This window comes from Tenrec ecaudatus, chromosome 4, assembly GCF_050624435.1.
Source record: "Tenrec ecaudatus isolate mTenEca1 chromosome 4, mTenEca1.hap1, whole genome shotgun sequence".
In the NCBI taxonomy this organism is placed as follows: domain Eukaryota; kingdom Metazoa; phylum Chordata; class Mammalia; order Afrosoricida; family Tenrecidae; genus Tenrec; species Tenrec ecaudatus.
The window spans coordinates 34,229,256-34,373,434 of NC_134533.1; the positions used below are offsets into that span (position 1 = coordinate 34,229,256).

The 144,179-nt window shown below is 50.5% G+C and overlaps 1 protein-coding gene across 1 annotated transcript; it reads right to left on the reverse strand.

Moving 5' to 3' along the window:
- Positions 1-9,250: 9,250 nt before the first annotated feature.
- PRR5L (proline rich 5 like) lies at positions 9,251-76,810 on the reverse strand. The gene is made up of 8 exons (XM_075548365.1): positions 76,524-76,810; positions 75,224-75,304; positions 54,408-54,456; positions 42,457-42,514; positions 36,191-36,282; positions 24,542-24,682; positions 22,390-22,516; positions 9,251-10,317 (listed from the first exon to the last, which is right to left on the reverse strand). The coding sequence occupies exons 1-8, from the start codon at positions 76,685-76,687 to the stop codon at positions 9,923-9,925; spliced, it is 1,107 nt and encodes a 368-aa protein (XP_075404480.1). The 5' UTR covers positions 76,688-76,810; the 3' UTR covers positions 9,251-9,922.
- Positions 76,811-144,179: the final 67,369 nt, after the last annotated feature.

Here is a 144,179-nt window from a genome sequence, read left to right on the forward strand (position 1 = left end):
GCTTTCAGAAGAAGATAGATTAGGAAGAACGACTTGAAGATCAGGTAAACCCTACGGGGATCACAACAGAAGATTGTGCTGGACAAGGCTGGCAGATGCACTCCCACAAGAGACACGGTAGTGGATCTGGGTGTAACAACAATCAAGATGCTGCACCCCTGGGCAACAGCTCAGTCTGTTGGCCATGAGCTCACCAGGATTCAACCCACGTGACTGACAGTAACAACGGAGCAAGGCACAGAGCGGGCTGGGAAGCTGCCTGGTAAACAGGATCTCAGGTGACACCTTGACACGAGAGCCGTAGCCATCGTCGACCATGGGAGAAAGGATAAGTTCACATCGGTAAGCTGTCTAATGGCTTTTCAAATGTTAAAGCATGGCTCTCCAGCCGATGCAGAATAGACTCTTGTCAAAGGCTTCCTTCTGCTCATGAATCTACAAGGGCAACAGTTAGATGGGAAAGCCGGCTCCCAGAGCAGTTGAGGAAGACTGGTTTATATCACCTACCAAGAAAGGCTTGCGCGCATGGAATGGCCAGGCTGCGTGCAAAACTGGTTAATAGCGGCTGCAGGCTAATCACACCATAACATAGCACCTTTCCTAGCAGACAGACGTCCACAAAAGAACAGGTATCTTCACCGTATCCGGGCTCTCATCAAATAACAAACAGCAATGGCAAACACTGCCCATGGCCCTGCACTGCCATTGAGTGGATTCGGACTTGATAACCCTGTATAGACTTTCCAAGGCTCCAAATCTTTACAGGAGCAGAAGAGCTCCTGGTTTTTCATTGCCAGCCCTTACCGGAGCAGCGCAGGTTGGGCTCATTTAAGTCCAACAGATACACTTTTTTAAAGAAAATTAAATAATTTTTGGGTGAACTGTTAAGCAATTCCCCACTAAGATATTGATTGGCCATGTGACCAATTTTCTGCCTGTGATACCAGTTGCTGCCAAGTTCATTCTGACTCCAGGCAACCCCATGGCAGGTAGAATTGTGCTTTCTGGGATTTTTCAAGGGATGATTTTTTTTGGGGGGTGGGGGGTGGTGGAGGCGGATTGCAGGTCTTTCTTCGAAGGGATTTTTGTGCAAAATCAAACTTCCAACCTTTCACTCAACAGCCAGGCATACCGTTTGCCTCACCCAGAGAGCAATCTCAACCTTATAATTCCAAGTTTGGAATAATTCCTAGCAGAGGGAACACAGTGTGTAGACAGCACAGCTCTTCCATCTCTAGGTGAGGAAGCAGGAGTGTGTGTGTGGGGGGGGGGCGGTTCTCAGGCTGGAGAGGATCCCTTCAGAACCAAGAATCCACGAAGTCAAAAGGAGGAGAAAATGGTCATGTGTATCCTCCCTCCCTTAGATGTATTTGAGACTCTAGGTACTGCCACCTTTTCCTTGTGTGAGGCTGGCTCTCTAGAAAACCAAATCAGTGACACACACACACACACAATTATACAAATGAACAGTAGCTTCACAGTAATGGGTTCCAATCAAATAATAAGCAGCAATGTCAAATATCACCCACTTGCCTGCACTATCATTGAGCTGGTTCTGACTAAATCTATATATAGAGAAGGGGGATTTATAGCAAGGATTCGACACAAACAATTACAGACAAAGACATGTCTGGTCCAAGTTCCATAGGCCAGAAGTTAAGCTGCAGACTACTAACTCCCCTCAATATCTGGTGTCCTCAACGGGATTAGGAGTCAACTTCCCTGGCAGACCCCAAGGAGCTGAGAATTAGAAATCTGGGGTCCTGTAAGCTCCCCCTCTTTCTCAGACCCCTCAGCATGTTTCCAAGAGTAAACTGTTCCCATTCTGCCCCCTGAAGCATTTTGGCAAGATTCACTGGGGATTTACTGAAGCTCTTCTGCACATGCATTGCCGCAGGTCAATCTGCTGCAGGAGACCCCTGTAGAGGGTTGGAAAGGAGGAGGTTACTTTGAGCACTACGGTATGACTGACTCAAGCTATTTCAGTCACCTCACATGCATGTGAAGTTGAACACTGAATAAGTAAGAGTGAAGAAGAATCGATGCATTTGACCCACGGTGTCAGCAAAGACTATGAAATGTACCATGGACTTGCAAAAGAACACACAGAGCAACCTTTGAAGTACAGCCAGAAGTCTCCTTAGAGGTACAACGAGTTCATCTCAAGTGCTTTGGACGTGTTGTCAGGAGAGGCCAGTCCCTGCAGCAGGACATCATGCTTGGTAAGGTAGTGGAGGGGCAGAGCAAAACAAGGCAGGCCCTCCAGGAGATGGGCGGGCTGGTGGCTGCAACAATAGGCTCAAGCATAAGAACAATTGTGAGGCTGACACAGGACCGGGCCGTGTCTGGTTCTGCTCCACAAAGGGTCGCTGTGAGTCGGAACTGGCTCGGGTCATGTAACAGCAACTACAACATTCTTCTCCACTCGTATGCCCCATTTGCAACGGGAGCATTTTGATGGATGTTCGGGCTTTCAACTGAGGCTTGGGCCTTAGCAGGTTGCCAACTACTGGACGCATCCCAAGATCATGCTTCTTCTGTGGTCTGTTTGCCTGTTTTCTAGTCTGTGGTCTGAACGACTGCTTTCATTTGTTTTCTGCTTGCAGTCTGGTAAGTAATGTGGGGATGACAACTCCATGTCTCAGAGCCAAGTGTAAACCCACCCCGCTCATGTCAACCTTCTTTGGTTTATCTAGAGGCATGTCAGGATTAGTGTCCCCACTTTGCATGGACAGCTTGTGCAGGTCTTCAGATTTCCCACTTGCACGGTCCACTCATTGTGTTTTCATTCTGTCGGCTCCTTTGCAGATGATTTGGCCTGGGACACGTTTAACTCTTCAATTCACAGAAAATACCTGCCCTGGTCTGGGTGCAAGGAGTGTTTGTCCCAAGTCTGGGGCAGGACTTCTTGGAGCGGATCCTACAGAGACCTCTAGTGATTTTAGGACTGAAACACTTTGGAATGACATCACTACTGGCCCTGTTTGGTGTTGAACAGCATCAAATGGAAACAGGGAAAAGCACGGGTCACAACCAGGGTTCTATTACATTACGTGTTAAGTCCACAGAGGGTGCCTGGGGTTGAACAATGGCCCAATGTGAGGCCTAGATTGTACGAGGTACCTCCTGAGAATTTTGTCAGAGAAATGTTAGACTACTAGATAGTCAACATGGGAGAAAGGAAAGACTTTCTGCTCCTGTAAAGAGTTACCATCTCAGAAACCCACAGGGACGGATCTACCTTGTCCTGTAGGGTCGCTGTGAGTTATACTGTGGCGACAATGAGTTTGGTTTTCTTTATGAGACGGTCGGTAAGTGAGGAGTACTGAAATGCTGTAAGAGAATTTGATGTTATTGTTAGGTTCTGTCACTAGTACCACCTCCTAGTAACCCTTTCTATTAAGCCCATAGAATAAAATAAAATATAGTGGACTTACTGGAGCTGCCCAGCACCCAAATGGTCCCCAGCAGTTAGAGAAAGATGAGCTTAGGGTGAAGCCACCATCTGGGAGGAACACAGGAACCTATGCATAATCCAGTATGCCCCTGCACTCAAAGGATTGCTTCAAGATGTCTGATCAAGAGGAGAGGATGATGGGGGATATAAAATTTTAAAAATCTACTTCTGACCCCAATTTTTTTAAATGGCCAAACTACTTGTAAAAGCTCATAGTTGCCCTTTAACATAGATTCAAACTCATCGCTTAGGAGCCGGCTTTGTTACTAAGGTTTCATGGTTACGCTGAAAGGGGCTTGGTGGCTTAAGGGGCTACCCACCGGACTGCTAACTACAGTGGTAGTTCAACACAAACAGAGGCTTTCTGGTCTCATAGATTGCAGCCTCAGAAATCCCAGTACCCTGCCCTAGAGGATCCCCAGGAGTCAAAATCAGCTTGATGGCAGCAGGTTTGGGGTTTAGGGTTAGGCCAAGATTGTAAATCTATAAACAAACTGCATCAAACTCTTCGAAGGCACGGTTATGGGCAAGGTTGTGTTTAACTCTATGTTCCTGCTAGTAGCTATCATGACACTACTTTGTGTCTTTCAGCCAATGTTCCCAGGCGGATTAATGTAATCAATAAACTTAAAGGTTCTGCTTTGCTTTGGCCTCCATTTGAGTGACTCCTAACTCACCAGAATATCGTGATGAGTTCTTTCTATGGCACCACAAAGGAGCCCTGGTGGTGCTGGCGGGTAAGTGGAGGGCTGCTAACCACCAGGTCAGCAGTTCAAACCTACCAGCTGCCCCATGGGAGAAAGAAAGGGTTGTCTGCTCCCTTATGAACATTTACAGATTCAGAGACAGTATATAGGGTTGGAATCGATTTAATGACATTGGCTTAGTTTGGTTTTGGGGTGGCACTACAATCACGTGTGATTTACGTCCCTCCCTGTATTCATGAGCGCTGCCGTTGATGGTTCCACAGTCCGTCTCCCCACCCCCACCCCATTCAAATGACATATTACCTTCAATTCAGCTCTTCGATTTTACTTGAACACAGGTAAGAGGATTTTTCTGTAAAACAACCCTTAGGTGGGAATGAGAAGACTCTCCTAGGTGCTTAGCAGCTCTGAGTCTCAAACCCACAGGAAATCTCTGGAAGTAAATAAACACAGTTAATGGGCTGGTTATTGTCTTCTTCCGTGTGTGTACTTTCTGATATTCATCTGGCCATGGGCCAGAATTCCCATCAACTATTTTAATAGAGAGAATTTAATAAAAAGAAGCATTCCTCAGGCATTCCTCAGGTATCCCTCAAGTATCCCTCAGGTATCCCTCAGCCATTCCTCAGATATCCCTCAGGTATCCCTCAGGCATTCCTCAGGTATCCCTCAGGTATCCCTCAGGCATTCCTCAGGTATCCCTCAGGCATTCCTCAGGTATCCCTCAGGTATCCCTCAGGTATCCCTCAGGCATTCCTCAGGTATCCCTCAGGCATTCCTCAGGTATCCCTCAAGTATCCCTCAGGTATCCCTCAGCCATTCCTCAGATATCCCTCAGGTATCCCTCAGGCATCCCTCAGGTATCCCTCAGGTATCCCTCAGCCATTCCTCAGATATCCCTCAGGTATCCCTCAGGCATTCCTCAGGTATCCCTCAGGTATTCCTCAGGCATCCCTCAGGCATCCCTCAGGTATTCCTCAGATATCCCTCAGGTATCCCTCAGGTATTCCTCAGGCATCCCCCAGGTATCCCTCAGGCATTCCTCAGGCATCCCTCAGGTATCCCTCAGGCATCCCTCAGGTATTCCTCAGATATCCCTCAGGTATCCCTCAGGTATTCCTCAGGCATCCCCCAGGTATCCCTCAGGCATTCCTCAGGTATCCCTCAGGTATTCCTCAGGTATCCGTCAGGTATCACTCAGGTAAAACAAAACAGGGCAGAGAAGCTTTCACTATGGTGACTTGCTATGACTGGGGAGACAACAAGGAAAATTGGGAATGACGGACATTGAGCAGCTCCGTGGTAGGTCTGTTATCTGGGGAGAGATGCACACTGGCTGGTGCTGGTCTCAAGCATGTGGCACAACTGCAGCTGGGAACTCACTGCTCGCCGCAGGAACAAGCTGTCCATAGCAGGTGACAGGCATCAAAGACAGGCCACTTGAGCCGTGGGGCCTCAGCTCACTCTTCCTGCCTCCCGGGCTCCTTCTAGCCCTCCCTCGTGGCAGAGCTTAGCAGGAGCCAGGCTGCCAGAGCAGAGAGGTGGTTTGCAGTGTCCTGGACCCAGCTTCCCAATAGAAAGACTGGAAGCCGAGAGGCAATAGCCGTAACAACCTGCACAGAGAGACTGGAGAGAGGCGAACAGGACCCAAACCCAAACCACTAGTGTTTTTATGTTGGGGGATATCTGCATAGCTGGTGTTTTAAACCCATGAGATATTTAAGAGAATGGGGTCTATTAGGACTAAGCTTTATAACGCTGCTTTAAAATGTATAATTGAGTAATTAATTTAGACGTGATTTCTACAGTGACATCTAAATTTAACTAGAGTATAAAAGTATTTAAGAGGATTTAAACTCTCCTTTATTTGTATGTTTAATTTATCAGCTTCTACAAGACCACAAAGCTTTAGGAATATTTGGTTGGCTGTCAGAAACACTGACGTCCTAAAAAAGAAATATGTGTATTAAGTTTATAAATGCATGTAAAGAGCATTTGAAGTGCTGAGCTAAGCTTGAAAACAAGACCAAGCTTTATTCAAAGGCTACTCTGAAGTGATTGGAAATATAGGTGAGAATATATAAGTAATAAGAATAATCAAATTCATAAGTTGAGCTTTTAAAAGCCAGAAAAAAAGAGGGGATTTTGAATTTGCATGTTAACTTTAATAGGGATTCCTAAAATAAAATATTCTTAATCTACTGCTGGTGAAATAATTACTAATATTATTAAACATTTCCTTTAGAAGCCAAATTTATAACAATATGTATTTAAAAGTCTTTTTTTTCCTCCTGTGTAAGAAATCCATCAAACAGGAACCTCCGCCCCTTCACCTGCACATCTCTCCAGAAACGCAAAACAGCAGACTCACCGGCCTGGAGACGATTCCAACTCTCGGCCACCTAGTGGGACGACCTTGAACTGCCCCTGTGCGCTTGAGACCCCAGACCTTCATGGGGCACAGGGCCTCATCTTTCTTCTGCTCTTTGGACTGCTGATTGTTGTTAGCAGCTCAGCCCACACTGCCACCAAAATACACCAGCCAAGCCCACTGCCCTGGGAGTGGTTCCAACTCCCCACCTGTTCTGGTGTGTGCAGGTCACTAATGCTCTTGGTTCCTGTACACACCGATCTAGTGTTTGGCTGAAAACCAAACTCACCAAGGCGAGTTCACTGCTGGGCCTAAAGGGGAATTTGTAATCAGACCAATTGTTCCTATGGGTCATTTTATTTCCTTCACTCTTCTTTCTGACAGGAGAGACCAATGGCTGCACCTCAGGTGGTCACTCGTGAGCTTTAAAGACCCCCATTGCCACTGACCAAAGTTGGATGTCAACACCTGTCTTTGGGGACAGTGCTAGGCAGTTGATCGTGACCTGGCTGTCTTCCAAAACCGTGGCCCTGAGCCCCCGACACATCCCTTCAAGGCGTTGAAGTCGAAGACAGCTTTGTCCACTGCGTGCTTCACTGCGTGCTTCATCGCCTCGGGGGATCGACCCCAGCCAAGGCAAATACTGATGTAAAAATACGCTCTTTTGTAGGGTATTTGTAATATGCAATTGTGCGTATTCATGAGTGTACACGTACACTTCCCCTCCCAACACCCATTCATGCCAATCGTGTAGCGACTCGTGAGTGTTAGCCGCCCGTGAGATGGTTCTCACTGCCTTCTACTCGTAGTTCCGCACGGTTGCAGGATTGTGTGGGCAACAGTACGGGCCTTTGTTCCCTTTAACTCCGCCCTCCTCCCCCTTCCCCTGCCTTCATCAGTTGTTGCTGCCTTTCCTCCAATTGTGTATTTCCCTCCCCTACCCACAAGCCCACTTGTTTGATGTTAGACACTCTCATCTTTGATCAGGGACTCCCTGACTCCGCTGTGACCAGCCAGCTTAGAACCTCAAGACCCCTATTTCATACACCCAGGCTCAAGGGGAGGATATACTTCGAACCGTAAGATTCACCTGGGAGAACTGAAGAGTGAACGCATAATACGAGTAACAAAACAAATGTCATCTTCCAAACAAAGTATCAGGATGTGTATGAGGAGAAACCCCATCCGTCAATTGGAGTACGTTCCCTCTGGGCCACATTCTTCAAACGCATTCTTCACGCTTCAAGCACGGGCTGCTTCCCCAGGAAATGGCATCTGCCAATCCAGTCCAGGATGGCAACCCAAACTCAGGGGAGACTGCTTCCGAACGCCAGAGTGCAGGCACCAGGAAAAGGGAGCTGGGGACAGGGCAGGCAGGCCCCCAGGAGGAAGGACAGGGTGCAGGAAGATTTCACCCAGTGCCGCACTGGCAAATCCAATCAAGGCACGCCTGGGGCACCTACCCTGGAGAGCATGAGGTGACATGTTGTACAAAATGCTGTTTATTGAGCCAACAACCGGAGACAGTTTCTGCCGTGTGAGCACATTTAGAGCTCAGAGCCAAGATCGCTCCCTGTCACTACACTTCAGTCACTGGGTGGGAAGCTCTCTCGTCCACAATGGACACGCACCCCTGTCTTCAAAAGGGGACCAAAAATGGCGGACAACACTACAGCCACCTTGCATATAGTCCCGCTGGTGGTTAACAGGCCCCAAACAGAATTTTGTATAGGGACAGGCTGAAATATTTCCTGCCCAAGAAGCTCGGGCATGAATGCATGGTCAAGCTACATACTGCCCCGTGTCCAGCAGCTCAGGACGCTGGGCCGACACCCAGAGCCCCGTTCTCGGCCCAAGAGCTTATAAAGAGGATTTTAAACCAGCTGTAGTCAATGGAATTAAAAGATGATCGACTTTCACCACAAACGTTTGAAGCTCCCCCTTCTACCTAGCCGATGACTGCAGTCCTCCTCTTGTGATCTCAGGATAGGGAAAAGGCATTTACAAAAAACTCATTAACCTTGCAAACCGCGGAGCAGACCCAAGGGAGTGGAGCCCACTGCCTGGATGACTAAATGCTCGTCTCAAGTGCTGAGGGGCTGGTAAGGGCAGAAGCCACCGGCTGAAGAACACCGGGCTCCTATCTGCTGGCGTGCTGTTCGCTAAAGCGCATCCCTCCACGCTCGCACTCTCTCCAGCGCGTGCATGGAGGCTCTGCCTCTGTTCATCATTCTCAGAAGATGTGCGCTGGACATTTCTCTTCCATTGCTCTCTCAGCTGGATGGAAAGGCAACCGTTTTTTAAATAAAATGTCGGAATTCCCAGCCCTCTTAGGTCTGTCCCTCTACGGCCCTATTTCAGATGCTTTCTCAGAAAGGAACTGGTGCCCAGGCTGAGCCCAGCTTAGACGGCCCCTCCGGGTCCCCTCCCTCTGCCACATGGGCTCCTGTCCACACGGGGAAGCCTTCTCTGTGTGAAGCCTCTCTTTCTCCATGGTGTCACCAGGCCAGTGCAAAAAGGAAGACAGGGATTCTGCGTGGGTGGCAGGTCCTCCGTGGAAAGGACTTGGGATCGAAGCCAGCTGTCCCCAGGAGCATTTTGAGGCCCCACATTTTAGAACTTCCAGGTCCCGCTTTAATCGCAGGGAATGACTCTCTCTAGGTCTCCCTCACAGCTCCTGCACCACACCCTCCCTGCCTCACAGAGCACAAACACTCCACCACCGCGTGCCCCAAGCCGCGTGGACCTCCCCAAGGCAGCTTTCCCGACAAACCACACCACTGAGGCCACGCCAGACTCCAGACCAGCTACTTCCAGAGCTCCGAGGCCTCTGAGCCCCGCCCTCCACAGCCCTCTTACCCCAGGAACCTCCAGTCCCTGATGGCAAGGATGGCTGGTCTGGGAGTCCGAGAACACACCTCCTCCCCAGAGGAGAAGAACAGTGCAAGATTCTATGTGCAAATGCAAATATTTGCAAACAATCATTTTTTTTTCAACTCTACACATCTCCAAAGTTCAAGTCACATCCAGGAACGGACTCAGGGGCTGGTATCCACCAGCCCCTCACACCCCAGGGAAACAAGAGTCTGTTTCTGGAATGAGAAGGATTGCGGCCGCATCGGCTACCCAACCCGCCCCAGGCTCACCCCTTGAGTCTGAGAGGAAACCCAGGACGGAGGTGCTGAGGCTTAGTGACTTTACAGAGGTGGCCGCAGTCCCAATGGCGAGGAGGTTTACACCAGGTCCCCTCGGATGGAGCCAGACCGGGTCAAGCCCTTTAGCAGAATAGGGCAGCGTTCCCCCAGCGCTCCACAGGGGGCAGGGTCCGCCTCATCCTGGCTGATCAGCAGGGGTTGGAACGATCCAGGTGGTGGGGCAGGGGGTGACTCAGCTGAGGGAAGCACAGTTCAGCTCCGTGTCCTCCTGGCTGGCCCCGGCCACCTCCTCCAGCTCCTCAGAGCTGTCGGTGATGTTGGGCTCACTGGAGCACTGCCGAGAGGCTGGCGGGAAGCTGGGCGGCAGGAGCAGACACTTGTCCTCACTGCCGGCCTCCTCACCCAAGCCGGAGTGCATCCTGGTGGCCATGGCCAGCAGCTGGATGTCCGAAAGGGCATTGGCCACTGTGTGCCGCCGGACGCTGCCGCACTTCTCCAGGTAGGCCTCGCCCTCTTGCTCCGTCAGTGGGCTCAGCATCATCTCGTTCAGTGGCCGGCCGGCTGCGCTCATGGTGGATGCATAGTTCAGAAGCGTCATCTTGGGTCGGACCCTGGAGTGTCGCCTGGCTGCAGTAGGAAACACCAGAAAAGACGGTCACTGGGAGGTGGTGGGGCGGTATGTGTGTGCGTGTGTGTGTGTGTGTGTGTGTGTGTGAAGAATCTACTGCTGTCGAGCCACTCCCCGTTCGTGGTGGCCCCCAGTGCTACAGGAGAACAGCTCCACCGCGCTTCTTGGGCTGCAGGAGTCCTGGCGGCACAGTGGTCATGCACTGGTTTGCAAACCATCAGGGCAGCAGTGTGAAACCTCCAGCCACTCTGAGGGAGGGAGGGAGCGTGCTTTCTGCTCCCATGGAGTCACAGCCTCCGAAACCCACAGAGGCAGTCCTACCTGTCGTATAGGGTCACCGTGGGTCGGAATCACCTCGGTGGTTCAGGGAACCTTTACAGAAGCAGGTGGCCAGGTCATCCTTCCCCGTGCTACTGGATGGGGTGGAACCACCAGCCTTTACCGTAGGAGCCTGAGATAGTTTATTGTGCCAGCCTGGCCAATAAACACAAGTGGAATTAATTGATGGGCGGAGAGATAAATGGCTCGGTGAGCCTCGCCTTTCTTGTCTCTTTTTCTTTGATCATCGGACCAGTGTGCAGCTGCCTTGCTTGTTCTGTGCCTCAATTTACAGGCTACACTACCTGTGGGGCGCCTAACCTGTGGACTGTGTCGCTGTAAGTTGAGGTCCCTTTAAGACCACATGATTGGAATTCACATCTCTTGAGCTGGGGACTGTTGGTGACCTGGCTGACATTTGGTGACCTGCCTTGCTGTTTGCTGCCTGTGCTGGGATAGCCTAGCTCTCTCTACAGAGGACTACCTGGTAGCTCTCAAGACTTGAATGACTGCTAGTGTCTCACAACTCTCTCACAGAGTGAGTTGCACTAAGCCATTTGTACTGTTTTATAATTTAACTATTCATTTCTTGTATTATATATCTATCTGTAAATAATTTAACTGTTTATTTCTTGTGTTATCTATCTATCTATCTATCTATCTATCTATCTATCTATCTATCTATAAGTACTAGCAATCTGGTTTGTCTCTAGAGAACCCTAATACAGAGCTGAACAGAAATCTGTCTGGAAGACAGAGGAGGAATGGTTTCAGTTGCAGCCCTGCTAAAACGCAAGCAACGAGAAGAAATCAAATGATCTTTACTCGTGGATGACGGATCCTATACAGAGAAAATTCCAAGGAGTCTGCAAGAACATTCAGAGCTAATCGAGGAATCTAGCAAAGTTGCAGAGGGCAGAGTTGGTAACAGCAGCAGCAAATTCTGTTGGATTTCTATACACCAGCAAGGAGAAATCTGAAAGGGCATGGAGGGAAACACGTCCATCGTCAATACTAGAGTCGCCGTGTTGTGAAAGTGGGTGAAGGGTGGGCAGCAGACGACCAATGGCAAAGGGGGGCATCGTCAGGTGCACAGAGGAGAGAATACAATGGTTCCCACGGTTCTGCAATGATAGTGGAAACACAGAGTACCGACGAGTGGGGACAGACAGAAGCAGGCACGAAAGGGGAACAGGCGTGGAAGGTGAATGGGAGCGTACCCATGCGTACACACGGCTCTGACAGATGACACTTCTACCTACAGACCCACATGCGCTGCAAATACGCCCACCCAGCTATAACCAAGCACCTCAAGGGAATGAGTCAGTGTGTCGGGGACTTAGGACTAGTCTCAGGGAGAGCATCTTAGGTCAACGGACGGACACCACCTAGTTCACAAAGACAATGTTCTACATCCTACTTGGAAGACTACTGCCCGGGGTCCTAAAGGCTTGAGAGTGGTCCTCTAACCTTAGAGAGACCAACTAGTCATCCAGAGCTAAGGAGAGTGAAGCAAAGACTCCTAGGAGCAATTAGTCCAAAGGACAAATGAGCCACGTGAACTACGGTCTCCACTATCCTGAGACCAGAAATGAGAGGCTTCCCAGCCCCCACTATGGACAACTCTGACACAGATCACAACAGAAGGTCTTGGACAGGAAGGGAGCATGGGGAGAAAGTAGAACAAAATTCAAAATTATAAAAAAGTCCAAACTTCTAGGTCTGACAGAGGCTAGTGCCACCTTTGCCCTGTGGCGCTTCAACTAGAACCAAACCCTGGAAGGGCTCTGATTTCAGCCAAACAGGTGTATGGGAGGTCTTATAACCCCAGGGAGGAATGTAGTCCTCAGTGCCATCGATCACATGAAGCCCACAGGCAGCATGTGTCCCACACAGAGCTCAGAGGCAGGCAGGGACAGGAAGGGTATGATAGATAGGTTTTATTGTGCCAACCTGGCTAATAGGAACATGTGAGATAAATATGGTCGCAGATTGATTGGAGGGCAAAGAGATAAGTGGCTCTGCAAGGCCCGCCCCTCTCACGCTTTTTGGGGAACAGAGCAGTGTGCAGCTGCTTTAGCTAGTTCTCTGCCTCAACTTGTGAGCTACACTACCTGTGGGACAGGCAACCCGTGAATCTTGTCGCCAGAGTTTGAGGTTCCTTCGAGAACTGCTACACCATGCTGCTGGTGTGCACATCGCTTGAGTCTCCTGCTGTCCAATCCTCTCATCTTGCATTGCTTAACTTTGATATCCTACCTGGGCCTGCTTCGATAAGCTCATGAGCTGCTGTTGGTGAACCGAACTGCTTTTTACTGCCTGTGGCCAGACTGCCTGCATTGCTTTATGGAAGACTCAGCTGTCTGCTTCCTTGACCTTGGGCCCAGCAGCCCTCGTGAGTTGAAGGACTTCCAGTATATTAACTGTTCCACAGAAGTGAGTTGAACTGAGCCCTCTATACTGCTATGTGGACTAATTAGCTAGTATAATCCTTCATGCTGTATCTATCTATCTATCTATCTATCTATCTATCTATCTATCTATCTATCTATATATCTATCATCTATCTGTCTATCTGATCGTAAGTGTCCTGGTTTTGTTTCTCTAGAGAACCCTAACACAAATGGCAAGGTGGGACCCAGTGAGGGCGTGGGGCGAGTGCTGAGACACGGGAGGGATTGCAGCCAATGTCAGGAAACCAAGCGTGTATGAGCTGTTGAACAGAAAACCAATTTGCTCTGCCAACTCTCACCCAAACGACACCTTTAGAAATTTAAAATTAATATTTAAAAAATCAAATGCCTGAGACGAAGCTGATCATGTCTGAATGCTTCTCTCCTCGTTTGTACCTGCTTCGGCTGGGTACAGCCTCTGCCTCCAAGGTCATCAGAGGGCTGGCCTTGATTGATTAGGTTCAAGGAAATTTCTGCACTTTCTCAGCGGATGTGGATCTGCACTGCATTTTCTCTAAGTGCCTTGTCAACCAGTTACCTCTGAAGACCTGGGCGTCGGCTGGACCAGCCTCCAGAAGAAACCTCCTAGATCCACTCAGGCGGTTGTGGTCCCGCTGGGTCAACAAATGGAACCAGGAGGCCTCTGAAGCTCCCATCCAGAGGGAGAGGGACTTAGAGAGTTCCTGGTATCAAAGCCGGGACAGGAGGGCATGCCCACCTCACCCACCCCTTCTTTTCCAGCCAGGCCAGTGGTCAAAAGCCCACGTCCTGTCCAGGTCATCTCTCTGGGTTCAAATTGCCTTTTGCTCCAGTCAAGATGGGGCTGGACAGGGCTCTGTCCATGATGGTTCCATAGAGGGAGAAGCAAAGGGGAGGCTGAACCTGGATTAGTAGGAAACTGTCCATCCTGTCCTCCTCACCACATTCCAGGAACCGAGCTTGCCTTGGGCATACAAGAGTACCTACGTTGGGCTATGTTGTTATTTCCCTCCTGCTGGAGGAGAAAACCAAGGATCAGCAAGGTAATCCCTTACCTTAAGGTCACACAGCTCAGGTGGTAGAACTGGGAGGCCCAAAGAGGCGGGGGGGGGGGGACATGTCACTTGATCTTCCTGGCGTTACAACAGGCCCGGCACCTTTAGGGAAGGGCTAGCCAAGTATATGGGGTTCAAAGACAAGAGGAAACACCCCGCCCCCGGGCGGGACAATCAGGAGGCTTGCCAGGGGGCATGGCATTGTTGCTAGGGCAGCAGACCTCCCAGACAGGTCAGGAGAACAGTGTTCTGGACACGGACAGTGTTTCAGTTAGTGGCCATCACACCAGTTATCACAACGCATGGCAGCCCCACATGTGTCCGAGTAGAGCTCAGTTCCGGTTGTCACGGGCTGATCAGTCAGAAGGAGATCATCAGGCCTGTCTTCCTAATCTCTCGGTCTGGAAGATGGGCTGCCACGTGTTCAGCCTCATCGACAGTCTGGTGGTGAAATGTTCTGGCCAGAAATAGAGCCTGGGCCCAAATTCCACCGGGGAACCCCAAAGCCCCATGAATGTATATGAACTTGCGAAACCAACAAGGGATATAACCCTAACCCTCAGGACAGAGTCCACAGCTACTGGCTCTGGGAGGGGGTTGACAGTAACACTAGCTTTTCAAAATCAAGTGGACTCTTGAGTTTACTGAATCCCTCCACTGCCTCACTGGTTAGCCTGTCTCTTCCTGAAACAAGAAGGGCTGCCCTCATTAGCCCTACTGTACAGAGGAGGAAAACTGAGGCTCAGCCCGGTTCTCCCAAGAACTAAATGTCAGGGGTCAACGTTCTCACTACACCTGCTGCCTCGGTTGAGACCGGATAACAGCACCCACCGCCTCAGTGCAGACAGGAGGCTGCTGCTGGGCAGAAGTGACCTGCCCCCCTCTTAGACCAAAGGTTACGATGGGGCAAACCCCCCAGGGAGACTCTACAGAGACAAACACAGACTCGGAGCCAAGCCACCCACACTTGGAGAATGTTCCACATTTTCACAATGACCACGGATGACTTTGATGAGCTGAAAAATCGATAGCTAGAAAACAGAAGCATCAGAAGAGTTCAAAGCACCAAGTACCACACGAAAGAAGCCTCCTTATAAAACCCCTTGAAAAAATTCATTTCTTGCACTCTGCTGTTAAAAGCAAGTGGCTAGGATCAGCCCGGCAGGAGATGGGGGGTGGAACACCCACCCCTTCCTTGAAACGGAAGAATGCCACCACCGAACCGCCACTGTCCCCTACGAGCGAGGTGGTATACCCCCAAAGAAGGGGCTCCGCAGACATGACTGCATTGACGCTAATCAAAGGAACGAAGAGCAACCAGTGTGAAGTGGGCACGATCGCCCTGCCCATTCGGTGGAAGGGGAAACCGAGGCTGGGATGTTCAATAACCAGACAGTGGCTACTGCTCAGTGAGGGAGGGGGACACAAGCCCAGGGCTGACAGGGAGGCCCTGCCCGTGCCTGTCGGTGGATGGCACACAGACTGCTAGAACAGGGTACGGACAAGAGGAGAGTGCGTTAGGCGCAGAGGACAGTGCCCGAGAGTGCGCCAGACGAGACTACCTGAACCGGCCATGCGTGATGCGTTCATTCTGTCTGGATGTGTTCATTCTGTCTGACACACACACACACACACACACACACACACACACACACACACACACACACACACACACACTGCAGCACAAGGTGGCCAGTGCCGGCACTGGGTTGGGGGGATGGCGGAGAGGAGAGCTGTACACAACATCTGCAGTGAGCCCACGTGGGAGGCAAAGCCCTCTCTGGCCGGGCCCTTAGGACAGCAGGCAGCCCTGCTGCAGCCTGGCAGCTTCCCCCAGTGAGACAGAGCCTCTGTGGCTCAGAGATGTTCAGTCACTCGCCGCTGGCCACACAGCGGAGCCCAGGCTCTCGTGGCGGGCAGGCCCTGCTCTCCCTCCTCCTGGCTGTCCAGCTGAGGATCTGGCAGGATGGGCCAACAAGCTCCTCCCCGCACTTTCTGTTCCCAGGCCTGGGCGTTGGCAAGGCTGAGACCACAGGGGCAGGCAGGGCTGGCCAGCCAAGCTGCCCAGACTCAGAGCCAGCCCTAGGCAAGTGTGTTGGCTTTCTCCCCCGCCTTGGCCACCCCCCCACCCCGCCATCCGCCTACCTTGCCTCCCCCTCCACCCCCAACCCGAGGCCCCTTGGGAGGTCCCTCAGGGGCTTCAAACCAAACCAAGCAGTGCTGGCCCCAGAGGACAGCCAGCTCCCCAGGGGGCTGCTGCTGTTGGCATCCTTTCCTTCTTCAAGGCGACCTGGCCTCAGAACAGCCCGGCCCTGCCCTGCCCGGCCTTGCCCCGTGAGCAGGCGAGCAGGCATCTCCAGGACAGGACGTACTTCCTGGCAGCACCTCCTGTGGGTGAGCAGGGAGAGGGCCAGCCTGCCACCTCTCCTCTACCTGCCCCCAGGCCACCTCATCTGTGCGCTGCAGGCCTTTCTCATGGGCTGGGCTGAGGGGGGCCAGGCACCCTGCTGAGCACTGGAGCCCAGGCCCCTGTGCCTGAGCCAAACACGGCAGCTCCTTTCAGGAGCAGAGCTGGACCCGCAGGCTCCGGACCTTTGTTGGGAACCGGGTTCCCAGGCCTTTGATCTCCCAGGCTTGAAGCCTGGCCCCAGCCAGCGTGGCAGCAACCATAATGCGGCCATTGTGACCCTCAAGCACCAAGCCCATTGTGGGCGCCCCTCTCCAGGCTGGGGCACCTGAATGCCGATGAATGCCTCCTTGTCACGCACAGGGGTACAGGAATTTTGCACGCACTCTCGCACACACACACACACCCCTCCTCCTGTGACACATGCAGATGGCAGTCACGGCCCAGCTGCCTGGAAACTTCTGGAACTGGAAGACAGGGAGATCCATGGGTTGGCCCTCTGGAGAGTCTGCCTTTTCCTGTTGCAATTAGAACAGTTTTACTGTTCTCTCCCCTACTCCACTACCCTAGAAAGCAACCGTTTTCACCAAGAGGCCACTCTGGAGGTGAGGTGTGTGTGTGTGTGTGTGTGTGTGTGTGTGTGCTGTGGTATGGTGTGCTGTGGTATGGTGTGCCGTGTGTAGGGTAGTGGTAGGGTGTGTGTGTGGTATGATATGATGTGTGTGGTGGATGGTGTATGTGTGTTGTATGTCTGTGTATGGTGTTGTGTGTGGTGTGATGTGGTGGGTGATGTGTGTGGCATGGTGTGACGCAGTGGATGGTATGTGCTGAGTGGTGTGGTGCGTGGTGTATGGGTATGGTGTGTTATGTTGTGTGTGGTGTGTGTGTAGCATGTTGTGTGTGGTGTGATGTGATGTGAGGGGGAGCATATCATGTAGTGTGTGGTGTGACATGGTGACTGATGTGTGCTGAGTGGTGTGGGGTGGATGTGTGTGTGGTGTGTGTGGTGTGACACAGCTTACGGTGGGTGCTGAGTGGTGTGGTGCATGGTGTGTTGTGTGTGGTGTGTGTAGCATGTTGTATGTGTGTGTGGTGTGACACAGCTGATGGTGTGTGCTGAGTGGTGTGGTGCATGGTGTGTGCACATACGTGCATACCGTGACCCAAACACACACTCCACTGTAGGCAGCAGACTCATCTTTTCCCAACTCGGGGTGAAGGCTCACTTCCCAAAACACGAAGGCTGTGAGCAGGAGGAGCGCTTTCTCAGGAAACCCTGGGGGCAGCATGGCCTGGGAAAGCCTCCACTCCGGACCCTCCAGGAAGCGCATGTGGTTCACACAAGGGCCTCAGACTGCAAGAGGTTCTGGTCCACCCTCTGCCGCCTGGAAGGCAAGGGTCGCCAGTCTACTGTGGGCCTTCTCTGACACCGGGCATGTCCTAGGGCACAATCAACTCAAGGAACCTGGTGTCTGTCCTCCTTTCCTGGCTGTACTCGCCGACCCCATGTCTCAGGGGACATGTCTTAAACACTCTGAGACTGAGGTCGATGTAGTACCCACCACTGGGGCTGGGACAGAATGGAACCAAGACCCACTCAGAACCTGGAATTCAACAGACACCAGACACAGGGTGGCTTCTACAGTGGAGTCCCAGCTGCTTGGGACCCCTCCCCGCCACCAGGACCCCAAAAGAACCATGGGAAAGCCCTGTCAAGTGTACAAAGATTCCTCATATCCAACACACGGCCAGGCCTCTCAACAGCCCCTCCCGTGTGCTGGATAAAGCCAATTGGCCCCGTTTTGCTGAAGGGAAGACAGACGGGCTCAGGGAATCCACTATGTGGAAGGAGGTGTTCTCAGGAAGGATGGGGACCACGCTGGCTTTAGACGATGCAGATTTGGGGTGACATGTCTGGCCGAGGACCCCCATGGCTGGCTGTGGGATGCAAGGGCAACCACCATCTCCCCAGCTAGTCTTCCTCCTGACAGTTGTGGGGTGGACTTAGGATGGGGTGTGGGGCCAGTTGGAAAGACGTAGACAGCATGTGGCTTTGGAATCATAGGGCCAGCACCCAAGTGATCAAGTCCTTGTTTGTCTCATCTGAAAAATGGGAATACCAGGGCCTATTCTGTGGCACGGTACCCAGGCCACCCAGGACAGGGCCCGGGGCATGGCCCAGGCTCCTACTGCTATCGGTGACCTGGTGTGTGTTGTTCTTGCAACGCCTCCGTTCTTTCAGGTCCTCCATGCTCCACCTCTGATTCACCCCGCCCCCCACAGGTCCTTTGGTAGCCCTCCTTCCCTAGTTACTCAGCTCATCTACATTCATCCTGCAGGTGCCTAACAGCACCTCCCCACAAGGAGCCTTCCCCGATTCCCTGGTCCCACATGCCCCAGTCAGAGAACAGGGATGGGCCTGTCTGCCTGGCTGGGGATCTCAAACATCTCCAGAAACATTACAAATATTTCTGTAAATAATCAAAGGGTCATTTCCCTCCCATTCTCCCCCTCCTGAGTCAGGGTTTGCTCTTGGTGCAAGAATAAAACCTAAAACTTTCTCTTTGTAACTTGACAAAGGTGGGCCTCTCCTATCGGGGCTGGAAAGCCAGGGGAAGGGACTGCCTTGTGAGAAAGGCTGAATCTTGCCACCCAAATGTGTGTTAGAATCCTAACTCCTGGACACATAAATGCCATCTAATGTAATGTGGTCTAAATCACTAATGTTTTCCTTAAGACCTTCCATAAGACCAAGTGAAGTCAAAAGCTATTGCTAGTAGGCTGCAGGCCAGGCATGCACTGGTGTATACCTCACAGTCTGTTTAAACCTGTCTCTATGATCGGGGTTGGGGGTGGGGGTGGTGGTGAATGCAGACAAGTCCTCTTGGAAATACACTGAAGAGCTTTGATGAAAGGCTCCAGCCCCAACAGTAGCTTCCAGGGGGATATGCTGGTCAGTGAAATTCAAGGCAGAGAGGTCAGCTGAGAAGGTAATGGTGAATGGTTATTTTCTTTTGAGACTTCAAAGAGGGGATCTCGGTAGCCTTTCTCAAAGGACCCAGGATGGTCACTAGGGTGTATCATGAAATTTTAAGAGAATGGAACACTGCACCGGTGAGAAGAAGGCCAAAAAATCTGCAGAGGACTAGTTTTCCCATCGCAGTGCACCTGCTGTTTTCCCAGGAGAGCAACGAATAGTTTTGTAGTTCGCCCTAGAGTCCTGATCTTGTCCCTTCAGACGGCTTTTTGTTCCCCAAACTCAAGTAACATTGAACAGGAACATGATTGGAGTCCCTTCAGGATGCTAAAACTGACACTCGGATGCGATCTTCATTGAAGAGCGCAGAATTCCTCAGGGCAGGGTTAGAAAGCCCTCAGCAGTGTGGGGACTTGAAGAAGTGCGTGGGCTTCACTGGCAGATCTGCCGAGAAGCAAGAGCTTCATGTTTTCAGTATCTTGTTTCGTGCGGGTTTCTAGTTCTTTAAAACGCTGCTCTCCGGCATCTAAGTTCACCAGCTGGGGTCCTCTAACCGCGCAAGGGCAGCATGATCATTTGTTTTCTAAACAAGGACTTGTGTGAATGGTCACGCGAGGCAGGAGAGGATTTAACTGTCTCTTGCTTTTTATCGGTCTTGACTCAATGGCAGTGAGGGTTTTGCTTTCTATCAGTGAAATTGGCCCTATATTGCAGTTTAATGGGATACATCCATCTGTGGAGGCCTTATCAGTCTAAGATGGATCCTAAACCCACGTGATTCTGAGTGATCCCGAGAGCCATATGAGGAAGACCGATGCCGTATGAGGAACGCCATGGAAGTCAAGGAATGCTGGGGGAAGGGGAGGCTGTCGACTAGGGAGGTCCACACACAGTCGCGACCCCATTTGGAATCTCCTCCTGCAGAACGGTGAGGAAATGCTTATTCTTTAAAGAAGGGTGTCCCAGCAAATCCCACAAAACAAAGGCATTCTTGCAGAGCGAATTTTCACTCTTGTTCCTTACACTAGGCCCAGATGTGCTGGAGTGACCCTGTCACCACCCAACCTAGCCTACTGGTGTCCTGAGAGCTGCCTGCCCGCCTGGCCTCCCCAGCCTAGGGGAGCGGGGCCAGTTGGGTACATTGAGTCAGGAAGGTAGGCTCCAGGAAGCCTCCCCACCCACCCCGGAAGCCTGGGGAGGGCAGGAAGCTGGTTTTCAAGACCAGGAAGGAGAAGAACCCGGCAGGCTAGGCCCTGCACCTCTGATCCGTGGTGGCTGCGGTGAAGACGGTGACTCCAGGGAGACAGGAGGAGGGCTATGAACACTGCTGCCTTGCTCTGCAGCAGCGAGGCGCACCGAGAAGGGGCAGGAATCCCGGTGGAGGCTGGCCCCACCCCTTCCTCCTAGAGGAGGGGATGACAGGTTCCAAAGTTCTGCACCCCTCTGTGGTATAGCCTCCCGTCTTCAGGGCTCAGTTGCCTTCATACTGGCAAACGTTTGAGCTCTGGGGATGCTGGAGGGCAAGCATCAGACTGCCAACCGCAAGGCCCTCTGTTCAAACCCACCGACTGCTCCACGGGAGAAAGAAGAGCCTGTCTGCTCCCATAAAGATAATCCCCTATAGCCTCAGCAGCCCTAACGAGGCTCACAAAGAGTCAGAACGCCCCAATGGCAGTAGGTTTGTTGTTTTTTTCACTCCACGTCAAGCGCCGCCGCAGCTGTTGGAGTGAGAACGATGCATATCATGTCCCTGCACTTGAGCAGATTCTATCTGAGAGGATACCCGAGGGAGGAAGACCTTCTTCGATGGCTTTTCTCCCAGGGGATGGAGTGAAGTGTGGCCCGCTCCCTGAGATATACTGCAGTCCTACCGCCTAGTGCCTGTGAGGGGCCCGTGTCTGACAGGGTCTTCGCAGACAGCCTCAAGTAAACCAGCAGGAGGTCACACCGGAGTGGGCTGAGTGGATGGTTCTGATCGGATCGGAGGGGTGCCCTGTACATATGCAGCGGGGCACAAGGTCGGGAGTCACAGAAGGAAGGTGGCCGTGCCAGGTCCAAGGAAGAGAAGTGGGTGATACAGCAACAAGCCAAAGACAGCCCGGGGTCCCAGGCCACCACCAGAAGCTGGGAGAGGGGCATGGAACCTCAGAGTCACCCACGGAAGGAATCAACATGGAAGGCAATTTCTGACTCCCCGCTTCCAGAACTGTGGGGCCATATATGGCTGGGGCACCAAGTACTTTTGTACAAAGTACCAAGTACGCCATAGAAAGCCGGTATGCCCATCTTCACCCATCTCCACCTCACTGCCAAAAAGAACAGTTCTCCAGGGAGCCACGTACGTGCCTGGCACTAATGCCAGCTTCACGGCCACAGAGGAAGCCCTGACAAGGCCTGTCCTCCAAACCAGGAGCACTTTTCCTGGCTCCAAGGTCCCGACAGAACCTACAGACACGGGGCAGGGCAGTGGCTCAGCACCATCCAGTCACAGGCACCGGGAGCCCGCCCTGGCCACCCATATCACACTTTCTGGGTTGTGAGTGAAGTCCACGGTAGGCAGGCTTTCCACCCACAAGACAGGGGGCACAGTCAAGGCAGCGCAGGCGTGGATGCAGGACAGTGAGCCCCCAGGCACACAGACAAGATCAAAGCCACTGCTCGAAGATGCAGATCAGACCTGCCCCATCACAGCGGCACCGTGTTGGTCCTCGGGGAGACGTCCCTGAGAGGCGCGTTCCTGGGAAGCAGGGACGGATGGCAGCACACAGGTTTGGGATGACCTACATCAGAAGCACAGGCTGGCACGGAACTGCGGCTCAGCGGAACACCGTGGTCGGGAGAGTGCCCGGCAGCGGCAACGCGAACGTGCGCAAACGCCTTACCCATTGTGTAGGTGAGGCCCGGGAAGCCGCGGTCCTCGCTGAGCCCCAGGAAAGGACAAACCACTTGCTTGACCAGCTCCTCCAGCTGCAGGTAACCCTCACTTGGTCCCGTGGGCTCGTGCACACTCTGCAAAGGAAGGACCCAGACAATGGTCAGTCGGCTCTCCACCGCACGCTCGGCCATTCCTGGGACCCTGGTTTGGGGAACCCCCTCATTGGGCACAAGTGGAGACTTTGGGTGGCGTCCACAGCTAACATGCTTGTCAACGACAGGTGGGAGGTTCGAGTTTTCACAGAGGTGCGCGGGAAGAGGAGGCTGGTGAGCTACAAGCACAAATCAGTTATCAGAGACCCTGTAGAGCGTGAGCGTACTCTGACACAGGGGGCCCCATGGGTCAGACGTGGCTTGATGGCTACAGGCTTTAAATGAGGTGCAGTGTGGTGTGCTGGGCACACAGGTCAGCAGATGGTAAACACTTTTCTTACAGAGACATGCCTTCCTGCAGGACCAACAGCAAGTGTTTGAGTACACCCGAAGGGACTGCATCACTTATCTTCACACACACACACACACACACACACACACACACACACACACACACACACACGCTATAAATGAAAACGAACTCACTGCCATGAAGCTAGCGCTTTATAACAGCGACCCTATAGGACAGGGTAGAACCGCACCCGAGGCTTTCCGAGACTGTGACTCTTGAGGGGGTAGAAAGTCCTGTCTGTCTCCCACAGAGCAGCTGCTGGTTTCGAACTGCTGGCCTTGCGATGAGCAACCCAGTGCATCACCACATCACCACCACACCACCAGGGCTCCAGTGCTATCGTCAGGCGAAGAGGAAGCCCGGCCCCACTTTCCTAGCCTCCTTCCTATCAGAGCCCCGGAGAGCTCCTCTTCCAGACTCTTGTTCAAGGTACAGGCTCAGATCAGACCGCTCAGATGCAAGCGGCGCAGCTTTTTCTCTCTCTCCTCCTTCTCTTGCTCGTCTGTGAACATACTTGGCCTGGCATTCCAGTCACGGACGCCCACCCTCATGTAGTAGATAACACTGCCCCCCACCCCTAGGCTGGGACTACTGGAAAGGGGGAGAGGGTCCAGAACAACAATCTAGCTCAGAGAACTGGACGAGCAGCAGCCACTGAACCCCACATCTGACACTCCCTCCCTCCCTCCCTGCCGGGTGCTCACCCCTAGCCAGAGCATGAATGAAGCCTTCCTCCCCAAGGAAGGGCTCAGCGCTGCTGCCGCAACCTCTTGTAAGAGGCGGAAGGAGAGCCGCTGGAGAATATGCACTGGATACGGCTTCATCTCCTCTAGCTGCTTGGGCCCAGGAGAGCCATCTGCTCCAAGCTGGACAATCTACACCAAGCAGGGAGGAAGTGAATGTTCTCGACCTCTCGCTGGGCTGTGAGACCTTAGGCAAGTACCCAGATACCCCAGGTCTCCGTTACATCATCTAAAATAAAACCAGCAATGGCCACCTCCTGAGGTGGTTGACTGGATTACCTGACTGATAACAATGGACCTGAAGCCCTAGGATTGCCGTACAGCGAGGAGCCAATAAATGTGAGCGCAAACTCTTAGCGTTGGTCTGGAAATAGGGCTAAGAGAGTCTAGGCAAGCATCCAGGTAGTCTCTTAGTGGAAAAGAAATAACACAGGAGCTACATGAGCTGTGGGATGCTCCATTCAACCAGGTGCAAAGTAAAGCAGTCAACATAATTCTGCAGAGGAAAAAAGAGAGATCAAGCCTTAGAAAGACCAGGCATATTCAGGAGAGTCAGCACAGGCTGATAAAAATAGAGATCAGGAAATCGAGAAAGACTGGTGGGTTTTGCTGCCTGCCATAGTCTCAAGCCTTGCTTTGAGATAGACTGAAATATGTTTGTTGTTCTTTGCAACTTGTCACTTCCTGACTACATGGCTCAGGACAAGAGTGTCCACTCTTGTTTGAATGGCAGGACCCTGTTTATTTCCTATCCCACTGTGAGCTCAACACCGTGCACTGCACCACACATGGATACACGAGCCAAGGAAGACAAACTTATAAACAAAAGAGCACTAAGCGGGGCAAAACTGGGGCCACTTGGTGGCCTTCCTCCCTTGGCTCCAAGAACATGCATCCATGTCAGCGTCTCACCTGCAGAATGAGCAGCATCTGGACAATGGACGAAGGGAGCTTGGACTGGGCCAACGGAAGCAGGTCTCCCAGCTTCACCTTCAGCAGGACCAGGTCTCGGAAACCCAGCAGGGAGATCTGGCGGATGGTCAGCTCCTGGCCCTGGAGAGGGGAGAGACAGGAGGACCAGGAGGTAAGAGCTTGCTGGAGCAGCCTCCAAGCCCACGAGGATCAGGATAATGAATGTTAACAACACATCCCAGAGTTGACCCGGCAGCGCAGGTTGTGTTTGGGTTTTCAACAGCAGGCGACAAAAACCAAGGGTGCCCTTGGCGACGCTCAAGATACGACTAGACTACCCTCCCTAACAAGGCTTCGCGTCTCACCCTGTTGAAAGGCTAAGGAAGCTTTGCATTTCCCCTAACTCTGCAGGGCTCCATAAAGACACAGGCAAGCCAAGAGTCAAGGTCTCATCTATTGAGACCAGAAGGAGGAGATGATGTCCCGTTGTCACTACGGATCAATCCGATCAGGACTATAGCAGAGGGATCCTGATGGAATGGGTGACAAAGGGAACTGAACCTCCAATCCTTAAACAATTCAGACTTCCTGAGCTGGCCGAGACTACATTCCCAGAGACATTCTTTGAACTGAAACACACCTGAGGTCATGTGTTAGTTAATACCAGGCTGGCTCGCACCGTAACGAATCTCACCCATGTGCATGTACAGTGCTCCTTGGAAAATCATCAGGAGGAGGCCAAGTGGTCACCCGTTATTTTGAAACAGAGGCGACGTTAAGGGGACAGGGAAACCAGGTGAACGGAAACATCACCCAGCAGAATGGAAATGAGGAGACCGGCCATGCATGGCAGGAATGGAACCAACATGACCAAACAGTGTGTGTAGAAATGTTGACTGGGACCCGGGGCTGCTGCATAACCCTTCCCTCTGAACCTTAGCACATAGGGAAGTAATGACGCTGGCATTGAAACCCCGAAGAAGAAATGGAAACCAGCCATGAATGATTGCTGCTATCTCTGCCTCCTTACTAACCCCCCTGCCAACAGACACACAACCGCAGCCCGCACTGGTAAGTTCCTTATCACCGTATAACCACCCACCTGTGTTGCTTTCCTTCGTGTCCTTTTTGTCTCTCCAGGGTCCTACAATTTCTGTGTCTGCACCACACCCAGCATCGGCACAGGATGGGTGCTGGCACTCCTGCTTTGCTTCCGGGTCCCCTTTCAGCTCAGTCTTGCTGATGCATCAGGCTGGTAATTACCATGCCAGCAGTTCAAAACCACCAGCGATGACGGGAGGGAAAGAAGAGATTTTCTCCTCCGTAAGGAGTTACAGTCTGGGAAACCCACAGGATCTGGCCTGCTCTGCCCTGTAGGGTCGCTATGGGTCAGAACTGACTGTGGCAGTGAGTTTGGCTTGGGTTTGGCTTTCACTTTACTGAGATAGAAAACCGAAGGCAAAGTTCCCCCGTGAACATAGTTGGTGGTGCCTTCAATGTCAGTTCTGACTCGCAGTAGAACTACACTATGGGATTTCCCATGATGCAATCTTCTTGGGTTGGTGAAGAGGAAGAAGGCCTTCAACTCGATGAGTTAGAAGCAACTAGACAGTATCCAATCACTCATCACTACCGCCACCCTCCCACCTCCTCTATCACCATCCCCACTCCCACCACCACCACCTCTATGAGAGAAGATCACCAGGTCTTTTTGCCAGCAGAGCTGATGGTGGGATTGAACTGCTGATCTTTCCATTTGCAGCCAAGTACTTAACCATGGCACCACTAAACAAACAGGAGGGTTTCAGAGTTCATGGAAAGATTCCATCCTCTCTGTTCAATTCTTCGACTCTCTGAAGCCCCTTCAGATATGTCAAATGAGTTAGCAGGTCTTACTCAGACACATAAACCCACAGACATTGTGAGGAGGATATGACTGATCCATAGGCGCCCCCCAGGAGAGTTCCTCCCAGCAGGGGGAACCCCCAACTCAGAGCTTCTCAAAGTCAGAGCCCCCAGACCCAAGGTGTCTGCATCGCCTGGGAAATGGATAGAAATACAAATCCCCAGCCCTGCTCCACATCAGCTAACTCAGAAACTCTGGGAGGCTAAGGGGACAGAATTCAGGTTGATCCTGATACCATGGCCCTGTTTACCTGGTCATTCTGGCCCACCCAGATCTCAGAGTGAAATCATTCTGGGCTTTAAAGAGAAATTATTTTGCAATTAAACAATTTTTTCACCAGGACCTTGGAAGCACGATGGACCACTTTCCCCAGCCATCTTCCTGGGAGATCGGACGCACTCACAAAACAGCACTGTGCACATGTTGACTGGAGACCATCTGTCATCACCCACGCAGCACTGCTGGGAAAAATCCCTGTTACCAAATCATTTCTCTACCGATAGAGCACAGGAGCCTGTCACAGGGCACGTGTTCAATAAACCCTGCATGGAGTTCAATGCCTCTGTTCCCGCCAAGAGCACTTCTGAACACAGCATCATAATTTGGCCGGTTGCAAAAGGAAGCCGTGTGTACACGGTAGAGCTTCGTGATGTAGCCACGCTACTCTGACATCGAGATAGCAACACCACACTTGACATGTACTACACCTGCCTCTGCATCTTTCTCCCCGGAACTGAACGAGCCTCCAATGGAACCAGTGTCGTGTTGGAGCCTCTAAATAAATGACTTTATTTAGACATATTTAATGAGAAGGCACTTTTCCTTAATTGTATTATTTCAACGGACCTATTAACGGCAGTCAGCCGCATTGCTGTTGGATGGAGGAGGACACTGAGGTGCTTGCTGGGGACCAGGATTAGGGCCCTTTGGTCAGTACGAGGCTGGAAGCCTGAAGACAGCAAGCCAAACTCGCTGTGAAGTCGATTCTGTCTCTGGCAACCGTGTTCGTTATAGAGTAGAACTGATCCATAGGGCTTCTTGGCTCTAATCACCATAGGTGCGGATTGCCAGGCACCTTCCCTGCAGAACCACTGGCTACTAACTAGCTTAACGTTGGTGACTCAGTGCAAACCATTTGTTCCAGCCACACGGGGACCTCTGGACAGTCATTTTGTTGTAGTTCACGATGAACACAAAGTAAAACCCACCACCATCAAGCCAATGAGAGTGCATTGGGATCCCACAGAACAAAGTTGAACTGCGCCTTGGGGCTTCGGAGCCTTTAAGTCTTATCAGAGCAGGCAAACTCATCTTTCTCCTGCGGGGTGACCGGTAAGTCCAACCAGTGAACTTGCAGTTTGCAGCTCAACGTGAACCGGCCATGCTGTCAGGGATCCACGAACACAAGTAGAGGAAGGTAGAAAGGAAGGTTTGTTTCACATGACAGGAAGAAGGGAAGGAGTAGGCAAACTTGGAGAAACTTCTTAACAGCAATTTTGGTGGAAACGGAAGGTTCCATTCTAGAACCTCCTATGCCACAAACTGTTACGTCACTTCACAGAACCATCTGCCAAGAATTCTCTACAAGAGCACCACGGAGGCAGCGGAAGGCCTCTATTCCCGGAACGGCATGCTGGGTAACTGTTAGCTGGCTGGCACTTTGGTTTGGGCTTTTCAATCAGAAGGAAGAAGATACTTTATAGAAAAGATGAGAACCGCTCAGGAGAAGGGCTTGAGGTGAATGAAAAAGTGTCCCATTCTCCTAATCGAGTTCTCCCACCGCACCGGGACGAACGCTCCTTTTTATGGTCTGCTGCTTTCTTTACCAGGGGAGTACATAGCTTTCTTCCTTTTCCCTTTGCCAAGTCAACATTTCCCACGTGTTCAGTTTAGAGGTATCGATGGCATCAATCATGTTCTGCAGCTACCCCTCCGCACCATCACCCCATTTCCACATTTCCCATCACCCCAAACAAAAGCCCACTGCTTCCTGAAAAAGAACCTCTCCCTCCCCCCACTGCCCTGCCCCTGGGGAAAAAGCCAATGAAGTTTGGTCTCTGTACACTGACCAACTCTTGTTATTTCATGTCAGTGAGATCACACAGCATCAGTCTTTTGGTGACCGACACATGTCACTAAGCATTAGGCCTTTGAAGTTCATGCAGGTTGTAAGCAAGGACCAGGATTCCCGTCCTCTTTGGAGCTGAGTGGTATTCCATCATGTGTGTGTGTGTCACATTTTGTCTGTCCATCTGTCCCTGATGGATCGGTTGTTTCCACTTTGAGTACATCTACGTGTGTTCACTTTGCTGTTTTCTGGACTCTCAGGTTTGTACTGAGAAGTGGAATCGCTGGCTCATCTGCTTTGTCTTATTCGGTATTTATTTCACTCTGTATGTTGAGCAAATGATTCCAGAATGGCTCATTTGCAGAGAAGGACTGACTGTAGGGGGAGGAAAAAGTTGGCATCAGGATTGGAGGAAGGCTTATTAGTCTGCACAACGTATACGTCACTTTGCTTGTTGAAAGTCCTTATCGATAAAGATCAAATGCACCTTTCATTAAGCGTTCCCACTCAGCACGAAGAAAACCAAGTCCTCACGACACCAGACAGCCTCACGAGAATCAGGGGAAAGGGTACCGCTGTCACGGAGTTCAGTGAGCTTTGTCCACCGTCAATGCTCGTGGAAGCAGCAGTCAAGAAATGAAACCGCACATCACACTGAACCAATGGGCTGCACCAGGCCTCCGTAGCGTGTGAAAACATGGAAGATTAAGGTGTGCCTGGTCCCAGCCGTGTTATTTTCATTTTGTCCCCCATCCCTCTCCCACCCTCAAGCCATGTTCTTTTCAGTAGCTTCCCACGCAGGTGCGAGCGGGCCCAGGAATAAGGAAGACCAGAGAATCACAATGCCTCTGAAATGGTCCAGAAGATTCCCAGGACCAAGGATGCCAGAACAAACAACTCTATCTTGAGGGACATGCAGCAAGGAAGGTGAGGCGTGCGTCCTTTCTCCTACCTGCGCCACGTTCTTAGGAGGGACCAGTCTCTATAAAAGGACATCAATTTTGGCCAAGTAGAGGGGCAGCGAGAGAGAAAGACCCTGAACGAGATGGACTGACGGACACAGTGGCTGCAGAACACTGGTGAGGGCAGCTCGGGACGGAGCCGGGCTTTGTTCTGTCGAACACAGGGTCCCTGTGGGTTGGCGTCTACTCCCGGGCACCCAAGAGCAACAACGAGGTCCCTTTACATTTAACTCTGTGAGGAAACAACACCGAGCATTTCCCACAGAATCAGTACAACAGTGCATCACCACCAGCCATCGACAAGGGCTCCATTTCTCCTCGCTCTTGCCAACAGCTGTTATTTCGTTTCAGTTTCGGTTTATCCAGTAGCGTGGTTTGGGTTTGCATCTCTAATGGTGACTGATGTTGGTAAATAGCAACATGTGCTTGTTGGCCATTTGAACACGTAAGCATGTGGAGGCTTTTATATTCATATCTGAATTATCCCAGAAAGCTTTTACATACACAAAATCACACCTATAACTCTTCAAGCAAGCACAGGGATCATGCTCCTGTTACCCTTCTGCAACTTGCTTTTGTTTAACGCACTATGTTTTGTATATCTTTGCACCCGGTGCATACCAATCCGTCTCGCCCCACTTTCAGGCTGCACCTTGAGCCTATTTTACTTCGTTAACCAACTATCTCCCAACTAACGTGCCTCTGCTTTCTCCCATTATCATGCTATAATCGGTATTTTCACCCATGCTCCTTCGGATCCGGTATAATTTGAAGATGTTACACATCTAGTATGTGCATAGATTATACTCCCTTCAAAGCAAACCATTGCATCAAAATATGCTTCCGACAAGTCTCATCGATACTGCCAAGGACACTCGCCAAAGGCTGCATCAACTTATACCTCCCAGGAGCAGCCGGCTGTGCCTGTTTCTCCACATCCATCGAGAATCTGGTTTCTGAAAGCAAGTTGGTTAATTAAACACAAGCCAGACCTCTGCCGAGGCAATGCAGGGGATGCCCCAAGGCTTCCCTTGTGTCGTATCAGACACATGGCGAACTCTCCAGAGCCACCCAGCCCCAATCCATCTTCCAAGTCCGTAACGTGACAAACTGGTACTGGCTTGACAGTGGCCAACCAGTGGTGACAGGAGGGCTTGAACCCAGGTCCACGTAATTCAGAGGCTCATGCTATGAACCCCTCTGCTATTTCCTTCTTTTTAAAGTAATATCATTTGGGTTCTCCATGAAAACATATACAGCCAAATAGGTTCCCATCCCACAACTTCTTTGCAAGAGGCCCAAGGACTCCGGTTCCACTCTGTTTGGGGGATCAACATTCCCATTATTGAATACATTTTGGCAGCTCCCATCCCAGGAAGTTCGCTTCCATGCCCCCTTGCCTTCTCATCTTTGTTGTGCAGTAACTGCCTGGCCATTAGGTCTGACACAGACAGCCAGCGTGTCCTCCTTAGGTGACACAATCCACCACCCCCCCTCCCCTTAGGCTGCCCTACTGCCTCCCATCCTGGGCGAGAACGGCAATCCATTGGGCATAGACAAGGCTTGGGTGCTGACGGTCCTTTCCTCTGGGACGTGTGAGCTTCATTTTAAACATGACACACTCACGAGAAAAGTCTCAGTTTCTAAGTGACCAGAAGGGACTGGTGAGCCAGTGCCTGGTTCCTCCTGGGTTTAAAGGCAAGCTGATGTGGGCCCAGGACAGTAACATGGTGTAAGCGCTTGCTAAGAAGCACCTCTAATATCATGCCTCCTTAACCCCACCCCCACAGGGGACTTTATCTAGAGAACCCCTCATTGGTCCCCTGAGTGACAAAGGCCTGCTCTCCCCTGCTGGCAGGAAGTCATCTCACTGGAGGGCATGGGGGCTGGGTCGGGGCACACCAGTCTATTGTACACATCAAGGCCTTTCTAAGAGGGTGATGGGGGGGGGGGTGGCACGAGCCAGGGCACTGACTTGTCACCAGGCCTCATCCTAAGCTTCAACCCCAGTGGACCAGAAGAGGAATTCACCCAACTCAGAATGGGCTCTGCTATTTGTTTCAGGAAGTCCAAAAAGCCGAAGCATTGTAAAACCAAGCCTGTTTCAGTAAAACCAAGCCTGTTTCCCCCTGAGCGCCTTCGTCGAGGAAAATGAAAAGAAATAATCTCTCCTTGTGGCTCAAAGTACAATCCGCTTCCTTGAGTCGACACTTAAAATCCTGAAGAAGTGCGCCTGGCTCAGAACCCGAAGGGAAGGAGGCAGCCAGTGTCCTGCGAGCCCACAGTGGCCCTGGCCGCCGCCGAGCGATGGATCATCACTGCTTGCTCTCCACTGTCTCTTTCTAGACCCGGGGTTTCTCCCAGCCAGGCTGACCTCCGCCAGCTCCACTCTGAAGCAGAGATGCTGTCGCTTGCAGCTGCCGGAAAGTCGCTGCCAACTCCCAGTGACGCCATGTGACCACGCCTACGCCATCTCCATCATCAGGGTTGGTAAGCTAGAGCTGACTGTGGGGCTGCCTCTCAGTTGGCCTGCAGTCCAGTCGAGGGGGCTCGGCATCTAGCACTGTCTCTGGCAGTGGGGTGAGCCACTGCTTTCCACTGGGGCTGGCTTTTGGAATCTGTCCCCCGTGGGTGAGCCTGCTGGTGTCTGAAACACTGATGGCATAGCTTTAGACTCATAGCAACATGAAAACACAGCTGTGTGACAACATGACGGATAGGCTATGGCACACGGCAGCATCCTCAAAAGCCCTTGAGATTGTCCAGGAAATGGAGATGCTAGCCAGGTGGATGATGTAACAACCTGGAGCCCAAATGCACAATCCAAGCAGGGGAATGGGGAAACATGGGTGCAGAGCAGTGGTTCTCCACCTTCCTAATGCCACAGCCCTTTCCCACAGTTCCTCAAGTGTGGTGGTGACCCCCCACCAAGCCATAAAATGATTTCGTTGCTACTTCATCACTGTCATTTTGCTACTGTTACGAATCGGGCTACCAAAGGGGTCCCGACCCACAGGTTGAGAACTGCTGGTGTTGAGGGTTTATATCAACTGCTGCTAGATCATGAACAACTTTCACAAGAAACAGGACAGTAGCCATCTTTCCATCTGCTCTGGGTTTCTCTGGGCTCTCCTCGGACTATGCAGGGGACATGGCCACTGAAAACCCACTCTCTCCATTCTACAACTATTGTGGGTGCCTGAAACTGGGAAGTCTCTGCCCAAGTCCCCCAAAGAGAAGACCCAGGCCTGCCCACACCCATATAAAATATAGGTCACCCAGCTATATTTGAATACTTTGAACATATATGTCCCAACATTGCATTATTTGCTGTTTTTTTGAAATTCCAATTTAAGCAGATACCTTGCAATTTTTATTTGCCAACACTGGCACTCCTTCTCCCGGGGCGGTCTCAGAGAAGACCACAGCTGACTTGGGGGTTACTATCACAGAGGAGAAAGAGGCTTGTGGACTGGGGTTTAGACTGACCATCGAAGCACTGCAGTCTCTCCTCGGGGCATAGGATATCCCTGACCTGAGTGAGCATGGGATGACTAAGAAGGGTGGGCTGCAGGGCAGAGGCTATTTCTGCCAGTGCTCTCACCCCAAAATTGTGAGGGGCAACCCTGAAATACGGAGAGAGATCTTTGAGCATAACCTCCTGTTCAATGTCTGATGTGTCGTTAAAAGAATTGTGAATGCTTCATTTTCAGCAAGGCAAGTTGGGTCAGCTGCACAGGTAATTACTGCCATCTCTAATTGCCGTGGATGATAGGTTTGGGGTCAACTGGACTGGGCCAGGATTCTCAGTCACTTGGCAGATGAGACCTCCTCTCCCATCACGTGGCCCTAACATAATGCAAACAGCTCCATGATAGGATCTGCTGTGAGCAGCCAGGCAGTCATAAGAAAACGAGGGTGGAGTGTAACTGAAGGGACGTTTCCTCATGGCAGTGGCCTATCCTATGTTAGTAGACACTGTGAGAAGGTTATCCCTATGTAAGTAGACACTGTGGAAAGGTTAATCCTATTTAAGTAGACGCCATGGAAAGGTTAATCCTATGTAAGTAGACGCTGTGGAAAGGTTAATCCTATGTAAGCAGAAGCTGTGGAAAGGTTATCCCCATGTAAGTAGACGCTGTGGAAAGGTTAATCCTACGTAAGTAGACACTGTGGAAAGGTTATCCCCATGTAAGTAGACGCTGTGGAAAGGTTAATCCTATGTAAGTAGACGCCGTGGAAAGGTTAATCCTATGTAAGTAGACGCTGTGGAAAGGTTAATCCTATGTAAGCAGAAGCTGTGGAAAGGTTATCCCCATGTAAGTAGACGCTGTGGAAAGGTTAATCCTACGTAAGTAGACACTGTGGAAAGGTTATCCCCATGTAAGTAGACGCTGTGGAAAGGTTAATCCTATGTAAGTAGACGCTGTGGAAAGGTTAATCCTATGTAAGTAGATGCTGTGGAAAGGTTCCTCGCCTCTTGCTAGTCTGGATCCTGCATCTGGCACATTAGCCACTGCTTCTTGAGAGTTGAGCTGACATATTCCCCACCCCATATTGCCTGCTGACCCTGGGGATCATTGAGCTTGCCTTCTAGCCAAGGTGACATGTTCCCCACCACCCCCACCCCATATTGTCTGTTGACCCTGAGGGTCATCAAGCTTGCCTTCTAGTTATCTGACTTTGTTTCCCTCCATCTCGGCACCTCCCTAGCTGTGATCCTCTTGGTTCATCAGCCCAAGTGGCTACAGATTGCCTCGAACTTAACATCTGACGTACAGATTTAAACTGAACTAGACTCATCTGCTTCACGAGAGTGAGCCGCTTGTTGATGTAAATATGTGTGTTTGTGTGTATGGCCACTGGTTTTTGTAACCCACTGTGTTTCTGCTGCTTTCTAAGATGGCACTTGAACAGAGTCCTGCTGGATGTGAAGGCGTAGCCCTAATAGAACAGAATAGTAAGCACACTGCAGAGCCAGTGCGTGAGAGATCTCGGTGAAAGACCTCACCAGGAGGCCCCCATTGCTGTTGGGTTGACTCAATTCATGGAGACCCCAAATGTGTGAGGAGTCAAAGGTGCCCCATACGTTTCCAACGGCTAATCTTTCAGAAATGGATGGCCAGGATTTTCTTCAGAGCACCTCTCAGTGAACCCACACCTTTCCCCTTTCAATTAGCAGCTGAGTATATTAACCCTCTGCCCCACCCAGGGACTCCTCAACCTCCCTTTGAGGCTCAGCTGCCCTCCAGTCTGCTCTGACCCATGGCTCTCTCATCTGTAACAATGGCACGCTGCCAGGTCCTGGGCATCTCCCTGTTCATTGGGATGCTTGAGCATGTTGTTGCTGCTGGCCTGGCCCTTCCAAATCCTTGAAACCTTCCCATTTCCACTGGCCCTTTAGCAAACCTGAGTGGCCCCTGAGGGGGTGGTTTCTCAGATCTGGCAATGATCAGCCCTAATATTTGCCTCTGCGGATGAGGGTGGAAGAAAGTAAAATGGGCAAAAAAGTACTGAGTAGAATGAGTTGAGGGCACAGAATAAGAATCCTGAGCCCTAAAGAGAGCTCACTATTTGAGATAGTTAAGGTTTATTGTGCCAATTTGGCTGATAAACACATGTGGGATTAATTGAAGGACAGAGCGATAAATGGCTCGGTGAGCCTTGCCTTTCTAGTTCTCGAGTCTCTTGCTTTATGATGGCCAGACCAGGGTGCAGCTGCCTTAGTCAGTTCCCTACTTCAGCTAGCAAGGCTCACTTCCTGCAAGACATCCCTGAGGAGAAGCCACGTGGACCTATCCTGATGCAGCCCTGGGTGCTGGAGCAGCTGCGTGGAGACCCCTGCCAGTGCTGAGATGCTTACACAGTCACCGATTTGGCTTTCCTCCTGTAGTTGGTGTCATTGCATGCGTTTTGTGGGGTGAAGGAAGACTCTGTAGATTGGTGTTGGATATATGGGCTAATGGACTTGGACAGCACTGGGTTGGGATGCTTTCTTAATGTACACTTATCGTTTATATAAAACTAACTCTTATACATACAAGTTTCTGTGGATTTGTTTCCCCACACTAACACACTGGTCTGTTACTCTGAACTCCGTGTTTTTGAAAGGAAAGCTGTACTCAGAGAAGTGGAAACCTTCTGCCCAGATGCACACACTGAACTCGCTCGATCTATCTTTCCACTACATCCTGTGGCTTCACCACCTCAAGGGTCCCTTACGGAAGACAAGAGACAATACTCCTTTCCCATGATTTGGGAAGAAAGAGAAACTTAATTTTTTTAAAAAAAGAAAGAAAAGAAAATAGTCTCCCTCTCCCATTTTCTCTATTTCTCTAAAGCAAGAAAAACAAAAGAATGTAAAGACATAATCAGAATCAAGTCAGAAACACTGCCGTCAAGTCGGTTCTGACTCACAGGGGGCCTCTGTAGGATTTCTCAGACTGCAAATCTTTATAGGAGCAGGCAGCCTCATCTTTCTCTTAGAGAGTGCCTGACGGGTTTGAACCGCCGACTCTAAGAGGGACTTAAGTTGATCACAGGGCAAATGGCTAAGGATGCAGGTCTTTTTCTTTGCCTAAACTTAGGTGCTAACGACAGGAGCACAGCACCCACACAAGACCATGGCCCAATCCCCGGGCTTTCCCTTGCTCTCCCAAGAAATCAGATAGACGGCTGAAGCCCCACGAGCTCATTCTCCTGGTGAGACTGACCTGAACTGGGTAAAATATCGCCTGCAGGGTGGGGAGGGTCTCAGTGAAGAAGTGGTCCCAGACTTCAGCGAGAACCTCAACGCGATTTTCACCTACGTAAGGGAGAGAAGACAAAGAGAACTTGTCATGACTTGCCAGAGAGGCTGGGAGAGGGTTCCATCTAAAAGATAAATTTGCACTATGTCAAAACTTGCCAAGAGTGACAGTCTTGGGGTGTGGGCAATGAGGTCTTCTTTCCAGGCTCCAACCATGAATTCAAAGTCTCACAATGCTTCCCCACGGGGAGACCTAAACTTGCACTTTACTTACCTATTTCTATATCCAAAGCAGCTTCCAAAAGGTTATGGAAAAATGCCATTATCTTTTCATTCCAGTTTTGCCCATGGATTTTTGAAGTCCCCTAGTCTCTGGACGCTATGGTGGTAGGGTTGTGGGCCATACACTGGTGGCTGACTACAAGGTTGGTGGTTCAAATCCACCAGCCACTCTAAGGGAGAACGATGAGGCTCTCTGCTCCCATAAAGATACACAGCCTCAGAAATCCACATGGCAGTTCTAATCAGGGTCCCCATGAGTAGCAATCAACTCAAGGGTAGTTGTCTTGGATTTAGTTATCTGTAGCTATAATAAACCAGGTAAGTCAGTTCATTCCCGCTCCATGTGCTCCCGAGTTCTCCAGTGGCAGTTTTATCAGAAGTCCGTCACCAGGCCTTGCTCCCAAAGTCCCTTAGGGTTAGCACGTATGGGATGATCCAGGGATTCTCTATGTTCCATTTCCTAACAGTTCTCTTTCTTGGGCGAAGTCTGATGGGCACCTGCAGTGCATGTGGGTGTGGGCCGGAAGACGTGGAAATACACGGGAAATGCCTAAGCATCACCATCCTCGTGTGAGCAATTACTCTGTTTTCAGGTACTTTGTTATCTATGCTAGATCATGAAACAGCCTCCGTTTGCCCCATGTGGCAGGCTGAGAGAAGCCAAGCAACTCGCCCAGACCTCACCGCTCAAAGGCAGTCGGAGACAGGACTCCAAAACCCTTCCAGGGAGCTGCTGTGCACGGCCCGACACCAAGTTGGTTTTTAATTCACGAAGACGCCGATTGTAGTCTGCTTTTGTTTTCAAATCAGGAAGACACTGGCCCTTCTCGTTTTGTTTTTTAAACCAGTAAGACACTGGTATTGTAGCTGTTGGTTGAGGACAGTGGAAGCGGGCCTGGAAGCTGTCCCCTTCACCCACTGCTCTGCAGTTGCTGGGGGCAGAGGGGACAGCATTCTCTGAAGAGGTCACCTGCAAAGCCCAGGGCTCGACACCGGATGCTGTGCCCACTCCCCCTCGGATGAAGGAGCATGACCTCTCTGACCACACGCCACCTCACCCACCAACCCGCAGGCAGGCTGTGAGGGACCTGCAGGCCGGGGGGCGGGGGAGGGGGGCTCGTTGCCTAATGACCTAGATCACAAAGCTGATCGGGCATTGCCTTTGCTCATCTCAGGCCGAGAAACTGGGTCACCCGAGATTGGACACTAGCCAAACACTGCCAGTTCCTCTGAATAAATCTTGATTCATTTAGCATCTTCCGTCTATTAATTTAATGGACGATAAAAGTGGTGGCTGGGAAGAGGGACAAGAACAAGGGCATGACTAGTAGCCGGAAGGGCCAAAGTCACGCAGCTGTGGGGAGGTCAGAGTGAAATGTACTGGAGAGAAAGGCGCACGCATCACCGCCTTTACGGCCCCTAATTCGACCCAGACCCACAGCCACCAAGTCCATGCCCAGTCCTATCTATCTTGGGTGTCTGAGGCCTTGTCAATGCTTTGAGGAGCAGACAGCCTCACCTTTCCCCCAAGGTGCAGCTGGTGGCATTGAACCTTGTGAGTAGCAGCCCAGTGCTTACTCGACAGCATCACCAGGCATCTCTTGACTTTTCTTAGCAAAATTCTAATCACACTTGGTTGCAATCATCTGCCTTCCTTGCTGGCTCCACTAGCGTGGCTCAGAGTGCCTGGGCTGTCTGTCCCAGTGGCTGTGATACTGTATTGCTTGGCATAATGCCAGACACAGCAATAAAACTGTTTTAAAGATCTTGGATGGATGGATGGATGGATGGATGGACGGATGGATGGCAAGTACCAGGTGCAGAGGTGTTTGCAGACTGGGAAAGCTGCTGAGTGGAAGGTCGTCGCCACAGAAAAGGACCTAACAGCCGGCCAGGACATTTTCCTCTGCTCTCTGGGTCAAGAGCCCTCAGCCACGGGGCTGCCACAGCCAAGGGGAGTCTGGCTCCTCCTTCACGGTCGTCATTCGGACTACAACCCAATGGCTGTATTTCTGTCTCCCCCACTTTGCACATGGCTGTTCCTCTATCCAGACTGCTTGCTCTTCCCCACCCTTTGCTGCCCCGGGTCTTCCCCTCTCCAGCTGGTCCCTCATTCCCACTGACAAGCTTCCTGATTCTGGCTTCTGGACATGGTGCCTGGCCCTGAAGTACATGGGATGAGGCTGGATGGTGATCTGTCTCCAGCTCCCAGGTTATGAACTCCAAGAGGGCTGGTGATCCTCTGTTGTTCTCCGTTGCCATTACATCTCCAAACCCCCAATCCACTGCCCGAGTGAACACTGACTCATAGCAACCCAACAGGACACAGGCAAATTCCCATGGTACGTGGCGACATGGAACCCGCCGCATTACCCACTCCACCACTGGCGCCCTCACTGTGTCCCCAGGACTCAGCAGAGCGCCTGGCACAGTGCAGCTGCTCTGGTCCATAGACGTTTGTTGGAGAGAACGAATCGACCACTCAACTCTTTTCCACTGGAGGCTGTGTTCCTCTCGTGCAGGGAAGGAGTCCAAAAGACCCTCTGAAACACTGGATCACCCTGAGCCCTAAACCGCACTGTACCCCAATTCCTCTATATCCCCAAGAGGAATTAAAGGCATCTTCAGCTGCTTTTGTTGCTGGATTTACCCTAAGCCTTTCATTGGAGGAAGGAAGCGATTTCTTCCTAAAGGGGGAGAGTCTTGCAGGTCCCTGGCAATGCTGCTTCCATCCGTTCACCAGCAGGGAGGAGAGCTCACCGCACAGCCACGGGAGGTCTTCCTCCTCCTCCGGCAGCAGGCAGGCGCCTCCCAGGAACCTGGTCTAATTGCTGGCTGCAGACTTCAGAGGTTTTGGAAAGTGTTCAGAGAAGAACTTCAGAGAGACCCGGACTAGTAAAACAGGCAGCTCTGGGAAAGACAGGAGGTAAAGGAAGGAGGTGACTTCACCCCCAGAAACAGCTCACACGCGAAAGACTGTGTCCCTCTAAAGAGGAAGGCTTGTGAGGAAGGTTCTAGGCAACTGTCCTATGAAAACTGCCCTCTCATGTCCCACAGGTGTCGTGGGCCCCAGAGGTCTAAGAACCTTCCTAAAAGGCCAGGCGGTCATCAAAGTCCAAGGTCAAAGAGTACTGAGTGTAGCATAGATTCTCCTGCTCTGAAAACAGAAGCAAATGGACCCAAGAGTCAGCAATCCCTTCTGCCGAAATCAAGGGGAGGCATGCTGTCCCCGAAGAGTGACGGGTTCAGAACCCACCGCTGCAGGGCGACGCTATTCCACGTGAATCGACTCGATGGCAGTGAGATAAGATCAAGGGCTGCTTGTCCAGCGACAGGATCCTCTCCCTCACCTTCAAACTTTATCTTCGAGCAAAGGAATCCTTTTGATCCTCAGAATTCTTCCTTGGCATTCTCACGGCATGCTGGGGTCAAAGCAACATCGTGCACAGGAGGAGGAAACACTGCCCGCTCTCCTGCACCCTCTGCACCATCGTTGTGATGTCTGGCCCCATGGCTGCAGCGCTGGGCCCCCATCCTTCTCAGTGCCGGTTATCTCCTTAGTACCTTTTGCCCCAAGGGGCTCCTCTTCAGGCCTTCTATCAGACAACGTTCCTTACTGGAGGATGAAGGTAGAGACCGTGTAGAAAAGACCCTGGGACCCAGAGGGATGCAGAGAGAAGATCTGGGCCCGGTCCTAGCTTGTCACTGTCTGAGGCCAGAGCCCGCAAGCCTGGTGACCTTCCTTCACCGTGTGGCTCTGTGTGGGGGGTTTCCCTCTGAGTGTTCCCTGTGGCTGACACTAGGTGAGAGATGTCCCGCTTCCCCTATGAGGGGCACTTGAATCTCCAGTTTCGCTCAGCAGCACCCTCTTCACAAAGCCAGGGGCGGTGACTAACTCCCCTCCAGCTTTCATTGCTTAAATGTGAATTGTGTGGCCAGGGCCACCCTAGGCAGCAGCCATTCCCACCCGTGTACACTGGCACGATTGCAAAATGCACAAGGGCCATAGAACTACATCCCTGCTCGTGAGACAGGGCACTTAGCAAAGAAGACCCTGCATTAAGTATACAATCCTGGCGAGGCTATGGGTGAGGCATTGGGCTGCTAGCCACAGGGTCATCAGTTTGAACCCACTAGCCACTCTGAGAGGGAAAGCTGAGTCTGTCTGCTCACAAAGAATTTACAGTCTCAGAAACCCTATAAAGCAGTCACATCAGGCTGGTGAAATCATCAATACAGTTAACATCACACACCTCACCAAAGAGACCGCAGTTCCAGCCAGCACATTAGAGCGAGTTAATGAATGGTTTGACCAGCATGGCCTGTGAATGATGGTGTAACTATCCAAATGGCCCTCGGCAGAAAGAAAGCTCCCACCACTGCTTTAAAGAGTCTTAATATGTCAGAATCTACTTGGTGCCTGTGGTTTTGTTTCCTTTTGTTTTTGTTTGTTTGTGTGTTGTCAAGTGGATGTTGATAGGGTGGAAATGGTCACAGGATAGATGTATTCAAGGGAAATAAGGCGACAGGGTCAGACAACTTTAGGAGTTTCAGAGGCTCATTTTCTAACAACTGCACCTCTGGGGATGGAGTGGGTTACTCACTGGGCTGCTAACCAGAAGGTCAGGAGTTTGAACCCACCGGCCGCGCTGCAGGAGAAAGATGAGGCTTTGGGTTCCAGTAAAGAGTCACGGTCTTGGAAACCCACAAAGGTGCTTCTACTCTGTCCTATGAGGTTGGAAGCGACTTGATGGCAGTCAGTTGGGATCGGGTTTGGTTCTTCTAGTAGCTTGCTGAGCACCTACTCTGTACCAGATACTGGACCCCCGTACTGTCAGAGTCTCAGTTTTCTTTCTAATTTGTCTTTCTAGAACCCAAGCCACTAGACCTCAGTCCATTTTCTCAGGGAATGGGGCTGATATGGAACCTAATACGTTTGGATCTAGATGTAAACTTGATCTACAGAGAGGTCAGTAGGCCAGAGTACAGGAAACAAACAAGAAGAAGAACCGGTTTGCATACTTACTACAGGTCAGATATCATTCTACTTGCTCAGGTCCCTCACAAACCTACAACTCTGAGTTCCACGTTCCATTCATTATAACTGATCAAAGTCAAGGCTAAAACAAATAAGCACCTTGCTAGTAGTCATCTAACAAGCAGGTGGCAATCAAAGATCTGGAGCCAGACAGTGGGAGCTGACAAAGGAACCTGGCACAGAAACAGGGTTGGTGGGTCCTGGCCTTCGATGCCATTTTGACCTCTGGGCACTTCTCCTCCAGATTAGCAATGGGCTAGGATGTCTGGTAAGGCCAAGCCAGGTCATTTCCATTCACCTATCACACCGCCACCTCAAGGCGTGGGTCCCTGGTAGCCTCGTGTGCCCCGAATGGGTGCCTGTTATCAAGGTCTTCAGGAAAGCACAAAGCACCCTGATGGGGCAGTTGCTAACCAAAAGGTTGGTGGTTCCAGGCTACCGGCTGCTCAATGGGAGAAAGCCGCAGCAGCCTGTTCCTATAAAGATGACCGTCTTAGGGACCTTGTGGGCAGTTCTATTCTATCCTGTAGGGTCATGCTCAGTCAGAATCAACTCCACGGCACCAAAAGCACAAGCAAGAGTCTCTAGGGTCACACCAGACAAGGTTACAGGTCAGAATGCAAAGTGAAGTTTCACCCCTTCAAAGGAGGCCACCAGTAGGCATCCCATAAAGACCTTCCACTTAAGACGGTCTCCAAAGAAACCGCTCTAACTCCACTGCCTGCTCATAAACCCAGTTCTGCCTTGTGCTGCCAGGAGCGGCTGCATCCACCCAGAGGGCTTTCCCCTAGCGAGAAAAGAGCCTACAGGATGAGTCACTGGCCCGGCACCTGCTCTCTGGACAGGAGCGTTTCAGCGGTCCAAACCTCAAAGGGCTAGTCGCAGTGCTGTGAGGGTGGCCGCATACTTGCCTTCACACAGCTTGATCTTCTCCTCCACGAAGAAGAGTCCTTTCGCGAGAAGCTGATTCTGCCGAAAGAGAACACAAGAGTTGGGCCAGTTCAGAGCTCGAGGGACTAAACCACCGTCTACTTCCAACGGGCACGGGGGCAGGATGCTAGGCATTTGTGTGGCAGGCACCACCTGAAGGAGCCTTTCCTGCCTCAGAACCCTGGTTGGTGGAGTGGTTTCTCAGGGGTCTGCTAGCGATGAGGTCAGCAGTTGAAAACCACGAGAAAGATGAGGCTTTCTACTCCCCTCAAGAATGACAGTCTCAGAAACCCACAGAGGCAGTTCTACCCAGTCCTATAGGGTCATTATAAGTTGGAATGGACTCGAGGGGAGTGAGGTCTTTTGGTTTGGGCTCTGCCCTCTCAGCAAACCAGGTGTCAGGAGAAGACAGACACATTCCAAAGAGAAAGCGGGAGATGAGTGTCATGGGCACCCCACCCAACCTCAATCCAAACACACACACCCACTCCCATCAAACCAGGGGAAAAGCCAAGCCACAGGCTGGCTGAATTCATGACTGTGAGCACGCCTTGTTCGTCAAGCACTTGATGATTTCAGCTCAGCAATGGGACCAGGAGGCAACAGGAAATGAAGGCAGAAATCACAGATTTCTTTTAAGCAGCTAAATGTAGGGTTTCTCCTACTAGCAGGACAGAGACCATGCAGAATCGCAGAGTAGTACACACGTGATGAAAGAAAGAAAGGAAGAAAGAAAGAAAATCAGCCCTTCTTCAATTGTAACTAACGACGGGTGAGCCTTCTGTGTATCTGAGAATCTTCTGATCTAATTCAACCTCTTTGATCACACGTGAGGTTCCTAAGCATCGGAACTGACTGGACAGCACCTAACCACAATCACAGCAGGTTGGTACATTATCTTCATTGATGGTCAACTCGAGAAGGACCCAATAGCCTCCTGTCCCACTCTCTGCAGGATGACACTGAAACTCTACCCCACCCCCCTCCCCCTGGAGGCTTCAAGCCCAAACACGGCCACACAGACTGGTAGCCAGGTAGGAAATGATTTGGAACTTGGAGCTGGGTCCATTGTTACTTAATGCATCCCTTCCAACACCTTGTAAGTGAAGGGAGACATGGAGTAAACAGCACTTTAATGAAGTGGCAGAGAAGCGGGGACGTGAGAAACAGCTGGCACATGACACAGGAACATGGGCTGAAAACAGAAAAATGAGGGTCAGTGAGGAAAAATGCAAACAAAGCTGGTTGGGAAAAGTCATCCCCCAAACCCCGTCCTCAGTGTGTAGGAGGGACCCCGGTGAGGATGGAGGGCAGACAGGAAGCAGGGGGAGGCATAGGAGGGCTTGCCAAAGTTGTGTCTCCTATCAAGTGGACAACCTACCCGACTGAATTGGAGGGACCTAGAGAAATGGGTAACGAAGAAGGCTGGGGGTCTATATGGAGAACAACGCTTACCTTTCTCCCAGAGGTGTGTGTCCACACCTGGTCACTCACTCCTCATTTACTACTCTCACTTACTCACTCACTCCTCACTCACTCACTCATCACTCACTCACTCACTCACTACTCACTCACTCACACTCCTCACTCACTCACTCACTATTCACTCACTCACTCCTCACTCACTCACTCACTCACTCCTCACTCACTCACTCACTCCTCACTCACTCACACTCCTCACTCACTCACTACTCACTCACTCACTCCTCAGTCACTCACTCACTCACTACTCACTCACTCACTCACTCCTCACTCACTCACTCCTCACTCATTCACTCACTCCTCACTCACTCCTCACTCACTCACTCCTCACTCACTGCCATGGTGACCCAGAGCGACTCTACAGGGCAGGGCTGAACCGCCCATGTGGGTTTCCGAGACTGTAACTGTGAAGGGAATGTAAAAAAGCCATCTTCCTTCCTCAGAGAAGCTGGTGGTTTTGAACTGCTGATCTTTCAACTGCTGATTAACCAGTCTGCCACCGGGGCTCCACGCTTAGTGTGAATTCTGAAACGGTAACCAATCAGTTCTAAAGCTTCTCGGTAAGCAGGAAGAGAATAATGAGAGAGATGGTAGCAAGGTCGCTTATTGGTTTTCAACTCTCTGTCAGGCACGGTACTAAGCCCTTTCTAGGTATTATCAAATTGAACCTCCGCCATTAAGCTGTTGGCTTTTTACAGACGAAGAAATGGAGGCTCCGAGAAGAAGTGTGCAGAGGGTCACGTCACCAGCAAACGTGAGACCGAATTTGCACCCCAGTCAGTCTGACTACAAAGCTCGTGTGGTTCCCGTTACTGACTTCTGGTTTGTTTTAGTAATAATAAAAAGACTAAAAAGAATAGCTATCATTTGTCGACACCCCCTATAAACCAAGCACTCTGCACAAGTCATTTCATTTAGTCACCACGCCAGCCCTATGGAGGACGTGCCATGATTACTGCCAAGAAAGCTGGGGCTCAGAGAAGCAAAGCAACAGCCCTAAGGTCACACAGCTCAGTGTCTTAGCCAAGACTGGAGTTCAGACCTACACAGGGCTGGGGCTCTGAGCTCACCATCTCAGGCTCGGGGGCTGTGGGCACTTGACTTGGCAATTTCTGCCATGGAACTGTTTGCTCACAAGGTATTCGTGCAGCTGGGCTGCCTACACTGCCCAACCCTACTCTGCCTACCAATGCCCGTCTCTCCAAAGGCCCTTTCCCAGGCTTTCCTTACCACGGTGCTTCATGGCTGTCGAGTGGATTCCAACTCATGGTGAACTCATGGATGCAGAGTAGAGCTACACCAGAGGGTCCACAAAGCTGTGGCCTTTGGGAAGCAGCTCACCAGACCTGTCTTCCAAGGTGCTGGGGGGTGGGGGGCCGTAGAGTGGCCCACCTTTTCGCTAGTAGTTGAGTACTTAACCATCCATTCCCCCAGGTTTACTCCTAATTACTACCCATACCCAATGCCTATCAAGTTGAGCCCACGGTTCCCACCCGAATTCCCAAACGAGACACTGTATCCAAATGAGACACTGTACCCCAAGCAGGGTCTAGCAGCCTCTTCACTCTGCTAACCCCAAACTTGCGTGATCCAAGAATACACTCTAGGTACTTGCTTTCCATGATCTATATGGCTACCAAGTTCCCTGTTGGGGGCCCAAAGCCAGAGGTGGGACTCATGAGCCAGTTCTATCTGGTCCTGCATAGCTCTAAAAGGACGCCATCACCTCCCGTGACACCCACACTGCCGGTCAACCAGGACCTTCCAGGATAACAACAACAAGTCTGCAAACGCAACTGCTCCCACACGCTGGGAGCTCCTCACCAGGCAGCGAGTGCCAACTGGAGACTGAGGGTGAGGAAACCTGCGCCGGTGCTGGTTTTGCAGTTCGCAAGGTTTCAGAGGCAAGGAAGAGTGCACCTGAGATTTTATTAAATCGCTTTATAAAGAAGCAAGTGAACAAGCCTCATCCGAGTCTGGGCACTTGAAACGAAATGCTGAAATCTCTCCTTCCTGGGATTTTTTCCAGGGAAATGTCTTGAGAACATTTTATTTCATTTCACATTTTATTGTGACCCGAGCATATGTTTCCAGCGTTCGGGAGCATTTGAACATTTCAAGTATAATCCGAGAGGATTGATTCATGCGGCCAAATGAGCGGAGTCTGTTCTGTGTTCCCCCTCTCACTCATGGGTGATCCCAGGAAGCTTGCCTGCCCTGCCTTCTCTGCACCTCTGGACAAGAGGATAGCAACAGAATCTGCCTCATAAGCGTCTTGGGAGAAGAAAATGAGTTCATACCGAAGCCATGCTTCGAGCGGTAGTTTTCAAACGTCAGCGTGCATCACAGAGGACTGGCAAAAACACGGACTTCTGGGCTCCTGGTTCGATTAATCTGAGGCAGGGCCAGAGAACTTGCTCTTCTGCTGTGTGCTCGGGCAACACTGAAGCCGCTAGCCCAGGCAGCCCACTTTGAGAAACACTGGCGTAAAGCGATGCCTGGCACATGGTGTGGAGAGTGCTCACGTCATTGGTGTTATCGTTATGCTTAACCTTCTTATAGCCCTGGTGCTGCTGTCGGGCAAGTGCTGGCCTGCTAATCGTGAGGCCGGTGGTTCAAAACCACCGGCCACTCCATAGGCGCAAGATCTGTTCCCATAAACATTTCTATCTGTTGCCATAAAAAGGTATCACCTCCATGGGGTCACTGGGAGTCAGAATTGACTTGATGGCAGTAGAGCTCTTAAGCAGCCCAAAATTTAAGCTTAAATTCTAACCAAAGTTAGTGGTCGGAACCCACCCAGCAGTGCTGTGGAAGAGAGGACTGGCAATGTCCCTCGTTATGGTTACTGTTGTTGCTATTGTTACCCTAGGCTGTTGAATGGACTCCGAGGAAGAATCACCCTGAAGGACAGAGGAGTGCATCCTGGAGGGCGGAATTCTGTAAGGGAACGGATCACCAGGTCTTTTCTCCTGCAGTGTAGCGAGTGGATTCGAACTGCTGACCTAATTCAGCCACCGGGGCTCCCTTCTGCAAAGATTACAGCCAAGAGAACACAATGGAGCGGTACCCCCCTGTGGCACACGGGGTTGCCATGAGTTGGGATCAAACTGACAGCGATGGATGTGGTCTTTAAAAGCACCGCTGCCCTCCTGTTTGCCACAGAGAACCCAAATTACCCAGCCTTCCCATTCTATTAGTCTCTTTCCAGACCGTGATCTACCGACTGTTTCCATTTATGTTAACACTGGGCTTCCAGAATGTACTCCTGTGTGCTACCCGTCTCCATTAGTGCCCTAAGCCTGGCTTCTGCCATGGCTTGTCTAAACAAACAAACCCAAAAACACTCACTCGCATGAGTCGATGCTGACACATAGCAATGCTATAGGACAGGGTAGAACTGCTCCTGTGAGTTTCTGAGACGGTCTATGGGAGCAGCAAGCCCTGGCCTTCTCCCACAGAGTAGCTGGTGGTTTCAAACTGCGGACCTTGTGGGTCGCAGCCCAACTGGTAACCACGAGGAAATCCATTTACAGAGTGGGTTTCCCAAAATCCCACGCGCAGGTGGGGAACGACACACTTAGGCAGCATTCTGTTCCCACGGAGCCAAGGAAGATGAAAATCCCCTAATGACACCTCATCTTCCAGTGCTTCTGCGGGTGATGCATTTCCAGCGTTTTGTCCCTACATGCCCCTTCCTTGCTCAGTTGAATGTGCAATAATCTCAGCCCCGTGAGGCTAAAGATCTGCCATTTCAGCATGCCTATTGATTTTTATCCTCACCTCGGTTTTATGAAGACTTCTGGCTATCTGCGTCAACTCTCGTTTTTCACTTTATGCTCATAAAATACGAGAAAAACACAGTAAGAATATTCAAGCAATCATGCAAAACTCAAGTAACTGCGAGGAGAACAAGCATGGCTGACTGCTGAAAAGTAACCCCTGGGTGGAGGCAGCCCCATGGGGGTAGTCAGAAATATCCCGCATCCTTCTCCCAGGCTCCAGAGAAGCAATCCTTGCTTTCCTCTCAATGGAGCCAACGGATGCTTCTAGACCCTTTCCTACAGTTCCTCATGTAGTGGTGACTCCCCAACCATAACATTATTTTCGTTGCTAGTTCATAACTGTCATTTTGCTACTGTTATGAATCAGGGGACTCCTGTGAAAGGGTTGTTGGACCCCCAGAGGGGTCGCAACCCACAGGTTGAGAACCTGTGCTAGGGCATTTCATGTTCGCAAGCCCACAAGGCCTTTCTTCCAACTATTGGTCAGACCTAAATGCAACCTCTAACTTCCTTACCTTAAAAGCGATAGATCATCCTTTCTCTCCCGCCCTTCATCTTCACACACAGCTCAGCACCTCACTTGTTCACAGTCGCTCTAGACACTGGCTCCCATCTTGTGTCTGGAACCCACCCCCATTTCGACCCACAGTTCACTCAGTGATCTCCAGTTCAATCCCTGGCCAGGGTGCCTTGCAGAAACGGCCAGTCTTGATGTCCGTGGAGGCGGTGTATCCTGGTCCATTGTGATGGTGTCATGGAGCTTTCAGACAGGAACTTCCAAGGCTAAGACAGACTAGGAAGAAAGGCTTGGTAATCTTCCAAAAAGTCAGCCGCTGCAAACTCGATGGATCCCAACAGTTCAAACTGCAACAGCTCATGGCGAAGACAGCGTTTCATCCCGCTGTGCGGGAGGACAGGACTACCTGACAGAGGCACCAGTCGGGGGCCCATCCTGTGCAGGGCCAGTCTCCTGCTGGAGACACTCACGGGCTGATCAGAACAGAGCAGGAACTTCTCCCCTGTTCTGTAGGGGTTTCGAAACCACCGGGGTGATGTTTGCCCTTCCTTATCCTCTTTCAATAAATTCTTTGTCCAGATAAATAGGTAGGTATATATTCTGGCCCTTTTCGTTAAGTCTTTACCATTCCTTCTGGGCTTCAGTTAAGACTGCGTGTCTCCTGTGTGGATGCATCTACATTCCTGCACCGTCGGCAATTACAAACTCCATGATGACTGGACACTTCTATGTGAGCCCTTCCTGAGCACACCCTGGTAATGATGAGTCAGAAGAAGCTGGTCTCCCGAGACTCTGCAGACACAGCCAGGAAATGGAAATTGAAATGTATCCTGTCTGCAAGAGTAGTCATTGAAGGCTCCCCTGTATACTTCCACGTGCTGCTCCTATCTGCCAGACTGACAGGTTTGCCACGACCAGGTCATCCGTCACTTACTGGCAATTGTGGGGCCCCATGTTCTCTGTTCCTCAGTACTAGCTCATTGTGAGCCGGTTCAGGGAGACAGAGTTTCTGTATCCGGCAAGACTCCAGTTCCATCGAAGAGTATTTTTTAAATGTCTGGAGTTGGGGAACATCTTTGAGCAAACACCAGTCAGCCAGCAGATGCAAAATATTATAGTAAGGATTCTCCGCAAACCACGCCCCGAACACACCCACCAGGGTCCGCACCACCCAGCTGCTTCATTGGGCAATGGAAAGAGGCAGGACATGGTCCTTGATCCGTTTCCAAAGTTAGAAGGAACCAAGTATTAGCAAAGATGTCACCAGGATATGGAGCTAACCTAAAAAACTTCAATTTTCCTCCCAGGCACAGCGCAAAGGACAGAGGGAGGAGAAAATTCAATAATGGAAATGTCAATTATTTTTCCGGCCAGTGTCTTATGTCTATTTGTGCTTTTGGGGATCAAACGGTCTGTCTTCTCAGTGCAGACCCAAGATAAGACATAATTTTTCTACCTGCTTTCCTCTTAGGTCATTTCATTTCTCTCCTTGGAACTTATTCTTTCTGTCTTTCTTTATAAGCGGTCAAATAGGCACTTTCAAAGAGAAAGCCACAGGGTGCTTTCTAAGAGATGATGTCTGAAAACCATGGGGAAAATTCAAACTCATAAATGACTGCTAAGGATACAGTCTTAGAATAACCACTTAAGATCAGACAGCAGCATTTACTCAAGGACAAAGTCCACAGGAAACATGGGGAGGAAGTGGGATCAAGGGGTTTGCATGGAGGGGTTACAGTGAGGGGTTTGCAGCTTGACTTAGCAGTCATTTGGTGGATATTACAGAAAGTGGATAGAAGAGCCTTGTTAGGAAATCCCCCCCTCGCCACCCCAGCCGGCCATTGACTCTTAGTAACACTGCTCCTCACTTACAGAAGGGATCAGTCATGGCAGAAACCCCAGGACTATGGAGGAAGAAGAGCCATCCGGGAAGCTTGTGCACCAATTCTGTCTGAAGGGACAGAGATCCCTGCCCCCTCCAGGGGCTGCAGCACGGAGAGCATGAGGCAGAGCAGAGGAGCAGCCCTGAGGCTTAAGAGGCAGAGCAGAGGGCTGGCTTCCCAGCCTACCAGAGGCTAAGAGACCATGTGCTTGAGAGGCTGAGGACCTAGAAAGAGACTGGCCTGCTGGCGAGGAGCAGCAGTGTTACTAAGACTCAATGACAGTATCCTTAGCAGTGTTACTAAGACTCAATGACTGTATCCCTAATGGTTTATGATCCTGACTGGTAGTAAACTGTTAACTTGTAAATTCTGTGTAGCTGTTGCAACAGATTATGAAACACAGCAGAAAAGCCGAGTGCTGGGAAGAAACGGTGGGTGTCTGACTAGGATACAAGAAGGATGGAGGGTGACGGCATGTTTAACCTTGGCCTTGTGGGCATCAGCCTTGGGTTTGTGTGAAGTTGACTTCTCCTTCCTGCTGATGTAGCCAAAGGAGGTCGGATACGGCCTTAACACAGTTTTTTGTTTTTTGTTTTTTTTGCAGGTAAAGACTGCTAGGACCCCCAAGACTCAGTCACCTGTTAGGTCTGGCCATGAGCTCACCCAGTCTAAGAATAACCACTTAAGATCAGACAGCAGCATTTACTCAAGGACAAAGTCCACAGGAAACAAGGGGAGGAAGTGGGATAAAGGGGGTTGCATGGAGGGGTTACAGTGAGGGGTTTGCAGTGCATGAGTAGAAGCAAAAGGTGTATGAACTTTTGAATGTGAAATTAAAGACCTGTTCTATAAACCTCCCAAATCACAAGAAAATATTTTTGTTTTGTTTTTCTGAAAGAGAAACAATAGCTTCCCACGTTGACTTTTTGTTTGTTTGTTTAATAAAGACTTTTTAGAAAAAGAGATGGCCTCTGGGGCTAGGCTAGAGCATTATGTCCTGGTCACGTAGTGGGTGACACAGCAGGCTGAGAACCACAAAGTCAGCAGTGTGAAACCACCAGCCGCTCCGCGGACACAGATGAGGCTTTCTCCTCCCTCAGAGTTACAGAAGCCCACAGATGGCAGTGAATTCAAGTTTTTTATTTATTTTTGGTTATGTGCCAGACACCTCAGATGCACAATAGAGCACCAATAGCTTTGGGAGTTTTTGTTTTGTGATTGTTTAAGGACAGAATGGCTCCGGGCCCTCCTGAAACTTTTAAAAATCTGCATTTCAAAGGGCAGAGCCTAGAATAGCCTTCTTTCCCTTAAAGTAAGAAAAAACCAAAGTTCAATACTGTGAAAACCAGTCCCCACCCCACACCACTAGAAAGAGATTCCATCTTTCCCAGGCAGTTTCTCAGCTTAGGGTCCCAGTAAGAAGTGGTTTAATAATTTGTCTCTAAGTGCCCGAGATCCTTTCTAAGCAGCATCCACTGCCCTGACAAATCTTAGGCTTCCCAGACAAACCAGTCCACCCTCCTTTCCCCAACCCTCCTGGGGTGGCCCCAATGCCAAAAGAAAACTGACATTTAAAAGCCAATTAAAACCACACCAAACTCGGTCTATTTCAAATGTCAATGAAGAAGGTAGCCCAGCCCAGCCCAGCCCAGCCAGTGACTGTGGGCTGATTAAAAAAACCACTTCTCTGTAACTGGATTTAAAATCAGTCACGAGAGACAGCAAGAGAAGGTCATAAGGCCTGGCCTGACCTTTGAGTCTAGGGCAACAGGGCTGAATCGTATTTGTGACTAATGATCTCTTTCTTAATCATTGTGTTTGCTTTTCCCTGGATGGGATCTTTCTTTCCAGCAGCTGAGACTTTGTGATCCAAGTGAATTTCAAGTTGCTGATGGGTCCCAGTTGGCCCAGAATAAGAGGAACTTCTTTGGGTTTTGTTGACATTTACTATTCTTTTAAAGTGCACATAAAAATTTAAGCTTCCTGAATCTTTGAGTTGTGGTGGGGTAGGGTGGGGGGAGGAATAGGTGACTTAGAATAGTTGCCTAAATGGTTACTTTTTAAAAAGTATCTTTAAAAGATAAAAAGAGGGTCTGCTTGGATGTGGAATAGCATCCCCAACTTGTGAGCAAAATACTGCATTTTGATGTTACTTTTCTATTAAAAGGGATAGAGTACACTTGAGAATACTATTACGCACACAGATAAATTCGATAAATCTTTAAGTAGCACTTAGGAGACCCTGAAGGAGCCCTGCTGGGGTAGTGCATTGGGTCCCAACCTTATTTTTTGGCCCCAGAAAAAAAAAAGAAAAAGAAAAGCGTCAAACGCCACGCCAGCCTCACCCCTGCAATGCAAACCTTTTGTGCTGCAGCCCATATCCACATAACCAAATTCAGGTGTCTGCTTTTGCAGCCCCTGCATCATTTCCACTCCCCTCCAGGGGCTGGCAACCCCCACTTTGGGTTAGCAGCAGGGCTGCAAACTTCAAGGTCCGTAGTTCGAATCCACACGGTGCTCCTCAGGAAAAGGATGAGGCTTTCCGCTCCTAGAGAGAGTGACAACCTTGACACCCCCCCACACACACACACAGGGGCAGTTTTATGCTGTCCTCGAGGGTACCTACAAGCCCAAATCCACACTCCTGACCACAACCCCATGCTGCCCACCCCACCCACCCCCAGTCCCCACCAAGCACGATGTGCGGAGAGCTGTACAGGTGTTATTGCATGTAAACTACTTCATGACCTTATGACATGTCCTATTTTATTCCTATTTTATATAAGCAAAAACAAGGCCTAAGAGTAAAGCCACTTGCCCAAGGCTACTCAGCAGGTAGAGGAAAGGCCGGGGCTATTGACTCCCCTACGCTAGAGTCACTCCACCCCGTCCGACCCTCCCACACAAGCACACTTGGAGAGGGTCTAGAACTCGGCTTGTGTCCATTGATTGGAAATCATCTGGGGATGCTTGGACCTGGGTCCTGGCACTCATTAGTTTCATGAGCATGGTTTCTAAGGCAGAAAGGATATTAGGTCACCTGGGCCCATCCCTCCTGTCTTTAATAGAACAAGTACCAAGCAAGAGCTTGACTCAAGGTCACCCAGAAGCACTGGAGTGCTACAAGTTCAGGAGCTCAAACCCGCCAATCAGTCTGAGGGAGAAAGGTGAGGTTTTCTGCACTCAGGAGCAGTTCAGTTCTGCCTAGGGGCGCGCGAGGGGTCAGAATTGCCGTGATGGCCCTGAAGTTGAGTTTAAATGACACATATCATGACACTGAATGACTACCGTGCTTCAGGGAAGGAGAGAGGATTTTGCTAGAGGCATCAGTTTTCAAAGTGTGGCTTGGAATTTCTTGGGGAAGCCTCCAGACCGTTCAAGGGATCCAAATGGTCAAAACGTATTAAGAGCACAATTGCACTGCGACCTTCTGGCTCACAGTCTCCTGAGCGGCATGTTGCCCGGCATCATTACAGGCTAAGTGCCGAAGCAGGCACGAGACTCCATCCATCTTTCCTCCAGCCACACAGGAGAGAGCTGCAAACATATCAGGCAATGCCACCCTCTGAGTCATGTTCCCGAGACTTTGAAAAGGTTACTTATCCTGAAAAAATAACTCTGATGTCAGTAGGTGGTGAGTTTATCCTTTAAATGCATTAAGGCATACTATTAACTCTCTGCTTCAGTCTTTCATACCCTGATAGCCATGATCTAATACCCACCAGATATGAAGAGGCATAACTACTGTTGTTAGGTACCATTGGGTTAGCTCCAACTCACAGCGACCATATATACAAGTTAACGCAACAAGAGCCTGTCCTTAGCCACCTTCACAGTTGTTGTTTTGAAGCCTGTGGGTCAACTCATCTCCATCAAGAGCCTGCCTCTTTTGTGCGCCCCTCCTACTTCCCCAGGCAGATCCTTGTCCAGAGACAGAGAGACGGAGTCTCACCATCCTTGCTCCTGAGGATAGGTCTGGTTGTACTTCTTTTTGCTTGCTTGTTTTAAATACGAATCACTAGAATGCAAATAAACAATAGATTCTCAGACTGTAAAAGGGTCCTGGGGCCAAAACCTTTAGCTGGGCGGCAGGAGATCAAGCCTTTGAGAGGGCAGAGTCCTTGGCCCGCTCCTGCTCCTCTGTGGTGGCCCCAGTGCGTGGAAGGGCTCAGAACCAGGAACTCCGGGTGCTGAAGGGATGCTCGGGGGTACACAAATACCCACGTACACAGGAACAGCGGGTGCGCTGGCCCGTGGGGGCTTACCTGGAAATAGTCTGTGATGAATGATCCAAGCTCACTCTTCAGCAGCCGCCTGAGGAGAGAGAAACATGGATGGTACAGCTGTGGTGAGCAGGTGGCCTGAAGACCAGCGGGCGATGGCGGATAAAGGGAATGCCCTTGCCTGGGTCCTGGCGACCTTTTCCCCCACATCCCAGGGGGATGATCAGGGCACCGGGCAGATGGACATCTTAGCGGGGGACCACTTCCTAGTTCACTCTGCAAAGGCAGCCAGAGACTGGCAAGGCTGCCTAACTTCCTTGAGATGAGGAAGGTAGGGGCCAGGAAGACCAGCGTGGTTTGGTCCTCTTCATGTGCGGAGCACTTCGTGTAAAAGGAGGCCTGGTGACCTAGTGGGAAGTTGGGCTGCTAACCACAAGGTCAGCAGCTCAAAACCATGGACCCCTCTGTGGGAGAAAGACAGGGCTTTCTACTCTCTTAAAGAGTTGCAGGGGCAGAAATTCACAGGGACAGTTCTACCCCATCGTACAGAGTGGCTGTGAGTTGGCATCGCTCCATAGCAGTGAGCTTGGTTTGGTTTCTCTATTTAAAAGGCAATCTTCATTTAGCTCATCCGTGAAGGACTGGAAAGTGGGTGGGTGGGGAAATGGGCAGCGATTTTGCACAGATAAACAGGCTCAGAGAAGTCCCCAGAATAAGCCAGTGGCAAGAGCCAAGACTCAAACCCAGACCTGCCAGCGGAATATTTTTTTTAAATAGGCATCCCAGCGCCTCTCCCTCCAAACCCACCCCAGATGCCCAGCCTGAAATGCAATTGTGGGTCAGGTGTGAGAAGGGCTTCCTACTTGTCCTCAAGGGAATGAGCACAGGTGGGTCTTACTTATTCGGGCGGCGACAAGCACTGATTGAGCTGTGCTTTATGCGCCTGACATGAGGTCCAGCCCAAGGACTGCACAGGCAAACGAGAGCACCAGCTCTCTGGCCTCAGGCGGGTGGCTTCTCGAGGGAGCTGGTGGCTAATACACACTTCATTGCGAGATCATTGCCAAGTTCTAAGTGCTTTACAAAAGGAAGATGGATGAAGGGGGTTGGCTTGGGCAACCTGAGCTTCCCAGGATGAGCCATCCCAGCCCTGCTGCACAGGCTTTGATATTCTCCAAGGGAGGAGAGGGAGCTAAACAAACAAGACGAACTGGCTCTCCAGATCGGTGAGCTCCTGAGAGAGTCAGCTCTTCCTGACTCTCCCTGGACTTCAACACAAAGCTCCAGGCTCTTGCCACAAGCCCAACCCCTTCTGGGGACTGACTCCAGTCCCCACCCCAGACCCTCTCCAGCGCATTCCTACGGGTCACGAGAGGGCAGAACAGGAAAGTTCAGCAAGATGATCAGTATGTACAGCACAGGGACACACACAGGGTAGGGACAGGGGACAGGGGACAGGGCGAGAGGAACACCTATGCCCTAACTCCTGTGCCCCAAAGAGCCCTGGAACGCCACAGGCAAGTGCTGCCTGAGGAGAGTGCCTACTGTTTCCCCAGCACAGAAAATCTGATTCAACTTAAGGAGAGGCTCCTGGGGGGCTGGGGGTACATGCCTTCAACACCAAGGCCCTGATGTGGGCAGGTCTGGCCAGGGCATGTGGTCAGAGCTGCTGGGTAGCAGCAGGCTAGAAGCATCACTCTGACAAGAAACAGAAACCTACCGGGAGCAGGATGTCTCTGATCACTGGGGGCGGTGGGGGGAGGGGGAACCCCCCCCTTCTCCACCGCCTTAAAAAGGTCCTTATGCACACTGGGACGACCCAAAGCCGCAGGTGGGGAAGCCATGCTCTGTGTCAAAGTGGAAAAACCAGTTCATCATTGGGACTTGCTTTGCCACTTTCTTTGACTTCCTCACCTATGGGTTTCTCTGCCAGCAAGGGGTGGGGACTTGGCTAGAGAGTGGTTCTCAGCCCCTAATAATGGGCTGAGCCACGGGGGTGGGGGCCCCCACAGTCAAGTTCTTGCCTCCCTTGTCAGAGACTGGGTAAAATTCTCAGCCAAGCACCTCCTGGGCAGCCACCCCCCACCTGTCAGTGGAGCCTTATATGTTGATAGGATGGTGAACAGGTTTCAGCAGGGCTTCCAGGCAGACAGATGGAAGAAAGGCTTGACAACCTACGTGGGAACGAACACCAGCTAGCAGCGGTTCTCAACCTGTGGGTCGCGACCCCTTTGGGGGGCCAAATGACCCTTTCACAGGGGTCGCCCGATTGATAACAGTAGCAAAATGAGTGACGAAGTAGCAACAAAAATAATTTTATGGTTGGGAGGTCACCACCACATGAGAAACTGTATAAAAGGGTCACGGCATTAGGAAGGTGGAGAACCACTGAGGTAAGGAGAAGCCTATGGATCACAATGCTTCACTGGACAACCAGTCGATGGGATGGCCTGGAGTCAGGCAGGGTCTTGTTCCACTGGGCAGGGGGTGGCTCTGCATTGGGACCAACATGAAGCAGCCATCCACAGCAACGGGCTCCTTAGACCAGAGTCTGCCACACGTATCTGGGGTCCTCAAGCTGTGGAAGGACCAATCGGTTTATGCAATCTAATACGAAGCCTGCTGGTGGTGCTCTGGGGAACCCATGCTGGGAAAACACTGTACTCATGAAGGCTGTTTCCTGTAGACGAGGAGGGGGACTCCGTCAGGGCTATGGGTAGTACCGTCTTCTGGATCAGGAGCATAGGGCCCCTCCTGGAACAACCTGTGTCTGTGGTGATGATGGTGACAGGAACGAGTGAAAAGAGCAGACCAAGAGGAGAAGGCGTCTGCCACACCGACTCCTCCAGGTGATCTTCAGCTACTCAGTGGGGAAGCACCCCAGAACGATGCAGGCACCTGCTGGATGCACTTAAACTTCGTGGACTAAAGCCAGGCACCGTTAGAGAACCACACATTTATTTGCCTTTTATCAAATCTGGGGTTCAACCCACACCCAGCCAAAGCCAACCCACCAAACCCATCTCTGTCAAATCAATTGCAACTCATAATGAGCATACAGTTCGGATGAGAACTGCCCCAGGCGTTTTCCCAAGCTGGCAACTTCGTAGGCATAGAACGGCACACAGGTATGGTTGTCTATCAGCCGGAGAGCTCAAAGTCAATGGTGGCAGGTGTAGTTAGGGGAAAATGTGATAGCTTATCATTTGATCTCCCTTTTGAATCATTTTTAAGTGGTTTCAGCTTTAACTATTTTGTTTTGGGGTTTTTTTTCAATTGAGGTTTTTCTTGGTTTTGTCTACTCATTGTCGTTGGCTTCGTTTATTTGCTTCCTGTTTTGTGTCTTGTATGCTTTTCTGCACATGCAATCCAGGACAGGTGAATCCAGAGTGATAGTCACTGGATTCACAATTACCTAGGGGCATGCCAAGGGAGATTGGGGGGGTCGGGGGGAATAAAAATAAAAGACTGAAATGTTAAAAAAAAATCTGAGGGATCTAGACCTTACCGGAATCTTGAAGTAAAGTCTATGGCCCTGGCTTCAAACATCAGTTAGCTGCTCCTCCCCCAAAGCTATTAGAGGCGGGGTGGGGGGGGGGGAGGGAAGTCTACTTCGATAGGACTACTTTCGGTCTGAGTGTGTCAGCGGTTAAACAGGGTAAGTACCTATGTGTTCAGATGTTTGCATGGCAGCAACATTTAACAACCAGCAGGAACATGTATCAAGAAAAAGCTAAGGCATTATAGTTCATCCCTACAATCGAATCTTATACAACTAAGAAAAGAGAAAAAGAAACAAAGTGTAAAAAAGTGCTCTCTCCAGTCATGGGAAATGGCCTGTTACACTAAGTAAACAAGATGCCAAACTCTGTAGCAGCAGTCTGGGACACCTTGGTAGTACCGTGGATTATTTACCCAAAGGTCAGCAGTTCGAATCCACCAGCTGCTCCTAAGTTCCTGCAAATGCATCTCTGGAAGGCAATCCAATTAACTACTATTATTACCATAGCCATCTCTGAGACAGTAGGAATGGGAACTTCTGGGGCCCAGCGAGAGCAGACCCTTCCTGGTACCATGTGAAGATAATCTTATTTAAAAGCACTTGCAATGTTTTTAACAAGCAATAACTACGACCAAGGCAGGTTGGTCTGCAGTCTGAGCAGGCATCAAGAGCGTGGAATGAGGAAGGAGGCTCAGTCCCGGGGGGTAGATGCCCACCAATTCAAACCCACCTGGGGCTGGTAACTCAAGAACTTGTGCTGCACCTCACTCAGAGGGCAAAGGCGAGCAATGGGGCCCGCGCCTGCTCTAAAAGGTGCGAGTACACATATCAAAGCATTAGTAATACTCGGGTCCAATCCCACAGAGGGACAGGGATCCCGGTGTCACCGCGTTAACAGCACAAGACAGATGTGGGACACGGGAAGAAGGCAGCACATATTGAAGAGGCGATGGCTTGCAGTTCAGTTCCACAGAGGGAAGAGTTGAAATCCTTGTTTGCCAATACCTGAGAGGTCTAGAATCTTCTCTTTCCCACCTCTTCCTGAGCTTTCTTCCCTTTAAACAAATATGTACCCTATCTCTACACAAATAAAAGCATACCATATGTATATACACACATACATGCGTGTGTGTATATATATACATATATAGCAAACGTGTAGCCCCCTCATGTGTTAGTTGCCTATGCTATGCGCATGGGCGTACTATGTAGGTGGCACATTGTTTGCATGGGAAATATGGTAATGGCTTGTTGGGGAATGAAAAACAAGGACTGTGAGGCAAGTTGCGTCTAGGATGGGGCCTGAGGTAGGTAGTTTATTGTGCCAACCTGGCCAATAAACACATGTGGGGTTAATTGAAGGGCAGAGGGATAAATGACTCGGCGAGCCTCGCCTTTCTAGTTCTCGGGTCTCTTGCTTTCTGATGGTCGGGCCAGAGTGCAGCTGCTTTAGCCAGTTCCCTGCTTCAGCTGGCAAGGTTCACTTCCTGCAAGACATTCCCAAGGAGAAGCCGCATGGACCTACCCTGATGCAGCCCTGGGTGCTGGAGCAGCTGTGTGGAGACCCCTGCCAGCGCCGAGATGCTTGCCTTACACGCTAACTGATTCGGCTTTCTTCCTGCAGTCGGCATCATAGTGTGTGTTTTGTGAGATGGAGGGGGACTTTGTGGATTGGCGTCAGGCATACGGGTTAATGTTGGCCTTGTGGGCTTGGGCAGCATTGGGTTGGGATGTTTTCTTGATGTGCACTTACCCTTTATATAAAACTCTCTTATACATGAGTTTCTGTGGATCTGTTTCTCTAATATACCCAGACTAACACAGAGCCTGAACCCCTCTCGCCCCATTTAAAAGTGGAACAAGTCCTGACTAGGTTCTAGGCACCACTTCTAACAACGTACATCTTTCTCATTTAAGGCGAAAACACAGCCATTGGTGTTGCTATGTGGTCGGCTCCCATGTCGTGGTGACCTCGAGCACACTGGGATGGAACATGGTCCAGGTCCAAACCACCCCCCACGATTAACTGCGGACTGGACTGCTGAGATCCATGGGGTTTTCACTGGCAGACTGTCAGGCCTTTCTTGCTCATCATCATCATCATCTCTGGAAGCTTCATCCGAAACCTGCTCAGCATCACGCCAACGCACAGGCTTCCAAGGGCACATGGGGCTGTGTGTTGCTATGAGGAACACTGACCAAGAATTGAACCCAGATCTCCATGTGGAAGGGGGTAATGTCCACCTGTGAACCATCAAATGCCTTAATATATATTTTTTAAGCCACAAGGAGCTGTCATATCCTGAAGAAATGCATGGGAGGGAGGAGGGTTGTGAGTCATGTCTGACCTCTGAACTTCAGTAGCATGGAGGCAAATCCAACTTCACACCAGCCTAAGACCGATGGGCACCAGACAGGGGTCAGACATGCCTATACCCTCGATTCTCCTTTATTCCGGCACCAACTGTTCCTCCCACAACACGCTACTTGTCTACGGGACCTGATGATGTGTTGCAATGTCTGCGTAGAACTAACAGTACTCCTAATTAGGGGAGTGGGCAGGTGACAAAATGGGAAGGATGCAGCTCTTTTGGCCGCAGTATTTCTTCTCAGCCATGCCGGCAGGCATGTCTCTCTCTGGGCTCTGCCTTGTTCCATGGCCAGGATGCCCAGCAGGCTACCCCCACAGACTTGGAGTTGCTCCTCGGCCTCCTGCTCTAGCTGCCGGGGCCTGGGTACCACCTCTGTGGCCTCCGTCACTCAGAGAGGGATCTCTCACACACTCTGTTGGTGGCTCTTCTTTCTGGTCCCAGGATTCTCTCTCCTTGCTTCTGAGAAGGGTCACTGATACACACAGTAGGATGATGAGACCAATCAATACCCTCAATTGGTGTAGCACACATTGGCATGGTCCCACCCAATCGTGTGGTAGAAATACAAAGAGCCATAGGTAAGCAATTCCACTTAATCACGGTGGCAGTTCGATTTCATGTCAGCTGGCACTTGTGCAGGGGTGGGATAATCCAAGCTGTCACATGTGTCACAGCCTGATGATGCCTCCTGGGAGGTGTGGCCTTTTTAGGAGACAGTGGGGGACCCCTCTTTGCTCCCGCTCTGCCCTTTCACCTTCCTGCTTGCTAGGAGTCTGTGTCTGCCTACAGGGGCAAGTCTAAGTGAACCGCCAGACCCGGAAAATTGCCAGTGCCCTGCCGGGTTTCCACTGTCCTTGGGTGCACACAAGTCTGCACCCACGATCTTCCTGCATCCCTCGTCACCTTTCCGGGTCATCGGCCTGCAGCTCCATGAGTCTGCAGAGGGTTTCAGCTAGCATCAGACCCACGAACTTCAGTTGAAGTGCACCGAGATGCCTTCTTGATTTAAGCTGACTCCTTGATGGAAAGCGGTTTCTTGTACATCCATGAGGGTCGCCGGTTCTGTTTCTCTAGACATCCCAGCCTAACACAATTACACGTCCCCACTTTTTATCCAGAAGCACACCAAGGCCCAGAGGTTTTCAATAACCGGAGTAAGGGCACCTAGCCCACACAGGGCAGAGCTGAGGGGGTGTGGTTGGATGCAGAGTCTGGAAGTGGTTGCCTAGGTCTGAAGTCTGGCTGCCACTTAGCAGCTCGGACTGGGAACAGCCTTAGCGAGACCCTCACTCCCAGTGTCCTCAACCAGACTTTGAGGTTGGAAGAAGAACATCTACTTCCCAAACAAGTTACTCCTTACACATTCTTACAATGGCACCTGGTAGACAGTAGGGCCGGAGAACAGTGGCTTCTATGACCTCTCCCTGGTCTGTCTGAGTCCTGTGTCTCTGGGGCAGGGTGGGGGGGGGGAGGGGAGCAGGCTAGCCAAAGGGCTGGTGATTGGAGTCCACCGAGAAGAACTGCAGAAGAAAGGCCTGGCAATCTGCCTGTGCACAATCACCCCCTGAAAAGTCTGTGGAGCACGGCTGTACTCAGACACACATGGGGTTATGTCCTGAGTTGGAATCCACTCTATGGGCACTGGTGTCTGTTTCGCGGTTCTTAGGAAGCATACTCAATGACTTCTCAGACTCTTCTGGAAACAAGAGTGGAACCAGCATTTCCTCAGTCTGGGAGGAAGACCCTGTGCTGTGGCTGTGTGATGGCAGACCCCTGCTGTGATTTAAAAAAAGAAGGGAGGTGGACGCAGACAAAGGCTGGCTCGGCCTTGAGTTGGGAATCGGAGCGATATTCCAGCTTGGTTCACTCCAAGTTTACCTGCTGCTCATCTTGGGCTTCCTCATGGGGGTTCAATTGAAAACAGAACTCGGCTACTGAAAACGCACCACCACCAGCCACTGAGCTGGAAGAAAGAGGAAGCCGGGGCCTGAGGGTCATCGGAAGAGAGGGCTTATATGTAACCCAACCCAAAGGGGCATGCAGTGCAGTGAGAAGCCATAACTGGAAAGAGAAAAGGGAACCTCTCACAGGTCTACCTCATCTCAGACCGCTCCCCTCGCCAGCTGCCTGGCTGAGACACCACCTCACCGGACAGGACTTCCTGTTATTTCACATACAGGGGATGGAGCTCCTGGCCCCCCGTCCTGTCAGCCCCGCCCACTGGTGCAGGCTTGAGGTTGGGGCACAGGCAAGGCTGGGCATCTGGGGCAGCAGCACAGGGAGGGAAGGCCGGCTGCAGAGAGGGGCAGAAAGCCCCACAATCTCCTTCAAACAGAGGAGGAGCGCCCCCTAGGCAAGGGAAGCACAGGTTCACTGGTGCCTACTTTGCTTATTGGGTGTTCCATCCATGCCAGGGATTGTGAACTTGAAAAAGAGTCTTTGATTCTCAGGCAATGGGCTGAAAGACAGATGCCAGCTAGAGCTAGAAGCAGAATCTTTGAGGTGATGAAAATGTGAATTGGTTCCACTAGAGATTAGTAAGTAAGCACAAATAAGACTGTGCTGACCTTGCTTATGGGGTAATTCTACATAGCTTCCACATGAGAAAAGACCCCGGGCAGCAAAATCCATCTCGTTGCCCAATCCACTTCTAAAGAGAAGGATGGGATGGTGGGGTGGCTTTCTAGGCAGGTTCTGGCAAGCCTAGTGGTGAGCTTTCATCCACTGCTATCAAGTCAATCTTAATGGAATAGGGATTCCAAAGCTATATAGCTTGACAGAAGCACCAGCCTCATCTTTCTCTTTCAGAGTGGCAGGTGTGTTTGAACTGATGACCTCACAGTCAGCAGCCCAATGCTTACCTGACAGCACCACCAGGGCTTGCAATGGTTGGTTAGTCAGCTAGCCAGTCAGTCAGTCAGTCATCTCCATTGTTAACTCACTAATAGGCAGTTCAGTCTACCTCCACATTCAAGTATGCTGCTGGCCCTCTGCTGGGTCCCTTCTGGGACCCACCTGGACCTCCTTACCACCTGGATCAGAGGGCAGAGCCGAATGCTCTAAGAGCCAACCCTTGAGCTGGCACCTACCTCACTGGCCAGTGCTCGTGTGCCATGGCTGCAAAATACTCCTAAAGACCACTCCCGTCACTTCCACAATGGAACGTGTTTCCAGGAGGCAGCGTCTTTTAGGCAATAAGATATAGAAACAGCCCTTTCTTCCCCTGAGCCACTCTCCCAGGGCCTGTTGCATCATTTTCAACCTCTTTTCTGTGCAGGTAGATGGCAGGGGTTGAGAGGGGGAGCAGAGACCAGGAAATTGGGAGGGAAAGAAGGCGAGAGGGGGGGAACCCATCTAAGGTGCGCTTCCCACACGACTTGGTTCAATTGAACATGTCAAGGCTGCTCCTTTGTGGGCCCTGCTTTTTATCCTAGTGAAAGATGGGCCAGGTAGCAGCTCAGCACCACCAGCCGCTCCACAGGAGAGAGATGCTGTGACATTCTGCTCCCGTAAAGAGTTAGTCTCCAAAACCCACACAGGCAGTTCTAGTCTGTGCCGTGGGCTTGCTATGCGCCAGGACTGACTCAAGGACAGTCATAGATGCCCTGGTGGTGCAGTGGTGACAAGGCTCGGCGACTAGCCACAGGTCAGCGATGGGACGCACAGCCACTCTGTGAAAGGAAGGGGAGCCTTGGAAACCCTCGGGGGGCACCTCTACTCTGTCTACCTGGCTGTGATGGGGAGGAGCTGACCCGGTGGCAGTGGGCAGGGGACCTTGGGAGAAAGTCATGACCCGGTTCCGACAGGCCCCAGGGTTTTCCCTGTGGATCATTTCTGTTCCCCGTTTCTACCCTGCCCAAACTCCAAAGTGAGTTTCTCAACTGCAGAATCATCTGGGGCAAACCCTCCCAAAAGACAACGCCCCCACTTATCCCCACGATCTATTAGAGAGCCTATATCAGGGCACACCCTACTGAAGGTCAGCCCCTGCCAGCTGCGTGTGTCTTTGGCACCCTTCGGCAGTATGTGCGTACAAGCACACACCGGGCAGATGCCAGTGCCAGCTCAACCCTATGAGGTGGGGGCCAAGTTATTCCACCCCTCTATGCCTTTGCTTTGGCACCTATAAAATGGGGATAAAAGTACTTTGCCCCTAGGGCTGGGTCAAGTTTTAAAGAGCACCTATGAAGCACTTACAACAGAGCTTGCCACCTGGTAGGCACAAAACAAGATCCACTGTTAGCGCCTCGTGGAGCCAGGCCTCAGAATGGTCCACTTGGGCAGTGTGTGGGCTGGACCAGGTGCCCCTGCATCGCTGCTCCTCCCAACTCTCCCCCCAGCTGTGTTTCCCACCGCAACCAACAGAGCGCCTTCACAACATGGAAAAATCGGAGGGGCTTTCCCTCCTGCTACAAGCAGCCAAGTGACTCAGGAGGAGGGCCCACCGCAGGAGACCCAGCGCTGTTCTTGGCACTTCCTCCTTCCTTGAGAATCTCTGGGGCTTCCTCCACACCGCCCCAGTGCCTGCCCTATGCAAACCCAAGCGGGGTGCGTGGAGAGAGTTGGAGCAAAGTCTGAGTTTCCTGCCTCAGGCAGCTGCAGATAACCCATCTCGGGTTTCCGGAAAGCGCCATCTGTGAGCATGTCTTTCTGCAGAGAAACAGTCCTCCCAGGACTGAGACTAGAGCGCCGGGAGGGTGTGGGACAGGAGTATCCATGCCCGCCTGCTCCTCATTCACAAGGAAGGCTGGCAGTGCGGAGGCTAAGGTGCTGGGCCATGAAGCAAACGGTGGGCAGTCAACCCACCAGCCCGCCAGGGCTCCTCTGGAGAAGGGGGTGGTAGCCTGCTTCCCTAAAGACCTACAGCCTTTCTCCCCAAACTCTTCATGTACCCCAACCTCCGCATGCCCCTTCTGCTGTGCTCCCCTGAAAAGGCCATAGGAGAAGACAGGCGAGAAAACACTGTAGGGGAGCTGCTTGCTCATCCTCTCTCCCCTTCTGCTGCAAGCCCCCCAAAAGCTGGGGTCGCCAGCCTCAGCAGTGACCCCACAACCTGGTCCAGTGCCTGGCTGAGCATGCCACAAACATTCACTGATTGAAAAAGAAAACCCAGAGAAGCGCACCTTTTCCTCATTATGGTGAAAATGACAAGGGAGCTTCCAAAGGCTTATGGGAAAACCCCATCCCTCCCCCCATTCCAATTTTCCCATTTTTGCAGCCACTTCATTTACTGTAAACCAACATTTACTAATTCAACAGACAGTACTTTTAGGAACTCACTTACAGAGTTCGTGTCTGGCCCAGTGAATAGAAACCGTAGCTATTTTCATGGTTGTCCAACGTGTTTTAGTTACACAAAACGAACCGAAGGGCTGGCTGAAAAGAACATTCCAGCAAACGATGAGGCTCCAATGTCAGGAAGTCTGGCCACGCTGGTTCCTGGAAGAGCACACGCAACCCAAACTCCTAATTCGTACTTGTCCTCCCTGCCCAAAGGCACCACATCAGAGCGGAGGCGGCAGAGGGATGTTGAAAAGCCGCAAGGCCGCCCTACCAAAAACTCAAACCCAGAAGACACCGGGACCAGCCCAGCAGGGGCGACGGAAACTCAGGGAAGCCAGAAATGTAGACGGTGCCGACTGGGGACGCAACCAGAGTAGGTCTCTTCTGAAAAGTCAGGAACATGGATGCCCCAACTTTCTATGGCTTATTTCTGTAGAAAAGAGTCTGTTTTATGATCTTCATATGGAAAAACCACATGCCTTTACTTGTGTGTATGTGTTTCATAGAGACAGAGACAGAGGGAGTTAGTTGAGTTACAATGAGATGTAACATTTGTGATGGATTTGTTCCTAAAAGGTCCACTTTTCTCCTTCCCTTGATCTAACAACATTTCAGCATTTGACATCCTCCATCCCAAGTTCTTCCTCCTAGCTACCTCAGAGTCTATCTGCTTAAATTTATAGCTCATTTTTCATGATCTGCCTCATGAGCAAGATCGTTCAAAAACAACCACTCACTAACAGCTGATTTCTATCTGCTCTGCATTACAGAATGAGTTACATAAAACATGAGCCTCCTTTGGTCATTTTTGCATTGGCTGATATGGGAAGAATTCTCATTTCCCGGGCACTTACTAAATCCACAGGTCAATGGCCAGGACGGGCTGCAGTGACCCGGGGAGGCCAATTTAGGCTATGACATGGGACTTGGCTAATCCATCACAAACTATTACCCTTTGGCTCAAGTAGAATGGAGAGCTGAGAGAATCGTTTGCTCTTGGTTCTGCTTCGTGGAGAGGAGAACCAGCTGGCGCTCCTAGTAAGGTCACCTCACTCAAGTCTCAAGCCCTTGCACTCTCCATGCAGCCAGTCTGTGGTTTCCCAGGCTCTCCTTGAACTTCCCTCACCCAAACTGCAGGTAAAGCTCGATCCAGTGCAGTTCCTTACAGGGCCCTGCACTCCCGCAGGCGGTACTCCTGAGCACGGTATGAGAGGTGCCCTGGTGGTGCTGTCACGTAAGCATTGGACTGCAAACCCCAAGGTCAACAGTTCAAACCCACCAGCAGCTCCAAGGGAGAAAGATGAGGCTAACTTGCTCCTCTAATGATTTACAAGCTCAGGAACCGTTGTTTTTTTTTGGGGGGGGGGGTGTTTGCAGGGAGTCAGAATCAACTTGATGGCAGTGAGGCTTTGCTTTGGTGATGCAGATGATTAAGCACTGGGCTGCTAACTGAAAGACCAGTGGTTCATGCCTACCAGGTGCTGGGTGGGAGAAAGATGAGGCACGCTCGGCACAGCTCTACTCTGTCCTACAGGGTAGCTAGGAGTGGGAATCCACTGGAAAGCAGTGACTGTGGGTTATCACTTTATGGCTGATGCTGGTGGCGCAGCGATTACAAGCTGGGCAGCAGACTAGAAGGTGTTCCATTCAAAACCACCAGCTGGTCTCTGCTTCACATTCCTGCTGACAAGCAGGTGGAGCTGCGCTGATGCACCCAGAGCCCTGGAGCTGGAGGAGGAGCCATGTGGTGACACTTTGCCAGTGCTGAGATGCTTCCACTGCCACTGGATCCGCAAGACTTTCCACCCCCCAGCCTGTGATCTTCCTGAATTCAGCGTCATTGCATGGGTTGCATGAGTCTGAAGAGGAATTTATAGACTGGTATTGGACATAGGGGCTAATGTTTTCTCAATATACAATTGCTGGACTGGGCTGGGATGTCTTCCCCATATACAATTGCTTTTATAGAAGGCTCTTTCTTATACACACACACACAAACAAAGAAACAAACACACCGAAGCCATCAGCTTCTCCATCGAGAAGGACGAGGCTTTCTCCCCCCACAGAGATTAACAGCCTCAGAATCCCACAGCGTCAATTCTACCCTGTCCCAGCGGGTCACCGTGAGCCGGCACCGGCTCAATGGCAGTGAGCCGCGGGCAGTTACTGAGACGGGGTGCTGGATCCTGTGTGCCTGTTAGAAAAATGAAGTAACTTTCCCCAGGTCCCACAGCTAGTGCGTCCCCTCGATCCCTGGGCCCTCTGAATCTAGAAGCTGTTCTCCGAGCTCCATGACCCTGCACAGTTCTCCTTGCACACAGTCAGGCTCTTGCATGTAACTGAGAGTAGGGCTGGCTGGGGCACAGCCTAGCCTACCCTCTCCTTTCATATCTTCTTTCTGATCGTGCCCATTTATGATAAAAATGATTTGGAGAGGGCGCGAAACCCTCTGCTAACTTTAAGGACAAAGGCATTTCTATCCCGAGATGTCCATTCCCACGTTCCACCCTCTCTGAGCCCCACTAGCAGACGTCACCCCGCCCCCCCCCGCCCCCCCTCCCAGCCCCATCCTCTGGTCACACCTCAATCCTCTGTCTCAATAGCTCCATGCTGCATACAAGTGTTCTGATAGGAAGAAGAGACAGAAAGCACACCCCACCCAACCCAACCGGGCCCTCAAATATCACCAGAGCTCTACTAGCGCTCACCTGAACGTTGGCCAAAACAAGGGCCAAACGAAACCCACTGCCTTCAAAGGATTCCAACCCACGGCAGCCCTGCAGGACAGAGTCAAACTGGCCACAGGGCTTCCGGGGCTGTCAATCTTTAAGGACACAGAGCAGGCGATGGCTTCAAGCCACTGACCCTTCCATCAGCAGCCGATCCCTTTTGGACTAGCGTGTCACCAGGGTTCCTGAAACCAGGGCAGCTGTGTGTATCTCCACCGAGGCCCTTGGGGCACATGTGGGCTGCCTGCTTCACTCACAGGGGATTTCTAGGTCCCTTATGAGCCTGGGATTTGCTCATTTCCCATTCTCAGAAACTGGCATCTGTCATGGGAAAAGTCTACCTCCTTCTGAACCATCCCGGCCAAAGGATGGGGAGCTTCCAAAGCACAAAGCACGGGCGTTAGAACATTTGACTGACTGGCCTCCATTCATACCTGTTTCTGCAAAGTCAGCCACAGAAAGCCCTGTGGGACACAGGTCACTTCAACACACCAAGGCTGCCGGGAATTGGAATCCAAGGACAGCCACAGGGGGGTCATAATCCCAACCTCGCAGGGCCAGAAGGAGGACAGACTATGTCCAAGAAGCCAAGCACTTGCCTGGACAGTCACCACCACCGCCCACCGGCCCACGTTAGCACCCTTCTCCCTACTCCCTCTGCCTCCAGCGCTAGAATGTAAAAGGCTGCCATCTGCCCACGTGCTGATCGTGTGACGGAGCCACTTGTGGCTCACATTCAGTGCACAGATGAGTTTCGTTGGGCCTGCCTCAGTGTTTGAGAAGGGTTACCAGGACTATTGATCAGCGTGAACAAGTCAGCTGAGCTTCTTACTCTTCAGATCTACGTGGGGGTTTTCAAAAAGAAGCCCCTTGTTTTTTAATTCCACTTCTCCACCACTATGACTGAGCCCCTTCCTGTCCACAGGAGATCAGATTGACAATAACCACCCCAAAGAATACGGGTGTTGGCAGTGAGCCTATGTTAATGAGGAGGGTGGGGAGAGGCAGGCAGAAAAGGAGAGTAACTCTAAAGAATATCATCAATGACGCTGAACTGTACATGAGGGACTTAGTGTGTGTGTTTGCTGTGTAAATAGTGTGGTCACTCTTAAGAAACAAGGTGCTCCCCCCAGCCCACATTCCACCAAGGTAAGCCCCTCTGTATGGATGGGGGGCTCTCCAGACCTCTCTACCTTGTACCCCACTGGCTTCACTCACTACACCCACCTACTGGGCGCCCAGAGGCTGCTGGGTTAGTGGCTCATGGATAACCAAACTCCAACTTATTGTCATCAAGGGGATTCCAAATCATAGAGACCCTACAGGACAGGGTAGAACTGGCCGTGTGGGTTTCTGAGACTATAGTTCTGTACGGGAGTAGAAAGCCTCGTCTTTCTCCCTCAGAGTGGCTGGGAGTTTGGAACTGTCGGCCTTGTGATGAACAGCCCAATGCATAACCACAATGCCAGTAGAGCCCCTTGGGGGCTAACAGCGTTGGTGACACTGGGGGTGGCCTGCACCTTTCCTAGTTACTCACAAACAAAGCCTTTGGGTTTAATTTCAGACTTGGTCTCCTGAAGTGAGGAACCATTAGGGAGTTCCCGAGCCGCAGGGGTCTTTATTTATACTTCTATTGTGAGCAGGAACCCTTCAGGCCAAGGCCGGGATCAGTCAGTCCTTGCAGTCACACTGAGTGTGAGACATGGGGGTTCGGCACCAGCTTAGCTCCTGTCCCTCAACTTTCAGGGGCCTCAGTAAAGGAAGGCCTTGGGTGAGAAGAGCTCTACTGTCAGCCCCCACTTGTGTAATTACACGAAACCCAAGCGCACATGTAGAAATCATACCACAATTCTATTTACTTAGGCGAGCTAAAGGTTTTAATGAAAGCAGAGCTTTTAAGACACTTTGTTGACCCTAAAATGAGGCAGTCACTGAATGTAAACAGGATTAAATAATGGCCCTGTTTATTGTTCTGGTCATTCTGGGCCTTTTGCCTTGAGACTCTGTACTTAACACATGAGAGGCAAGTCAACAACAGGGAGTTGAAAGGCCTCATGGCTCAACCTCCTGACCCTAGGAGACAATGCACTGTGGGTTTTGCCAGCATCGCTGTCCTTATTTCACCCAAACACAAGCCCCAACCACACCTTGATCCAACCTGGCGCTCTCCTCAGCTGGGCCTTCTTTGGGCTCCTTGCTCTGCCGCCACAGGCTCCACACCTGGGCTTTCTTCCACCTGAGGGCCTAATCACCTGGCCCTTCCTTGAGCTACTTCCACCTCAGCCCAAGCATCTCATCCACCAGACCTGCCTCCCGGCAAGACAAAGTCATCCTACAGTACACTTTCATCCCGCGGGCTGCATTGTAGAAGCTGTGCTTTTTCATTCATTCGTGTGGTCAGCTACGGAGCCCTGGGGGTGTAGAGGTTACTCATTGGGCTTTGATCCGCATGGTTGGCAGTTCAAAACCACCAGCAGCTCCTCTGACAAAGACTGAGCTTTGGACCTCGGTAAACAGTTAACAATGTCAGACGCCCGCCGAGGGTCACTATGGGCCAGCATTGACTCGATAGCAGTGAGAGTGTGATCAGCTGACTAAGGATTATTTCCCTGGCAGAGTACAGATTCCAGGGAAGCAGGGACCATGCCTCTCTCCAGAGCCTGGCCAGCGAGGGCTGAATGAGTGAGTGAGTGCGTTCACGTACAGCTCTTACTACTTTATCAAAAAAGATTCTACACGATGATAAGCTCCAGAGCAAGAACCGTGACTCCTTGTGGTTTGAACCTCCAAAGGCTAATGATAAGAATGCACTACAAGCGCCAAGGAATCAATGGGGGTGTCGGGCCCTGTTTTGATAGCTTATTTCTAAAGGGTTAACTCGAATGATGCTTCCTTGCTGAGAGCCCTAGGGCAGGTGAGGCACAAGGAAGTCGACAGCTGGCCCAAGAGGTTCCCATCAGTAATAGAAAGTGTAGCAACAAAGTCCCAAGCAGTCTGGTCCCAGCCATTGGCTCTGGGTTCAATCTACCCCTTGTCTGTCAGTGTGTGGCACTGCGGTGGCTTTGGTGTTGCTGCGATGCTGGATGGTACGTCACTGGCATTTCTGTGGTGGACAGGTTTCATCAGCACTTCCGGGCGAACAGCCTAGAAAGAAGGAACCCGCAGACCACTTATGGGAAATGAGCCAGTGGAAACCTCCTCACCAGCAGGCCGTATGTGACACGGTGGCGGGAGACGCGCCCCTCAGGTTGGAAGGCACTCACAGTGGGACTGGGTCATTACTGGCAATTGGAATGGAAAAGTTGGAAACAAAGAGCAGGGATCAGCAGTTGGAAAATGGAATTTTGATACAATTTGAACAATAGAATTGTGTACGACCAATGACTTCTTTATTGCAAATACCTTTTTTCCAACAACATAAATGGTGCCTGAACCCATGGAGATTGTCAGGTGGGATACTCGGGAATCAAATATGTGGCCAGAGATGATGGAGAAGCTTGGTTTCAGCAGCCAGAGCAGAGCCAGGGGGTAACTGTGGAGCAGGCCATCAATTGCTCACAGAACTGACCAGCAATTGCACATTCAAGTTGAAGAAAATTACAGCAAGACCAAGAGGGCCAAAATACAACCTGGCGTATATTCCATCTACGTTTAGGGACCCTCTGAAGAACAGATTTGGCACACTGCACACGAACGATCAAAGGCCAGAGGAGCTGTGGGATGTTGTCAAGGACGCCCGAAGTGAAAAAGACACTCAGTGAAAACACAGGAAAGAAGGACCAACTGGATGTCAGAAAGGAGTCTGAAGCCTGCTCTTGATCGTAGAGAAGCTAAAGCAAAAGCGGGAGAGATGATGTTCTGTTCAGCTCTTTTACGTTGAGCACTGTGCAAATCCCTGCAGGGAAGAACATGGTCACTATTTCTCAAACTGGAAAACAAAGGGGAAAAAATCAACCTCTATAGCGTTTGAATATTGAACGAGTCTCTGGGCAGGAAGCATCAAGAGGAATTCACAGTCACGGAACCAAAAAGAATTGACCATCCAACCACTGAAGAGGTGGCATATGATTGGGAACCGAAGGGATGGAGGAAGAATGCCAAGCTGCAATGAAAGCACTAGAGAAAAGCAAAGCTCCTGGGATCGACAGAATACAGCTGAGACGTTTCAATAACGTGCTCTGGACCTGGGAGCACAGTTCTCTATCCAAGAAATGTGGATGACGGCTACCTGGCCAATCACTGGAAGAGATCAAAATTGGTGCCCATGCTGCAGAAAGGTGGAATGAGCGAACATAGAAATTATCAACACTCTCATTAATATCGCATGCAAGAACATTTTGCTGAAGATAATTTTAAAATATTGGCTATAGCTTATCACCAGGGAGCTGCCAGAAATGTATGCCAGATTCAGAAGGACAAGGGGACAAGGGGGACCTTTGTTGACCGATTGCTCTTAGCTGAAAGCAGAGAATGCGGAACGATGTGTGCTTGTTTTATTAACTATACAAAGGCATTTGGTTTTGTGGATCATAACAAATCATGGACACCATTGTGAGGAATGGGGGGGCCGAGAGCCCTTTATTTGGTTCATCTGGAACCTGTAACGAGACCAAGAGGCAGTCATTCAAATCCTCAAGGGGCTAATTTAGCATCAGGAAAGGTGTGCATCTGAGTTGGACCCTTTCATTATACTTACTAATCTGTATGGAGAATAAATACACCAAGAAGCTGGACTCTGAAGAAGAATGTGGCATCAGGATCAGAAGGAGGCTCCTTAGTAATTCTGTGATCCCTGTTGAAAATGAAGAGGGCTTGAAGCACCTACTGATGGAGAAGGAACCACGGCAGCCTGGAGTATTTATTTACCTCAATCTAAAGAAAACGGAAATCCTCACAATCAATGAACTGCTGTAATAAACAGTGAAAAGACGGAAGTTCCAAGGATTTCATTTTTCTTGCATCCACAATCAATGCTCAATGGAAGCAGCAGTCAGTAAGTCAACTGAAGTGTATTGCAATGGCTCATCTGCTGCAAAAGTCCTCTTCCCAATTTTAAATAGCAAAGATGTCATTTGGAAGATAAAAGCGTGCCTGCCCCACCGAGCCAGGGTATTTCCAGTCGCCTCATATGCATGGGAAAGCTGGGCATCAAGACAGAAGACTCGATTTGAACTATGCGTTTGAATTATGGTGCTGGTGCAGAATACGGATATCCCACGGGCTACCCAAACAAGCCTGTCTTAGCAAAAGAGCAATCAGAATGCTCCTTAGAAGCCAGGATGGTGAGACTTGGTGTCACATACTTTGGGCATGTGGATGGGAAGGCCCCGTCCCTGAGAAGGACCTCATGCATGGGAAAGTAGAGGTCAGGGGAAGCGAGAGGGGCATAGTGGCTGCAAGAGTGGGCTCAAACTTAACACCTATTGTGAGGACAGCGAGGACTGGACAGGGCTTCACGCTGTGTGCACAGGGTTGCTAGGAGCCAGACCCAACCTGAGAACCAGGTAACAACAGCAGGGATTGAATTGCACTCCGCAAAATATATGCTAGAATCCCAACCCCTACAGGGATGTAATTCAATTTTAGAATCGGGATTTTTCTTGCTATGTTAATGAATCCATACCAGTGTAGGCTGGGTCCCAAACCTAATCACTTCTGAATTACAGAATGAGATTAGACACAGGGATGATCACTCAGAGGAAGACATCTGCCACATGAGGGCTGTCTGCAAGCCAAGGAACCCAGACATACCCAGGGCTCCCAATCAGGAAGGAGTCACCACAGCTGAGACTCTGATCTAGAAACTCCAGAACTGTGAGAAAATAAAGTTCTGTTCTGCAAAGCAACCCACATGTGGTATTGGCATGATAGTGGTACTAAGAAACGGAGAGCATGCCTCCCGCGGTGCCTCCAGCATACTGTTGTCAGATACCAAGCCGATTCCCACTCACAAGGGCTCCATGCCGCAGAAGGGCACTGCCGCAGAGGGCTCTCTGGGCAGGAATCTACACCAACAGATCACCAGGGCTCATCTCCCAGGCACCCACTGGGACCTGCCAGTGGTTCAGTGACCTGCCAACCCAACAAGGCTCCTTGCTTAATGCCTACGTAGAAAGTAACAGTAGCTATCATCTCTCCAGGGGCCCTGGTGGCATAGTGGCTTACTCACTGGGTTGTTAACCACAAGGTCAGCAGTTCAAAACCACCATCCACGTCACAGGAGAAAGGAAAGGGTTTCTACTCCCATAAAGATTTAGTCTTGGAAGAAAGCAGTTCTGCTCTGCCCAATGGGGTCGACTTGATGGCAGTGAGTTGAGACCTTGGGCTCCATCCGTGAGAATTGATGATAGAAGCCATGACAGAATTCTCACCCTCCAGGAGGGAGCCCAGGGCAGCGTTCCTGGCCCATGCACTTTCTGCTCGGCTCCCCACCCCCAACCCCCGTGCGCCAGCAGAAGGCTGTGTGCTAATGCTGGACGGGTCAGTCGAGCTTCCAGCCGAAGGTGGACTAGGAAGACCTGGCGATCTATTGCTGGAAACCACCCAGTGAAAACCCCATGGGTCAAGCTGGCCTGATTCACGACCAGTCCTGTCTACTTTGGGGGTGACCACACTGTTCAGGACCAGGTGCAGGGCCGGGGAGTGGAGTGCATTCTGTAGGGTATGGGTCCACCTGATGGCAGTTACCAATACCACCGTCATCTTCTATCAGCCACTCGGTTCCCCCAAATACACACAAGACCCACACCCACCCCCACCACCGCCCCACACGGACGAGCCCTCTCTGGTTCAGACTGCAGATAGGCAAAGGTCCCAGAATTCAACCACCACCACAATCACACAACAGGTGAGAGATGAGGCAACAAGGACCAAAGAGCAAAGAAACCCCTTCCGATCAGGCTCTTGGGGGTGGAGCCCCTGAGACCCCATGCAGGCCCACGGGGAAATGCCCAGCTCCGGCCTGCCACTTACCTGATGTTTTCATTCAGCACGTAGAGCTCGTTGCTTGGCAAGCCACCTCCTTTGAAGACATTGATCACAGCCGTCTGGACACTGTGGGGCGACAGCAGGAGCCCCGGTTGGTGGGTCGGCCCACACAGGGCCATCTCAGAGATGAAGGTGGCCCAGGTCATTAACGCTTTTCCTCCCAGCCCTCCTCCTTTCCTTCCCAGGGCCCTTGGAGAGGTGAGAAGATGGAAGGCTGTCCAATGAGGCATTGAATTTACCTTCCACGTATGTCTGCACGTAGATCACCTGTCAAATACCCACCAAAAGGCAGGAAACAGGAACTGTGTCCACTCTGTGCTTGGTATACCGCGGGGTCAGCCCTGCCCCAGATGCCTGTGGTGCACAGATACAGGGCCTCCCTGGCACCTGCCACTCACTGAACTTTCTTTCCACAAGCCTGTGGCTTATTAGGTAGTAGGGTTACTTGAGGGCAGGTCTGGGTCACATGCATATTTACACGGACCCACTGGGGGGTAACACATTTGGAGCATCATTAGTGGGCCAATGAACCGACTCGTAGACCAGAAGCTCCAGAACACGTAAGGAAAAGTGCCCTTCTCGTGTATGATTGGAACTACCGCGAACTTCCAGCAAGTTCATTCCAGTTCAAGCCCCTGCAGTGAATCGGCCTTTCCTCCCCAGATATCGGGAGCCCTGGTGTCCTGTGGAATGGGGGTTGGGCTGCTCACCACAAGGTCAGTGGTTCAAACCCAAACCCTCCAGCTACCCTGTGGGAGAAAGGGGAGGCTGCCTGCTGCCATAAAGTTGCTATGAGTGGGAATCGGCAGATGACAGTGGGCTGGGTACCCCAGATGTACTGCCTCTGACCCCACACTCTTGATGGCTACATACCCCCCCCCCAGGGCTCTTGTGGAAATGCAGGTCTGCCTGTGTGCCTCTGGGGGAGGAACCCTGAGGGTGTGTACCAGCGAAGCACTGGGTTGTGGTCGGCAAGATCAGCAGTTCGAACACACCAGCTTCTCCAGGGGAGAAAGATGGCTTTCTACTCCAGGAAACTGTCTCAAACTCGCAGAGGAGACAGCTATGAGTCAGCAAAGAGACGATGGCAGGGATTGGTTTGCTGGTTTGGTTTGAATACCTGGCATGGAAAGGCACATTCTCAGAGGGGCTTGCACCAGAAGGACCCAGTTGGATGCCCTGCAGCACAGGACAAGCTTCCTGAAGCAGCCATCACAGAGGAAAGAGCAGCTCTCTAAGGGTCGGATGCCACCAGCCCGGCTGTGTCCTGGGCGACCTCCCTTACCTGTTCCAGGCAGAGTTGGATCCCAGCTGCAGAGCCTGGCGGGCTGCTTGGAACCGGGGCAGGTCGCTGAGCACCGGGGAGCTCATGAAGCGGGGTCTGGGCCTGCGGAAGGAGCCCATCTTGTGGAACTCACTGGGCAAGTTGGGAGGGAAGCTGCGGGTCATACGTTCAGGTGCAGGGGCAGCCTTCTCTTCTCAGCCAGATGGTCCCAATTGCCCACAGCAAGGTCGACTTCTGCTCCCAAGGCTGCCGTCTGGCCCCGAGGGTTTCTTTAAAGCCACTGACTTAGCCAACACCTGAAAGAGAGGGCAGCTCTCATTGAGAACTCCTGGGCTGAGCAGACCACATCTTAGAGGAAGTTGGCTGGGGCTTTCCAGCCCAGCTACCCTAAAAACAACTCCTGGACCGGCACTCACAACCTATGCCACGCAAGCTCCCATCGACAAGACCCTGCGGGTCTCCTTCTGTGGTCACCCCCAAAGTGGACAGGCAGTGACAGCATGGCCACGTGGAGGCCGGGCCTATACAAAGTGCTTTCTGCACTGTGCTTCAGGCTCATCCTGACAAATGCGTCTCAAAGTTGGGGCTGTGGCTGGGCTTAGCCCAAGAATCCAAGAGCTCGTGTCCTGGGTACCAAAGCCCTCTGCCACTGGCTCTGTCACAGCAGTCCACCTGTGCTGCTCAGGGTCCACCAGTGCCCCTCACCCACCTCACCTGTAACTTACCAGTCCACTTTGTCAGGACACCTTTCTTGAGCCCACTGTGAACTGCAGAGGACCTAAAGATATCTAACATAGATTTCCATAGCCTGTGGGGAAATGATTGTTCGGTCCTGTACTCATTCGTCCAATAAATGCTTTGAGCACATATTTTATGAGCACCTACTAAGTGACAAAGAAGCCCTGGTGGCACAGTGAGTGCGTGACACTGAGCTGCTAACTGCAAGGTCAACAGTTCAAAGCCCCATCTGCTCCAAGGGAGATAAATGAGGCTTTCTACTCCTGTCAAGATTCAGTCTCAGAAATCCACAGACTCAGTTCTAGCCTATCCTATAGGGTCGTGATGAGTCCGAACTGACACAATGGCCGGCGTGAGTTACTTACTATCTGTCAGGCACTGGGGATAGAACTTACAACCAGCAGGCACTGTTCCAACCATGCGGTGACCCTCCGCCAAGTTTCTGCTTGTGTCTACTGCCCCATCCTGCCCAGGATTTCTTCCCTTGTCTTCTCGTTTCATCCAAACCCAACTTAACCTGCAGGCTTGGGTCCCGGCGGAGCTCCCTGTAGCATGTGCTGGGAGGCTTTTACGGCTGAGTGGCTAAGACAATGGCTTTGCCGGAAGTTTGGTTGTAACCCCGCCACGCGCACATGGCGCGGCTTTGGGCAAATTTACAGCACTTCACTCAGAGCCGTTGGCTGTGACCAATGGCCACTTGGTCAAAGTGTCGAGGGCTGAAATGAGGGCCACAACCTGCCCAGCAGACGGCAGATGCAGGGCCCTCGTTTCCCTGCATTCAGAACAGTGTCTTTTATTTCCTCTACTCCCCGGCCCTGCAATTTCCGTTTCCTTCTCTTTAATGGGCCGAACTCTAAATCACTGACTTCTGATGAGTTTGGGAGCTGGTCAGCGCTCCAGTCACATTGTTCTGGAGGATTTACGGTTTAGCCCGTTAGTATCCTCACGGTGACCTCTCTCACCGGCTAACACGCTGTCCAGTCAATGCCGAATCACAGCGCATCTGGAGGCCAGAGGAGAACTGGCCCGCGTGGCATCCAAGCCTATAAATCTTTAGGGAAGCAGATTGAGGCATCTCCCTCTCCTCCGAGCGACGGGTGGGTTCAAACTGCTGACCTTTTGATGGCTGGGCACTTACCCACTGTGCAGCCAGGGCTCCTAGAGCCCCCAACCAATGCTGAAATCAAGATGTTCCCGCCAAACGCAGAGGGAGAAGGGCCTGAGGCCAGAGCTGTCGCGTTTGCAGGGAGCGCCAGCAGTGTGCCACTTCTCAATAAGACGCATATCTCGGGTTGCAAGAGGAGCAAGGCAGCTGAGAGGGGCACCGCGGCATCCCATGAGCACGGCACACATGAGGAGCCCTGGGAGTGCGGCAGTTATGCATTAGGCTGCTAATAGCAAGGTCAGCAGTTCAAAACCACCAGCTGCCCCATGAGAGAAAGAAGAGGCTTTCTACTCTCTTAAAGAGGTACAGGCTCAGAAAACAACAGGGGCAATGTGAATCAACTCAATGACAGTGAGGTTTGTTTGGGGGCTGAGGGGCGTGGTCTGTGTGTGTGCATGTGGTGGTGCAAGCAATAGCAATGGCAGTGAACCTGGCATTTAAGAAGTAGCAACACTGCCATTAAGTGGATTCTGACTCTGGGCAACCCCATGACGGAGTTCTCGTGGTTCGAGCCATACAAAGGAGACCTGGTGGTGCAACAGTTAAGCGCTCAGATGCTCCCCTACAGGTGGGTGGTCCATACCTACCCAAGAGTCCCCCAGGATGCAGCCCGGGGAAGGCCTTGGGGCTGCGCTGTTCTGTGCCAGCAGTGGCCCAGGAGTCAGGATGGGCTTGAGGGCACACAAGCAGCTTCCCAAGCCTTTCTTCCACGGTAGTGGTGTGACTTCGAACTGCCGGTCTTCAGTAGGCAATCACAGACTGCTTTCGCCATCCCAACCAATAGACTTACAGCCATTGAGTGGATTCCGACTCATATCAACCCGACCAGACAGGGTAAAACTGCCCCTGTAGGTTTACGAGGCTGTAACTCGTCACAGAATCAACAGCCTCATCTTTCTCCCGAGGAGCAGCCAGTGGTCTCAAACTGCTGACCTTAAGTTAACAGTCCAACATGTAACCCACTAACTACATCATCAGGGCTCAGCCTTTATAGAAATAGGAAGTCTTACATTTCCCTTCTCACAGAGCAGCAGCCACGCGAACCATTTTATTTGCTCCAAGTACGGCCAGAGTTGTACCGTGTACCATGTAAACACTGGGCGTAACAGGCCTGTTAAGGTTTCCGAGGGTCGCGGCAACTCCACAAGCGCCGCTGGAACAGGGAGGACCTGTGGGGATCCATCACAGAGCACCCCCCCCAGAACTCTGGAATTGCAAGTTTGGGGACCCCACTTGCCAAGGTGACACAGCATGCAACCTGTGTCCATTCCGCTGCCCTTTTTAAAATGGGCCTACTGCGTGCAATGCATCTGTGTGGTGACAGGATGTTAACTCCTGTGACAAGGACCTTACACCAGAGAGCACGCAGCTGCCGGCCACGCCCAGCGCTTGTACAGGGACATGGAAAGGTAAGAATGGATCGTTCCAGGCGTTTATCTCCACCCTTCCGGCTGAAGCAACTGCTTTCCCTGGAGTCTGAGAGCCCCTGGGCACCACAGGCTGGCTCTTCTGCACCTCCACTTTCTCAGTGAGCTCCCCCAGGCTCCCCTGAGAGCACCCAGCCAGGCAGACAGGTGGCTAAGCCTGGCCCTCTCCTCAGGGCGCAGCCCAAAGGGCAAGGACAGCAGCTCACAGGGCAGCAGACTTCAGTGAGTCAAGTGCAGAGTCAGGCACAGCAGAGGGAGGCGCTGTCCCTGGCTCATTCCTCACCTCCCAGACCTGCCTCTCTGAGGGGGCTGATCACCCCCAGAGCAGAGTAAACAGATTTCCTTGCCTACTTCCTAACCCATAGTGGACAACTTCACACTTTTTCACCACATCAAAGATCTTGCCTCTAGGCTCAGCTGGTGCGCCTCTCTCTCTCTCTCAAGCCCACAACACCTTTCTGCAACATCAAAGGTGCTTTTTGAAATTCACGGAAGGCCCAGGAGGGCCCAGGAGGCAAGGTTCCCACAGGCTGACCTAGGCTTATGGACTAATCATACTAGCCTGCAGTGAACAAGAGACTGGAGATTGGAATCTGTTAAGATTCATAAATAAGCACAAGTCAGCCTGCCTTTACCTCGATGATTGGGTGCTCCACCCGCCTCCACTCCTGCCAGGCTGAGGAGAGTCTGAGCCATCTTGGTTTCCACCATACCTGCCCCGAGTGCCAGGGAGGAAGCTGCTGGGAGCGCTGACAAGAGTGGACACAGGGGAAGCCGACACAGCCTGCATCCACCTGCCACACACAGGCCCCTTCAGCACAGATTTGTCCTGGTCTCAACACAAACGCCAGAAAATGAGGCACAGAATGAGGCCCCAGAATACAGAGCCAGGGATCAGGTATCAAAGAACAAGAAATCATATCATTGTGAATGAGGGGGAGTGTGGAGTGGAGACCCAAAGCCCAACTGGACATCCCCTTACGGAAGGGTCATGGGAAAAGGCAGGCCAGTCAGGGTGCAGTATAGCACCAATGAAACGTACAACTTTCCTCTAGTTCTTTAATGCCTCCTCACCCCCATTATCATCTCACTTCTACCTTGCAAATCCAGCTGGACCAGAGGATGTACACTGGTACAGATTAGACCTGGAAACACAGGAAATTCAAGACAGATAAACCCCTCACCACCTGGGCCATTCCACCTTAGTCACCTCAGTATCCCAGGCCTCAGTCGGATGAAAACAATGAAGGAAAGGAGAGGCATTGGCTACTACGACATCTGCTGCCTGCCTGACATCACCCTAGACGCGGCCACAGGAGAGCCACTTGCTCAAGAACAAAGCCTTTGGAGGGTCAGAGAGGTTAAGTAACCTGCCCAAAGCCACCCAGCTAATAAGCAGCAAGTCCCGATCTGCCTAGACCCCCAGGCCTTTCAGGAGAGAGACGGGCTTTCTGCTCCAGTCAAGAGTTAGTCTCGGAAACTCACAGGGCCAGTTCTACCCTGTCCCATAGGGCAGGGGTCCTCAAACTTTTAAAACAGGGAGCCAGTTCACTGTCCCTCAGACTGTTGGAGGGCTGGACTATAGTTTAAAAAAAAAAACCAAAACTAACAAATTCCTATGCATGCTGGACGAGTTGGTTGCTAAGCAGGACAGGCAGCGACGGCAAAAACACCCAGCGGGCCAGATAAATGTCCTGGGCGGGTTGCATGTGGCCCGAGGGACATAGTTTGAGGAGCCCTGCCATAGGGTCACTGTGAGTCGGCTTTGACTCTGGAGCCGTGAATGAGTGAGCGCCGGCCCCCTCAGCAGCACCCTGAAAGACCACTCTCAGGAGAAGACGAGGCGGGAGCTTCATTCACTGAGCCCTAACTCCTGGGAGCACGGGGCTCAGATCACAGTTTTCCCTGCACAGCCCCTCACGGCGAAGTCTTCTCCCAATAGCACCGGCAGAGCAAGGGTTAAGTCCTGGGTTAGGGAAAGGAGCCTAAAGAACACTTGAGCTGCTAAGTCAGGGACCAGAACCGGACAGAAAACCTGGACTCCGGTTCATCATGTACGGCCAGCTGGGTGATGCTGCTCTTTCCTACACCTTTGAATATCAGCTTGAGTCTGCAATGCGGTTCAAAGGAGTCCTGTATTATGCTACGGGCTTCCTCGCTGCTCAAGATAAGGATGAAGGGAAAGGAGAAAAATCAGTAGGTTATGGGCTGCCGTCCTGAAACAATCACACACACGCACACACACACACACACACACGCGCGCATGATCCTAAACGATGTCCTGCGTAGGAAAGAGATAACAGAATGTCACCAACATCCAGGAAACCCCCCCCCCATGCTCTGCTTTGCAAATAACTCAGTTGTTTATTGTAAAAAACAAAAACAGGTAAACGCTCACACACGATGGCTAGAGAACACCCAGCAAAAGCCCCGCCCCCGGCCCGCCCACGTGGCAGTGGCAGTAGGCTCCCTCTCTAGAACATCCTGAGATGACCCCGTCCGCATCCCCACGGTCCCGCGGCTGCGGAGCACCGGCACTGCAGCTAGCGCAGGTGAGGAGCTGGGCCGCAGCCACACATGTGTGTACACACGGTTTTTAATTAAGAGGCGCGGTTGTTTTCTGTCCTCTTAATAATGCAGCATGGCCACATGCCCATATCGCTACGTTTGGCTCTACCTCACCTGGTCTTTTCAGGGTTGCTGATTTCATTTCAGGAGCCCTGGGGGTGCTGTTGGGTTGCTAACGGCAAGGTCGGTGGTTCAAACTCAGCAGCCACACTTGGGGGGAAAGACAGGTGAACCTGTCTAAGGATCAGTATCGACATGGAGGCAGTGGTTCACTTCATCTAGAGCAGTGGGTCTCAACCTTCCTGATGCCGCAGCGCTTTCATACAGGTCCTCATGTGGTGGTGACACCCCCCCCCCAACCATAACATGATTTTCATTGCAACTTCATCATTGTCATTTTGCTGCTCCTATGAATCAGGTGACCCTCATGAAAGGGTCATTCGACTCCCAGGTTGAGAACCGCTGGTCTACAGGCTGTTCTGTTGGGTGCCTCTAGTCAACACTGACTCATAGCGACCCCGTGTGACAGAGCAGACTGCCGCACGGGGGTCTCCAGACGGCCATCTTTCCAGGTGGCGTGTGGTTACGCATCGGGCTGTAAACCGCGAGCTCCGTGTTCAAAACCACCAGCGCCTTTGTGGGAGGAAGATGGAGCTTTCTACTCCTGTCAAGAGTGAGAGTCTCAGACTCTCACAGGGGTATTTCTACCCCGTCCTCCAGCGTCGCTGTGAGTCTCATCAACTGGATGACAGTGAATGAGTGAGAATCTTTCCAGGAGCACCTGCTTCGCCAGGCCTTTCTCCCGCAGGGGCCCTAGTGGGTTTGAATTGCCAACCCTTCAATCAGCAGCCAAGTGCTGAGCTCAGGGACACAATAGTTACCTAAGCAGTCCCCCCTCGGGTGGGGATTTAGGTCATTTCCAGGGTTTTCTGGAGTTTTTCCCCCTCTGTTACTGCAATAAATGAGCATATCTCCCAGTCTTAGGGCCCACCTGGCTGGCTGTGCAGGTGGTAGTCTAAGAAGTGGAACTGTGGATCTAAGAGCCAAGTCGTTCTTAGCTGGCTTGTCTCTCTGGCTCTAGCCCTTGCCCCACAGCGGCTCTGCAGAGTCCAGAGGCAAGATGCCTGCCTGGGGTTGCGTCACCAGACAATGTGAGTCAGTTCTTCTCCGTGGGCCACTCACTGACCGGGTACCTGGCTAGTGGCTGTGAGGATGAGGAAGACGTGTGCGGCACCTGCCCTGGTTCCTGGAACTGTGCAGGTGCTAGACCCAGGTGCTGTGGATACTGTCCCCCCCGCCCCCAGAGCCAGGTCTGGCCTCCACACTTGCTGGAGGGCCAAATGAGACGATCCAAGCAAGACAGACTGGTCTTGATACACAGCAGCTGCTTAGTAAAAATGCTCCCTGTTGCTTATTTTAATTTTCTCAACCACCACTGCCACCACCACCAGTCGTCACCATAGGACACATTCAACACCTACAGGTCCCTGGGTGGCACAACTACTAACTGAAAGGCTGGCAGTTTAGATGCACCCAGTGGTGCTGCAGAAGAAAAGTCCTGGCGATCCGCTCCTGCCAAGATTTCAGCCAAAGAAACTCTGTGGAGCAGTTCTCCCCTATAACATGCAGGGACCCGGGAGTCAGAATTGACTCAAATGGCAACAGGCTTTCATGTCGATGGCATTTGAGTCAGTATTCTCTTCTGAGGGGCCGCTGCCATTTGGGTGCTTTGGGGAGCCCTGGTGGCACAGTAGTTAAGTGCTCAACTGCTAAGCAAAAGGTCAGCAGTTCAAACCCCCAGCCTCTCTCGGGAGGAAGAAGTAGCCGTCTGCTTCTATACAGATTGACAGCCTTCCAAACCCTAAGAGACACCTCTGTCCTACAGCCTTGCTAGGAGTCTGAATCCACCTGCAGGCCATGGGTTTAGGGCGTAGGGGGTTCTCGGCAGTTACCTACGCTGCAGAGCATTACCAAGGGCCCTTGAGGGTGCTATGGTGGTTACAGGAGAATGGGAGCCACCAGCAGCCTTGCTCTACACCACTTACCTCGCAGGTTGCTTGTCTTTCCCTCCCAACCTCCACGGCCAGAGCCAGAGGGAGACTGGGGTGGCGGAGCAAGGGAGAGAGGGAAGGTGTGGGCACAGTCCTGTGGGCAGGGCCAGTGCCTGGACAAAGGTGGTGAACTAAGTGGAAAATGCAAATGAATTCTACTAAAGTCCCCTACTTTTGTGTCTGAAAGGGAAGTAGCCTCATGACACAACAACTTAAAATAAAGAAGTGGGTGGCTGATAGCCACTCGGAGGCTTCCAGGAAAAAGCCACTCTGAGTGTAAACAATACCCAAGTCAATGAAAATTGAGCCCCAACGGCTGCTACCGCCTGGAACACAAGAGGAAGCCAGTGTCCAGGGAAATAAAGCAGGCGGCCGTTTCACATGCCCCTCTGAGGGGCTTCCTCCGTGCACAGGAGGCCCAGGGAGGCTCTCCTCCCCTGGGACAGAGAGGGCTGTCGTTCAGCACCCTCGACTGAGATGCGGTCCTAGAACCTGAGCACCCCGTTCCTCAGTGGCAGCCAGGATGGTGATGATGGGTGTGTGTGTACAAACTCATATAACGACGATGGCGACGGTGATAGCATCCGCCATTGACTGGGTGCCGCCTGAGTGTCACATTTTATCTCCCTTCTTCAAAATGATCTTGGGGCTGGCGGGGTAGAACAGAATGGAGAGCAAATGGTGAAAGGTGAATAGCTGTTGGTGGTATCAGGTCAATGAGATTCCTGGAGACCCATGTGGGCAAAGCAGAACCATGCTCCATAGGTAGGTTCTCTGAGGTCGAATTAGATTGGGTGGCAGGAGGGTTTCAATGGCAGGGCTGGGTCACCTGGCCCTTCTTCCAATGTGCCTCTGGCTGGACTTGAACTTGTCATTGGTAACTAAGCATGTTAGCCATTTGCCCCACCCAGAAAATGGTATTACATATTAGGGGTACCCAGGTGGCATAGTAGATATGTTTGGCTGCTAAGCACAAGATCAGCAGTTTGAAACCACCAGCCGCTCTGCAGGAGAAAGACCGGGCTTTCTAGTCCCGTAAAGAGGTACAGTCTCAGAAACCCACAGGGGCAGTTCTACCTTGTCCTATGAGGTCACTGGGAGTCAGTCTCGACTCAATGGCAGTGAGTTTGCTTTTGCAATAATCACATCAGATGTTAGACACCGAGTCCAAATGCAGATGGGACCTCATATTGTGTTAAACGCAAGCAAGTTAGCATGCCCTATGTCTGACCTTTACAGCCACCAGGGGGCAGGAGCGATCATCACCCTCGTCTTTGTTGTTACTGCTCTCGTTGGCTGTCATGGAAACGGCTTTGACGAATGGATAATGGCTGTATAAAGGATGGACACATTGCCTGATCCTGTGAAGGGCCCTGGTGGTGTCGTGGTTATGAGTTGGGTGGTGATCCACCAGATCCGAAGTTCGAAACCACCAGCCCACTCCTCAGAAGACAGATGGAGCTTTCTACTCCAGTCAGGAGTTAGTCTCGCAAAGAAACTCACAGGGGAAATCCCACCCTGTGCTATAGGGGCTGCTGAGTCGGCATGGACTTGCTGGCGGCGAGTTGGGTTTGGTCGGTGCCGTCTTCATGATCTGTGGCCCGTGTGCCAAGCCGTCCCATTGACATGTTCCTCCTCTTCATGCACCCTTGACTTGACTCTCGCTCGGTCTGTCCTGACGATGTCACCCAAGGAAGCAAGACATTGTCTTGCCAGTCTCTCTTCCAAGGAGGACTCCAGTTGTGTTCTTCTAAGATGCCCGTGTCTCTTCGTGTGGCAGTCCGCACGGTGCCCACGTCCCAGCTTTCATGAACATTGCATGCTTGCAGGCAACAGAACAGAGGAGCTGAGGGTTTAACGGGTCCAAGGTCACATGACTTGTAAGAAGGCTCCCGCTCTGGGACAAGAACCCAACAGAACAGAGCCCAACTCACCCCTGTCACTTTGTGCCTTAAATACCTCGAAAGGCTCCCCACTGATTGTAGGAAGGATCTCAAAGCCCATCCTTTGACCTCCACCAGCTCCTTGACCTTCCTTGGCTGCCTCACACACAGCAGGCTCTCAGCAGCCACAGGAGCCTCGCACACGCTGGGACCCCCACACAGAACGCTTCCTCGCGGACTTCTTCAGGGTCAAACCCTCACACCCGTTACTGTCCACCCTTCACTTGCTCAGTGAGGCCCTCCTCCCCTCTCACCCCCAAGTAGGATCACCCACAGAGCATCCTTTGTAGTCTTGTCACACTTTCTTTACCGAAAGACCAAAGAACCGAACGCCAAACTCACTGCCATTGAGTCATTGTGGCGACTCGAAGCGACCCTACAGGACAGGGGACAACTGCCCCTGTGAGTTTCTGAGACTGTAACTCTAATGGAGTCGAAAGCCCCTATTTTTCACCCATGGCGCAGGCTGGTGGTTTTGAACTGCTGACCCTGCAGATCACAGCCCAACTTGTAACCACGATGCCACCAGGGTGCCTCACCTCAGGACATGTCCGTGGCATTACAGGGAACCCGTGAGAGACAGAACTCCAGGAAGACTCCGTTATTGATCTGGGCCTCGCACGTTCTCAGTCTTTGACAAGGTGCAATCTTAATGCATTTCAATGGGCAATATTTGGGTTTTCCTTCTCTGACAGAGGTTCCAGCTTTCTCAGGTTTGACTATTCTTTCTGTGAGGGCTCTAGGGTGGGGACTGTATTTATCGAAGCCCAGGTACATGCTCAGGGGTTCGCGTGGCATTGATACACAGCAGGCCTTCCTCAGAGATTCGCTGGGCGAGCAAATGAACCAGTTATCAGAGCGGCCCTGTGGTTGGGAGACACGTGAACTATAAACAAAGGTGAGCTCTGAACCTACACAGCACTGACACACAGATCTGGGTTCAAATCCAGCTGCCACCTTTTACTAGCTGAGGGGCACCACGCTGTCTGAATTTTGCTTTTCTCGTCTGTCAAAGGGGGATAATCCTTTCGTCAAGAGTTGTTCAGATTAAGGGAGGCAGCCCGGCTCACAGGTGGGCTTTTAAAGCCAAAACCAATACTGGTGGTTGTCCAGTTGAGTTCAACTCATAACAACCCTATAGAACAGAGTAGAACTGTCCCAGATGGTTTCCACGGCTCTCACCTTTACAGAAGCAGACTGCCATGCCTACCCTCCCCCCCTCCAACCCCCCCCCCCGAGATCTGGTGTGTTCTAACCAACCACTTTTCAGGGGGCACCAAGCATCAAGTACTGAGCATCCGGGTACCCTGAGTCAGAAGAAACCGGTATGAAGACTGGCACTGGGGGTTTCTGTGGTTGTTAGGTTAGATGCCACCCAGTCCGTGCCACCTGCCAGCATCCCAGAGCACAACAGTGCCTGATCCTGCACCAGCCCCTGCTGCCTTGCGATCCTGCGCCCGCCGTGGCAGCTGCTATAGCAATCTTCATTGAGGGTCTTCCCGTTTTGTCGACCAAGTAGGATGTCCTTCTGCAGGAACTGGTCCCTCCTGATCACGAGCCCAAAGTATGAGAAGCAAAGGGTCACCATCCTCGATTCTGAGGGGCACTGTGGCCGTGCTCCGTCCAGGACAGATTGGTTGGTTCTTCTGGAAGTCTGAGATGCCAACACCGTGGCAAGAGGATGCCAACAATCCTCCTGCGGTCTTCTATACGTGTCGCCCAGCTTTCACGCAATATGAGGCAAATAAAACGTCCATGGCTTGGGTCGGGTGTCACCTCAAAGTGACATCTTTGCTCATTAACACTTAAAAGAAGTCGTTCGAGGCAGATTTGCCCAATGCAATATATCGTTTGGTTTCCTGACTGTCGTATCTATGGGCAATGGCTGCCGAGCCAAGTCTCATGGAGGCACCCACAAAGTTGCCGGTCGAAGGTGCTGTGGAGTCGTCACAACTCTCCTTACCCTTGCGACCGAGCGAAACACTGCCTGGCCCCGTGCCATCCTCAGCATGGTGGTCATGTGTGAGCCCACTGGTGCAGGACGGGAGGAAAGTAGACGTCGTTAATATTGGTACAGAATACTGGGCTCCTCACAAACCCCCTTGGGATCAACAAGCTGGCGCTTGGCAGGGATGTGGGGAAATAGACACTGCCACAGATGGCCTGGAGGTGGGCAGGCTGAGGCAACTGCCCGGGAGGGGAATTACACAAGCGCTACCCCACGGGCAGCGTGTCTGCTTCAGCGACTCCACTTCCAGGAACATCTCTCCAGCCGTGACACATAACAGACTTTTTCATTTTTCAATCAGAGCATAGGCTTGTTAATAACCTGAATGCTCATCCTCTGGGGGCTGGCTGTGCAAATGTCGGGGTCTCACGCATGGGGCAACTCTCAGAAAGCATGAAAGCGGAACCTAGGAAGGTACACCCCGCCCACTGTCCCCCAGGGCAGGGAGTTGGGTGGCAGCAGGGTGGCAGCAGGCAAGACTTTTCTCTGTAATCTCCTTTGTGCCTTTTGAGTTTCGACACATGAAAGTACAGGGTGTCCCTTGCTCGAGGAACGAGCTCCATTCCTAAATCTCAATCCGTCCTGAAGTTCAAGGTGTACAGTAGCCGTTTATCTGACATCAGCTTGACAAATGTTTGTTGCAGTACCATACACGGTGTGCCTTTCTAGGCATTAAAAAAACCGAACGCTTCCAGATTCACGAAGACATTTTAGCTAGATAATAATAATTAATAATGATATCCTTTGATATGCATTTCCAAAGTAGTGCCATTTCCTGGTACAAATCATTGTCCAATGGGGCTTCAGACAGTGGTGGAAAATTGAATGAAAATATAATGAGAATTTTCCATGAACTCTTTGACATTCCCTTGTTTGTATCCTGAATTTTCTTTAATCATTTTATTGGGGGCTCGTTCAACTCTTATCACAATCCATCCATCCATCCATTGTGTGAAGCACATTTGTACATTTGTTGCCATCATCATTCTCAAAACATTTGCTTTCTACCTGAGCCCTATCAGCTCCTCATTTTCCCCTCCCTCCCCCATCCTCCCTCCTTCACAAACCTGTGATAATTTATAAATTATTATTCTGTCATATCGTACACCGACAGATGTCTGCCTTCACCCACTTTTCTGTTGTCTGTCCCCAAGAGAGGGGCTTGTATGTAGATCATTGTGATTGGTTCCCTCTTTCTATCCCCAGATTTCCTTATCTACCTGGTATGGCTACTCTAATTATTGGTCCTGAGGGGTTTATCTGTCCTAGATTCTGTGTTTTCAGCTCTTATCTGTACCAGTGTGCATCCTCTGGTCTAGCTGGATTTGTAAGGTAGAAGTGGGATCAGGATAGTGGGTGGGAGGTGGAGGGACGGGAGAGGAATCATTCAAGAACCAGAGGAAAGTTGTTTGTTTCATTGGTACTATACTGTACCCTGACTGGCCCGTCTTTTCCCATGACCTTTCTGTAAGGGGATGTCCAGATGGGCTTTGGGTCTCCACTCTGCACTCTCCCTCATTCACAATGATATGACTTTTTGTTCTTTGATGCCTGATACCTGATCCCATCGACACCTCATGATCACACAGGTTGGTGTGCTTCTTCCATATGGGCTTTGTTGCTTCTGAGCTAGACAGCCACTTGTTTATCTTTAAGCCTTTAAGACCCCAGATGCTATCTTTTTTAATAGCCGGGCACCATCAGCTGTCTTCACCATATTTGCCTATGGACCCGCTTTGTCTTCAGCAATCATGTCAGAAAAGCGAGCATCATGGAATGCCAGTATCCTGAATTTTTTATCTAACAGACTTGACATGGTTAGTTTGGAATTACGGGTTATACGGGCTAACCGCAAAGTCAGCCGTTTGAAACCACCAGCCAGCTCTGTGGGAGAAAGACCAGCCTTTGTAAAGAGTTCCAGTCTGGGAAACGCACAGGGGCAGTTCTACCCTGTCCTTTAGGGTCACTGAGTTGCCATTGACTCGATGGCAGTGAGTAGGTTTTTACTGTGTCTGTAACCCAGGGACTGCATGTATTACTTATTCAAATGTAAAAGGACAAGAGAGGCACTGCCCTGCCCCTCCACTCCCACCCCTGCCCACCCACCTACCACCCAAAAAGAAAGACAAAAAGAGGAAAGCTGCATGATTTCTTCAAAGTCACACAGCTGTTTGGGAACGGGGTTTAAACTCACTACGGATCTCAAGACCAGTACTCTTTCAATTATAGCATTCATTCACTCACTCACTCACCACAAATGTACTGACGCATCACTCTGCCACCGGTGTGGGGCTCTCATGTCAGAAGGTTCCCTTTGCCAAGGACACTGGAGCCTGGGACGAAAGGACAAAGATAGGAAGAACACACCTCTCCTCTTTGGCCCCATACATTACCGACTGGCCTGGGGGCCAGGCCTTGACTGGCAGACGGAGCGAGCCAGCCACACACGCGGGAAGCGAATGGGGCACCTCCCTGGGCAGTGCCTCCCCCGGCTAAAGGATGCAGCCCACTCTGGGTTTTGCCAGTCCAGGAAACAAGCCCAGGTCTGCCAGTGACCCAGCACTGTAGGAGCCAAACCTACAGGTCTGTGACCTTTACCCCACCACAGCCACGACCTCCAGCGTCTCATACCTGTTACCCAGAGTCTGAGGCAGATGTGTTGGACGTGATAGATGCCTGCCCTGACCAGCTGCAGTGGTTTGGGGCAAGTCCTTTCAGTTCTCCGGGTCTGCGTGCTTATCAGTTAATGATGGGGTTTAGCCAAGCTGATGGTCGTGAATAAACTGCATCACCCCGAATACAATCAGCCCCTTCTCTGGATGTCTGACGGAACCCAGCATCCCTGAGACTCAGCAGGGGCCTGGACTCCTGACACAGCACAGCCCCCAAACCAGCCCCTGTCACCAGAAGGTTCCAGCTCTCACACATCATCATCCAAGTTGTTAGCCGCTGTGGCGTTCATTCTGACATGGAAATGACCAGACCGCTCACGAGCCAGGTCTTCCGTCCCACCTGACTTCAGCCCACCCCTAGCTCGTCACCAGGTGGGATCATGAGCACCCGTGTGTTTGACACGCGCCTGGGCACGCTCTCTAAAGAGGCAGAGTAAGCCAGCAGCGCCGACGTTGAAGTGAACACACAGCAAGTAGAACCCTCTCAATGCCGACCTACGAAACTGGACCTGAACTCTAAGCCCCGGCCCTGGCACACTGGAGGGAAACCAAGTCAGAAGGAGGGCTGGACAAGTGTGAACCCTTAACGTAGAATCATTTCTCGACCACGGCTGCTTCATTCTTATGATTGATAGTAAGAATGATACTACTCCATCAGAGACTAGCTGTGAAATGGCTGTGTTAAAAGTCCCTTGCTCTATATGAGGTCAATTAATTTCCATGCTAAGCCAGTGGAGGTAGATTTGATCAGACTATTTTGCAAGTGAGAGAGAAATTAAGTGGCTCCAATTAAGCAGTCGGAAGACTTAGAAAGAGGGACCAAGAGTCAAGTCCTAAATGCTTCCAGAACCTGAGCACCTCACCCCTGTTGTAAATAGTACTCCTGTCTGCCACACAGAAAGCCAAGTGACTGGGCACCAACTCTCATGAGCATGACCCAGAGCACCCTACCTGGTCCAGGTGGCAAACACGTTCTGTTCCGTTCTGTTCCTTACGGGCAGATGGCTCCGTTTCCTCGCAGCATTGACCAAGTGAGTTGCAATCTTTGTGTTTATTTACGGGTGCACTGCCTGACTCACCTTGATAGAACGCAAGTTCCTTTGGGGCAAGGACCTTGTTGGGCTCACTCACCTCTATAGTCTCGTACCGAGCATAACGCGGGGCACATAAAAGGAATCCAGTACGTTTTGGATGATGGGATGAAATGGGGGCTGCTTAACCACCATCCGGAGAAGCTTCCCACTCCTAGAGGACCAGAAAGCTCTTTCTGCTTGTGGAATTTGGTTCCCCCTAGCACTACTCAGGAAGAGACACACCCCGGATCTGCTCTTGCCTTCGGGGAGACCACCCCAAGGGGAGCAGCTTGAACCCACCTGGGGTTTCTCTCTGGGGAAGAAAGCCTTGTCTTCTGAGAGGTACAGGGACAGGATCTGACAGGGCAAGTCTAGCCTGCCCTGTAGGGTCACTATGAGTTGGCATCGACTTGACGGCAGTGAGAGGCCAACATTGCAGGGGAAGGGTGCCCACTGCAGGGTACAGGGCAATCTTTCTGATGAAGGACCATCCTATGCAGCTCTTGAGGAACAAACTTCCTATGTCCAAGGTACACACACTGGCTCCTGCACACATGACAATGTTCAGGGTCAAGTCTGGGTGCTGCAAAAGGCTCAGAGAGAGGAGGAGATTGGGTTCTTGGCGCTCCAGAGGAAACAGCGCAGACTGAGACTGAGGACCCATCGGGGCTGTGAGTACTAATTGCAGCAGAGTCCTGGGTGGCGCTCACAGGTAACCCAAAGTTTGGAGGTTTGGGGCTGCCCACGGGTACCTCAGGAGAACGGTCTGGCAAACCGGAAAAGGCAGGCATTAGGGAGCAATGAGTTAATGTTAACATGGCCATCAAGTGGGTTCTGATTCTCAGCAGACCTACTCCAAAAACCAACCCAAAGTCCCTGCCATCCAGGCCAGCTGAGTCAGAGCAAGGCGGAACACACATCTGCGGGTTTCCAAGATGGCACATACTCTTTATGGGAGTAAAGGCCTCATTCTTCTCTCTTGAAGAGGCTAGTGGTTTCAAACTGCTGATCTTGAAGTTAGCGGCCCAATGTGTAACCACTACACTATGAGGGCTCTTAGTGAGCCTACTGGGATTGCTGAAATCTCAATGGGCCCTGACAGCCTCATTTTCCCCCCACGAAGCAGCTGGAAGGCTTGAACCCCAGACCTCGTGATTAGCTAGCAGCCACTAAGGAGCCTTATGTTAATACCAAATTCCCTGCTATCAAGTCGAAGCCCACTCACAGTCACCCTATAAGACAGAGTAGAAGTGGCCCTGCGAGTTTCCAAGACTATAACCCTTTATGAGAAGGAAATACATTCTGACCTTGCAGTTAGTAGTTCAACTTGAAAGCACTATGCCGCAGGGCAGACTCCCCTTAATTTAACACGGAGGAACACTTCTGAAGAGAGGTGAGTAAGTACGGCTGGCTTGAAGAACGAACGCACACTTTCATTTACCCAAACAGTTCCCCAAACCCGGCTGTTGGGTGACATCAAAGTCAGTGGCTGCGCCCTGGCTTTGGTGCTGGTGACCCCTTCGCCCCATTGCTCCTGGCCATCAGGCACCCCACCCCCTTCGAAGCCTTGCCCCACCCCATACCTGCCCGGCTGCATGTGGACACCCCCCTTCCCCACCAGCAGAGCTCCTGGGGACTGAGAGTGGTGGCGGCTGGGTGTTGTGTGCCGCACCCCACTCTCACTCCCACCCTGGGCACGGATCCTGCTTGTCTGCTGTCTGTCCCAGCCCTGAGAGTTTCCCTTCCCCTCTCCTCCTTCACACCACCACACATAACCTTCCAAGCACCTCCACACCTGCCCCTGGCCTCTCTGCCTACCTGTGAGCTTACCTTTCCTCATTTTAGGGAGGGCCAGTGCAGGCTATCTCAGGCTTAGCTGCAGCCCCGAGTGGGGCCCAGACCACTGGAGGTACTGCTTGGGGCTTTAAAAACAATTGTCCTCAATGCAAAATGCTGAATTACTTACTATACAGTCAATCAGAGTCAATTGCTTACTAGACAGTACAATCCTCTGCATAGAAATGGTGGAGTTATTTTTCATTTGTTCTAGTTTTTAATACCTCCTGCTTTTTTCTCCATGGGTTTTTTTTGTCTGGTTTATTTTGTTAGTTGTTGGTCTTTTTTTGGGGGGGAGGGGGCATGTTGTCCAGGATGAGGTCAAAGATGAGTGAAGCTATAGGGATACAAATGGAGTAGGGGCTTATTAGGGGGTGCAGGGGCAGGGAGGAGGCTGCAGGGAAATGGGGAACTAATAATGAATGCGAGGTGGAAGAAAATGTTCTGGAACTTATCGTTGCGATGATTGAACAACCTTTGTTAATACGAGTGACCTATGGGAGTATATGATATGTGATCCGTATGTCAAAACTATAGATAGGTAGATAGATAGATAGATAGATAGATAGATAGATAGATAGATAGATAGATAGACAGGTAGATAGATAGATAGATAGATAGATAGATAGATAGATAGATAGATAGATAGATAGACAGACAGACAGACAGACAGATAGAGTTCCAATCTCAGAAACCCACAGGGGCAGTTCTACTCTGTCCTATGGGGTCTATGTGAGTTACAAGAGATTCCAAAACCAAAACGGTAGTGATAGTGTGTGTTTCGCTGCGTCTACAGCAACACAACCATAAGAAAAGGAAAGCATGAGCGTCCTGCAGAGCCCAGCTCCACTCTGACACCCGGGGGCCAGCACACCTTGGCACCCATCCCAAGGCAGTGGCTTGGGGTTTGGGTACATTTTAGAGCTTGCAAGATATAAGCTCAAGTGTTTACTTCTGCTTGAAAACGTTTGTTAACTGTCCACAGTACTCAGCACGCTGAGACGGAGAGTCACCCAGAGTGGTGATTATGCCGGCACCCTCATCACCTGGGCCTCCAAACCGCAGTGTAATCACCGGGGAGGCGGGAAAGAGAAAAATCCTTCTTGGGTACAGTTAAGCAAGACGTCGGGGAATAACCACACATCGCATTTCCTCATCCATTAGCCCCACCCTCAGTATCCAGTGTCTTGGAGGGCAAACGGTGGGGTGTGGCCAGCAAAAGCCACGTTGAATGGTTCTGCGGCCAGGCCAAATGTCTAGACACACACGCAACCGCAGCTGACCCTCGTGGGAGGACCCACACTGCTGACAAGCAGCACATCAAACCCTGTGGGTGAGAACGAGGGCAGAAGCTGAAGCCGTCTGGCGGCCCAGGAGGATTTTCATGACTGGGAAACGTGCTCTAGATTCAAGTGTGGTCGCTTCAAAAATGCGCCCAGGGATTTCACTGCCGGAAGAAGATGAGGTGCGTGAGCAAAAGAAAAGGAGGCAAATGGAAAGGGCGCGTTTTCCCAGGGTGTAGAATCAGATAAGTTGGTGTTCTTAGGGGCTGGTCCCCAATGCACGGTGACCCCAAGCACATTGAAATAAATGCTGGCCCATCCTGCATCACCTTCATGATTCGTTGTGGGGTGGGCCACTGTGGTGCCTTGGATTTTCCTGTGCTAATGCTCAAAGATGGCCAGGCCTTTCTTCCTAGTCCCAGTCTGGAAGCGCCATTGAAACCTGCTCAGCATCAGGGCAACACACAAGCCTCCGAAAAGACACGGTCAGTGTGAGCGAGTGAGCACCTGGCTAAGAATGGAATCTTGGAAGGGGAGGATTCTAGCGCCGAGCACCACAGCTTATTAGACCCAGTTCATAAAGGTGCGTCACTAAGCAGAGGCTCGGGAAACAGAAGGGCTGGCGGGACCTGACCATTTCACACGAGTCAGGAGCACCATTGAATGAATCCCAGGAGGGGCTACTCTGAGTAAAGAAAGCTGAAGGGGCTCAAGCCTAAGATACCTGCCCCCCAGGAGCTCAGGGTCTGGCCGAAACACCCAAAAGAAATGTTATAAAGGCTAGCCAGCACCAAGAGCTACTTGAGAGAGGCAGCTGGGACAAGCCTGAGGCTTAAAGTTGGAGCCCCACTCTAGCCAGGGTCAAAGCAAAGCTGGCCAGAGGGCAGCCGACAAGTTGAGTTTTCCCTTTCGCCTTGCACATGACCCTAAAGCCAGGCACTGGCGCCTGGGGAATGAGATTCTCCAGATTTCATAGGAAACAGCTCTTGAAGTTTGGGGAGTGTCTGGAGTGTATCAGGGCAGAGATTAATGCAGGGTGAAAAGATCTTATTTCAACAAATATCTAGGGCGCCCCTCCCACGCTGGACACCAGGACGAGCCACACACGACTGCTGGCAAAACCATAGAACCAAAGGCAGCACTTAGGCGCTTGGTCACGCTTAGGAGGACGACCAAACTCCAAAACCGAACTCAGTGCCACGTAATCTGCTCCAACCATGGCATCCTGGACGACTGGGTGGGACTGCTCCCGGGGCGGGGGGGTTCTCAGACGGAGGCTCTGGGAGCAGAAAGCCTTGATTCTCTCTGAGGAGGAAGATGGCAAACGCAGCCCCCTGGGGGTGGGCGGGGAGGGGGTCAGGTGGGGACTGTGGCAAACGAAGGAGAGGGTGCCAACCTTCCTGCAGAAGCCAGAACAGGAGCATGAAACCGCCCATCTTACATTTTAAGAAAAGCTGTAAATCTGAATTCATATGTCAAATCCTCCAGCCTTCCTTCTCTCTCTTTTTAAACCTCGTTCTTTTTGTATTGTGGTAAATATGCATGTTGCAACATTCCTCCCATTCAAGCATTCAAGTGACATTCGTTATTGCGATTATTTAACTGTGACCATTATCCGTTTTCCCAACTTTAAAGGCTGGAAAACATTTTTTTTTCCCTTTTGTCTTCCAAGACACAACAGAAGCCTCATATGCAACTGTCCAAGAATGCTTCAATAAGTGGGTGGGGAAAATACACTGAAAGGTAAAGGGATTTTCCTGCAGATCTTGTGAAGCCTCTCATACGTGTCTGATGGTGCCGTGTGGCCCCTGGATTACCAGTGAGAGCCCCTTGCCCCAGAGTGCCTGGGGGGCACGTACAGAGGGGGTGGGGTGGAATGGTGAGGGGCGATGCTGTGCAGGTGAGTGAGCCAGGCTTGAGGGAAGAGGGCTAGTCACTGAATCCAATGAACGGAGTCAATGGAGAAAGTCATGGGCCTGCTACAATCCGATGCCAGTAGCCTGTGCTCCAGCCATCCCCGCGCACATCCGCACGGTGCTCCAGTGTCTACAGCTTGCTGTCCTTGATTCCCCTAGCAACCCCACGGTGGGAATTTTCACAACTCCCATTTTAGACGTGAAGGAAGCCTGGTTCACAGCAACCATGTGCCTCTGGCCCCACACCTGTGCGGGCCCAGCACTGGGACGCAAGTCGAGGACTTGCACTCATTCCAAAACTGCAGGCAGGAACACTCCAGGCTCACTCCATTGCCTGATTCTTGACAAGTACAGATTCCTGGGCCTTCATGGCTGATTCTGATGCGTGAAATCAGAGATTGGGCAGAGAAATCTGTACTTTCTAGACACAGCCCAGATTCTTATAATATACAACTAGGCTGGAGAAGACTGAGCTAGACCAATGGCTCTCAATTAGGGGGATTCTTGTCCCCCAACCTCTTTCCACCCCAGGAGTCATCTGACAATGTCTGGAGATGCTGTGGATTGTCCAACTAAGGACACCTCCTTGTGGGCAGCGGGAAGAGATGCTGCTAAACCCCAACGATGCAAGGAGGCACACCCACATCAAAGAGTGATCCAGCCCCAAGGCCGACAGTGCCAAGAAGGGCACCCTCTGATCTGAGCGCTGGTGCCTTGCTCCTCAAACTGGTCTGAGAAGCGTGCCAAGAAGGGCACCCTCTGATCTGAGCGCTGGTGCCTTGCTCCTCAAACTGGTCTGAGAAGCCGTGGATTCAGGGCCCTCTGGGAGCTGATCACATCTGCAGGATCACTGGCCTGGACCGACAGAATCAGAGCCTGTGGTTAACAGCATCCCCAGGTGACTCCTGGACGCACCAGGTGACTTCTCGGGCCATCATGGGATTTGAGAATAGAACAGTGGCAGGCTAATCCCATCATTTAAAAGATGGGGAAACTGAGGCCCAGGGCCACACAGCTTACTCACAGAATTGTCAGGTCCAGATTCCAATCTCAGTTTCCTCACCATGTGGTTGCCATGACACCAGGTGAAAACAAAGTGTTACCCTTTCAACAATATGGAAAAGATCTTGGGGTCTTTTCTGACAGGAAGCCACTACACTCTTGGTTGAGAAGTGTTTGTTTGTTCAAATTATCTCAAAACACCACGAAAGGAAACTATGATTACCTACTCCTTCTGCCCCAAGATATTTTTATAGTGAAAGGGATCATACAGCTCCCAGAGCAGTGGACTCCAGCGGCCACCTTGGCTGGCACAGAAGGGCCCCCCCCCCATGACAGCCGCAGTGGGCATGGTCTCCCCCAAAGACATGGGGGCCTCGATGCTGAGCCAGCACCCAAGGAGTCCTAAGAACGGAGGGATGAGCCTAAGAAGGGTGGCAGTCGGGGGGTTTATGAAGCTGAGGTCATGACGAGCAGGTCGCAACAGGATTTGAGGCGGCTCAGTTCAGACTAACACAGACGCGCCCCAGAGCCTGTGTGGGTCTGTGTCCTCAGAGCCTGGGAAAACCGCAAGGACAGCCTCTCAGGTTGTTGCTTAAACTGACAGAGTAAGTTTAAGCAGAGCAAACCACCACCAGTTGCTCTGGAGTTGACCGGCCCCCAGGGGGGGCTCCCAGGACATCAGAGACTGCGCTCCCCAGGGCTAAGTTCTTTTTCTAGAAGTAGATGACCAGTCCCCTCTTCTTATTGCTTCTGGGTGAACCCCAACCACCCAGCTTCCTGCTAGTGGTACAGAACCCCGGGACGGGACCACATCGGGATGTCGATGTGAAATGTCAAGAAAATTTTGCTTTGGAGCTCGAACAAAACATCGACTCCAACCCGACACATGTGCTTTTCGTAAACAGTTCCTGTTTCGATCACTCAGCGTTAGTTGGCGTTGTTAGTGCACATTGTTTAAATCTTTTGCGGCTGTATTCCAAGCGTTTGGCTATAATTTTCTTAGTTTTTGTGGGGTTTTGTATTGTTTTTAGATAAAAAAACATAGGTCTTAAGAAAGAGCTTTTGAAAAGACTCATCATGATAAGGAACTGGTTAACCGTGATGTTGATATCGTTGATGATCAGTTAGTAAACCCTTTCAGAAAACAGTTAAGGAAATGCCAACAGCAGACCACATTAGACAGATTTTTTTTTAAGAGAGAGACAGACAGGTCCTAATGAAAATAAGGCAGAGAAGGGAAAAAAAAAAACCTGAAAAGCAGCTACCAGTTGATTTGATAAAGGGGATTCCCCTTCCAAACAATGATTCTCCCTCCATCCCTCCTCTCCACGTCCGTGTCCACAGATCCAGATCCTCATCAGTCTCAAGTATGGGCCATACTGTAGTTGTTAAAAACTATTTTAATGTTGTTTCTTAATTAAATTATATTATTTAACTCTGTACTTATTTACTTTGAAATTTCTGTGTAATGTTTTATATTAAAAGCCAAGGTTAGAGCAAAAGCTTGGTGGTGGAGAAAGGATTAATCCGTTTTCAGTTATTTCTTACGGGAAAAACTGATTCAGAACTCAACTGCATTGCACCTAGATGTTCCTTCCAGAGTGGATCAGTGTCGAGGTCCGGGGTACAACTGCAGAGCAGATGAACCAGTGGTACCACCCAGGGACTCTCCAGTGAGCCCAACTCATTCACTGCCAGGGAGCTGTTTCTGACTCAGCAGTGCCCCCATAGGACGGGTGGAACTGCCCCTGCGGGTCTCTAAGCCTGAGACTCTTTAACGGGAGTCTTGACTTTCTCCCGTGTAAGCGGTCAGTTAATGCCAGTACTTCCTAGCAATCCAATTGCTGTGGTAGAAACTTCCATAATCCGTAGGGAGGAGAAGAGAAAGTGAAGGTCTTGATGCTCGTGTTCTCACTGCCTTGGGGTTGCTCCCGCTCAGAATGACCCAGGAAGAATAGAGTACCGAGAGTTTCGGAGACTGTCATTCTTCATGGGAGGAGGAACAGAGTCCCGTCTTTCTCCCGCTGAGTGGTTTGGAACGGCTGACCTTGCAGTCAGCAGCCCAGTGCGTAACCACTGAGCCACCAGCACACGGCTACCAGAAAACCAAAGTGTGCGTGAGAGAAATCTTACATTAACACTTCACAATGGAGGCGAGAGAAAGAGCACAAAAGCTGAGCGAAGTAAGTTACACAAGTATATGCACGTTTTCTATCACATATTCATATTCAAAATAAACTGCACAAACGATAAGACTGGACATTGGCAGGACAGATGCTGACCAGATCTTCCACAGGTCGAAGACAAGAGAAAGACTTAGGCGAGTTCCCCCAAGCTCCTAAGCCCTGCTGGGCCCAGGTCACCCATCAGCACAGCAGGACCGGGACGAGGCACTTGGGGTACAAATCTGAAGAACATGCTCATTCTCAGGGTTCCACACGGGCCTCAGTCTTCATACCCTTGGTGACTCCTTGAGCTTCCCTCATCCGGGCTCTAAGGACTCACACTGGGTGGCACAAATAGTTACCGAGCTTGACTGGTGACCAAAAGGTTGCAGTTTCAAGTTCCTCCATAGGCGCCTCAGAAGAAATCTTGGTGGTCCATTTCCAAAGGAAAACAGAAATCAATGCCATTGAGTCTGTTCTGACACAGAGACCCTACAGGTCAGGGTAGAACTGACCCTGAGGATTTCTGAGACTGTAACTGTTTACAGGCGTAGAAAGCCTCATCTTTCTCCTGTGGAGTGGCTGGTGGTTTCAAACTGCTGACCTCCCAGCTAGCAGTCCAATGCATAACCACTGCACCACCAGGGCTCCTATGTCCAAAAAGAGCATCTACTGAGAACCCTACAAGGCACAGTTCTACTCCGATACACATGGGGTTTCTAGGAGACAGAGTGGAGTCGCAGGCCAGTTGCCTCCCTGGTCCTAAAGCACACACACCACCCACTAAGATAAAGGACACTCGTGCTTGTAAAAAGGCTGAGTCCCAGCTCCGGCGCACAGTGAAGATAGCTGATTTTTATTCTAGGCCAGCAGTTCTCAACCTGTGGGTCGCAACCCCTTTGGGGGTCCAATGATCCTTTCACAGGGGTCGTCTAAGACCATTGGAAAACACCTATTTCCACATGCAGATACGCCCACCTATGAGTATCCGGTGTGAAGACTGTTAGTTACCCAAGCTGCACCGTGCTTCAAGACAAAATTTAATTTATTTGTCATTAGGAATAAATATTTCACAATCTATAGTTACATATTGTTTTTGTGATGAATCACCATTCTTTAATTATGTTCCATTTGTAACAATGAAAATACATCCTGCCTATCAGATATTTACATGACGATTCATAACAGTAGCAAAATTCCAGTTATGAAGTAGCAAGGAAAATAATTTTATGGTGGGGGGTCACCACCACATGAGGACCTGTATGAAAGGGTCGCGGCATTAGGAAGGTTGAGAACCACTGCTCTAGGCCAACCCATTGACTACATCGAAACTGAAGAAGCAATGTTCCATCCAAAATGCTTCATCAACCCCTGCCAGTGAGTCTGGCTCACAGCCGCCCTGTGCAGCGTTTCTGAGGCTGTAAATCTTCACGGGAGCAGACAGCCTCATCTTTCTCCCAGGAAGCAGCTGGTGGGCTCAAACCACCAAACTTTTCCGTCAACAGTCGAGTACTATCAACACTGGTCCATGGAGAGTACACAGACCCCTCTCAAATCACAGAATTTCTTCACACTGACAGTATCGAGGATAAGTAAGCTAAAATTTAATGGGCCGTTTAAATTCCCAGTTGATGGTAATTAGAAAGCAAGTGGTATTTCTTTAAAGGCTGCTAGACAGAACTTAATCCAATTTAGGTAATCACTAACCTCTGCATGTTTTCTCGGTCTCTACCCCCGCCCCACATTGCAATGTGGAAATCCAGGGATTAATCTACAAAGGCCACAAATTGGCAAAGTATAAGAAAAGAATATTTCAAGAGAGGGATTGGGTGACTGGTGCCTCAGACGGCCAAGTCCAGTGAACAAGGAAGCAGATCTCAGGGCCTCCCTAATTTATATCGACGGGAACCGGCTACTCTAATAACCAGGTCCCTCTCTGACAGTAGCCCTCCTGAATGAGGCAGGCGGAAGTACCTTCTCTCACCCTTTCCCTGATGGTCATAACTTCCCGGCCACCCAAGTAATTCTCTCCTTCCTCCATCGAATAACTACTGTCCCGAGATCACCCATCACCTGCCCCTTAATTTCAGGGTGCCCACATTGCACTAACATCAACTTTGGACCCAGAAATTTCCATGTAAAACCACTAGGGGCTTCTGAGTACTTGGGATTTGAGATTCGTCACTGGAGGCCTCTCCAAGGGGAGATGTCAAAATGCACTGGAAAGAACCAGGGGATCCTAAGTTAATGGCATGGTGACATGGGTAAGATACAACCCTTTCTGAGACTCTGTTCTCTCTCATCAAAATGGAGAAAATAGCATCTACCTTCCCCAGTGGTTCAGAGGCTCCAGTAACATGATCAATACCTAGCTCATAGTAGTTGCCCTTTCTATAGGTTGGCTCATATGTTCTACCTACCCAAATTTCCAGTAAACCCTAGATCCCCGGCGCAGTGTGAATTAACGTCTGCCTCTGATGCCCTAGGACCCAGTGGCCATCATCCCTCTTTTCTTGGCCCTGATGTGGCCCCTTGCCTTTATAAAACAGTGTCTTCTGCTTTTCAGGGTACTACTCTCTGTGCTCCCTAATTCCTATTCCATAAAACCTATTCCATAAAAGATCCACAAGGTACTGTACTCCCAAATTTCAACAAGTGAGATATTAAATTCACACTAACTTGTTAACAACTGATCCACACTCCGTGCATTGCTTTTAATCGGTGTTACATCTAGAGAGATAGTGCTAGGGACCAAACCTTTAATGACAAGTGCAAGACACCATAGGCATCTTTTACAGAGCTTCACACCCAATTTCTCAAGTCAACCAATTCTCCATTGGTCTATCGCTGCATAAAAAGAGTAAGCGGAAAAGGGCTGCCACTGGTGAGAGATTTCAGCCCATGTTCCCGTGTATAAGAGTCAGACACTAAGAATGGCCCTAGGGAAATATACACATGCAAAGTGACAAATCATTTCCAAAAACAACTCATTGCCATCAAGTCAAAGCCGACTCATCGTGACCCTACAGGACAGGGGAGCAATATCCCTGTGGATCATTAGGATCAAAAAGTGTGAAACAAAGTGTTTTTTCTCATGAAATCCAGTCTGTAGGGAATTCCATTTTCTACAGCCACATTAAACACATGACATTTTGATCTGAGGTCCCAGCATTCGATTTTCAGATCGTGTCACAGCTTTCTAAAGACAAGAGTTTATCCAAAAATTGAGTCATTTTGTGACATTTTGTGGCATTAAAAAAAGAAGCAGCTACCAACTCAATAAACTGTAGGCTGATCTGATCAACAGCTGGGGACTGGCAAGAAAGCACGGCTACACACAGGCTGGCCCTCTGGGCCTCAAGTCATAGACCTGAAATCCATTCTCAAGTATGTGTGTGGCCTAGGGCCTCAGTGGGCTCGCCTGTCAAATGGGCATGTGAGAGAACCTTCCTTGATTGTGTTGTGAAGATTGCATAATATCATCAAAACCTCTGGTCTGGGCACAAAGTCTAAAACATGACAAAACCTGGAGAGGCTTGTCCCATTGTTAAATAGGGGAAACGTAATCTTTTCATTTCAAATGCATCACCTAGCACAGCTCTCCATTGAAATGCCGTGGATGGCTCTCTAGATAGAAAGGCCCACCCTTGAGAACTAAGCCAGTTGGAGTAGTTTAATTCTAATGCCTTTCTTTTTCACACTCTGATGGCTCAAGCTCTCCGAAGTTTCAGTAAACACTGGAAGGCCATTGGATGGGAAAGAAAAATTGAACACAACTTCATTGATTGACAAAGCAAGCCCTGCTGCTCCCGAGGACAAGCGCACCTTTTCTTGGTGCTGGGAACCTCACCAACCAGCTAAACTGAAACTGTGGCTAGTGTCCTCTCACCTCCTAGCCAGCTCGATGCCTCATGTTGTCAGTATCAGCGCCTCCCACCCTGGGATCAATTTACGGGTACACAGCTGTGACATTCTGCAGCGTGAAGCGTAGTGGGGGCGGGCGGCGGCAATGTCATGTTAGGACTGAAAACCCACGGTGGTGGTCAGGTTTCCAGGGGGGGAGGTCAAAAGAACGGCGTCCCGGGGCTTGATCAGCGGGGTGGAGGAAAGAATGGAGGAGGAGAGCAGGGCTCTCCGTTGTCCTGGCCTGCGGTGGTCCTTTGCATAGGAGACATCTGGGAGCCATTTAAATCTGAACCCAGCATCAGGGCTAAAAGGTCCGGCACTGCTCCCAAGCAGGGCTGCCCGGAGACCCAGGGCCAGAGCTATTGCCATGCGGGTCTCCGGGGCGGAGACCCCTGAGCGAGCCTCGGGTCTCGTGGCGCATCGCAGTGCTGTAATTGAAACCTTGCGCACCGCAGGATTGCAGTGCCCTCTATAAATACCCTCCGCCCTGCTGCTGACAAACAAAACGCGGGCTCTGGGCGCTGCGGTGGGGGGGGGGGGGGGGGGGGAGAGGCGGCGGCATGTGACCAAGGGCCCGGGCTGGCACACCAGGGGGAAAGCCCTATGGTCAACCCAGGAGACACCCTGGGGACAGTCCTAAAGCACAATTCGCACGTACACGGCCGGGCCAGGCTCCCGGCGGCCTCTTCTAGGAAAATGAGCCCCGGGCGGGGAAGGGAGGGTCTGACCGCTGGGGCGTGGGCTCGGGCGCGCCCCCCGCGCGCAGAGGTCGCCGTGCGCGCCCCGGGGAGAGCTCAGCCCCACGGAGGGCGGGCGGGAAAGATGAAACGGAAAGGGGATGCCGCCCGCGCGCAAAGCGAGCTGCCGCGCGGCCCCCGGGCTTCCTCGCCGCCAGCCCCCGCGGAGTCCCCAGCAGGCTGAGTCCCCAGGGACCCGCGGGCGCCCTTCCTGCGGCCGCCGCCTCCTTCCTCCGAAGAAGGGGGACGCCAGTTAAAGGAGGCTGTCCCGGGACGCTGAGTCGCCGGCACCCAACAGGCAAGCCACAAAAGCGACAAACACGCATACTTTCTTTTTCCATTCCCCGGGCTCGGCCAGGGTCTCGCGACCGACTGCATCCCGCGTGCCGGCCCGCAGCGGTCCCTCTCGCACCCTCAACCGGCCTCCTGCAGCCCCTTCCTTGCCACGAAAGTCGCCAGCCCGTGCCTACGCCTGCCTGCAGGGTCCGGTCGGTGGATCCTTAGCCACGCGGGAGCCCCCGCCCGGATGCCCCCAAACGTGCCCCTTCCCCACGGTTAGCTGCCATCGGCTCCAGGGACAAGGTGGACGGCGACTTCGCCCTCGGTCCTGGGCCATTTCGGCGCCTACGGCTCTCGCCTCTCCAGGGGACTTCCCCACTCACTCCCCTGGGTCCCCGGGCTGAGTCAGCCCGAGTCGTGCACACCCACGGCTCGCCGCCTCCCAGGGCTCTGCGCGCCGGGAAAAAAGTTTCCGATCCTCCCAAGAAAGTTTGCTCACCGCAGAGAACCGGGCGACCTGGAGGGGCTTTGCGCCGCTGCGCTCCTCGGCCCCGCCGGCGCCCGCGCCCACTCGCCCAGCTCTGCCTGCCGCGAGGTCCGGGGCAACCAGCTCTGCGGCCGCGGAGCTCCCCGATCCGGCCTGATGACACGTTTTCCTCCCCTCTGGTCTTACGGCCTCCTCCTCCTCCTCCTCCTCCTCCCCTCCTCCTCCTCCTTCCCCTCCCACTTTTCCTGTCCCGGGCACCGCGCTTTAGTTTCTCTCCCGTGGCCCCCACCCCAACGCCCTCCATCCCACCCCACCCCCGCCCCGCAGCCACTCTCGCCCAGCTAGGGGTTGCGGAGAGGGGAAGGGGAGGAGGGGATTCCTGCACTTAGAACCAGCCAACAATTTCAGGAAACCTAAGCTCTTTGATTTAAAAAGCCAGGCGGGGTGCCTGGGAGCTGCGAAGTGCTCCCAAGAGGGGAGATGCCTCCCTCGGACAGGAAACGACCCCGAAGCCGAGGAGGGATTCTGGGCTCCCTTAAGGAAAAGTAGGGTCCGCCTGACAGCTTCCGTGCCTGCAAGATTGTTTTTCTTTTGTCATTCATGCACTGCACTACAAGCATTGATTAATGAAATCCGCTCCGCGAAGCCGCTCCTAGATTTGCAAAACTCCTGGAAAGCTCCCCACTTACATTTCCCAATTGCAAGTTCCATGCTTGAAGGGTCTTTTCCAGCTTGGAATACGAGATAACAAACGAATCATTCCCCCACCCCCCATGTAAAATGATTTTCAAAACATGTTCGTTGTTGTTGGGGGTGCTAAGGAGGGGGCAGGGCGCTGGGTGCAGGACGCACTATCTTGTTGCAGAATTTCACCCTGTGGAGAAGCAGGAAATCCTTCAAAAGTGCTGCCCCTCACACATCACACTTAGCTTTGAAACCGCGGTGACCTTTGCTGAAGAAAAAAGCCTGTGTCTTTAATGTCAAGCGCTCACTTTTGTTTTGGTAGCTGTGATCTTTACTAAACATAGGGGTGTGGGGGGAGGCTGGTCCGACTGTGACCAGGGTATCTGATGAGGTGCTGGGACCATCGTTTGTCACGCTATGTGAACTAGCGCATAGGGGTTCTTGCCAGAAGGGTGGTGGCATTTGTGGTATTTGCTAGTGTTGGCTCTGACTCACGGCAGCCCAAATACAACAGCCTTGCCCAGTGAGCGCATTACTGTCTTGAATATTTCAAGTTTCTACCACCGAGGGGCCTGTCTTCCGGCACTGAATCGGCCAAAATTCCGTGGGATGATCATTGACTAAGAAGCAGCTCCCAAGCTTTTCTCCTGAATCTGCCAGAGTGGAAAGTTCTGCTGACGCCTTCCTGCCCTGGGTGACCTGTTGCTTTTCAAGGTTTGACTGGTCAGTTCCTTGCAAAGTAGAGCGAGCCAGGTCCTTCTTTTCTAGTTTGTCTCAGTCTGGAAGTTCTACTGAAACGCATCCACCTTGCCGGCATTGGAAAACCTGGTGGCCTGGCGGCTAGAGCAGGGGTAGGGAACCTTTTATCTGCCAAGAGCCACGTGCATATTTATAACATCATTCGTGGGCTATCCACTGGTCAAGCCTTTCATTGACTCACCTCTAATGTAACAGCAAAGAGTCCTGGTGGTCTAGTGGTGAGTGGCTGAGCCAATAACTGCAAGGTCCAAGGTCAGGAGTTGAAAACCAGCAGCCACTCTGCAGGAGAGAGGGAGGACTTTCTACTCCTGGAAAGAGTGACAGTCTCAGAAGCCCACAGGGGCAGTTCTGCCCTGTCGTGTAGGGTCACCATGAGTGCCATCAACTGGAAAGCAGTGAGTGTGGTTTTTAAGTGATGGCCGAAACCGCTCTTCAGTGAGGCGTGTGATTTTAGCTATGATTGGTGATTTCTCGGGACTTATATGGCTCATAGGCCAGATATCCCCCACGTCTGTTGTAGAAAAGTTCATTAAAAAGACATGAAAGAGATAACATGGCAATCGTGGATGTCAGAAGAGACTCTGAATGTGCTCTAGAACTTTCAGAGAAGGAAAGAGAAGAAATACGTGTTGAAGTTAAGCTAAGCAGAAGATTCAAACGGCAGCTCCAGAAGAAAAAGTGTTATATGATGAAATGCGCAAAGATCTGGAGTTAGACATCCAAACGGGAAGAAAGTGGTCAGCATTTCCAAAGCCTAAAGACCAGAATAAACTAACTCAGGCTTTGAGTTGCATGATTGAAGGCCTATGGATTTCACACTGGGTGCTAACCACAAGGTCAGTAGTTCAAACCTACCAGAGGCTCTTCAAGAGAAAGATGAGACTATACTCAAATAAACTCCTCATATCAACATAATCTTAAACTCTGTTATTAGGTAAATTATTGATGTTATCAATGCAATCGCCTTCTATCCTAGGGCAGTGACTCGCAACGTTCCTAATGCCGCGACCCTTTAATACAGTTCCTCATGTTGTGGCGACCCCCAACCATAAATGTATTTTTGTTGCTACTTCATAACTATAATTTTGCTACTGTTATGAATCATAATATGAAGATCTGATATGCACAATGTATTTGCATTGTTACAAAATGAACATAATTAAACACAATTAAAGCATTGTGATTAATCACAAAACAATAGGTCATTATATATTGTGAAATACTTAAGTGTTTTCCGATGGTCTTAAGCAACCCCTCTGAAAGGGTCTTTGGACCCCCAAAGGAGTCAAGACTCACATGTTGAGAACCGCTGCCCTAGGGGGATGATTGACAATGTTTTTCTTTTTGTTTCTTTATAGTTGTTGTTTCTGCTTCTTGTTTTTTTGATTGGGGTTTGTTCTTGTTGGGTTTTGTTTTGTCATGGTTGTACTGCAAAAGTAAATCAGAGCCCTTTATAACCCAAGACAAGCAGATGGATTCTGGGCTCCCACTTAACTCTAGCCCCAATCCAAGAGCAGGTAGTTCTTATAACATGGCCCTCGAGACTCATCTTCACGAGAGATCACTAAAGATAAGGTTGCTTTAGCAAAGGGTGATAAAGCAAGCAGAGGGTACCCTGCCATCTGTTGGAATGATGTCTGGGGTCTTACAGGCTTGTCTTCCAACAAGCAGCCATCTAAGCGAGGCATCAGCTGAATCCACATGGAAGAAGCACACCAGCCCGTGTGGCCCAAAGATGACAGTCACAAAATCCTAATTAAATGCAGGGGAAAGCAGAGCTTCAGTTGTGAACACTCAATTTAGAAGACTATGGAGGACGGTGGAAGCCCCACACCCATCTGCAGACGTCCGAGCAGATTAAGCCTCTGGCAGATCCCCTCGAGTCACAGGCAAGGGCCTCCAACAGCTTTCTATACTCTCCAGCAGAGACTATTGTAAACTTGATTATGTTGATCAAACCATGGTCTAATACGGTTCTTGCTCAGTTGACCTCCCTCTTGACCCAACCTGAATTTGCGCTGGGCTCAGGTGCTTCTCACTTGTCCCACCACAGACTTTAAAGCTCATCCTAGGAAACTTCCAGTGTAAGGAACTGACATCGGGCATATGAATCGTGCCTGGAAAAGAAAGGCCTAAGGGGGCAGTGAGTGGGAAAGAGACTGGAATCCTGTCTTCAAGGTAGCTGTGGTGAGATGGTGAAAGAAAGTTCACATCTGGAGCCGAAGTCTACGTTGGTATGATTAGGTATGAAATTATTTTAAGCAAAGTACTTGGGTCAAGGACTCAGTTTTCGCAAATGAAATGGAGCTCAAACACCGGAGCTTGGTGAGTGAATGCAGAGCAAGTGCTTAGACTCTCTGCTAGGATCCAGTAGATGTTAAGCTATTGTTATTAATGTAATAAGATCCGATTATTATTATTAATGTGATTTACCAAAGGGCTGGTAAATGAAAAGAGAGTTAGTTTCTTCATGTTGACAGTTCATTCCAAAAACATACCCCAGTGGGTTTCAACTCATGTTCATCCACTTCGATGACCCACCGGCAGAAGTCTGCAGCTTCTGAATCCAGGGTTCAGATGAAGTCATGGCTTTCAGCTTCTCTTTTAGATTCTAGCTGTGTGTGCACATGCACGCAAAAATAGGGATTGAGAGCATTCACCCCCTGAAAATCGTTGTCCGATGAGGCCCACTCGATCCTATTTTAAACTGTGAACTCTCTCCTCTTCCTCACTGAACTCTGTTACCATGGCCTGGTGGGTTCCGACTCATGGCGACTGCCTATGTTACAAAGTAGAACTGAGCTCCACGTAGCTCAGCTGACTGTCATCTTCATAGAAACAGCCAGGCGTTTCTTCCATGGTGCCACTGGGTGGCACCTCCAACCTCCAACCTTCCATTCACAGCCCATCCCAAACCCTCTGTACCACCTAGAGTTGCATTCAACCCTTCCTTTCTCTCTCTCTCTCTCTCTCTCTCTCTCTCTCTCTCTCTCTCTCTCTCTCTCTCTCTCTCTCTCTCTCTCAGCATCTTATACCAGATTGATGTGCATGGGGTCACACTCAACACTCCCACCTCCTTCCTGGCTAGAACATCAGCTCTATTTTTTGCTGAAATAGCCCAAGGTCCTAGAATAGGGTCTGGCAGATAGCATGAACTCGGTAACGTCTACATGAGTGAATTCATTTAGCAAACACACACTGGACTGCCTGGCCATGGTGTCCATGGTGGACTGGGCTTTGTGCAATAATCACCAGGCCTGGCCAAGGACCAAAGAAACCTCTGGAAGGAGTAGACTCCCCAGTAAAGGGAAGTCTTCACAATGTGGGCAAGATGCCAGCTTGCCAGCTATGCCGTAAAAGAGCATTCAAGGGCTAAAGTGTGTTTTAAGGAGGGTAAAGTCTCTTCTAACCCCAACAGCTGTTCATTTTTTAAAAAGTTATTTAAATGAGGCCGCCCTCCAATTTGATGTAAATCAGAGCTTTTCTCCAAGTCATTACTGCTAATATGCTCGTCACCACCCAAAACTGAACACATTCAATAAAGCATGGCCTCTTCTTCAGGACCAGGCGTTGTTAGGAGACACCAGCACAGACCACTAATTAAACATTCACATGCAGGAAGAACTGGGGGTCTGTGTTAGCTGTATCAGGTGCACAGCTAGCCGTGATCACAGCCTCTGGATATCCATACCTCCACTGAAAGGGCAGCCCTTAGGCAGCCCCTGTTAGGACCCCTCACTAGGACCAAGGGTGGACACCTGCCTCAATCAGGTAACCCACAGATCTGTCCGGGGACACTCTGGCACCCAAAGGGTACATTGGGCTGATCAAATTCCAATTTTGTGTGAACACAGACATTACACAGTTAGAACCCCAAACAGACACCGACAGTCACAACTTCACCAACTCCAGGCTCTCCACGCTGCAGCCTGGCTGCTTCTAAATCACTTACCTGCGTGAAAGTCGCTTGAGCATCATGGTGCTCACCCTTTTTTAATCCACTGAACATTGAAAAAATTGGAAAACTTCAGGCAATGACATGGCAATTCAGCTTACTGTTGAGAATCTGGAAGCTCTAATGTCATTGCCGTGGTCCAGCTGCCCAGAGCTACAGACCTTTGCTCCCCTCTAGCCAAGGCATGCGGTTGCTAGCCTGCCACAATCCCAGCCACTCCCTGCTTCCCCATCACTCAGATGTGGCTGGAGAAGGGGAGCCGACCCTTTGATAGGAGGTCGGAATTATGGATACACAGAAATTAGTCAATAGGATGATTTTGGTTCAAACCTTTTCTCCCCCCAGAAAGAGAACCCATTTTTCAAAGTCTTGTTTGGAATCACATAAATTAAAAGCCACTAAGGTAAAGGAATCTATTGAGTAGAATAAGAGATGGGTGAATACCAGACAAGGAAACTCACAGTGCCCACCGCCCCCCAAACCCCATGTCTGGCTGCATGAGAGTCAAAACCACCATCTGGTTCCAGCTCTTCCAGAGTCTGGTTGATCTGCTTTTCCTTTATTCTATATGAATACTTGTCCCCCCTCATCCTCATTTGTACCCCAGAAAGAGCCCCATCAGGCCAAGTCTGGGAAGGATTAGATGTCCAAAGTTATCCACAGGCAAGAAGGGACGGGGCAGGGGCCAGCACCCTGATGCCAATTACCAATGCACTACTCCTTAGACTCTTTCTCTCTTCCCCCATTCACCACTAGCCATTTCTGAATAATGAAAATCACTTTGCTTTACAAGGCCACAGCATTGAGTGCTAAGTGTCTGGTATCAAAAACAACCAAACTCGCTGTGATCCTACAGGATAGCATAGAGCTGCCCCTGTGAGTTTCTGAAACTAACCATTTACAGGAGACCCTATGGGTCTATAAAGGCCCATCTTTCTCCTGAGGAGCCGCTGTGGTTTTGAATTGCTGACTTTGCAGAGCCCAGCCCAATGCATAACCTCCAGGCCACCAGGGCTCCTAAGTGTCTGGTAGACAATAAACTCAATCCACAGCCCTTGAATCTGTTCCAAGTCCTAGTGGCCCTTTAGGACAGAACAGGACTGCCTCACAGGGTTTCCAAGACTGTGTGTCTTCATGGAAGCAGATTGGCACATCTATCTCCCACAGAGTCACATAGCTGACCTTGCCGTTAGCTGCCAGATGCTTTAACCATGGCACCACCAGAGCTCCTTAGGTAAACAATACCCACTCACTCACTGCCATCTAATTGATCCTGACGCATAGTGGTCTTCATAGGATTTCCAAGGCTGTAAATCTTTATAGGATCAGTTAACCTCAACTTTCTCCTATGGAGCAGCTGGTGGGTTTGAACCTTGGACCTTGAGGTGAGCAGTCCAACAAAAATGTCCGCTAAATGAAGATGCTCTTCCAGGGAGGTACAACAGGAAAGGATGGCAAATTCTCACAGCATGTTAGGGAAGCATGCTAATGAAGAAAAGTATTGTGTCATTCTCTAAGTGTCCTCGTTTTTAACCAAACTCAAAAGACAAACTCAAAGCCATTGAGTCCATGCCAACCCATACGAATCCTCCAGGGCAGAGGAGAACTGCCCTGGTGAGTTTCCAAGACTGTAAATCTTTAGAGGAGTCGAAAGCCTCATTGTTTTTCCTCCCAGTGGCTGGTGATTTAGAACTGCTGACCTTGCCGTTATCACCTGAACTCATAGCCTGCCACCCAGGCTCCTCCCTTGTATAGATGAGGAAAAAGCACATTCCAAGGTCCTTGGCGAACTCCTTGAGCAGAGCCTGTGAGAAACCCTGAGAGGTCTCCCTGGTCGGGGCAGTGCTAGAATAGTTTCTCGGTCTTCTAAACACCAGTCATAAAATAAGTTAATGTAGTTACCCATGATAAATACCAGCCTAGATAAAGACCTTGCGTAAGCATGCGATATACAGCCACGGTTCTGCCCTATCCATAAAACTGGACCGTTTGAGAAATATCCCCTGCATCGGACCTAACATCAGGGTGTAAAATCGGTGACCTTTGGCCCAGCAGGAAGACAGCACACGGATGAGAAAACACGCCTGCCCTGCCTTCTGCCCTCCTGGTAACTCCCACAGTCGAGAAACTTAAAGCTTTGGAGCTTGTTTTTTTCAGATCACTTGGGATGATATGCAAGACCAGCTCGTTTGAGTTCGATTCTCCCAGTAGAGGGAGAAACTGAGGGTGCTCTCCGCTCACAGCTTGCTGGGGGTTTTGTCGGGGGGAAGAAATACTGTCGCTGAGCACGGTCTTCCAGTGTCCCAGCCTCTGAACACTTGGCTCTCATTTTAGGCTGTCACTTGACTGTGGAGATGATGGTGGCAGGCTGTTAGAGGGGACCGTGGGAAAGGGAGAGCCTGCCACGAACAGGGAAGTCACTCACGTGGGCGTGTCTGCATTACCTGGCTCCACAGAACAGCAGCCACTTAGAGGAGGTATCTCCTGGGGAGGTGCAATGTGGCAGACTTGACCTTGAGATCCCATGGGTTAGCTCCCCCATTAACCTACCCTCGGTGTAGACCCACCGCCAAACTTTCCCCGCCGATGCTGGAATATGGCCATTGTTCCCAAGTCACTCACTCCTGTCGTGTTCAGAGGGGCTGACATTGTTCCCTCCGAGGCACTTTGTGCTCAGAGGTAATGGAGGACACACACAGCAAGCCACGTATCCCAACTTTTGTGTCCCCACTTAAAGGATTACAATCTCGACAGCCAACCAGGGCAGTTCTACCCTGTCCTTGTGGAGTCGCTGTCAGTCGGCACCAGCTCGATGGAGGTGTGTTTGTTTTGTTCTGCGACCCAGACTACAGGTTTGCTATGAGTTGCAATCAATTCAATAGCAGTGAGGTGGTTTTTTAAGCCAGCCCAGGGTCACGGCTTGATGGCGGTGAGTTTGAGTCTGAGGTTTTGCCTGCGATCACATTCTCTTTTCCAGGAACCAGGACCCATTCAGATGCTGCAGGAGGGAGCTGTGGATTGTCCTGTGATAGGTGCCAGCCCCGGAGTGGACACCTGACCCAGGAAAGATATGTCTGCGAAGGGGACCCAAATACTGTAAGATTGTCCCTCTCCTACCACCCACCCATCCCTGCCCCCGGCAGGAGCTGGCTCTGTGTACCCCTGGCTTCCTAGCAGCCCTCACAGTGCCATCACCACCGTGGGCCTTGAGACCATCATGGCAAACTTCCATGTGGTCTCCACGCACCAATGCTAGAAACCAGGGCTCCGGTTACCCTTAATCTCCTCCGTGGATGTTCCCTTTCTGACTGTCACCCAACCCTGCTCACATCCCCACAACCTTGCGATAGGCCCTCCAGGATCTGTCACGGTTGGCCACCAGCAAAATTCCCGACGTCCTCTTCTTCTCTTCCCAACGTCCCCTTAGTCTTTATGCCTTCCATCAGGAATCCGTGAACATTTTCTTCTCAGGTCACTTAGGAAAATTAGTGGAGGTCCTCAAGATTGTTTGCGTGGATGATATCTACCAGTACCTCCCCCAAGCCCCCAAACTCACTGTCACCTAGTCAACTCAGACTCATGGCGACCCTACAGGACAGGGTAGAACAGCCTCTTGAGTTTCCGAGACTGTAACTCTTTACAGTAGTAGAAAGCCTAGTCTCTCTCCTTTAGAGTGGCTGGTGGTTTGGAACTGCTGACCTTGTGATTAGCAGTCCAACTCATAACCACTAGGCCAGCAGGGTTCTTGCATTCAAAATTAACACCGAGACATCTATTAGCAAGGAGTTCAAGAAGGAAAGAAAATGTATTGAAAATGATGATGACAGCAGTGGGACAATTATGCTTGATCTAATGGAACTATGGATTGTAACAATATCTATAAGAGCCCCTAATAATTTTTTTAAGATGCATCTATTTGTGCATCAATTTTAAAACAACAATACTAAAGCCATATGTAATTCTTATGAAAAGGAACGTTGTTTTCTGAAACAGAGAAAGTGCGGTGGGGCAATGACACGGTTTTACGTGCAAATTCCTTTCGCATCTGCCTTAAGAGAAGATAGCCGGGTTCTCCCCTCGGCATCTGCATTGCATCGAAAGCTGTGTGGAAAGTCCACTGTCTGCGTGTAAGAGGATGACAGGGAAAGGCAGGCATGGCTGCAGTTCGTATGAAGGGACACCACCCTGGACTCGTGGCCCTTGGGCAGGGTCTCAATGACTCCAGGGGCTCTTGATGCCCACTGTGGGAATCACTTTTCTTCCTGAAACTTGTTTCTCCCTGAAGGAACTCCGGAGACCGTTTCTCGCCAAACCTCCATGCATCACTGGACAGCAAGATGGGAGCAGAGATTCCTCCTCTTTGTATGCTGCTTTCAGACCACCGTCTGGCCATCAGACACTTCAAGCCCCATCAAGCCATCATCCCCATCAAGCCATCATCCCCATCAAGCCACCAGACACTGCTCCTTTTGTGCTCAGCTCCAGATGTCGGGGTTACCCTCTTTTCTGCAGGCTTTACATTCTGGTTAACCCTCTTCAGTACAGCTCCCCCTGACCCTCGTGGTCATAGCTTAGAGGTCTGACACCCTCGCTGGAAAAACAATGTTAAACATCCCACTCTGACCACCTCCTCTCATCTTTGTAGTTCCGGCTTTTAGTACTCTGACTTCCCACAATTCTTCAACTTCTCTATACTACCTTCTCAGTGTACATTCCATGAACTTCCTCGCCTAACACCCTCCCTTTCCCCTTTCCGGCTCCACTGTAAGCCAAGTCAAGGCTTCGTGCCATTGGCTCTCCTCCTGATCTGCGCCTAAGCTGGTGCGTGCCTATTTGGAGGAATGCACGTCGCTGCCTGGTTTCTTTGCACACTCATTGCCCTCGGTTTATTTATTTTCCAACTCTATTTCGTCAACATCCCAGAAGTTCCTCCTACGGCAACATTCTCCCCTGAGAGCCTGCCTTCCGTCTATCTTCACATGAGAAAGTAAGAGCAGCTTACGATACCTTGCGTGAGTTACCCCGGCCATCCCCATCTACCTACTCAGGACTGCAGTCAAATGCTGCTACCTTCCGCTGTTCAGGGGTGGGGGTGGGGAGGGGCACGGAAAAACAGGGCCCAACTCAAGGCCAAACCTTTTATTGTGCATCAAATCCCATAGTGCCCATCTCCTGAATTTCTCTCATCTCTGGGGAACAAGGAGACCCCTCCCACTCAGTGTATCTATGCAGAGAGAAATACCTGGACAGAATGATCTATATTCATGGTCCTTGATGTCTCTTTTTTCTTCCCTGACCCTTCTCTCATCAGACTTTCCTCCTCTCCATCCTGCTGGTACTACTTGTCAGGTTACTCAGGATCTCCATGAATATGGGGATGGGGATGGGGATGGTTCGGGCCGGCCTCTTCCCTTCCCTGGCGGAGACATGGTTTCAGTTCCTGACCAGTGCTGTCACCATGGTGAAAAATAGATTTCAGCAGAGCTTGAAAATGAAGAGGGATCCAAGAAGCCTGGTCTAGTTCTCAATCCATTCTGGGGATGGGCTAGGACCAGGCAGTGTTTTCTTGCACGGAAGCAATATGAGTCAGGAGCTGACTTTATGGGAGCCTAGATTTCTCTCCTCTACCTTCCTCTCTCCTGCACAGGGAGTGAGTAAACACAGACCATATGATGAACTCATACCGTCTGAAATTGGTTCCGTTTCTGTGTTCACGTTCCAGGTGAAGAGACCAACATAACCGCTCAGGTTATTTCCCAAGCTCCACAGCTCAGCAGGGGTAGAGAGAAACACGGTGACAAGGTGTTATTTCCCAATGTCCGTTCTTTCCCACCTCTGGTCACCTTGACCTTCAGTATGGGAAGAGGAAGTTTGCAGAACTGTTTGGGGAAGATAAACATCCTCATCCAAATTGTGAATTTCTGCTGGATGTAAAAAAGCAAGAAAGCGGACAGTGAGCAATTGCAAGAAGAGTGGGCTATTACGAAGACCCCCCTCACCCCCTAGCAGGGGCTGTGACACTTCGAGGGTCTCAGTCAAAGTAAGCTAAGCAGCTGAATGGCAAGCGGGCCCTCTAGGAGCTCTCTCTTCCTTTTCTGGCATTAGCCGGGGTAGCTCTGGTCCAATGAGCACACCAGCCAGCTCTTCCTCCACCGTTGGTTCCATGTGATTCTGAGCACATCCTGCTGTTAGCAGGCTTTTGAGGAGGGCGCCCATCAGTGATATTTCTCGCACTGTTCTCCCTTGAGATGTTGCCAGTGTGATTGGAGAAAGTTCTCTCAGTCAAATAGCTTCTGGAAATCCTGCGAACGATATCATAATGTGCATCGTGGTGTTAAGAACTTGGGAGGGGTCTACAGGAAAGAGTCATTCAATACTGTCGCTTCTTTTCACGGACTACCAAGAAACCGCTTTAGACACCACTATTCTGCAGAATATAACCGGGGATGGGATGTCCTGGACAAAAGGACCCCATGTCAGGAAAATCTGCTTTCCAGAGGACCCTAGACTGTACAACATCAAGGTGAAATCTTAACTGCGACCACTCCTACTCTGGGGACTCTGCTTTCTGCTTTTTGATTTCTTGGATGACGAATCTACTGACAAATCTTCCAGACTTGCAGGGGAAATACAGCTCTGTTTCACTTTCTCCACCGAATTAGAACCAGTGTAACCTTGAACCATCAGTCCTTCTGTCCATGCTCATCCGGGCTGGAGACCAAAAATAAGAACTACCTACTTCACCCACCTGTCTGTCAGCTCGTCGGACTGTGGTGCCTTGCTCGTTCCTAGGATGCTGGAAGCCATGGCACCAAGTGCTAGAGACACCCGCAGGATCACCTGTGGTGGACAGGTTCCATGGTGCTTCCAGAATAAGACAACCCAGACAAAGGGTTTGGAGGTCTACTCCCAACCGTGCCCATGGCAACACTATGAATCACAACTGAAGATTGTCCACCCCAGTGCTGGAAAATGAGCCCCTCATTGGAAAGGCACAGCAAATACACAGCAGTTACAGCTGCAGACTGCAGCAGACCCGCCATTGTGAAGATGGCGCAGGACCAGGCAGTACTGTGTCCTCTTGCCCAGGGCGGCATCATGAGTCCAAGCAAACGGAATGGCAAGAGCAACACCAATATCTCCTTCACCAGAAGTCAGGCTGATGTCTATAAGCTGAAACCTATTGCTAGGTCGAAGGATGCTGGCCAGTCAAATAGGCGCATCCACTATTGACTGAGTGTCAGCAGACAAATCTCCTAGCCTGGGTGGGATACACCCATGATTGTAAGGCCCATTGTGGAATACTCCAAGCCTAGCTCTGCTGAGTCATTACACAAACAAACAAACAAAACCCAAAGGAACTCCCTGCCATCGAGTGTATTAGGACTCACAGGGACCCTGCAGGTTCCCTGTGGGTTTCCAAGCCTAGAACTCTACTTCCTCATCTTTCTCCCATGGAGCAATTCTCCCATGGTGGTTTCGAACTGCTGACCTTGTGTTAGGGTGAACAGGCCAGCATGTACCCACTGCATTCAACAGGGTGAATGCTTATTCGAAGAAGAAAGGAAGGGGGGAAACACACTGAGGTCTGGAGATGTGAACTCTCCCATCATCGCCCTTCTGGAAAGTAGAAAGTGGAAAGAGCAGCCGGGCTCCCCAGAGCTCCCCAGGCCGCGGTGGCTTTGTTAACCTGCAGACAGCCAACCTCAGGGAGCAGGGTTGAGGCTCTGACCACATGTGTTCAATTCTTTAGCCTTGTTCGGACAGTGGCTGTGCAGTCGACTTTGTGGTATTTGTATGGTATGGTTTTGTTTTTTTTTTGAGTGTTTGAAAATAGCTATTAGGTTAGTGGGACCCCTTGCCTGACAGTTTGTTTCACTGTGATGGCTTGTGTGTCACGCCACGGCTGGAAGCTATGCCACTGGTGTTTCAAGTGCCAGTAGGGACAGACACCCAAAGTGAACAAATGCCAGCAGAGCTTCCAGACTCAGAACAGGCTGTGAAGAAGGACGAGGTGGTCCGCTTCTGAGAAATTAGCCACTAAAATAAAACCTTAAGAATAACAGCAGAATATTGAATAAGGAAGACCAAAGAAGAATTGATGCATTTGAATTACACTGCTGACAAAGACTCTTGAAAGTACTGAGGTCTGCCAAAGGAACGAGCAAATCCATCTGGTAGCAGCACGCAGAGCCAGATACTCCTGAAAGGAAAGTGTTGAGACTCTGTGCATGTTGTCAGGAGAGACCCATCCCCAGAAAAAGGACATCGCCTTTGGGAAAGCAGAGGGGTCGCGACAGGCGGAGGCCCCTCAACCAGATGGAGTGACACAGCGAGGACAACGAGGGACTTGAACAGAACGATTGCGAGGATGGTGCAGCCTGGGCGGCGCTTCCTTCTCTTGTGCACAGAGCTGCTACGAATCGCAACGGACTCAACGGTACCTGATAACAACAATTATTCCAGTATTAATTGGGTACTTAATATGGGCCCGGCACTAGGCTAAGAACTTTAACAGAGGAGCTCGTTTTTATGGCAGCGGTGGTTACATGATCTGTTGTCAATTTGAGTATTAAGAGTGAAGGGGTGGAGTTCAGCCTGTCCATCAGGTCACAGCATGATGACCTCACTGGGAGGCCCTAGGGAGATAAATAGCTCACGGGGACATAGGCTCACTCCCTGTGAGACATTGCTGACTATGCGCCTGATGGAGCTACACGGATGCAGCCAGAGCTCTGGAGACGGAGGAGCCACGCAGAGACCCCTGCCAGCACTGAGATGCTTCCACCACCACTGGACTCATAGGACTTCGCACCCACTGGTCTGTGAACTTCCTGCATTCAGCATCATTGCATGTGTTGTGTGAGTCTGAAGCAGGATGTATAGATTGGTATCGGACACATGGACTAGTATTGGACTTATGGACTTGATATGAACTGGGCGGGGATGTTTCCTCAACATTCGGTTGATTTTGTATGCAAAGCTCTTTCTTATACACATATGAATATCTCTACATTTGTTTCTCTGGTCTACCCAGACTAACACAATGACCACCCTAAGAAATGAGCATTATTATAATCCCATTTTGCAGAGGTGGAAACTGAGGAATGGAGAGGTTAGGTGACTTCACCTCTCATTAGACTAGACAACGGGGCAAGATTTGAATTGAGGCAGTTTGATGCCCACATCCCCATGGCCAGCGCCCTGCTGCTGTTGTTAGGTGCCTGAGTCAGTTCCAACCCCTAGCAACGCTACGCACAACAGAAGGCAGCGCTGCCCGGTCCTGTGCCATCCTCCCAGTTGTTCTCAGGCCTGGGCCCACTGCTGCAGCCTTTCTGTCCGCCCCTCAGTGAGGGCCTTCCCCTCTTTCGTTGCCCCTCCACTTGACCTATGATGGAAATGATGCCATTCTCTAGTGACTGCTGTCTCCTGACAACATGCCCAAAGCACGTAAGACGCAGTCCCCCATCCCTGCCTCTCAGGAGCACGCTGGCTGTCTTTCTTCCAAGACAGATCGGTTTGTCCTTTTAACAGCCTATGGTTCTTTCAACATTCCTCTCCAGCACCACCGTCCAAATGCATCCATTCTTCTGTCTTCCTCATTCAATGCCCAATTTCACACGCCTATGAGGTGGTGGAAAATGCCATGGCTTGAGCCAGGTGTACCTTAGTCCTAAAAGTAACATCCTTGCTCTACAATACTCTAAGGTAGTGGTTCTCAACCTTCCTAAGGCTGCAACCCTTTCATACAGGTCCTCATGTTGTGGTGACCCCCCAACCATAACATTATTTTTGTTGCTACTTCATAACTGTAATTTTGCTCCTGTTATCAATCGGTGACCCCTGTGAAAGGGGTCATGACTCACAGGTTGAGAGAACTGCTGCTCTAAGGAGTTCTTTTTTATATTTTGGGGGGATAGCATTTTTTCTTCTTTTTAATTTTAACAAATCATTTTATTGTGGGTTCTTACAGCTCTTGTAACAATCCATACATCAATTGTATCAAGCACATTTGTATATATGTTGCCATTGACATTTCCAAAACATTTTCTTTCTTCTTGAGCCCTTGGTATTAGCTCCTTTTACCTCCTCCTTCCCCTACCCTCCTGCCCTTGAGAACCCTTGATAATTTATAAGTTATTTGTTTTTTCATATTTTACACTGTCTGCTATCTCACACATGTTTCTGTTGTTCATCCCCCTGGCAGGGGGAGGGGTGTTGTAAGTCAATCATTGCAATCGGTTCCCCCTTTGTGCCCCTTCTCCCCATAACTTCCCCCTACCCTTATGATTGGTCCTGAGTGGTTTATCTGTCCTGGATTCTGTGTGTCAGGATCTCTTATCTGTACCAGCATACATGTTCTGGTCTAGCCAGATCTGTGAGCTAGAACTGGGGCCATGATAGGGGAGCACTAAAGGACTAGAGGAAGGTTGTGTGTATCTCCTGTGCTATACTCCACACTGGCCGGCTCGTCCCTTCTGTGAGGGGATGTCCAATTGTCTACAGATGGGCTTTGGGTGTCCATTCCAACCCCTCTCATTAGCATCAAAATGGTTGCTTGCTTAGGGTCTTCTGATGCCTGATACCTAATCCCACCGACACCTAGTGATCACAAGGGTTGGTGTGCTTCTTCCATGTGGGCTTTGTTGCTTCCTGGTACATGGCTGCTTGTTTAACTTCAAGCCTTTAAGACCTCAGATGCTGTGTCTTCTAATAGCCGGGCACCATCAGCTTTCTTCACCACATTAGCTTATGCACCCGTTTTGTCTTCAGTGATAATGTCTGGAAGGTAAGCATCACAGAATGCCAGGTTATTAGAACAAAGTGTTCTTGTGTTGAGGGAAGGCCTTGCATAGAAGTCCAATGTCCATCTGCTACCTTAATACTTCACCTATAAATATATGTATATTGACCTATATCCCTATTGTTATATATTTACAGATGTACATGCCTATGTGTGCACCTCTAGCAATGTCTTTTGCCTCCTAGTCCTTTCCTCTATTTCTCTAAGGAATTCTTATGCAGCAGATTTTCCTAATGCAGCTCATCTTTTGATCTCTTGGCTGCTGCTCCCCTGAGCCTTGACTATGGATCCAAGCATGACAAAACCCCTGCCGACTTCAACCTTTTCTCCATTTACCACGATGCTACCTATTGGTCCTATTGTGAGGATTTGGATCTGTTTCAAACTAAGTCACTGTCCATACTGAAGACTGCATCCTTGATCATTATCAGCAAGTGCTTCAAGTCCTCCTCCTTTGATGGAGCATCGTGGTGACTTAACAACAGGAAAGCACAGAGGCCAAAGCACCCAGCACTGAATAATCACACCTATTTGTTTCATTTATTTAACCCTCACAAATATTTCCCATGCCGAGTTCTGAGCACGTCACAAATAAAACGCATTTTATGTCCCACAATACCACAAATGAACCCTGTGGGCTGGTTACTATGAGTACTTCATGTGTTAGTCCGGGTAGACTAGAGAAACAAATAAGAAAGATGTTTATATGCAAGAGCAGTTGAACATGGAGGAAATATCCCAGCCTAGTCCAGATCAAGTCCATAGGTCCAATATTAGCCCATATGTCTGGTACCAATCTATAAAGTCCTCTTCTGACTCATGAAACACATGCAATGAAGCCAAACGCAAGAAGATCTTTGGCCAGTGGGTGGGAAGTCCTGTGGATCCAGTGGTGGTGTAAGCATCTCAGCTCTGGCAGGGGTCTCCATGTGGCTCCTCCAGCACCTAGGGCTGCATCAGGGTGGGTCCATGTGACTTCTCCTCCTGGATGCCTGGCAGGGAGTAGAGAGTCTCCAAGGGAGTGAGCTAAGAGAGAAGTGTCTCTGTCTACAAGGAGGAAATACAGGAGTTCCTAGAATTCTCGGAAGAAGGCCATGCCCACACAGAGGCCTCATTGGTTCTATCTTGATTGACAGGTCAGACTCCACTTGTACTCCTCCCCAATTGACGCCAGATTATGTAACTATCACTCTTCCCTTTCATCAATGAAGAAAATGAGAGTCAAGCAACTTGCTCCAAGTCGTACAGAGAGTGGCAGAGCTGAGATTCAAACCTGGGTCTGCTCCCTGTCGACAAGCCTAGCGCCACCCCCACTCCCCCACCGCAGAGCACTGCAGGTGCCTCATTTACAAGTGAAATATATCATCCCAAGTCCAGCAGCTAAAACTGGCCACAGAGAGGAAAGCGGGGCCATCTGCAGGCCTGGCAGTGACACAGGGCTAGGGGGCTCGAATGACTTAATCGAGGTTCAATTTAGATTTCCTGGCTGAATGGGTTCCTGTCCTCCTGGAAATTAATGGCCAATTGTTCCTTTGAATTCTTGTGGGAGGGGTGGGCCATTCCCCTTGGGCTCAGCTCTTTCTGGAAGAGTAAACCCCTCGCCAGTGTCTGGCAGGTGAAGGTTTGGCAGGTGCCAAACTAGGTGCCACAGAGTCAATTCTCACTCCAGAACCACAGCCCCCAGGGGTCTCAAGGCTGTGACCTGTGGGAAAGAGATTGCCAGCCCTTTGTTCTGCAACATCTCTGGGCAAATTCAAGCCACCAACCTGGGCACCACCCCAGGACTGCTAACCAAATCCCCTGATCCAGAAAGTCTGGCAGGGACCTGGTCAGCTCCGGTGTATTCTGCTGGTCTAGGCTGTGGTCCTCTTTCAGGAAACCTGCCTGGGGGTCAGCTGTCTGCTCTTCCGTGGAGGAAGGAAAGGGGGAAAGAAAAGAAATGAGTCAGGTTATTTGTTAACAGAGGAGGAACACTGGCTACTAAGGCTTCAGTAAAGAATTGCAGCCACGGCATCTGTGAGTACGAGGCCAGGCGGCGAACACTGAACCCTGTGTGATGCGAAAAATTGGCTCGCAGCTCCTCTAAGAAGATGTGAGTTCAGAGAGGATAGCCGCCTGCCGCCTGTCCTGAGATGTGACAAAACAAAGACATTTACTGCTATCCAGTTGATGCCAACTCACTGCAACCCTATTGGACAGCATTAGAACTGCCCCGGCGAGTTTCTGAGACTGTCACCCTTTACAGGAGTAGAAAGCCTCCCCTTTCTCCCACGGAGGAGCCTGTGGTCTCGAACTACGGACCTTGCAGTTAGCAGCCCGATGTGTAACCACTGTGTGACCTTGGAGTCCTCCCTTAGCTTCTCTGGGCATGGAGAGCCTTGTTCTCCTGCTTCCCTTTATAAGGACCGACTTGCTGCTCAAGGAGCAAGGTCAGGCGGCTGTCTGGGTCTTCACGCCAGGCTGCTGCTCTAAGGATGTACTGCTTCCCATACGGCACTTGCCCCATCCGCTTGTCTGTCTCCACTCACAGATTACAAAATCGATGATGTCACGGTATCTATTTTCACATCCCCATCACCTAGGCAACATCCGGGGTTAACAGAGGCTCATCGGTGCTTCTGTGGGAAGGGGAGGGGAAACGGGAAAGAAGAGAAGGACAGAGGCTGAGAAAGAAAGAGAGGCCCGGCATACAAGCTGGCCCCCTTTCATAGAGCTGCCATGTTTTAATAGACTTGGCCATTCTTCTTGCCCACTAGCTAAATCGTCCTCCACTGGAGACGCATTCCTCAGGGAAGAGCTATTGTCTCCAGAATCCCGGTTTCTTCTTCAGGGCTTATGGTGTGAACCATAGCTGACAGGAGGCTGGTTCCCCAAATGAGGCGGTATTTCTCATCCTGCTCTCCCGCCTGTCACCCTCTGACACCGGCCACCATGAGACATTCCTCTCTTGTTCTCTTCCTGAGCCTGACCACCCAGTCCAGCCAGGCCTCATCCCCTCATCCTTGGCTATCCTGAGCAGGTTCAAGTTCAGAATATCCTGAGTGTCCAAGGTCAGATCAGTTCCCCAAGAGTCTGCACAACTCCTTGCTCTGAAGAACAGCTTCTCTCTCTCTCTCTCACTCTCATCATAACCTACAAGGACTCTGTCCTTCGGCATCAAGTGTCCATGTAGCCTTGCCCTATCACCCAGCTGTCCAGAGCTGGGCAACACAGATGGGCTCTGCACTGCCAGCCCCTGCGGCTGGCTCCATTGCCCCGAGGGGCAAGCACTTGCTAGAATGACTCACAAACTCATGCACGCTTTTGTCTATTCGTGGAGCCACCCATTTCTTAGACAAGGACTCAGAAAGGATACAAGGGTAGACATATGAGACCAGACCTGGGAGAGGTCCTGTTGTCACCAGGATGTGCCAGCCCCTCTCCCATGCAGGGATGTTCTCACCAATCCTGGAAGCAGCAGGTGCAGCAGGTCCAGAGCAAGCGAATACACTTAGTCAAGGAGTGACCATGCCTGAGGCACTATGCCGGCCGCCCTACCTGAAGTCCATTGAGGGGCGGGCTGTGGGTGGGGTCTGTGTAGCCCACTACCTGCTTGGCTATTTGAGGACGGAGTGCCTCCATTGTTCAGATTATTTTCCAGGGCCAGACTAAAAGTGCTGACCTCTGAACAACTGGCCACCTTAGCATTTGTTTACGAGAAGAGGCAAGTGGGGGCGGGGGGAGGGGAGGGGAGGCGTGTCAGCAGTTTGGCGCTAAAAATGGAGCAGAGCAAAGGAGCCCCAAAAAGGGAAGGGAGGGGACAGTGGCTTTTTAAAACATTCCATTTCAGTGAGTCAGAGTCATAAGAACACAGGATCTCCATCCTACCCTGCCCGGCCTTGCCCTCCCCGGCGGGGCCTCTCCCCTGCACACATCCTGGGACTTCTCTTTTCAGATACATCCAGCTGGTGGCCGCGGCTCCTAGACCTCTGCTTCGGGGCTGACCAAACCTCTTTTCGCCTTTTGAGATATGCCCCATTCTGTAAGGAGCCCTGGTGGTCTGCGGGTTCGCCACTTGGCTGCTACCCAAAGGGCTGTTGATGGGAAGCCAGCAGCAGCTGAATAGGAGCAAAGATCTGCTTTTAACAGCCGCCCGTTGGCTATTGCCCAAGTCCTGGGCTGTGAACATGGTCAGGAAGAAGCCGGTCTCACCTCTTTGAATCCCTGCCAGGCCTGCAAGGGTCAACTCTCAGTTCATGTCAGCATCCTCTCTAGGGTGTCCCCCGGAGCGGACAGCTGACTTCCGTTTGAAGTCTCTTGGAGAAGCCTCTTTGGGAAACTCTGAGGAACAGATTGAATCCAGAATCTACCACTCTGAATCTTCCAGGGAGAAGGTACTTGACCAGTATGTCTGTGTTGTCTGGTGCTAGATGCCCTAGAGTCGGCTTTGACTCAGTGACCTGATGCACAACAGAATGAAACACCACCCAACCCTCCACCATCCTCACAGTTGTTACATTTGAGCCCAATGCAGGAAGATCACAGGCCGGTGGGTGAAAAGTCTTGTGGATCCAGTGGTGGTGGAAGCATCTCAGTGCTGGTTTGGGTATCCACGTGGTTCCTCCAGCTCTCTGAGGGTGGCTCCTCCACAGGAAGGTGAAGCAGAGAGAATATGTGTCCCACTTCCAGGGAGAAAGAGAGGAAGTTCCCAGAATCCTCATGGGAAGTCCAGGCCCACAAGGATGCATCATCAGGCTATGACCTGATTGACAGGCGAGACTCCATTCCTATACTTATTTATTACAATTGATATGAAATTACGTAACAACCACAGTTTTCTCGTGCCATTGTAATAGAAACAACACGTGTGAATGGCTTTACCAAACACATTTATTTTCTCACAGCTTAGGAGGCTCAACATCTGAGTTCAGACCACCACCTGGAAGGAAAGGCTCTCTCTTTCTGTCAACCTGGAGGGAGGCCTTTGTCTCTTTAGCTTCTGCCTCCTGGTTCCGTGGATATCTCCATGTGGCTTGGCAGCTATCTGACCCCATCCCTCTCTCTGATCACTTGTTTAATCTCTTTTTATATCTCCAAAAGTTCAGTGCAAAGTACGCCCTACACAAATCATGCCTCATTGACACGACAAAAACAGCCCATTCTCAAGTGGGATTAGACATCTCACTTGCTACCACAGAGTTAATTCTGGCCCACAGGGACCGAATAGGACAGATTAGAACTGGCCCTGTGAGTTTCCAAGACTGTCACTCTTCATGGGAGGAGAAAGCCTCATCTTTCTCCCATGGAGCAGCTGGTGGTTTCAAACTGCTGACCTTGTGGTTGGCAACACCATGCAGAGCCACTCTACCACTAGGACCCCTACACCTATGGGCCTAGAGGCTAAGATTTACAGCACGTATTTTGGAGGGCTGCAATTCAATCTGTAATAGAGAATGTGTGTTGGAGAACACTCTCTAAAATTCCACTGATGTTCACAGTAATCAAAAGGTTGTCCTCTGTCTCATTTTCAAGAAGAGAATTAAATGCATAGCCATAAATAAAATAAAAATGAACAGGCACCCATACTGCTTCTCTCTTCTCCTAGAAATAGCAAATACCTGCAAAGCAGCAGCTCTCTCCCAGACTTTTGGGGCCCAGTTCCCATTTATAAAGAGCCTCTGCGTGACAAGTGCTTCACACTTGATGACTAACAAGTATTTGAGCATGTGAGTTCTACTCTGCTATTTAATGAAATTTTAATCCACTCACAACTGCCTAAAAATCCATTATGTTAGCAGAAGCAACATTTTTTTCATGTAAAACAACTGTATGATCCAAAAGCAAAACATAGTTAGCCACAAGAGTGGCGCTGTTCATTTCTACAAAAGTCTCTTTCACGTTTGACTTATGGGCGGTTAGATGGATTCTTATATAGGCTTCTGTGCTCAATCTGTTGCAATATCAACGTCACAGAGATTCTGGAAAACAAAGCTTGACACCTTATTGAGAATAAGAAAAGTACTCCCTCAGCGCAAGAACACTTTGTTTTAATAATCTGGCATTCTGTGATGCTCACCTTCCCGACATGATCGCTGAAGACAAAACGGGTGCATAAGCAAATGTGACAAAGAAAGCTGATGGCGTCTGACTATTAGAAGATATAGCATCTAGGATCTTAAAGGCTTCAAGTTAAACAAGTGGCCATCTAGCAGGGCCACCAACAAAGCCCACATGGAAGAAACACATCAGCCTGTGTGATTACGAGGTGTCGACAGGATCAAGTATCAGGCATCAGATGACTCAAACCAAACAATTTTATCAATGCGAATGAGGTGGGCCGGAGTGGAGATGAAAGCCCATCTGTAGACACCTGGACATCCCCTCACAGAAGAGTCACCGGGAAGGGAAGAGCCAGTCAGTGTTCAGTATAGCACTGACAAAACACAAACCATTCCTCTCGTTTTTCAATGTTTCCTAACCTCCACTATCATGACCCCAGCTCTACCTTATAAACCTGGCTAGACCAGAGCATGTACACTGGTACAGATAAGAAGTCTGGACACAGGGAATCCAGGACAGATAAGACCCTCAGGACCAGTAATGGAATAGAGGGAGGGGTGGGGGGGAAGGTAGGTAGAGAAGGGGGATAAAGTGGGAACTGATCACAATGATCGATGTATAACCACCACCATCCCACCCAAAGGGATGAACAACAGCAACGTGTGTGAAAGGAGCAGTGGACAGTGTAAGATGTGAAAATAATTTATAATTTATCAAGGGTTCATAAGGGTGGAAGGGAAAAGAGTGGAGCTGATACCAAGGGCTCAAATAGAAAGAAAATGTTTATAATATAATGATGGCAATATATGTACACATGTACATGACACAACTGATGTATACAATTGATGTATGGATTGTTATAAGAGATATTATGGCCCCCCAATAAAATAATTTATGAAGAGAGAGAGAATGAGAGTAGAAATGGTAAATAATATATTATTATTAAAATCATTTTGCCCCCATGGGTCTCCGGAAAGGGTACAAGACAGGCTGCATAATTGTCAGGCTCCAGTGCAACGTGAAAGTTCTCTTGTTCAAAAACCATGAAGATTTCAGGCCCGCGAGGGAGAACATTAAGTCCTCTGGGACTTCATGGGTCTACGGACTGTTAGTTTGTTTTCCCGTTTGTCAGTTTGTCATATGGTATCTGTTTATACAGGACTGCAATGCTGGAAGCTCGGCCTCTGACTCTGAAAAGGTCAACAGGGACACCCATGGTGGACAGGTTTTAGCAGAATTTGTAGACTAGGAATAGGAAGAAAGGCCCGGAGATCTGCTTCCAACAAGTGGCCAATCAAAACCCTGTGGGTCACCACAGAACATTGTCTGACAGAGTGCCGAGCGACGAATCCCTCAGATCAGAAGGCACAGCAAGTGCACAGTGATCGCAACAATGGATACCACAATGGTAAAGTTGGACCAGGCAGTGCTTCCTTCTGGGAACTGACTGGATGGGCACTAATAGCAGCAGGAATCTCAATGGATCCCTGAACCCCACTTTGAAAGCGGTTGGCTCTAGAAGACTACCTGCATCTTGAATCACATGGCCAGCTTAGAATGGCTGCTGCATGCCAGAGACACAGAGGACGAACCTGTGTGCATGTTTTCTGTGCCGCTACAGCATCAGAGGTGAGGGCTCTTGAGCACGAGCCTCTACAGAACAAGAGAGATGTATAACTTGTGCAGGTGTTTCCTCTGGGTGCCCCCCATAACCCCTACCATCCACACTGATCACGTGCACATGAGCTCATGTGAGCGCACACACACACGCACACACACACCCCCTTCTTCAGATGAAGGGCTGCTTCACCCCTTGTCTTCCAGATGGCTGCACACCAAATAGTCTAATGCTTTTCATGATTTCCTGTTTTGTATTTTGATTGTGGTTACAGACCTCGATCAGCGAAACTGATATCTCTAGTGCCCCTCTTCCTGTTTGGAGCTTTACGCATCATCGCGCTGTGAGCCTTTGCTGAAGTGAACTGCACAGCATTTGTGGTGAAAGCCAAGGCCACTCCTTACATTCTTTTCATCACTAAGGACAGGCGATGCAAACATCCTGTTTGGACCTCTTTCCAGAGAAGTGGGCCCTTAGGAATGAAGGGTAGCAATCCTTCCGCGATTAGCCAATCATGGGTAGATTGCTGTGTTCTACGAAGGACAGCCCATCACACTACAGAGCCAGGCTCGCCATGCTGTAGGGTGCTCTTGAGACCCAGATAGGTAATAGATACCCTGGCAATATTGGTTATAACTGGGTGTGCTGCAATGAACAAGACACCCATTTATTAATACAGAGCAGACACTGTCCCAATCCTGGCCGAACCACATCTCTTTCCAGCATATCTCTCCCACTCTGAGAAAAAAGCTCACCAAAAAGCGTGCTAATGAACCTCTCACGGACAATGGCAAGAGCATCTTTCTGAAAGCATGAGCCGTCCATCCTGCTCCGAGTGCAAAGGGCCCTGGCTCCTTCCATTCCAGCCGATCCCTTTCCAGGTGAGGAAACTGAGGCTGAGACACCTGACAGGACTTAGTTTGCCCTCTATCATGTGGCTGTTTAATAGAGGCACCGAGACTCAAAGCTAGTTCACATTAACATTACATTCTGATCCATCTGCACCCAGAGAAAGAATGTAGGCCTGCAGGAAGAGTGGATCTGGATTTTTGAAAACCCAGTCATTGAGTTATCAGCCGGGCACCGATCACACACAGGTAGCCAGGTTGAAAGGTAAAGCCCAATCTCTCTCTCTCTCTCTCTCTCTCTCTCTCTCTCTCTCACACACACACACACACACACACACACACAGAGCAGAGCTTCAATGCCCTTCACGATGTTCACTGGGACCCCATTCCTTCCATTTCAGCATCTTCAGTTTCTTCCCCTTTCTCCCTGACAGTGTGCATTCGCCACTTTGATACAATAAATCACGCTTTCGCACGGCCAGCTGCTCCTTGTAGCTATCATTCTACTTCTGTCTTGCAGGCTCCTGCCAAACTCCTAGAAATGATTTAGACATCCTCGGCCCACCCTATTCTCACATCCCTCACCTCTGTTAAGCCCTTGCAGTCTGGCCGCCGTCCCAGTTTTACAGAAATCACTCAAGGGTCAATGATGTGCTTATTGTTAGAATCAAATGGCTTTGACTTGGTCGTAATTCTCCTTGACACAATGGCCAGACTCCACCAGTAGTGAGAGTTGTCTTAATAACACAGAAGCTTTTGTACCTATCAAGTAGGCCAGGTGTTCAAGGGTCTTTTGTAAGTTCAGTAGTAAGAAGCATGGGTCCTTTTAGAGCCAGACTGGTTCAAATCTTCTTTCACGGTGGACTTGTTGTGTCTTCCCAAGCTGTGCCTTGGTTTCCCTTCTTGGTGTCTGCAGAATGGGAACATAGTAGCACCCAGCTCAGAGAGCTTTGGTGCAGGGCCACACACAAGGCACGCGACACTGCGTGACACGTGCCACCTGCTCAATCCACATGGATTGTTGCCGAGGGTGGTGAGCTTGGAAATCTTGGCTGGAAAGGAAACATCCGTCCGCAGTCCCAGTTCACATAGCCACCAAGTGGAGGTGCTCGCTTTCCCTTCCAAGTCCATTTCTCCCGGTTGTTGAGCCATTGTCCTCCCTCAGGCGTCGTTTGCTAAAATAAATCCGTTTGGAAATCTGCTGAGGCAGGTGGCATGCCCTTCCCTGGTGGCTTCCCAAAGCATCTCAGAAAGCTCTGGGATCCCCATCCCAGGAATCCCACGTGCATTTTAAGGGTGGATAGATTCCAATGGAACACCCATGGCTGACAGCACACACGGCCCCACTGCACTCTCTCCAAGCTCCCCTGCCTGGTGCTCTCCAGCCCCAGCCTCTCCTGAGTGGGTGCAAGGCCTTGGGACTGATGGGCTCCGGCCTCTTGTTTGCATTTTTGCAGTTTGCTCTTCATTTTTCTTTGCCTCGGGCCAATAACTCTCTGGTGCTCAAACTCAGTATTTTCACATACTATATGATTCCCGCTTTGTTCGTCAGAGTCATAAGAGTAATGAGAGGGGGCTTCAAAAAGTTGGTGGGAAAGATCCATTATCATGGCATTCTATTGCCTCACAAGCTGTTGGAAGCCCCCTCCTCGCCTGGCTAAAACAGGTGACGTGCACTGGGTGCGTGCTGTGTGCCAACACGGCTCTAAGCACCGTGCACGTTTGATTGTGCCCACTGCCCAGTGCTCCACTTCAACAGCACATGAAGCATTCGGCACTCTCTTGCTTTCAATTGGAAAAAAAAGAAAAGATGACCTCTACTTTCATTTCCATTCTGAGCGAACATCTCCTGTAACTGTCGTCGTCAACACTCTCACTGCTTTTGTGCTATGGGGAATAACATGGCTTGTACTATTCAGCCAACACTTAGAACCAAGCACAGACCAAACCCGCAAGGCAGAAATATGGGCCATCCTGACGGCTGCGGTGAGAATAACCGCCCTAGTGACTGATCTCTGTCTTTGGGGACAGGGCATATGTTTTATTGCTGTTGTTGTGCCAGGTTGTTTGTTTGTTGACCTGGAGCTCGAGTTGGGCCCCTCACAGTGAAATCACATAACTGGGAGCATGGCTATAAAAGGATTTATTGACTGCTGGAGAGAGCCCAGGCACTACGCTGCGAGTTTTGCCTGCCCTCTCGTACTGCACTGTAAAGACGTCGTGAGGCGGTGATGGCTGTTATGGCCATTCTCTAGATGTGAAAACAAGTACCTTTCCCATAACATTGGAAGACCTGTGGAGAACAGCACGGGGGACAAGGGTGATCTCCTCTGACAGACAGCACAGAGAGGGAGGAGAATCAAGCCCAAGATTACTCCAAGTCTGATTCCCTTGAGACAAAAATCCACTCTTCAACTTTCTTACCAATTCTGATACCAATCATCTCTTCCAAGACACTCTCTGTTCCTCTGCTGAGTTTAAAAATTCAGTGCGATGGCCGCCCAGAACTCACAGACAGAAAGTATTCATGATGACGGGTGTTCACAGATTACAATTCAAGATAAGAAATGCCTGGAGTACACTTCTTCTGGCCAGGAGCATCTCTGCTCAGCTGTGCCAACAGACATGCCTCCCCTTGGTCCTCAGCTTCTCAGCCATGTGGCCCCTTGGCCTCTACTCTCTCCAAGCACTGTAACAGATCACTTGGTGCTGCTGATTAGTACCCAGGGGACACTCTACTCTGCCATAAGAGACACGCAGCTCGAGCTCTGAGGGTGAGCAATTGCAACTCTGAGTGTCTGCAGGCACTCTGCTTTATCTGCTCTGTGGGCCAGGACGTCCACTGCTCTGTGTCATGCTCGGGCTATTGGTCCTGCAGCCCCTGCTGTCACCTGATGCCCCTCTTGTGTCACAGCTGTGTCTCCTGAAAGCAAGAAGTTCAATGAACTGGAATCTCGGCATCTCCAGAGGAAACATTCCACTCCTGTCCCTTCTTTGTGCATGGTAGTGAGATCCTGGTTACAGCTTCTGAGATCACTCATTTAAAACTCAGTGGGATGGCTGGCAAAACTGGCCAATACCCAGATTAGAATTCTGTCGTGCTCCCTGTGGCCATGGTCCGGACTGTCATTGGGTGGGAGTTCCAGAGGCTCTGGCTAGAAGAGCAACAGCGAGTCAGACACCGCCCCACCCCCAGCCCCCTTAGTGGTGACACAACAGTTGCGCGCTCAGCTGTGACCTGAAAGATTGCCACTCAGGGGGCCTCACGAGAGAAAGACAGGGCGAGCGTCTCGTCATGATTCTGTAGGACAAAGTCGAGCTGCTCCACGGGGTTCTTGACACTGTGTCTTTTTATGGAAGCAGATTGCCACATCTGTCCCCTGGGGGGTGACAGGGGAGTTTGAACCACTGATCTTTGGGCCAGTAGGCAATTCCTCCCCCCACGGCACCACCCCGGTGGGGCAGTTCTACTTCCTCCTGTCGGGCTGCTATGAATTGGCATTGATCCATGACGCCTCTGAAAAACCCACTACCATCAGGTCAATCAGATGCACCTGTACCCTCTGAGTCACCTGTACTCTCGGATCCTCTAGTGCAGAGCGGAACTGGCCCTGAAGGTTTCCAAGGCAGGAAATCGGTCCAGGAGCAGAAAGCCTCCTCTGTATCCCTCAGAGAGGCTGGTGCGTTCCGGCCGGTGACTCCGTGGTTGCTAGCCGTCCACCATGTCACCCACTCACTACTAGGGCTCGTCCGTCACTGGCACATCAACAACAAACACAAAAAGCAAGGACTCATAAGGTGCATCTGACTACACCCGCCCAGCTCTCGACAACTTGTGTCCTAAGCAGGTCCCTCCTCTGGTGTGCCTCCCCCTCGCTGCCTCACTTCATGTCTTCTCTGACGTCTCGCTCCCTTTGCCCATTCCCCATGGGACTCTTCACAGGCTAGGGACGGTTCCCTCTTGGTGACTTGCACTGCAGAACTGGCCTCTAGCATGTAGTCCACAAGGAAATGGTATTTGCTGGAGGACAGAACACATCCCGAGCTTCTCCAGGCTTACTCTGGCCCGAGGGAAGGGGAGATCATTGTACGCACACAGATGGAAGGCTGTTGGCCCTCCATGGGGCAGGGTATGTGACATTGCAGGATATTTCAATTGTCAAGACTGGCGGTGGCAGGAGATGGGGGAGGGGAGGCAGGGGGCTGCTGCTGATTCAGAGGGACATGCCAGGCATGGTGTGAAAACATCCTACAAGGCCCTGGACAGGCCTCTGTTGTCAACAGCTCTCAGTGTAAGATGCCCAGGGGGCACCGTTGAGAAAGTTGGACACATATGGATTAGTTCTCCTAAAACAGGTGCCCTTGACTGAGGGCCCTGACGGCCCAGGGAGTGCACTCTTGCTGGGAGTGCTGGCCTCGGACTGAAGGGAAGGAGTAGGAAAAGGGGGATGCAGCTCAAGCCCAGAGCTCCACATTTGACCTTGAGAGTGACCATCAAGATGGCAGAGGGGTGGAGACATATTCTTCAACTGCCCCAGGCTCCAATTTTACTTACCAAAAAGAGTGGGGGGTAGGTGGGGGAGAAAGTGGGTCCTTTGAGCTCTGAAAGCCTCTATTTTTGTGAAGTCTAGAGCTTGAACTTGGATTTTCTTTACACTGAATGAGATCCATTCTGGAACCAAGCCTTGTGTATTGTCACCTTTAAGCATCTCTTCCAATAGTCATTGCGTTCCCATTCCTCACCATCCGCTCCCAAGGTCACCCCACTCACACTGCCCCTCTGCCCACATGCTCATTGCCAGCCCCTGGGGACAGCATCCAATCCTTACGAGACACATGATCTTGATCTGGATTCTCAGCAGCTCCTAATATGACCGATGGTGTGTGCTCAATAAACCTATTTCTCTCTTGAATTTTTCCCCAGGGCACGCAGCTGATACTTGGAATTCTTCTTCACGGAAGTCTCCCAGTCAGCAGCCTAGCTGCTTCTGTGTCAGTGTACTGGTTAGTGCCGAGTTCAATATTTCACTTGAAGTTTTCCACCCTCCCTTCCCTGAAGCTGTGCTCTTACTGCCATTGAGCTGATCCCGACTCTTAGGGATCCAATAAGACAGGCTGGAACTGCCCCTGTGGGTTTCTGAGATTGTAATTCTTTCTGGGACCAGAAAGCCTCATCTTTTTCCTGTGGAGCAAATGGTGATTTCGAACTGCTGACCTAGCAGTTCCAACCCAATGTGTAATCCACTAAATAGTGAACTAAAAAACCCCACAAAAACAAACAGTGCCATCATGTTGGTTCTGTGTCATAGCAACCCCACAAGACAGGGTAGAACTTCCTCTGGGGGTTTCTGAGACTGTCACTCTACAGGACAGCTTATAAATATTAGGCCCAAATCAGCTACCAGGACACCGGTTTTAGGAAGAATACTTTCACATATCCCTGTGCGCCAATGTGTTCAAACATCATCTAATCCCATAAAGTCCATCGTCCTTGAGTTAATTCTAGCTCATGACGACCCCACATACTACAGAATAGAGCTGTCCCATGGGTCTTTCTTTGTTTGTTGACTGTAATCTTTACAGAAATAGATTGCCACGCCTCCCTTCCATGGTGCTGTTGGGTGGGTTTGAACCACCAACCTTTAGCTTAGTAGTCAAATGCAAACCATTTATGCTGTCACTAGGAAAAATGAAGCATCACAACAGGCCTAGAGGACTTTGAGGGTTCTAACAGCAGACTCTTACATCCCTCATCCCAAAGAAACGTTTGCTCTTTTCCAAATTCCTGGACACAGGAGGATCCATGCCAGCCATAGATAGAGCTGCCCTGCTATCCATGCATTTGACACGGCTCTTATCTACCCGAGGGCATTGTGGTTTGCACGTCATCCTGTTCTCATTAGACTGTGGTTTTGTTTTTGCTTTCTTGTGGACTGCATCCGTGATTCAGCTTTGCCTTGTAAGGAGACAGAAAATACCCTTAAGCTGTAACTGAGCACACCACCTCGGCCTCCTAGGCACGGTTGGAGGCAATGCCGTGTCGTCCTATGGTGGCGGTTGGGGCGGGCAGTGATCTTTTAGTTAGGGACTAAAGGAGCATACGTTCTTGAGCTCAGACTGAAAAGATGAAGCAGAAAGGAAGGAGGCTTAAATTTCTCTCTATCGGAAAAGAACAAAAATCTTGTCTCTTTTGACCCAAAGCAGGGGCATCTTGACTCCACTCCCTGGACTCATGTAAGGGGAGAGAAGGCAAGGGCCCCTTCAGGGTCACGGTGGGCACAGGCCCTGGCACTGAGGAGCTGGCCACTTCAGAGACAGAACTATCAGGGAGGCTATGGTAGCTCCCTCTCATCTGCTTAGCGAGTGCACGCACGTGCCTCTCCGAGGACTGCAGAAGACACTGACTGCCACCTGCCTGGACGAGATCCATGTGGGCACCAGCTATAAAGCAGAGTGATCCAACAGAATGCAGAAATGATTGTACAACGCCATTAATATTACACACAAGTAAAATTTTGCTGAGGGTGACCAAAACAACCGTGAGAGTACAGCCACAGGGAATGGGCAGAAATTCAAGCCAGATTCCGGAAAGGGTGTGGAACGAGGGCAATTGTTACTGACATCAGCTGGCCCTTGGCTGGAAGCAGAGAGCACCCAAGGAATGTTCACTTGTGTTTTATTGGCGACACAAAGATCATAGCCAATGATGGATCACATTGTAAAGAAGGGGAATTCCAGATTATGTTGACGCTCAAGTGTATATGAATCAAGAGGCAGTGTTTCCAATGGAACACACAGATGCTGTGTACTTCAAAAACCAGGAACAGTGCATGTCAGGGTTGTATCGCTTCACCCTGCTTTTTAGTCTGTATGCTGAACCAATTATCCAAGGAGCCAGACTATGTGAAGACCAATACAGCGTCATGATTGGAGGGAGGCCTATCAACAATCTGCACAACCATGCTGACTGAAAGGGAAGAGGACCTGAAGCACTTACGGATGAAGATCAGAGCCTTCAGCATAGGTCGCATCTCAATATAAAGAAACAAAAAGCATCACACCGAGACCACAATAAGCAACAGCCTGCTATATGGGGAAAAGAAGGCAGTGTCGAGGATTTTATTTTACTTGGATCCACAGCCAATACGTGTGGAAGCGGCAGTCAAGAGACCTCACAATGGGAGGCCTGCTGCAGAAGGCTCTTCAAAAGAGTCCAAAAGCAAAGGCATCACTTTGAAGACTAAGGCGCACCTGGTCAAAGCCATGGGACTTCTACTGACCTCATATGTATGTGGAAGCAGAACCACAAATAAGGAAGAACAGAGAGGCATTCATGCCTTTGAATTATGGTGTTGGCAAAATATATGGAATACAGACTGTAAGAAGAAAGAACAAACCTGACTTGGAAGAAGTACAGCCGGTGGAAGACGGGATAAATGGACGGAGGTACATATCAACCATGTGATGCTATATAATGAATGATGAATCTGAGAAATGCCTCATTCCTGAACCTGGAGGACATCGTGCTGAGCGAAAGCAGTCAATTAAAAAGTAACACTGTTGCATGAGACTGCTATTATAAAAAATCAAGAAAGGGCTTTAACACTAAGACATGCCTATACTGATAGTCACATGGAGTTGGGGGATGAAGTCGGGGGTGGAAGTCAAGTGTTAATTTGGGTTAAGAGAAACACAATATACAAGACGGTGTTGATGGAGACAGGGTAAGACATTGGGTGCTTGGCCAGAATTAAAGGCAACAGAGGCAAATGCTGTTATATACACAATCCTACAAGAATAGGCTGGGCATCTAATCCACTAGGAAAAGATGCTTAGAGAGACATGCATGCTGACTCAGAGCAGGAGGGAGACTGGGAGTATGCCCAGGAGTATATAGGTAGGTTTGACGGTGGACAGCTATGTGCTTGTATTTTCCTTTGCTGAGAATATATCCATGAATGTGGTAGATGCGTCTTGAAGTCAAGTTATAAATACTTCTTAGACATAACCAAACGTCTTGAGGGAATGGTTCACTGAACCTAGGAGATTACGATCATAGTCTTGTGGGGAACACTCAGGTCTGTTGGCATAACATCAGCATACCATAGTTCACAAAGATAAGGTTCTACATCCTACATGGGTGAATTTCAGCCCCGATCTTAAAAGGTCATGGCCCGGTAAGATACAACCATCAGTCTCTCCTCATCCAGAGGAAAAGACAAGTGAAGAAAAGCAAAAACATTTAGAAACAATTCATCAAATGGACTAATGCACCTCATAAATGTCAGTGTCCAGCATAGAGTGGGACAAAAAAGTGGAACCAAACTCAAAACTATAAACCAGTTCTAGCTTACTGGTTGGGTAGAGTTGGGACACCCAAGACTCTGGTCCTCAGTCCCACTTCAGGCCTGGAACTGGTGCGAAGGGCAGCATTTATCCAATGGCAATGTTAACAGAGGCACAGAAGCAGGACACACAGAGAAGGTGTAGGCCAAGTCAGGACCCATTGGGGAGATTGCAATGCATGAGTTGAAAGAAATTATATATGAATTGTTGATTGTTAAACTGACTATCTCCTTTGTAAACCTTCACCTAATTCACAATTAACTGCATATACAGAGAGAAAGAGAGAGAGAATACTTAAATATAATTTTCCTCATTCATAAACAGAGAAGAAAGAAGTGTAGCGAGAATACTCCCTAGAAGGGAGAACTGGTAGACTGGTAGGCCTTTCTCTCACCTAGTTTAGACAGGATACCAGCAGGGGCCAGTGCCTGCAGAAGTACATCATGGTTGGTAAAGGAGAACGTTGTCTTAGGCCAGGTTGACTAGAGAAACAAATCCAGCGATACTCATATATGTCTAAGAAAGAGCTTGATATAAAAAAGTAATTATATGTCAAAAAAAATCCCAACCCAGTCCAACTCAAGTCCATAAGTCCCCCTTCAGACTCATGCAGCCTCACGCAGCGTCAGTATGTCAAAGAAAGCAGGGAGAGCACAGGCCGAGGGGTGCAGGGCTGTGTGGGCCCTGGTCAGTGGAACATGGCAGGCCTCTGTAGCCCTCAGGGTCCTGCTTGTGAGAAAGCCATGCTCCAAAGGAGATAGGCTGTTAACTGATTGACAGGTCTGACACCACCCCCAGCTAAGACTGGCCATTTGACCTACTACCACGAAGGTCCACAGAAGGAAGACAGACATAGCCCTCAAGGAGATGGATCGACACAGTAACTGCTGCAATAGACTCAAACAGAGCAATGGTGATGTGGTTGGCGGCTCAGGACTGAACAGTATTTGGTTCTATTGTGTATGAGGTCACTATGAGTGGGAACCAACTCTGCAGACCCTATGGTAGTTTGATGATTTTATGTCAACTAGACACTCAGAGTTAGGGGCGGGGTCAACCCTGTCAATCAAGTGGTAGCTTAATGACACCTCCTTGGGGGTGTGGCCTTTTGTGAAAGAGGTAGGGACTCTGGGAACTGGGCTGGAGTGCTCTCTTGATAGCTCATTGATAGAACGCTCTTTCTTATACGTAGTTGAGAGTCATTGGACTTGTTTCTCTAGATAACCCAGCCAAACACAGATCCTAACAACAACACTGACATATCTAGAGTTTACAAAGTGCTGGGCATGAGTCTAAGAACTTACAAACACATGCTCGCTTCATCCCCACCACAATCCTATGTTGCTGTGTGAAATGCTATTGAGCCCATTTTGATTGACAGCAACCTACGTGACAGCACAGACGGGCCCCGTAGGATTTCCTGGGCTGTCATCTTTATGGGAAGGAATCCTGGAGGGTCAGTGATGAAGCACTCTCTGCTCACCAGAAGAGCAGCAATTCAAACCCACTCAAATCTCCAGGAAGGAAGCTGTGACAGCTTGCTTTGGTAGAGATGAGAGCCCTGGCAACTCTTTGGGGCAGCTCTACTCTGTCCTGCATGATTACTGTGAGTCAGAAACAGCTCTAGAACCATAAGTTTGGTTTAGTTTACTCTTAAAAAAAAAAACAACTCTTTTTCCTGTGAACTGAGTGGCGTTTATAGATCAGGCTATCAAGTTTACAGTCAGCAATGCACGCACACTTTGCTTCGTGCCATTCAGCGCAATCACCTCAATGCAACATCACTCTCCTGGCCCTTCTCTCTCTGCCTCCCGTCTCCACTCCTCTCCTCCTCGCCCTTCGGAACTCAGTCCTTAGACAAATGCTACCCGCTTGATCTCAAAGGGTTGGTTTTTCTAAATGGTGCATAATGCAATAGTGTTGTTGCTCCCCTCTTGTCTGAAAATTGAACCTTGGGGGTGAGTTCAGTTCCAGACATCAAGGGGACTGAGGGTCATAGTCTCAAGGGGTCTCCAGTCTCTATCTGGTATATTTTATGATTTTTGAGGTTTGTGTCCCTTTTTGCTCCCATGCTATCCAAGACCTTCTAATGGGACCCCTCCCAGAGCAGTTGGTAGTGGGGGCCAGGCCTCATCTGATCCTCCTGTTCTCGGGGTTCATTAATCCAATGGACTAATTGTATCTGTACAGCATTCGATTCTGTTCACTCTTCTTTCCTCTGGACAAAGCAAAGCCAACGACTGCATCAGAGATGACGGCTCAGGAACTTTTGAGAGCCCGGCCGCTACTCACCCAAGTAGGATGCAGAACACTGTCTTTGTGGGCTCTCTTATGCCAAGGGACCCTGTTTTGTCCCCCAAGGTTTTGACTTACTCTTTAGGGGAACAGAGAGGTGGGTCTTTCCTCCCTTGGAGCTGCTGGGTAGGTTCAGACCGCCAAGCTTTCTGTTAGCAGCTGAACGTTTCATCTTTGTGCTACCAGGAGTCCATGACAATACAATAGGAAGGTACTATTATTATCTTTATTTACATATGCAGACATGGAAGTACGGCAAGACAAAGTGACCGCCCTGCTATTACACAGCTGGTGTGAGGCACAGAAACAATTTGAACCCAGGCAGATGACGTGAATGTCTGTCTTTTAACCACTGGCTCATCCTACGATGGCATTCCCAGAAAAGTCTGGGAAGCAAAGGTGAAGGAGACCTACTCTGACACTCAGGCAGAGAGAGAGTCGTCACATTGATGAGTTTGATGGTGGAGGTGGTGAAGGAAAAGCAAATGGCAGAAGCAGCAAGCAGGAGATGGTGCTGGTCTTTGTAGGCAAACCCTCTGGGATGGGGAGGGTCCCTAGCATTTGTTGTGGTTATCGAAGGGATGAGAGCAGAAGGCCCGTGAAAAAAGAAGACCCTGACAGGAGGATTGGCACTGTGGCTGCAGTAGTGCTTGTCCTGTTGGGCCAGGTTTGGCTCAGAATTGACTGAACTGCCCTTGACCAAGGAAGGAGGCGGAGCCCTTAGGGCATCCCAGCTGCATGTGAGCCAGCCTGAGGTGCCTCTTGAGTGAGACTCAGAAGAGATGAGCTGAAGCCTCCTTTCCACCCAGAAGGAGCAAAGGGAAGCTGCATCCCTAGCAGCAGGCCGGAAGTGGGAATGTGTGTCCAGGGGACTCATTGTTCCTGCTTGCTAATGGGGGCATCACAGGATGCTGGAAACCCCCCAGAAGGCCCCTTGCCTTCCTTCCTATGAACAATCGACCAGAAGGAAGCCAGGACACTTGGCCCCTGGACTTCCTCACAGGAAAACCGGGTACCTACCACTCAAACCTCCTGCTTCCCGACCCTCAGTGGCCCTGGTTGAGGTCTAGGTTGAACTATACTGCCTGCTAGGTTAACAGATTCCAGGGACAAAAGCAAGTTCAAGTTCATGTCGATTTTTTAAAAAGCTTCAACTTGGTTGACGTTATGTTTAATAATTGAAACAAACAATCAAACAAACACCTGAAGGGTCAAATTCATCAGAAAGGCGTTCTCAAACTCAGTCAGCCCATCAAGTCAATTCCAACCCATAGTGACCCTCTAGCACAGGGTAGAACTGTCTGTCTGGGTTTCTGAGACTGTAACTCTTTATGGGAGTAGAAAGCCTCATCGCTCTCCAGCAGAGTGGCTGGTGGTTTGAACTGCTGACTTTGTGGTTAACAGTCCATTGCATAACCCGCTTCACCACCAGGACTCCTAGAGAGGTGAGAGGTATTTCCTTTTTTATTTACCCTGAGCTGACTGGTACTCCGCACACTACTGAGAGAGCAGTTGAAAATTGGCCTCTTGATGGACTTTGGGGATCTTGAGTAGTGCCATTACTTCCTTAAAGCCCGTTTCTCATCATAAGCACAGGCACAATCAACCCTACCCCAAACCCAACATTCCATTACCATTCAGTAGATTCCAACTCACAGCAGTGGTGCTCAACCTTTCCAGTACCACGACCCTTGAATACAGTTCCTCATGTAGTGGTGACCCCCAACCATAAAATTATTTTCATTGCTACATCACCACTGTAATTTTGCTGCTGTTATTAATTATGCAACCTCTGTGAAGGGTCGTTTGATTCTCCAAAGGGGTCGCGACCCACAGGTTGAGAACCACTGCTCTATAGGGTTTCTAAGACTATAAATCTTTAAGGGAGTAAAGAGCCTCACGTTTCTCCCATGAAGTGGGTGGTGAGGTTAGCAGTCCATCATCCACTCTACTGTACCCGGAGAGACTTTGCCTGTCCAATAATTCCCGACAAATAAAATCCCGCTGCCATCCAGCTGATCCCAACTCAGAATCACCGTCTTGGACAGAGAAAACCTGCCCCATCAAGTCTCCAAGACTGTAAATCTTCGTGGAAGCAGACTGCCGTATCTCTCTCCCTCTGAGTGGCTGGTAGCTTTGAACAACCAACCTTTAAGTTAGCAGTCAAGCCCTTTAACCACTGCACTCCAAGACCCACTGCCTGATAGGATGCCATTCATTATATTATGAAACCTCTGTGACAGCATCGATCACTGCATCGGAGACATAGCAAACTCCTTGACTTAACATCGATTTGTGAATAGTTTACATTTTTTTTCTGTTATCAAAGGTTAGTCACTGGAAAACAGGTCAAAGTCCCAGCTCACTAGAAATGTGCTTTCCGCTGTGGCTGTGACACATACCTGTGAATTCATTCATTTCTGAGTGAGGCAGTGCTAAGAAAAACTCCTGGCCCAGAGGGGCAGGCTGGGTCACAGACCCAGGTGTTCCCAGAAGGGAGAGGTCGGCTGGTCTGTTGATGGGAGAGTCAGGGATAAGGAGCAGGACTTGGAAGTAAGACAAACACACAGGCTGCGGGTACCAGCTCCCAGCAGTCCTGTATTCTGCATTGTATGCTCCAAGTGCACGGTATTATAGAGCCTTTCTAACGTCCTCTGCCCTCTAGCCAGGACCAACAGCTACCAGCAGACCTACTTTACACAAGGGAAACTACACAGTCAGCCAACGTTGGCTTGGCATTGTCTAAGACGACTGTGGGGCAAAAGTTTTGAGGTTAAGCTCTGGAAATAACCTAAAAGAGCAAGCTGGCAAATGTTAGAATAACAACTCCAAGTATATAACAATATACAAGAAAAACAATAGTAGCAACCTTGACAACAACAAAGTATTCATATTATCATTAATAAATCAATTATTTTATTAATAATATTACTTTATTATTATGGATATTTACTAAACATTTGTTTTATGACAAAGAATCTGGGTGGCGCTGTTGGTTAGATGCTGGGCAGCTCGTCACAAGGTTAATGGTTCAAACCCACTAGCCTCTCCC

What these genes read in the sequence shown, in the direction of transcription:
- PRR5L (XM_075548365.1), bottom strand. Translation starts at nt 76,687, where the DNA reads ATGACCCGCAGCTTCCCTCCCAACTTGCCCAGTGAGTTCCACAAGATG. An exon ending in GTGCTGAATGAAAACATCAG is followed by an intron (nt 54,457 to 75,223) that starts GTAAGTGGCAGG and finishes CTCTCTCCTCAG; the next exon opens with GCGGCTGCTGAAGAGTGAGC. An exon ending in AGATGCTGCTCATTCTGCAG is followed by an intron (nt 22,517 to 24,541) that starts GTGAGACGCTGA and finishes CTTCCTTTGCAG; the next exon opens with AGTGTGCACGAGCCCACGGG.